General features: G+C 47.6%; 2 protein-coding genes and 1 long non-coding RNA gene across 4 annotated transcripts; all 3 read left to right on the top strand.

Moving 5' to 3' along the window:
• Positions 1–6,584: 6,584 nt before the first annotated feature.
• On the top strand, positions 6,585–6,842 carry LOC132346121 (uncharacterized). Its single transcript, XM_059889894.1, has one exon. It carries the CDS (start codon positions 6,723–6,725, stop codon positions 6,840–6,842), a length of 120 nt encoding a protein of 39 aa, XP_059745877.1. The 5' UTR covers positions 6,585–6,722.
• A 9,317-nt stretch (positions 6,843–16,159) lies between these two features.
• LOC112447002 (uncharacterized) lies at positions 16,160–37,620 on the top strand. Its single transcript, XR_003035028.2, has 3 exons — positions 16,160–16,279; positions 35,550–35,624; positions 37,520–37,620. It is a non-coding gene; the product is annotated as an uncharacterized lncRNA (long non-coding RNA).
• A 19,098-nt stretch (positions 37,621–56,718) lies between these two features.
• On the top strand, positions 56,719–142,847 carry SPSB4 (splA/ryanodine receptor domain and SOCS box containing 4). Of its 2 annotated transcripts, XM_005201867.3 has the most exons (3): positions 56,719–56,803; positions 72,098–72,944; positions 141,357–142,847. In XM_005201867.3, exons 2-3 carry the CDS (start codon positions 72,251–72,253, stop codon positions 141,482–141,484), a joined length of 822 nt encoding a protein of 273 aa, XP_005201924.1. In that variant the 5' UTR covers positions 56,719–56,803; positions 72,098–72,250; the 3' UTR covers positions 141,485–142,847. The 2 variants fall into 2 exon arrangements, with proteins under 2 accessions (XP_005201924.1, NP_001179266.1); NM_001192337.3 differs by lacking the exon at positions 56,719–56,803 and having other exon boundaries at positions 72,251–72,944; positions 141,357–142,842.
• The last annotated feature ends 466 nt before the right edge of the window (positions 142,848–143,313 follow it).

The following is a 143,313-nucleotide window of genomic DNA, read 5'->3' as shown; positions in this document are numbered from 1 at the left end:
ACAGTTCTAATTGTTGTTTCTTAACTTGCATACAGTTTTCTCAGAAGACAGATAAGGTGGTCTGGTACTCCCATCTCTTTAAGAATTTTCCTGTTTGTTGTGATCCGCACAGTCAAAGGCTATAGCGTAGTCAGTGAAGCAGAAGTAGGTGTTTCTCTGGAATTCCCTTGCTTTTTCTATGATTCAGTGGCTATTAGTAAGTTGATCGCTGGTTCCTCTGCCTTTTCTAAATCTGGTTTGTACATCTGGAATTTCTCAGTTCACGTACTTCTGAAGCCTAGCTTGAAGGATTTTGAGCATAACCTTGCTAGCATGTGAAATGAGCGCAATTGTGTGGTAGTTTGAAGATTCTTTGGCATTGCCCTTCTTTGGGATTGGAATGGAAACTGACCTTTTCCAGTCCTGTGGCCACTGCTGGGTTTTCCAAATTTTCTGACATATTGAGTACAGCGCTTAACAACATCATCTTTTAGGATTTGCAGTAGCTTGGCTGGAATTCTGTCACCTCCACAAGCTTTGTTTATAGTAATTCTTCCTAAGACCATTTTACTTCACATTCTAGGATGTCTGACTATTGGTGAGTGATCATACTATCGTGGTTATCCAGGTCATTAAGATGTTTTTTGTATACTTCTTCTGTGTATTCTTGCCACCTCTTTTTTTTTTAATTATTTATTTTTGGTTGCACCAGGTCTTCATTCCTGCTCCCTGGCTTCCTCTAGTTATGGGGGACAGGGGCTACTCTAGTTGCTGTGGGCAGACTTCTCTTGTTTTGGAGCATGGACTCTAGGTTCATGGGCTTCAGTAGTTATTGTACGTGAGCTCAGTAGCTGTGGCTCTTGGGCATAGTTGCTCTGCAGCATGTGGGATCTTCTTGGACCAGAGATCAAACCAGTGTCCCCTGCATTGCAAGGTGGATTCTTAACCACTGGACCACCAGGGAAGCCCTTGCCACCTCTTCTTAATCGCCTCTGCTTCTGTTAGGTCCTTACCATTTCATCCTTTATCATCCCCATCCTTGCCTGAAACATTTACTTGATAATTTCAGTTTTCTCGAGGAGTTCTTCAGTCTTTCCCATTCTGTGGTTTTCCTCTATTTCTTTGCACTGTTCATTTAAGAAGGCTTTCTTATCTCTCCTTGCTATTCTCAAGAACTCTGCATTCGGTTGGGTATATCTTTCCCTTTCTCCCTTGCCTTTCGCTTCTCTTCTCTCCTCAGCGATTTGTAAAGCCTCTTTGGACAACCACTTTGCCTTCTTACATTTCTTTTTCTTTGGGATAGTTTTGGTCACTGCTTCCTGTACAATGTTACCAACTTCTGTCCATAGCTCTTCAGGCGCTCTGTCTACCAGATCTAATGTCTTGAATCCATTCATCACCTCCACTGTGTAATCATAAGGGATTTGATTTAGGTCATAGCTGAATGGCCTAGTGTTTTTCCCCATTTTCTTCAATTTAAGCCTCTGTTTTGCAATGAAGAGTTCGTGATCTGAGCCACAGTCAGCTCTTGGTCTTGTTTTTGGTGACTGTATAGAGCTTCTCCATCTTCAGCTGCAAAGAATATAATCAATCTGATTTTGGTATTGACCATCTGGTGATGTCCATTTGTAAAGTCGTCCCTTATGTTGTTGGAACAGGGTGTTTGCTACGACCAGCATGTTCTCTTGACAAAATTCTATTAGCCTTTGCCCTGCTTCATTTTGTAGTCCAAGGCCAAACTTGCCTGTTATTCTAAGTATCTCTTGACTACCTACTTTTGCATTCAAATCACCTCTGATGAAAAGGACACCTTTTTTTTTTTTTTTGGTGTTAGTTCTGGAAGGTGTCGTAAGACTTCATAGCACCAGTCAACTTCAGCTTCTTTGGCATTATTGGTTGGGGCATAGACTTGAATTACTATAATGTTGAATGGTTTGCCTTGGAAACAAACTGAGATTATTCTGTTGTTCTTGAGATTGCACCCAAGTACTGTATTTCTGAGTCTTTATTTAACTATGAGGACTACTTCATTTCTTCCAAGGGATTCTTGCCCACAGTCATAGATATAATGGTTATCTGAATTAAAGTTTCCCATTCCAGTCCATTTTAGCTCACTGATTCCTAAAATATCAACGTTCTCTTGCCATCTCCTACATTACTACATCCAATTTAGCTTGATTCATGGGCCTAACATTCCAGGTTCCTATGCAATGTTTTTTTTTCAGCATCAGACTTTACTACTTTTACCACCAAACACATCCACAACTGAGCATCGTTTCCATGTTAGCCCAGCAGCTCCATTCTCTCTGAAGGTATTAGTAATTGTCCTCTGCTCTTCCCCAGTAGCATATTGGATACCTTCCAACCTGGGGGCTCATCTTCTGGTGTCATATCTTTTTGCATTTTCATACTGTTCATGGGGTTTTCATGGCAAGAATCCTAGAGTGGGTTGCCATTCCCTCCTCCAGTGGACCACAATTTGTTAGAACTCTTCACTATGATTCATCCATCTTGGGTAGCCCTGGATGGCATGGCTCATAGCTTCACTGAGTTTTGCAAGATGCTTCACCACCACAAGGCTTCCCATATGTAGAAAACTGCTAAATTCCTTAACTTAATGTGGTTCTCTTTCATTAACGATAATCTTTTGATGTTCTACCTGTCCTTTGTTGCAACACTTCTATATAACCTGACTCTTTCGTCCTCACCTCCTTGGAACAGTTCTCTCAGGGTTACTTGAGATGTTGTGTCCCATGCTTGACGTCCTAAAAATTCCCACCAAATAAAACGTGACTCTCAACTTTCAGGTTGTGAATATTTTTAACACACCTGAAAGACTCAAGGAGGACTCAGGGGGCCCCAGGACAAGGTGTCTCTCATCTCTTGATCCTGTTCTGTATGGTTCACTCTCAGGAAGTTTCTTTTTTTTTTTTTTTTTATGTGGACCATTTTTAAAGTCTTTATTAAATTTGTTACTGCTTCTGTTTATTATGTTTGGGTTTTTTGGCCACAAGGTACGTGGGATCTTAGCTCTCTAACCCGGGGTGGAACCCGAACCCTTCCCTCCCCTGCCCGCTCTCACCACTTTGGAAGGTGAAGTCTTAATCATTGGACTGCCAGGGAAGTCCCTCAGAAAGGTTCTTGTTAGGTAGGATGCCCTCAGCCTCCCAAGGCCAACCACCCACTATCATTTCTACCACTCCAGTGGAGAGAGGGTCCTCTTATTGCAGTGAAAAGGAAAAAAGAGGAATGAGCTTTCCTCTTTCTCTTTCCTGAGACCAAAGGAAATAAAGAGAACAGTGAGCACACGTCGGCCTGAACATTTCTAGTTTTGTTTTTTTTTTTACTTTAACTGCTCCTAACTCTGCATGCGTATAACTAAATTTGCTCTTCGGCCCTCTAACTCTGCAGGAGCTGCACTTCACACTTTTCCTTTGACTCTATGCTAAATACACCCTGTGTCAGGTGTTTACCCTTCAACCCCCGTCCTCTTACAGTTACATATCAGAAAGAAGGCCACAGTGCCACCGAACTGCCAGACTCAATTTCTGGGTTACTGACAGCCAGTCTACGACTGTCTCTGAAACAATGCAAGAGGAAGAAATCAAGATCCTATCACCTTTGCACCTCATCACCGACTCCTGACTGTGAGCCGTCACTTCATATAAGTGCCTAGACTCCTCACGGAGAGGGGACATAGTTCTTGAGGCACGAGCCTACTGTGTTCCCCTCTGCGCCAGCTGAGAATAAAAGCCACCTTTCTATTTCTTCCAAATGCTGTCTCCATGCTCCATATTTTTTAATTTGACTTTGCTGGGCAGAGAAAGCGAAGATTTTAGCCAGCAACACTCTTTCCTAAGAAACCAGCGGAAGCCCTAGGACTGACTTTCCTTGGCTGGCTTGGGGCACGTGCACATCCCCAAGCCAATCGCTGTGTCTTAGGGACTGAAGAGGGTAAAGGGCCCAGCTGGGTCAGGTCTACACCCCGGGGGAGCCAGGCAGCCTCACCTGAATCACCACTGACTATGAGAGGGACAACAGTTGCTACAGCCAGAAGGGGTCTCCAGCATTGGCAGAGAAGACACACAGATACCCCTTCATCATGTCACCAGCTCCTGCCCCCATTCCTCATCTGTTAAATGGAGATGATGCTGCCTACTCCAGCTGTGTCTGAGTCTTTGCAACCCCATGCACTATACAGTTCATGGAATTCTCCAGGCCAGAATACTAGACTGGGTAGCCTTTCCCTCCTCCAGGGGATCTTCCCAACCCAGGGATTGAATCCAGGTCTCCCACATTGCAGGTGGATTCTTTACCAGCTGAGCCACAAGGGAGCCCTAAAGAGTCAACAGGATCTCCCAAGTCCTGGCACTTGGCAATATGATAAGTGTAACTGTTCTCACCGCCACTCTTTCTAATGGTTCTATTTCTGTTCATTTTCATTAAGACAGAGCTTGGGCTTCAGACAGCCCTCGAGCCAGTGTGTGTGCTGTAGTACAACTACTTCATGTCACCAACCCTTCCTTTTAAAATAAATTTTGGCTTCACCTTGTGGCATGCAAGATCTTAGTTTCCCAACCAGGGATCAAACGCATGCCCCCCCTGCATTGGGAGCACAGAATCTTAACCACTGGACTACCAGGGAAGTCCCACCACACTTCCTGCTCCTGCTCAGTAGTACCAGGCAGCCCTGGAACTGGCAAAACTCCCCAAAGTGCTGGGCTTCCCCCGTGTCACTAGTGATAAAAGACCCACCTGCCAATGTGGGAGACATAAGAGACATGCATTCCGTCACTGGGTGGGGAAGATGCCCTGGAGGACAGCATAGCAACCCACTCCAGTATTCTTGCCTGGAGAATCTCATGGACAGAGAAGCCTGGTGGGCTACAGTCCATAGGGTCACAAAGAGTTGGACATGACTGAAGTGACTTAGAACATAGGCACACACCCAGAAATGCTACACAGCGATTGGTCAGGCCATCTCTTGTTATTTACTCACTAAGTCCTGTCCAATTCTTTGCAACCCTATGGACTGTTAGCTCGCCAGGCTCCTCTGTCCATGGGATTTCCCAGGCAAGACTACTGGAGTGGGTTGCCATTTCCTTCTCCAGGGGATCTTCCCCAACCCAGGGACGGAACCTGAATCTCCTGCATTGGCAGGCAGATTCTTTATCACTGAGCTACCTGGGAAGTCCCAGGCCATCTCTAGATAGTTGCAAAATGTTTTCAGTGGAGCCAGCAGTGGTTGTGAATTAACACATCTGTGTGTGGTCAAGACACTGTCTTTTTGAGAAAAAAAAAAAAGATTTCAAACATCTGAAAACACGCATTTTCTTGTGATATGAATACCTCTAGTCAAGAAATTTAGTAGCTCAATTCATTTGTCCCCATGGAGAATTCTGATATTTCCTGGCTTCTGATAACACAGCTTGAGGAATTTTTAGTGTTTTGTTTTTCTGACAAAGGTCAGAAGTCATTCAAGAGGCCAAGAGCTCAATATTTATAGTAGGGATAGAATCCTGTGAAGCAGATCTAGAATATTGGCCTTGGAAGCAGCCTGCTTTTGTGTAAATCCCAACAAGCGTTTCTTTCACGCAGTTTCCCCATCTGTAAAATGGAACTTGGAATTTAGCTGTGACACTTCAATGAAGAAACTGGGTCTCAGGCAAGCAGGCCAGCGCTCAGGGCAGTGCTCTTTCCCCAGCGTGGGGATGACCTGAAGCAGTAGTTCCGGCCCTTGGTGGGGATGTGCCCTGGGGCCTTCGCCTCCTTTGTCTGCCCCTTTTGTTCACCATCTGTCTGGCCAGGGTGCCGCCTGCCGGCTGGACCCCACCGACTCCCCTCCCCCAACCTGGGGCTGCCCCGGGGCCTCCCTCAGAACAATGCAGGACGCCATCGGGGTGGCCTGGGTCAGGTCTCTGCTTTGCATCCGCCTGGAAACCCCTCTCCCTCCCAGCCAAGCCCAGATGGGCCCTTGGCCGAGGCCCTTGCAGGGGACATCAAAGGGAGGCTTTGTGGACAGGAATGTGAGTTACAGAAGACAGGGATGGACACGGACAGCTCGGCTTTCCAGATGCCTCCTAGCTCACCCCAGGCCTTGGTCTCCTCCGCAAGGATAGTTCTGAGCTTTTGTGGGAACCAGGCAGGTCTGGAGGCCCAAGTTTGTTTGGATTTACAAGAGCTTTATCCAAAGTTAATTCTGTCTCCTGGAAACTAGTCTTGCTGTCTTTGGGGGTACCAACATATTCAGTGTGTTCAGGTGGCATTCTTTAAGGAAATTCTCTTTCCTATCATTTGCTCATGATGACTGGATTTTTTATTTTCCAGCTGTATTAAAATATTGGCATATGTCATGTCATGAGTAAGTTTAAGGTATACAATGTGATGGTTTGATATACTCATATATTGCAAAATGATTACCGCAAAAAGTTTAGTCAGTACTTTCATTCTCTCCCATAGTTCCTTTTGTGTGTGTGTGTAATATTTAAGATCTATTCTCTTAACAACTGTCCAGGACAGCGGCCGGATCCCCGCTGCTCACCATGCGCCGGGCGGCCTGCGCCCCTCGCCGGCGCCCGCGGGCGTCCCTGTGCGGACCCCTCGGCCGGTCCTAGCCCTACAGAGGGGGGTTAGGCTTCAGCTCCCTGGCCGACCCCGGGCCCGCCCTCCGAGGAACCGCGCTCCCCGCAGGGGCGAGCCCTCGCCTGTGTCGCGGCGCCGGCAGAAGACTCATCTTTGAAAATATGTATTTGGAAGATAGTCGCGTTCTATTGAATACCTTGTGCCGGTGCTGCCATAGAAAGATCTGGTTACACTCTGGGGAGGTCGGCTGCGGCGGCAGGACTGATGCGTCTCGGCCCTGAGATGAGTGTGCTGCCTGACATGAATAGATACACAACCATCAAGCAACTCGGGGATGGAACCTGCTGGAAAGAAGCATCGAGTTCCGTCCTGCTGGGAAGAAGCATCGAGTCTGGGGAACTCGATGAAAATGAAAAATGAAAAGAAAGTTTTATTCCTGGGAAGAATGCATGAACCTTTGGGAGGTCAAGTCTTTAAAGAAGCTCAACCATGCCAATGTAGTAAAATTAAAAGAAGTTATCAGGGAAAATGATCATCTTTATTTTATCTTTGAGTACATGAAGGAGAATCTTTACCAGCTCATTAAAGAAAGGTACAGGGTGGTCATCATATTCTTAGAAATAAATGTTGCAACACGCAAAAAAAAAAAAAAAAAAAAAAACAACTGTCCATTGTACAATTCACTATTGGTAATCTTGCTGGCCAAAATCTTGGCCTTTTTTTGCCCACCGAAGTTGATGAAAAATACAGAGACAGAATTTGGAGAAAATAGAAAAGTGGTTTTTATTCTCAGCCGGTGGAAAGGAGAACACGGTAAGCTCACGCCTCAAGAACTGTGCTCCGTCTCTATGAGGAATCTAGGGGCTTATATAAAGCAGGGCTGACAGTCAAGAGTCAGTGATGAGGAACAAAGGTGACGGGATCTTGATGTCTTTCTCTTGCCTTGTTTCAAAGATAATCATAGGCTGCTGTCAGTAACCCAGTACTTGAGTCTGGTAGTTCAGTGGCTCAGTGGCCTTCTTTCTGATATATAACTACAAGGGAAAGGGTGTTACAAGGGTAAACAGCAGATAGGGACAGTATCTACCATAGAGTCAAAGGAGAAAATGTGAATTGTAGCTCCTGCAGAGTTAGGGGGCAGAAAAGCAAACTTAGTTATAGACATGCAGAGTTAGGAGCAGTTGAAGTAAAAACAACCAAGGAATGTTAAGGGGCCTGCTCACTGTTTTCTTTATGCTCTTTGTTCTCAGGAAAGGGAAAGAGAAAAACTAATTGCTTTTTTTTTCCTTTTCACTGCAACAAAAACTAGTCACCATTCTGTACTCTAGATTCCCACAACTCATTTATCTTATAGTTGGAAGTTTGTACCCTTTGACAAACATCTCCCCATTACCTTCACCCTCCAGGTAATCACCATCTTACTTGCTGACTGAAAAGTTACCTGCAACCTAAAGGTTAAGAGTTGTATTTTATTTGGTGCAAAGTGGGGGACCTCAAGCCTGGGAGACAGCATCTCAAGTAACCCTGACAGAACTGCTCTGAGCAGGCAAGGGTTATATAGAAGCCAGGTTATATAGAAGTTTTGCAACAAATTGCAGGTAGTCTGAACATCAGAAGATTATTGCTAAATGAAAGAAAACCAGATATCCTAAGTTAAAGAATTTAGCATTTTCTAGACAACACTTTGCCGACAAAGGTCCATCTAGTAGTCAAAGTTTTGGTTTTTCCAGTGGTCATGTATGACTGTGAGAGTTGGACTATAAAGAAAGCTGAGTGCTGAAGAACTGATGCTTTTGGACGGTGGTGTTGGAGAAGACTCTTGAGAGTCCCTTGGACTTCAAGGAGATCAAACCAGTCCCTCCTAAAGGAAATCAATCCTGAATATTCACTGGAAGGACTGATGCTGAAGCTGAAACTCCAGTACTTTGGCCACCTGATGCGAAGAACTGACACATTGGAAAAGACTCTGATGCTGAGAAAGATTGAAGGCAAGAGGAGAAGGGGACAACAGAGGACGAGATGGTTGGATGGCATCACCGGCTCGATGGACATGACTTTGAGCAAGCTCCAGGAGCTGCTGATGGATATGGTAGCCTGGTGTGCTGCATCCCATTGGGTTGCCACCAGTCAGACACAACTGAGCGACTGAACTGAACTACGTAAGGGAAGATGCAAGAATGTAGGCTCACTGAAAACATTCCTTTCATATGCACCTCAGCCATCTGGGGCCAGTATCCTGTGTTCTCACATCCTTTCCTTTCCTTTCCTTAAGGCTCACCACAGGGAGCAACTGTAGTCTGATGGCTGCTAGATGGCAGGTATTCTTTCCTTCCTGAGTTCCCTCAGGGCTTACCAGCTCACAGTGGTGGCAGCAATCACTGATGACTGTGACATCCTTGTTTACTAATATGGCAGGAAATACTCCATTTCTCATACTCTCTATTTCTTCAAGTTCAGCTTTAGAAAGATTCTACACATAAGTAACACACAGTTTTGTCTTAATCTGGCCGACTTACTTCACTTAACCTAATGCCCTCAAGATCCATCTATTTTGCTGCAAATGGCATGATTATCTTATTTTTATGACTCAATAATATTCCATTTTCTTAGCTTGTTCCTATTTCTCAGTTATTGTAAATAATGTTGTAGTGACCCTGGGGGTACAGCTGTCTCAACGAGGTAGTTATTTTCCTTTGAATGAATACCTGGAACAGGAGAGAAGGGGACAGGGCACAACTTGGAAAGAATGCCGTAGCCCAATCAGTTCAGTTGCTCAATTGTGTCTGACTCCTTGAGACCCCATGGACTGCAGCACACCAGGTTTTCTTGTCCATCACCAACTCCCAGAACTTGCTCAAACTCATGTCCATCCAGTCGTTGATGCCATCCAACCATCTCATCCTCTGTTGTCCCCTTCTCCTCCTGCCTTCAATCTTTCCCAGCATCAGGGTCTTTTCCAGTGAGTCGGTTCTTTCCATCAGGTGGCCAAAGTATTGGAGTTTCAGCTTCAACATCAGTCTTTCCAATGAATATTCAGGATTGATTTCCTTTAGGATGGACTGATTTGATCTCTTTGAAGTCCAACGGACTCTCAAGAGTCTTCTCCAACACCACAGTTCAAAAGCATCAATTCTTTGGCACTAAGCTTTCTTTATGGTCCAATTCTCACATCCATACATGACTACGGGAAAAACTATAGCTTTGACGAGACGGACCTTTGTCAGCAAAGTAATGTTTCTGCTTTTTAATATGCTGTCTAGGTTGGTCATAGCTTGTTTTCCAAGGAGCCAGCATCTTTTAACTGCATGGCTGAAGTTACCATCTGCAGTGATTTTGGAGCCCCCAAAAATAAAGTCTGCCACTGTTTCCACTGTTTCCCCATCTATTTACCATGAACTGATGGGACCAGATGCCACAATCTTAGTTTTCTGAATGTTGAGTTTTAAGCCAACTTTTTCACTCTCCTCTTTCACTTTCATCAAGAGGCTCTTTAGTTCCTCTTCATTTTTTGCCATAAAGGTGGTGCCATCTGCATATCTGAAGCTATTGATATTTCTCCTGGTAATCTTGATTTCAGCTTATGCTTCACCCAGCCAGGCATTTTGCATGATGTACTCTGCATATAAGCTACATAAGCAGGGTGACCATGTACAGCCTTGATGAACTCCTTTCCCAATTTGAAACCTATCTGTTGTTGTTCCCTGTCCAGTTCTAACTGTTGCTCCTTGACCTGCATACAGATTTCTCAGGAGGCAGGTAAGGTGGTCTGGGTAGTCCCACCTCTTGAAGAATTTTCCAGTTTGTTGTGATCCACACAGTCAAAGGCTTTGGTGTAGTCAATAAAGCAGAAGTAGATGTTTTCCTGGCATTCTCTTGCTTTTTTCTGATCCAGTGGTTGTTGGCAATTTGATATCTGGTTCCTCTGCCTTTTCTAAACCCAGCTTGAACATCTGGAAGTTCTCAGTCCCCATACTGTTGAAGCCTGACTTGGAGAATTTTGAGCATTACTTTGCTAACATGTGAGATGAGTGCAATTGTGTGGTAGTGTGAGCATTCTTTGGCATTGCCTTTCTTTGGGATTGGAATGAAAACTGACCTTTTCCAGTCCTGTGGCCAAGTTTTGCTGCTGAGTTTTCCAAGTTTCCTGGCATGTTGAGTGCAACAAAGGACACAACATAAGCTGAGTAGGATCAAATGGGTCCAAATGGGTTAGAGTCGCACACTGGATTTTGGCCAGGTTTGAATCCCAGCCTTCTTACCTATCACTTTGGCTCTCGTTGAATTTTTTCTGTGAGGAGACATCAAGAACCTGAGCTTCATTTGGTCCTAAAACCAGATCTGTGACCTCAGTGGGAAACCATGGGTTTCACTGGGTTCAAGTCCCAGCCACGTGGCTTAGGGTCCCAAGCAGAATTTTGGTTCAGTTCAAGTCCCAACACATCTGTTCAAGTTCCAATCTGAGGTAAACGGTTTCAGCTTAAAGTGCTTCATCATCAAGAAGATGCATAGGAAGGCTAAGGAAGCAGTTACAACAGTTCCACATCAAGATGATGGCTACATGGGGATTCCAGCCCACATTGATTAAACAAAGAGCTGCCCTGCCCCTGGGGCCCCTAAATCAGGTATCCAGAGATTTTTACTCTCTGATAGGTAGGGTCCATGCTTCTACTCAGCCTTGAAGCAGTTACAGAAGATGGACCATTGCCCTTCTGCTTCCCTTAATATGGGAGTAAAATCTCTGAGAGAGAAATGAAACAGGAGGGAAGTGGGCAGGGCACAACTTTTGATAGAATGACATGGCCCAAGGACACAACATAAACTGATTAGAATCAAATGGTCCAAGAAGGCTGAAAAGTTAACTTCAACTAGACCTTGGTCCTTCATCAGCAATCTAAATGACATACCTAGAGGCTCCATGAGAGTTCCAAAACACTGTTAAAAGACCAAGGAGTGTACGGTGGCCCAGTTCCTAGAAATCTCCACGCCTTCCCCAAAATAGGTGGAACAATCTTCCCATTCATTAGCCTATGAAATTGTTGTTGTTGTTCAGTTACTCAGACAGGTCAGACTCTTTGCAACACATGGACTGCTGCATGCCAGGCTTCCCTGTCCTTCACCATCTCCCAGAGTTTACTCAAACTTATGTCCACTGAGTCGGCGATGCCATCCAACCATCTCATCCTCTATCACCCTCTTCTCTTCCTGCCCTCAATCTTTACTAACATCAAGATCTTTTTAAATGAGTTGGCTCTTCCCATCAGGTGGCCAAGGTATTGGAGCTTCAGCTTTAGCATCAGTCCTTCCAATAAATATTCAGGATTGATTTCCTTTAGGGTTGTTTGGTTTGATCTCCCTGCTGTCCAAGGGACTGTCAAGAGTCTTCTCCAATACTGAAACCATTTACCTCAGATTGGGATTTGAATCCATGTTCTGGGACTCAAACTCAGCCAAAACCCATAGTACCTGGTTTCAGGACTTAATGAAGCCCAGGTTCTTGATGTCTCATCACAGAAAGAATTCAGAGAGACACAAAGTGATAATTAAGAAGTGGATTTAGTATGGGCCATACTTCCCTGATTACTTCCCTGGTGGCTCAGATGGTTAAGCATCTGTCTATAATGTGGGAGACTCGGGTTCCATCCCTGGGTGGGGAAGATCCCCTGGAGAAGGAAATGGCAATCCACTCCAGTACTATTGCCTGGAAAATCCCATGGACAGAGGAGCCTAGTAGGCTACAATCCATGGGGTCTCAAAAAGTCGGACATGACTGAGCAACTTCACTTCACTTAGTATGGGCCATACAGAGGGGTGAGTACTGCCATGAAATGTGGCATGGTTAGTTTTTATAGGCTGGGTAATTTCATATGTTAATGAGTGGGATTGGTCATGGGGTTGCTCCTCCCCACCGCCGCCCTTGGCTTCGGGCTTCGGGGCAAGGGGTAGCTCCTCTATGACCTAAATCAAATCCCTTATGATTATACAATGGAAGTGAGAAATAGATTTAAGGGCCTAGATCTGATAGATAGAGTGCCTGATGAACTATGGAATGAGGTTCGTGACATTGTACAGGAGACAGGGATCAAGACCATTCCCAGGGAAAAGAAATGCAAAAAAGCAAAATGGCTGTCTGGGGAGGCCTTACAAATAGCTGTGAAAAGAAGAGAAGTGAAAAGCAAAGGAGAAAAGGAAAGATATTAACATCTGAATGCAGAGTTCCAAAGAATAGCAAGAAGAGATAAGAAAGCCTTCCTCAGTGATCAATGCAAAGAAATAGAAGAAAACAACAGAATGGGAAAGACTAGAGATCTCTTCAAGAGAATTAGAGATACCAAGGGAATATTTCATGCAAAGATGGGCTCGATAAAGGACAGAAATGGTATGGACCTAACAGAAGCAGAAGATATTAAGAAGAGATGGCAAGAATACACAGAAGAACTGTACAAAAAAGATCTTCACGACCCAGATAATCACGATGGTGTGATCACTGGCCTAGAGGCAGACATCCTGGAATGTGAAGTCAAGTGGGCCTTAGAAAGCATCACTACAAACAAAGCTAGTGGAGGTGATGGAATTCCAGTTGAGCTATTTCAAATCCTGGAAGATGATGCTGTGAAAGTGCCACACTCAATATGCCAGCAAATTTGGAAAACTCAGCAGTGGCCACAGGACTGGAAAAGGTCAGTTTTCATTCCAATCCCAAAAAAAGGCAATGCCAAAGAATGCTCACACTACCACACAATTGCACTCATCTCACATGCTAGTAAAGTAATGCTCAAAATTCTCCAAGCCAGGCTTCAGCAATATGTGAACCATGAACTTCATGATGTTCAAGCTGGTTTTAGAAAAGGCAGAGGAACCAGAGATTATTGCCAACATCTGCTGGATCATGGAAAAAGCAAGAGAGTTCCAGAAAAACATCTATTTCTGCTTTATTGACTATGCCAAAGTCTTTGACTGTGTGGATCACAATAAACTGTGGAAAATTCTGAAAGAGATGGGAATACCAGAACACCTGATCTGCCTCTTGAGAAATTTGTATGCAGGTCAGGAAGCAACAGTTAGAACTGGACATGGAACAACAGACTGGTTCCAAATAGGAAAAGGAGTACGTCAAGGCTGTAGATTGTCACCCTGTTTATTTAACTTATATGCAGAGTACATCATGAGAAACGCTGGACTGGAAGAAACACAAGCTGAATCAAGATTGCCAGGAGAAATATCAATAACCTCAGAAGGCAGCGGCATCCCACTCCAGTACTCTTGCCTGGAAAATCCCATGGGCGGGAGAGCCTGGTGGGCTGCAGTCCATGGGGTTGCACAGAGTCGAACATGACTGAAGCGACTTAGCAGCAGCAGCAGCAGATATGCAGATGATACCACCCTTATGGCAGAAAGTGAAGAGGAACTCAAAAGCCTCTTGATGAAAGTGAAAGTGGAGAGTGAAAAAGTTGGCTTAAAGCTCAACATTCAGAAAACAAAGATCATGGCATCTGGTCCCACCACTTCATGGCAAATAGATGGGCAAACAGTGGAAACAGTGGCTGACTTTATTTTTCTGGGCTCCAAAATCACTGCAGATGGTGACTGCAGCCATGAAATTAAAAGACACTTACTCCTTGGAAGGAAAGTTATGACCAACCTAGATAGCATATTCAAAAGCAGAAACATTACTTTGCCAACAAAGTCTGTCTAGTCAAGGCTATGGTTTTTCCAGTGGTCATGTATGGATGTGAGAGTTGGACTGTGAAGAAGGCTGAGCGCTGAAGAATTGATGCTTTTTAACTGTGGTGTTGGAGAAGACTCTTGAGAGTCCCTTGCACTGCAAGGAGATCCAACCAGTCCATTCTGAAGCAGATCAGCCCTGGGATTTCTTTGGAAGGAATGATGCTAAAGCTGAAACTCCAGTACTTTGGCCACCTCATGCGAAGAGTTGACTCATTGGAAAAGACTCTGATGCTGGGAGGGATTGGGGACAGGAGGCGAAGGGGACAACGGAGGATGAGATGGCTGGATGGCATCACTGACTTGATGGACATGAGTCTGAGTGAACTCTGGGAGTCAGTGATGGACAGGGAGGCCTGGCGTGCTGCGATTCATGGTGTCACAAAGAGTAGGACATGACTGAGGGACTGATCTGATCTGATCTGAATGAGTGGGAGGATTTTTCCATCTATTTTTGGAGAGGGGGTGGAGATTTCCAGGAACTGGGCCTCCACTCCCTCCTTGGTCTTTTGACAATGCCTTGGAACTGTCATGGCACCCCTGGGTGTGTCACTTAGCTTGCTGATTGATGATCAAGGTCTAGTCTTGTCCACCATCTTGGTCCCATTTGATTCTAATCATTGTGTCCTTGGGCTATGTCATTCTTTCAAAAGTTGTGCCCTGACCCTTTCCCTCCTGTTACAGTACTACACTTCAAAAGCATCAGTTCTTTGGTGCTCAGCCTTCATGGTCCATCTCACATCCATACACAACTACTGGAAAAACCATAGCTTTGACTAGACAAACCTTTGTTGGCAAAGTGATGTCTCTTCTTTTTAAAACACTATCTAGGTTTGTCATAGCTTTCTTCCAAGGAAAAAGCATCTTTTAATTTCATGGTGGCAGTCACTTTCAGCAGTGATTTTGGAGCCTTTGAAATTACCCAGCTCATAAGAACTTACTATGTCACATTTTGGGGCACCACACTCATCCTCTGCAATGGCCCACATTCTATCTGAAGAGTGTGCTTCTCTCTGACTCTGAATAAATCCACTTCTTACCTATGACTTTGTTTCTCACTGATTTCTTTCTGCAATGAGACGTCAAGAACCTGAGCTTCATTAGGTTCTGAATCCAGGTCTGTGACCTCAGTGGGAAGACAGTGGGTTTTGGCCTGGTTTGAGTTCCAGCCACTGCGGTCAAGTCCCAATTTGAGGTAAACAGTTTCATACCAGAAGTGGAATTACTGGATCACATGGTAAATCTATTTTTAATTTTTTGAGGAACCTCCAAACTATTTTCCATAGTGGCTGTACCAATTTACATTCTTACCAACAGTGTATCAGGGCTCCCTTTACTTTGGTGGATTTTTTCCAAGTTAGACTCAAGCACAAGAGATCTTGTGAACAGAGGGAGGGACTGGAGAAAGGTAAGATGAAGAAAGAAGCAAACAGTTTCAAATAACTGGTGGAGGGGAAATAGTTCCACTTTAATTAATTAATTTATTTTTTTGGCCTCACTGTGCAGCATTGCAGACTCCCAGTTCCCTGACCATGGGCCAAACCCACATCCCCCCAAGACTGGACACGCAGAGCCTGAATGACTGGACCACCAGGGAAACCCCTCTGTTTTTAATTATATACATAATATGAGGCTTTGAATGTTTAGATTTTAATATTTCAAATAAAACAAGTGAGGAAAGACACTCCCAAAGGAAAAAAATAATAAGCAGATTTGTCTTCACAGAAAAAGACATCAAACGAGTTCCTTGTAGAATTTTATCTTCACTGTGCTTTTGATCATCATAAATTGAGATGGTTGGATAGCATCACCAAATCAGTGGACATGAATTTGAGCAAACTCCAGGAGATAGTGAAGGATGGGGAAGCCTGGCATGCTGCAGTCCATGAGGTCACAAAGAGTCAGACAAGACTTAGCAACGTAACAACAACAAAATAACCCTGGGCAGCAGGTAGTATTATCACAGCAGAGCACAAGAAATGAAAGCTCAGAGAAGGTAAGTGTCTTGTCTAAAGTCACATGGCCAGCCAGTAGAAGTCAACTCATATCTGAGTTTTTCTGGTTCCAAAGTCTGTGCTCATTTCAGGGCTCCTGGTCTCCCATGAGACATCAGACATCCTGTGAGCAACCTGCTTGCTCACTTCATGTCAGTAAAGAAGGCCCTTAGGGCCAAAGTCTCCGTCTCGTGAAGTGAGGAGTTCTCATCCCACTGCGCAAGACAGTCCTAAGGCTTAAGTGAGATAATAGATATGGAAGCATTCTTAAAAGCATAAAGAGCAGCTGTTCTCTGTACAGGTGCTGCTTTTTATCTCAGGAGCCCTGTTATTGGTTTTAATTGGCAGCATTTACAGTCCAGGCATGCTCCACAGTGACTCAGGCCTCTCCCCCATAGACACGGGGAGGAATACAGCAGCTCCAGTCAGAGAGCTGGTAGCTGATGTAAAGCCCCCAAGAAGGAAGGGATGAAGATAAAGAGGCAAAGGCAACCCCAGCAAGGGTAGGAGGGATGATGAGCATCCTAGCGGCAGAGCCAGAGAGGAGGTCTGACAGCATAAAGAGAAAATATGCACACAAATGAAAGGAGGGAAGCCATAGGAGAGAAGCTGTTTTAGCATCTTGACCTTCTAGTGACCTTGGATGCTCACAACACACACACACACACACACACACACCCCATTGAGTGTCCCCACTCAGCGTGTGCTTTTTCTACCATTAAATAATGATCTCCAAGATCCTTCTTTATTTTCCCTTAAGTATAAAAAAGGCTGATTTATGCTTCTATTAACATTCTGTATTTGTGCACAGATACCAATTTTATTGCCCATTTTTTAAACTGATTTACTTATTTTCTTATTATTGAGCTGTGAGAGTTCTTCATAAATTCTGAATATAAGTCCCTTTTCAGATATGTATGTGGCATGTATTTTCTCTGCATTGTGGCTTGTCTTGTCATGATTTTTTTTTAATGTTTATTGATACACCGTGTCATAGTTGCAGCATGAGGGATCTTTGGTTGCAGCATGTGAGATCTCATTTCCTGACCAGGGTTTGAACCCCTGGTCTCCTGCATTAGGAGCACAGAGTCCTAGCATCTGAACCATCAGGGCAGTCCTGTCTTTTCGTAATCCTAACAGTCTTTCAAAGAACAGAAACTTTTCATTTTGAGTAAGTCCAATTGACCGATTTTTCTTGTAGGGTTCAGGCTTTTTGTGCTCTCTTTTAGGAAAAGACTTTTGGCTTAGGACTTCTCTGATGGCTCAGTGGTAAAGGATCCACCTGCCAAATGCAGGATACATGGGTTCAATCCCTAATTCTGGAAGATCCCACATGCTGAGAAGCAACTAAACCCTTGAGCCACAACTATTGAGCCTGTGCTCTAGAGCCCAGGAGCCAAAACTAGCGAGCCCTTGTGTTGCAACTACTTACAAAGCCTGTGCACCCTAGAGCCTGTGCTCTGCAACAAGAGCAAACTCTACAATGAGAAGCCCGTGCACGCAACTGCACAGTTAGTCCCCACTCTCAGCAACTAGAGAAAAGCCTGAGCAGCAACGAAGACTCGGCACAGCCATAAATAAGTTGATTAATTAATTTAATTAAATATAATAGAAAAGAAATCTTGGCCTAAATGTTAAGTCAGAAATATTTTACATTAACTCTATGATTCATTTTGGATTGATTTTTGTATTTGGTGCAAGTTTAAGATCATGGTCCTGTTTTTGGTGTTTGTTTTTTAAAAATAGTGTTTTCTCCATTGAATTACCTTAATAATTTTGTTGAAGAATAATTGACTATATACGAATGGGTCTATTTCTAGGCTCCATATGTCTGTATGATCTATGTGTGTGCCAATTTCACACTGTCTGAATTATGATAGCTTTATAGAAAGTTATAAAACCAGGTAATGTGAGCTGTTTAGATGGGTTACCTATTACAGATTCATTGTTTTTCCATATGAATTTCAGAATCAGCTTGTCAATTTAAAAAAGCCTCCTGTAATATTGATTGGGATTGTATTCAGTCTATACATCAATTTGAGGAAACTGAATCTTAGTAATGACACTTTTAATTTATGAAGATGGTGTATCTGTTTATTTAAGTCCTCTTTACTCTCTCTCATACAAATCTTGTGCATTCTTTAAACATTTTGTCCCTATGTATTTTTTTATGCTCTTATAAATGGCACTATTTTATAAATTTCAATGTACAATTGATCATTAATATATGTAAAAATACAATTGATTTCTGTATTATGACTTTGTGTTTTCTGATTTCACTTATCTCAGTTAATAGACTTAATAGATTTCTTTGTTGGTTCTTTGGGATTTTTTTTCCTGGATGATCATGTCGTTGGCAAATAAAGATAGTTTTGTTTTTTTATTTCTGATTTAAATGACTTTTGTTTTTGTTTGTTGCCTCATTGCTCTTGCTAGGATCTCCAGTATGATGTTGGTAGGAATGATGAGAGTGGTAGGAATGATGAGAGTGAACATTCTTGTTCCCATTCGTGGAGGAAAGACTTCAATTTTTTTTTACCAAAGGTATGCGTTTGCTTATCTAACATATGCTGAGTACATCATGCAAAATACCCAGCTGGATGAAGCACAAACTGGAATCAAGATTGCCAGGAGAAATATCAGTAACCTCAGCTATGCAGATGACACCACCCTTATGGCAGAAAGCGAAGAGGAACTAAAGAGCCTCTTGATCAAAGTGAAAGAGGAGAGTGAAAAAGCTGGCTTAAAACTCAACATTCAAAAAACGAAGATCATGGCATCTGGTCCCACCACATCATGGCAAATAGATGGGCAAACAATGGAAACAGTGAAAGACTTTATTTTCTTGAGCTCCAAAATCACTGCAGATGGTGACTGCAGCCATGAAATTAAAAGATGTTTGCTCCTTGGAAGAAAAGCTATGACCAACCTAGACAGCATAGTAAAAAGCGGAGATATCACTTTGTCAACAAAAGTCTGTCTAGTCAAATTTATGGTTTTTTCAGTAGTCATGTATGGATGTGAGTGTTGGACTATAAAGAAGGCTGAGTGCCAAAGAATTGATGCTTTTGAACTGTGATGTTGGAGAAGACTCTTGAGAGTCCCTTGGACTTCAAGGAGATCAAATCAGTCAATTCTAAAGGAAATCAATCCAGGATATTCATTGGAAAGACTGATGCTGAAGCTGAAACTCCAATACTTTGGCCACCTGATATGAAGAGCTGACTCATTGGGAAAGATCCTGATGCTGAGAAAGATTGAAGGCAGGAGAAGGGGATGACAGAGGATGAGATGATTGGATAGCATCACCAACTCAATGGACATTAGTTTGAGGAAACTCTGGGAGATGATGATGGACAGGGAGGCCTGACATGCTGCAGTCCATGGGGTCACAAAAAGTCAGACACAATTGAGCGACTGAACAGCAACAAATGAGTTTAGCTGTAGGTTGTGAAATTTCCTTTTGTCCCCTTCTAATTCTTGATTTGTTGAGCATTTTTATCCTAAATAATGTTAAAAAAAAAAAGAATTTTCAAATGCTTTTTGCATCTACTAAGATGATCACGTGGTTTTTATTTTTAACCGGTTGATGTTGTGAATGATCTTGATTGACTTTTGAATGTCCAGCCAATCTTATATTCCTGGGATAAACCTCACTTGGTTGACTTGGTTGTGATGTAGTCTCTTCTTTATATATATATGTGTGTATATATATATATATATAATTTTATTTCTTTGTTTATTGGCTGTGCTGGGTCTTCATTACTGCACAGAATTTTCTCTGATTGTGGAGAGTGGGGGCTACTCTCTCTAGTTGAGGTAGGTTGGCTTCTCTTTGTGGTGGTTTCTCTTGCTGAGGAGCACACGCTGTAGGGAAGGTAGATTCCATAGCTGTAATTCCTGGGCTCTAGAGCACAGGCTTAGTAGCTGTGGCACATGGGCTTAGTTGTTCCATGTCACATGGGCTCTTCCCAGATCATGGATCAAACCCGTATTTCCTGCATTGGCACTCACATTCTTTTCCACTGAGCCACCAGGGAAGCCCCTGCAGTGATCTCTTCTTTAATAGAGTGTTGCATTAAATATGTTCATTTTTTAAAGGATTGTTTATGTTCATATTGGTCTGTGGTTTTTGTTGGTTTCTTTTGGCCATGTCTTGGGCTTTGGTATCAGGGTGATGCTGGACTGGCTCCTAGAATAAGCTGGAAGAGTTTGTGTAGAGTTCTAACATACAGTTATAACAGCTGCTTTTAAAATCCTTACATGCTCATTTGAATATCTGAGTTATCTCAAGGTAGGTCTTTTTTCTTGATAATGGGCTAAATTCTCCTGACCTTCATATTTCAAATACATTTGGATTGTATCCCCAACGTTGTGCACCTTATTTTGTAGAGACTCAAGATTCTGGTTTGTATATTTATTCATTTGTTTCTTAGCAGATGATTACCTTTGTTGGATCCCTCTCTTGAGTAGTAGCTCAAATCTCAGTTCACTTCTTTTTCCCCGATGAGGCTGCTCACTGTCTGCCCTAGGCATGTATGGGTCAGTGGTTCTAGAGATGTGAGTGGAGACTGGCACTGAATTTGGGACTTCCTCTCCCCAGCTCTCTCCTTTACAGGATCTGCCTTCAGTTTTCAGTGGCTAGTTGCCCTGAACTCTATCTTCTACTTTTTCAGGCCCAAAAGTGCAGGCTTTCTAGCAGAGATTTACCTACCTCATGTGGAGCTGACTTAGGCTTACTTTAAAGCTAATACCCATAAATATGTGTAACTCACCTTGTGCCACTCATTTTTTTCTTAGATTCATCCTCAGAATCTTCCTGCTTTGGTTCATTCTTCAGTGTCTTCAGACGTTTTTGGTTTTTTTTTTTTTTTGGTACATTTTTCTGAAGTTTTGTTTTCTCTGGAAGGATCAAGTCCTTTGGCCCTATTGGCAGTGAAAATATCCTTTCTTTCTTTGTCCATATACTTGTTCCTTTTAAATTTATTTTAAGCTTTGTAAACATACATCTCGAAGAAGGCAATGGCACCCCACTCCAGTACTCTCGCCCGGAAAACCCCATGGACAGAGGAGCCTGGTGGGCTGCCGTCTATGGGGTCGCACAGAGTCGGACACGACTGAAGCGACTTAGCAGCAGTAGCAGCAGCAAACATACATCTGACAAAATACTGCCCAGTTTAAAATGAAATTTTCATTTTGCTGAATTCTAAAAACCATGACATCAACAAAAATCTAAGATATAAAAAGGCCTTTTGACAGCCCTTCTGCTTTTCCACAAGAAAGTGTTCGTTCTTGTGTGTTCCAACAATGCTGAGCAGGAAGCCTTTTGTGGAATGCTTTTCTGTGATGAAGGCAGATTCTTTAAAACAAATGTTTTTTAAAACTTGATTTACTTATTTATGGCTGTGGCGGGTATTTACTGCTGCGTAGGCTTTTCTCCAGTTGCGGCAAGTGGGAGCTACTCTCTGGTTGCGGTGCTCAGGCTTCGCACCGCAACCTTGTGGTAGCTTCTCTAGTGGTGGATCACAGACTCTAGGGCACACAGGCTTCAGTAGCTGTGGCACACAGGCTTAGTTGCTCCAGGTCACGTGGGATCTTCCTGGATCAGGGTTTGAACCCGTGTCTCCTGCATTGGCAGATTGATTCTCTACCACTGAGCCACCAGGGAAGCCCCGAAGGCAAATTCTTTAGCTCATATCACGTTGGAAGAACAGAGACGGCCCATGTTTGGTAAACAAGGCCATGCTTCCACAAGGGAAGACACCCCCCCACCCCCCTCCCCTCCCCTGGGTAGAAGCTTCATTTACTCATTAAATATTTACAGAGCACCTACTGTTTGTCAGACAAGGTTCTGAAGACAGAAATATGATTCTCAGTGACTTACTAAGGGAGCCAGGCATGAAACAACACCCAGGTATAGGATTTGAAACTGTGATTAAAAGTTATGCCCTGAGTTAAAGCATAGGAAGTTACTAGAGTGAATAACAGGGTGCTTGGTACAGTCTGAGAGGTCTGGGAAGGCCTCCCTCGGGAATGAGAAATCATCAGAAAGAAGAGTAAAACTTAATGAAGTGTGTGTGCTAATGGGCCTAGTTCCAGGAAGAAGGAAAAGCATGTGTGAAGACTCAGAGATGGGAGAGGGAATTGGAAATGTGCAGGAGGGAGAGACCCAGGTGAGCTAGATTGTAGAGGACCAGGAGGGAACGGAGTACAAGATGAAGACTTTAAGCTCATGAAAGTGCACAAACTGTGATCTGATCACTCGAACTCGGTGTTCCAGTTTTGTTGTTTTTCAGTCACTCAGTCATGTCTGACTCTTTGCGATCCCAAGGACTGCAGCAAGCCAGGTTTTCTTGTCCTTCACCGTCTAACGGAGCTTGCTCAAACTCATGTTCATTGGGTTGGTGATGCCATCCAACCATCTCATCCTCTGTCATCCTCTTCTCCTCCTGCCTTCAATCTTTTCCAGCATCAGGGTCTTTTCCAGTGAGTCAGTTCTTCCCATCAGGTGAACAAAGTATTGGAGTTTCAGCTTCAGCTTCAGTCCTTCCAATGAATATCCTGGATTGATTTCTTTTAGGATTGACTGGTTTGTTCCTTGCAGTCCAAGGGACTCTCAAGAGTCTTCTCCACACCACAGTTAGAAAGTATCAGTTCTTTGGCTCTCAGCTTTCTTTATGGTCCAACTCTCACATCCATACATGACTACCGGAAAAACCACATCCTTGACTAGACAGACCTTTGTTGGCAAAGTGATGTCTCCACCTTTTAATATGCTTTCTAGGTTGGTCATCAGAGAAGGCAATGGCAACCCACTCCAGTACTCTTGACTGGAAAATCCCATGGGCGGAGGAGCCTGGTGGGCTGCAGTCCATGGGATTGCTGTGTCGGACACGACTGAGCGACTTCGCTTTCACGTTTCCCTTTCATGCATTAGAGAAGGAAATGGCAACCCACTCCAGTGTTCTTGCCTGGAGAATCCCAGGGACAGGGGAGCCTGGTGGGCTGCCATCTATGGGGTCGAACAGAGTCGGACACGACTGAAGCGATTTAGCAGAAGCAGCAGCAGGTTGGTCGTAGCTTTTCTTCCAAGAAAAAGCATCTTTTAATTTCATGGCTTCACTCACCATCTGCAGTGATTTTGGAGCCCAAGAAAATAAAGTCTGTCACTGTTTCCATTGTTTGCCCATCTATTTTTCATGAAGTGATGGGACAGGATGCCATGATCTTCGTTTTTTTAATGTTGAGTTTTAAGCCAGTTTTTTTCACTGTCCTCTTTCAACTTCACCAAGAGGCTCTTTAGTTCCTCTTCACTTTCTGCCACAAGGGTGGTGTCATCTGCGTATCTGAGGTTATTGATATTTCTCCTGGAAATCTTGATTCCAACTCGTGCTTCATCCAGCCTGACATTTTGCCTGAAGTATTCTCTGTATAAGTTAAATAAGCCGGGTAACAATATGTATATTGTCACATTGATGTACAGCCTTGACATACTCCTTTCCCAATTTTGAACCAGTCCATTATTCCATGTCCAGTTGCTTCTTGACCTGCATACAGATTTCTCAGGAGGCAGGTCAGGTGGTCTGGTATTCCCATCTCTTGAAGAATTTTCCACAGTTTGCTGTGATCCACACAGTCAAAGGATTTAGCTTAGTCAATGAAGCAGAAGTAGATGTTTTTCTGGCACTCTCTTGCTTTTTATATGATCCAACAGATGTCGACAATTTGACATCTGATTCCTCTGCCTTTTCTAAATCCAGTTTGTAAACCTGAAAGTTCTCGGTTCACATACTGTTGAAGCCTAGCCTGAAGGATTTTGACCATTCCTTGCTAGTGTGTGAAATGAGTTCAATTTTGCAGTAGTTTGAACATCCTTTGGGACTGGAATGAAACTGACCTTTTCCAGTCCTGTGGCCACTGCTGAGTATTCCAAATTTGCTGGCATATTGAGTTCAGCACTTTAACAGCATCATCTTTTAAGATTTGAAATAGCTCAGCTGGAATTCCATCTCTTTCACTAGCTTTGTTCATAGTGATACTTCCTTAGGCCCACTTGACTTCGCATTCCAGGATGTCTGGCTCTAGGTGAGTGATCACACTATCATGGTTATCCGGGTCATTAAGAGCTTTTTTGTGTAGCTCTTCTGTGTAGCTCTTCTGTGTATTCTTGCCACCTCTTCTTAATATCTTCTGCTTCTGTTATTCTTCTTAATATCTTCTGTTTCTGTCCTTTATTGTGCTCATCTTTGCATGAAATGTTCTGTTGGTATCTCTGATTTTCTTAAAGAGGTCTCTGGTCTTTTCCATTCTATCGTTTCCCTCTATTTCTTTGCATTGTTCACTTTAGGAGGGATTTCTTATCTCTCTTTGGTATTCATTGGAACTTTCCATTCAATGGATATATCTTTCCTTTTTTCCTTTGCCTTTCATTTCTTTTTTGAACTGTGGTGTTGGAGAAGACTCTTGAGAGTCCCTTGGACTGCAAGGAGATCCAACCGGTCCATTCTGAAGGAGATCAGCCCTGGGATTTCTTTGGAAGGAATGATGCAAAAGCTGAAACTCCAATACTTTGGCCACCTCATGCGAAGAGTTGACTCATTGGAAAAGACTCTGATGCTGGGAGGGATTGGGGGCAAGAGGAGAAGGGGACGACAGAGGATGAGATGGCTGGATGGCATCACGGACTCGTTGGACGTGAGTCTGAGTGAACTCCGGGAGTTGGTGATGGACAGGGAGGCCTGGCGTGCTGCGATTCATGGGGTCGCAAAGAGTCGGACACGACTGAGCGACTGATCTGATCTGATCTGATCTCTTCTTTTCTCAGCTATTTGTAAGGCCTCCTCAGACAACCATTTTGCCTTTTTGCATTTCTTTTTCTTGCAGGTGGTTTTGGTTACTGACTCCCGAACAATGTTACAAACCTCTATGCATAGTTCCTCAGGCACTCTGCCTATCAGATTTAATTGTCACTTATATTGTATAATTGTAAGGGATTTGATTTAGGTCACACCTGAATGGCCTAGTGGTTTTCCCTACTGTCTTCAATCAAAGTCTGAGTTTTGCAGTAAGGAGTTCGCGATCTGAGTCACAGTCAGCTCCTAGTCTTGTTTTGGCTAACTGTATAGAGCTTCTCCATCTTCAGTTGCGAAGAATACAATCTGATTTCGGTGCTCACCATCTGGTGATGTCCATGAGTAGAGTCGTCTCTTGTACTGTTGGAAGAGGGTGTTTTCTATGACCAGTGTGTTCTCTTGGGAGCACTCTGTTAGCTTTTACCCTGCTTCATTTTGCACTCCAAGGCCAAACTTGCCTGTTACTCCAGGTATTTCTTGACATCCTACTTTGCATTCCAGTCCCCTATGATGAAAAAGACATCTTTTTTGGGTGTTAGTTCTAGAAGGTCTTGTAAGTCTTCATAGAACCGTTCCAACTTCAGCTTCTTCAGCGTTAGTGGTTTGAGCATAGACTTGGGTCACTATGATATGGAATGGTTTGCCATGAAAATGAACGAGATCATTCTGTCCTTTTTGAGAATGCACCTATGTACTGCATTTCAGACTCTTTTGTTGACCATGAGGGCTGCTCCATCTCTTCTAAGGGATTCTTGCCCTCAGTAGTAGATATAATGGTCATCTGAATTAAATTCACCCTTTCCCATCCATTTAGTTCACGATTCCTAAAATATCAATGCTCACTCTTGCCAGCTCTTGTCTGACCTGTTCCAATTACTGTGATTCATGGACCTAACTTCCCAGGTTCCTGTGCAATACTGTTCTTACAGCCTTGGACCTTACTTTCACCTCTATAAACATCCACAACTGAGCATAGTTTTTGCTTTGGTTCAGCCTTTTCATTCTTTCTGGAGCTATTTCCCTGCTCTTCTCCAGTAGCATATTGGGCACCTACTAACTTGGGGAGTTCATCTTCCAGTGTCATATCTTTTTGCTTTTTCATACTTGAGGCAAGAATGCTGAAATGGTTTGCCATTCCCTTCTTCAGTGGACCACATTTTGTCAGAACTCTCCACCATGACCCGTCTGTCTTGGATGGTCCTACAGGGCATGCCTCATAGTTTCATTGTTAGACAAGGCTGTGACGCATGTCATCAGTTTGGTTAGTTTTCTCTGATTATAGTCCTCATTTTGTCTGTCCTCTGATGGATGAGTATAAGAGGCTTATGGAAGCTTCCTGATGGGAGGGACTTGCTGTGGGGGAATCTGGGTTTTGCTCTGGTGGGCAAGGCCACACTAAGTAAATATTTAACCCAATTTTCTGCTGATGAGTGATGCTGTGTTTCCTCACTGTAGCTTGGCCTGAGGCCAAACTATGGTAGGGGTAATGGTGACCTCTTCCAAAAGGACTTATGCCAGCATGCTGCACCTCCCAGCATTGCTGCGGTCAGTGCCCCTGACCCTGAGGCAGGCCACTGTCAACCCGCTCCTCCACCAGGGACTCTCACTCACAGGCAAGTCTGGCTCAGTTTGCTGTGAGGACACTGTCCTTTCTCCTAGGTCCTGGTATACACAAGGTTTTGTTGTGCCCTCCAAGTTTCCTCAGTCCTGTGGAAGTTCTGAAATCAAATCCACTGGCCTTCAAAATCAGAGTCCCTGGGTGTTCTCAGTTCCTCTGCCGGATCCCCAGCTCGGGAAACCTGTTGTGGTCCAGTTCAGGAATTTGTTTTTTCCTTCTCCTCCCTCTTTTACCCCTTTTACCCTTTTGTTAAGTCATTAAGAAAATGACTCATGAGTTATAGTCAAAACCTCGGTGTACTCTCCCTGTCCCCGCCCCAGGCCATAGAGATGACCATTGTCAAGGTTTCTCATATATGCTTCTAGAACAATTTCACAAACATACGTCTAATATACTGTATAGATATTTCTAAGAAACAATGGGTATATGAGGGGAAGGCAGATGGGGTTTTACTCGCAGTATTTCACACTTTCATTTGTTCCACTGGACAACACATGTAGAGACTTCTCCATGTCAGCACAGTTGGACACACATAGGTTTTTTCCAGGGCCTCATGGTACCCCAATGCATGGATGTGACATTATGCATTTACTCAATCTCTGATTGATGGATATTTTAAGCTTTTACTGTTTTTCACTGTTAGAAACATTGCAGCCAGAAACACTCTTATAAAGACATATTTGGGCACGTGTGTGAGTATATGTATAGGATAAATTCACTTCTGAAGAATTTCTTGGTGAAAAGTGTGCACATTTATAATTTTGAAAGGCATTATCTAATTGTCCTCTGGATATATTTGTCCAGGGCCCTTTTACCATTAAAATGTTCTATAGACATAGCTTAGCATCAGGGGCCTAGGAAAATGTCTGAGCACTGAACAGTATAGATTAGCTTCCTGACACAGGGAAACTGCAAATTTGAGATCAATAAATATTTAATTAAATATCTCTACAATGTATTACTTGTAATGCTATTATTCATACAGAGTTCATTATATTTGAAAACAATTTGTAGGTTATATATTTTGCTTATTTTGCAAGAATTCACAACTATGTATAATGACTATTGAGAAATAGGCTATTATAAATTAAACAGCTTATCATAAATTAAACAACTCATCATAAGGATTACTTCAGTTCAGTTCAGTCACTCAGTCGTGTCTGACTCTTTGCAACCCCATGAACCACAGCACACCAGACCTCCCTGTCCATCACCAACTCCCAGAGTCTACCCAAACCCACATACATTGAGTTGATGATGCCATCCAACCATCTCATCCTCTGTTATCCCCTTCTCCTCCTTCCCTCAATCATTCCCAGCATCAGGGTCTTTTCAAATGAGTCAGCTCTTCCCATCAGGTGGCCAAAGTATTGGAGTTTCAGCCTCAACATCAGTCTTTCCAATGAACACCCACCTAAAGGACTGATCTCCTTTAGGATGGACTGGTTGGATCTCCTTGCAGTCCAAGGGACTCTCAAGAGTCTTCTCCAAAACCACAGTTCAAAAGCATCAATTCTTCGGCACTCAGCTTTCTTTATAGTCCAACTCTTACATCCATACATGCCTACTGGAAAAACCATAGCCTTGACTAGACAAACCTTTGTTGGCAAAGTAATGTCTCTGATTTTTAATATGTTATCTAGGTTCAGACGGTAAACTGTGTGTCTACAATGTGAGAGACCTGGATTTGATCCCTGGGTTGGGAAAATTCCCTGGAGAAGGAAGTGGCAACCCACTCCAGTACTCTTGCCTTGAAAATCCCATGGACAGAAGAGCTTGGTGCAGGCTACTATCTATGGGGTCACAAAGAGTCCGGCACGACTAAGCGACTTCACTTTCTAGGTTGGTCATAACTTTCCTCCCAAGGAGTAAGCGTCTTTTAATTTCATTGCTGCAATCTCCATCTGCAGTGATTTTGGAGCCCGAAAAATAAAGTCAGCCACTGTTTCCACTGTTTCCCCATCTATCTGCCATGAAGTGATGGGACCGGATGCCATGATCTTTGTTTTCTGAATGTTGAGCTTTAAGCCAACTTTTTCACTCTCCTCTTTCACTTTCATCAAGAGGCTCTTTAGTTCCTCTTCACTTCTGCCATAAGGGTGGTGTCATCTGCATATCTGAGGTTGTTGATATTTCTCCCGGCAATCTTGATTCCAGCTTGTGCTTCTTCCAGTCCAGCGTTTCTCATGATGTACTCTGCATATAAGTTAAATAAGCAGGGTGACAATATACAGCCTTGACGTACTCCTTCTCCTATTTGGAACCAGTCTGTTGTTCCATGTCCAGTTCTAACTGTTGCTTCCTGACCTGCATACAGATTTCTTAAGAGGCAGGTCAGGTGGTCTGGTATTCCCATCTCTTTCAGAATTTTCCACAGTTTATTGTGATCCACACAGTCAAAGGCTTTGGCATAGTCAATAAAGCAGAACTTTATTGCATGAATGCACTGGAGAAGGAAATGGCAACCCACTCCAATATTCTTGCCTGGAGAATCCCAGGGACGGAGCAGCCCGGTGGGCTGCCGTCTGTGGGGTTGCACAGAGTCGGACATGACGAAGTGACACAGCAGCAGCAGCAGATGTTTTTCTGGAACTCTCTTGCTTTTTACATGATCCAGCAGATGTTGGCAATTTGATCTCTGGTTCCTCTGCTTTTTCTAAAACCAGCTTGAACATCAGGAAGTTCACGGTTCACATATTGCTGAAGCCTGGCTTGGAGAATTTTAAGCATTACTTTACTAGTGTGTCAGATGAGTACAATTGTGCGGTAGTTTGAGCATTCTTTGCATTGCCTTTCTTTGGGATTGGAATGAAAACTGACCTTTTCTTTGGGATTGGGATGAAAACAGTGGCCACTGCTGAGGTTTTCAAATTTGCTGGCATATTGAGTGTGGCACTTTCACAGTGTCATCTTTCAGGATTTGAAATAACTCAACTGGAATTCCATCACCTCCACTAGCTTTGTTCATAGTGATGCTTTCTAAGGCCCACCTGACTTCACATTCCAGGATGTCTGGCTCTAGGTGAGTGATCACACCATCGTGATTATCTGGGTCATGAAGATCTTTTTTTTTTTTTTTTGAAGATCTTTTTTGTACATTTCTTCTGTGTATTCTTGCCACCTCTTCTTAATATCTTCTGCTTCTGTTAGGTCCCTACCATTTCTGTCCTTTATTCAACCCATCTTTTCATGAAAGATTATACAAACTGTGTAGAGTTGTCTGAATCTTTATACCTTCATCAGGCTTCCCAAGGAGTTTCAACGATAAAGAATCTGCCTGCAATGCAGGAGTCCTGGGTTCAATTTCTGGGTCATGAAGGTCCCCTGGGGAAGGGCATGGCAACCCACTCTAGTATTCTTGCCTGGGAAATCCCATGGACAGAAGAGCCTGGTGGGGTACAGTCCATGTGGCCACAGAGTCAGACTCAACTGAGCACTATGCCTTCATCAACATTTTGTGTTTTCTTTCTTTTTGTAAATTTGGGTACTGTTTTTGGCTGTGCTGGGTCTTTGTTGCCACATGCAGACTACTCTCCAGTTGCAGGGAGCAGGCTTCTCATTATGATGACTTCTCTTGTTGTGGAGCCCAGGCTCTAGAGTGTGTGGGCTTCGTTAGTTGCTGTTCCTGGTCCCTAGAGCACAGGCTCAATAGCTGGGGTGCACAGGCTTCATTGTTTGCTGGCATGTTGGATCTCCCCAGACCAGGGATTGAATCCATGTCTCCTGCATTGGCACATTCCACTGTGCTCCCAGGGAAACCCAACATTTTGTGTTTTCAAAATTATGAATCTATGTCAACCTGATAATGTAACATTTTTGTTCTTTAGTTTCATATTTATTTAATGATGAGTGCAGTTGAGCATCTTTTCTGTGTATTTCTATGCCATTTTCCTCTTTACTGTGAGCTAAATTGTTGTGTTCCAGGTCCATTTTGCTATTGGAATTTGATCCTTTCTGTGTCGATTTGTTAGGTCTTTTATATAATGAGGACTATAGCTCTTTGTTACTCACATCATGTTGCGAATATTTCCCTCCAATTTATTCTTTGTTTTTAGCCTGCTTTATGATCATTTATGTGTGTTCTTTTTTAGCCTCTTTTATACATTTTCCTAGTTAAATTTAAACTTTTCCTTTATGGCTTCCTGCAGGAAGTCCAAGAACAAAAGGAAGCGTTGAATGGTTTTTAAGCAGGAAAGTGATATAATCTGATTTGTATTCTAAATGTGGCTGCTGCCCAGGAAACTGAAGATTGGACTCTCAAGAGGGCAAGATTAAATCCAGGGAGAGTGGTTAGAAGGTGAAAGGTGATGGTGACCTGGCTTGAAAAGGATAAATGGGAGAAATATCAAGAGGCAAAACCAGTGCAGCTGAAGATGGAGAATAAGGCAAGGGCGGCAACAAGGATGAGTCTCAGATTCTGGTTCTGATTTTGGAAAGGAATGGAGCAGCCACTCTCTGACATAGCAAACACTAAAGGAGGACTAGGGATTTACGTATTTATTGTTTTTTTATTTCAGTGAGGGTTGGGGCTTAGGTTGCTGAGACTGTGAGTTAGGATTAGGACATGATGAGTTGAAGTGTTGTTGACATATCTGGTGGAGAAGGAGAAGAGGCTGTTGGATCCACGGTGATGGAGCATAGAAGTGAGACATGTAACAGGTGTGTTTCCACTTTGTGAGTTTTGGTTTCCACATTCAGCATCAAAGTTCAACAAACCCCTTTGTGGTCTTGACTCACCAGGTTTCACTCGAAAAGTTCAATTTGGGTCTAGAAGTTGGCATAGATTTAAGGAATTGCTAAATGATTTTCCTGCTGAGAAAAAAAGAGCTTCTGGTTTAAGCAAAAATACACACCCATCTTAACCGTGAACTGATGGCCCTAAATTTTTTTTAATTTAAAAATAATATCAAACATACAGAAAAGCTGTGAGAACAATACAAAGAATGCCCTCTTAAAAAAAGTCACTCTCCCTAGTGCTAGTTATCTGTTTTTGTGTTTAAAAACAAAACAAAAGAAAACTGCTGCCAAACTTAGTGGCTTAAAACAGCAACCATTATAGGAGGTATCATGATTTTCTGTGTCAAGAATTTGGGCAGAGCTCAGCTGGGTGATTTCTGTTCCATGCGGTGTTGACAGAGGTCATGGAATGCTATTTAGCTGGTGGACGGAATGATCTAGAGAATCCAAGAGAGCTTCACTCACAAGTCTGGCACCTTGGTGGGGAGAGCAGCAAGGCTGAGCTGAGTGGGGAGTGTCAACAGGAGCACCTATGCATGGCCTCTCTAGTGTGACGGTCTCAGGGAGCTGCTAGATATCTTATAGCAGCTCAAGGGCCCTGGAGAGAGCTTTCCAAGAGGCCCAGACTAAAAGGGCAAAGCTTCTCATAACATAGTCAAGGAAGTCCCAGAGTCGCTTCCCACCAGCCTGGTGGTCTAACAACTGACTAAGACCAGCTCAGATTTAAAGATAGGAATTTGTCTGTCTCCCCAGTGGTTCAGTAGTAAAGAATCTGCCTGCAAAGTAGGAGAGGTGGGTTTGATCCCTGGGTCACGAAGATCCCCTTGAGAAGGAAATGGCAACCCACTCCAGTGTTCTTGCCTGGAGAATTTCATGGACAGAGGAGCTCCAAGGTGGGCTACAGTCCACAGGGTCACAATGAGCCAGATACGACTGAGTGACTAAACAACAAGCAACCCAATCAGAAGAGTAGCAGTAAGGGTGTGGCCATCTCTATTGTACCACAATTCACCAGTTTTTGGTATTTTGCCATGTTTGTGTCATAATTTTTCTTTCTGAACTAGTTGAGAGTAAGTTGCATACATCACGCTCCTTTATCCTTGAATACTTTCCTATGTATTAATAATTGCTAAAAACAAAATAGTCTTTTTTTTTTTTTTAGCTGCACTGAGCAGCATGCAGGATCTTAGTTCCCTGACCAGGAGCAGTTTTCCTGCACTCCCTCTGCAGTGAAATGCAGAGTCTTCACCCCTGGACCACCAGGGAAGTCCCAAACAAAAAATTCTTTGATGGACCCACAGAACAGCAGGAATTTTAATGCTAAAAACTACTAGTATCTAATCTATAATCTGTATGATAATTGTCCAAATATTATAATTTATAACAAACCTTTTTCTGGTCCAGGATCCAATCCAAGGTTGTATGTTACATTAAGTTGTCAGGTCTCTTTAGCTTCTTCTAATCTGGGATATTTCCTTACCCTTTCTTTTTCTTTTATAACTTTGACATTTTTAAGAGTCATGCCGATTGTTTTGTAGGATACCGCTCAATCTAGGTTTGTCTGGATATTTCCTCATTATTAGTTTTAGGTTAAGTACTTTGGGCCAGAACACCACAGAAGTGCAAAATATAAGGAGGCAGCAAGGTTGATTTGTCCCATTATTGGTGGTGTTAACTTTGATTATTTTATTAAAAGGGTGCTTGCCAAGTTCCTATTTTTCCTTTTCTAATTAATAATTACTTGGTGGAGAGATTTGTTGAGACTTTAAATATCTTGCTCCTCATTAGACTTTCAACCACATGTTTCAGCATCCCTTGATAATTTTTGCCCAGCTCTTTTACTATACTAGGATGGTAGCAAAACAGTGGTTTTCTAAAACCGTCATTTCTTCTGCATTTTTCTACAGCAGGGGAGAGCTGCCCCTAGTGCATATATGTACAGACTTGGATGAACTTACAGATTCTTATTATTAATATATTCCGTTGGTTACAACCCATAACTGTCATACATTTGGATGCTTACTGCCTTTGGGTGTCTCCTTGTACTTTTGATCTATTCCTATTATTAATATTTCTTATTTTCTGTCACAGCCCATGTTGCAGACTCACCTTGTACTTTCCCTGCCCCAGTCCTTGAATCAGCCATTTCTTCAAGGACCGCTGGTGTTTGTTTGTTTGTTTTTTTAAACAAAGAATGCTCTTTATTTTTAAATTTTTATTTACTTAAAAAAATTACCTTTAATGAGAGATGCCACATGGCCTGTGGGAGCTTAGTTTCCAGACCAAGGATTGAACCTGCACCCCTGCCTTGGAAGCACAGAGTCTTTAAACACTGAATCATCAGGAAGTCCAAGAATGCTTTTCAGAAACAAAAACTGTGTGTTGGAGTGTGCTCATTGCCAATTATGTCGACACTTCAAGGCCCTTTCACTGGGCAAAGCTAGAAATACAGTGACGTGAAAGTGTTAGTCACTCAGTCGTGTCCAACTCTCTGCGACCTCATAGACTGTAGCCCACCAGGCTCCTCTGTCCATGAAGTTCTTCAAGCAAGAGTACTGGAGTGGGTTGCCATTCCCTTCTCTGGGGGATCTTCCCCACACAGAATAGGAACCCGGGTGTCCTGCTTTATAGACAGATTCTTCACCACCTGAGCCACCAGGGAAGCCCAAAGGGTCATGCTCCAGTCTCTAATTCCCATCAAAGTCTGTGGGGCTTTGCTTGCTTTACTGCATTTCAGGTTTGGTTCTTCCATAGTGAGAACTCTGATTCCCAACATTAGTATATTCATTTATTTGTTCAGATCTAAAACATAGAAAATAGTTTCAGAATCCTTGTACTCATACACTTACAGCAAACCAAATCTACTAAGTAAAAGATTGTTGCTGCTGCTAAGTTGCTTCAGTCCTGTCTGACTCTGTGCGACCCCAGAGATGGCAGCCCACCAGGCTCCGCTGTCCCTGGGATTCTCCAGGCAAGAACACTGGAGTGGGTTGCCATTTCCTTCTCCAATGCACGAAAGTGAAAAGTGAAAGTGAAGATGCTCAGTCGCGTCAGACTCTTAGCGACCCCCGTGGACTGCAGCTTACCAGGCTCCTCCGCCCATGGGGTTTTCCAGGCAAGAGTACTGGTGTGGGGTGCCATTGCCTTCTCCGAAGTAAAACACAAGACTTATTTATTTATGTGTGTAGTTGCAAGGAGAAGCTGAAACCTATCAAACTGGATATATTGTTACTGGATATATTGTTACAGTATATAACAATATACTGGATATATTGTTACAAAACTATCATTCTGGTAATGCCAAAAGGATGGGGGAGCCTTTTTGGTGGGCAACCAATAATGATTGCCACAGTCTCTCAAGGTGTTATTTGGAGAACATTGTGGGAAGGGAGTGCGGTGAGTGAGAGGAGCCTAAACTGCTAAGGGACCTTCCTGGTGATCCAGTGGCTAAGACTCTGTGCTGCCAATGCAGGGCCTTGGGTTCAGGCCCTGGTTGGGGAACTAGATCTCACATGCCACAGTTAAGAGTCCACATGCCACAGCTACAGATCCTGCATGCTGCTACAAAGATCAAGGATCCCATGTGCCACAACTGAGACCTGGCACATCCAAATAAATGAATATTTAAAAATGAATAAATAAATTGCCAAAGTCCAGGGACAAGATGATAAATATAGGAACCAGGGAAGCCCACCATTTCCCATGAAATCATCTGAACCCTTCAAGAATCTTACATACTCTAGACTGTGTCAGGTCCCTGGATAATACATTTCAAATGTACATCCTCCTATGTCAGAAGAACGCTAGCTGTGTGACCTTGGACAAGTTATTAACCTCTCTGAGCCTCGCACAGATCACTTTGGCTCCAGGAGAAAGGGTGTGAGCCTGTCCATGATGGTGCACAGAAAATTCCTCCAAATTTGCTTTTAATCAATCATTTGGACCAATAGCATGGTTTTCTTTAATCAGCAATTACATATTCTTTTAAACACTGCAGGAATCCCAGGTCCTTTTAATAGATGGCACTGTAATTGCAGTTTTCATCTTAAACCATTTTATTTTCAGAGAGAATGAGAGACTATGTCAAGAACATAATGAGATGGTTCAATGAAAAAGATGAACTGCTTGACTACCACACAGGTAATAGCTGATAAAAAGTCTCCAGTGGCAATGGATCAGGTAGTGTGAAGCGGGTAACTTTTAGTTGTGTGGGTGGAATATATTCTCAGTTATTCAATCCCCATGTGCTCAAGGCCAGCCAGCCTCAGTGATGGCTTGACCTGGCTTTCTCTCAACAGAGGGGGTGCTATCCATGTCAGTAGTGGGGTGTAGAGGCAACCATCAGAGCTTTGAGGTCAGTCAGACCTGTATTGAGATTCCAAATTATTTATTATTGTCTGATACTTAGCTGGTAAAGAATCTGCCTGCAATGTGGGAAACCTGGGTTAGATCCCTGGGTTGGGAAGATCCCCTGGAGAAGGGAAAGGCTACCCACTCCAGTATTCTGGCCTGGAGAATTCCGTGGACTGTATAGTACATAGGGTTGCAAAGAGTCAGACATGACTGAGAGACTTTCACTTTCTCTTTTCACTTGGCTGTTAAATGGGGTTAAGAAATCTGACCCCATAAGATATTATGTGCCTTTGATGAGATAATAAATGGTAAAACCCAGCACAGAGACACACAGTAAATGTGTTTTCCCTCTACCTCCACAGCTTTGTGGATTTCCTTCTGTGCCCTGACAAAGCCTTATTTATCATATCCTCTCATCCCCACAATGCCCTCAGCCAGCAATGAGGATTAGACCACCAAGGGATGAGAGCAGAAAGGAGAAATACTTTCTCCTGAACCACACCTGGTATGTTTTTCAGGACTCAAGGAGCACTGAGTCATTAGCTTTGCCCTTTAAAAAAATTTGTTTTTTTAATTGATTTCTTTTTGTCTGGGCTGGGTCTTTGTTGCTGCACAGGACTTGCTGTAGCTGCGGCGAGTTGGGGCTACTCCCTAGGTGTGGTGTGTGGGCTTCTCACTATGGTGGCTCCTCTTGATTTGGAGCACAGGTTATAAGCATGGGCTTCAATAGTTGTGGCTTGTGGGCTCTAGAGCACAAGCTTAGTAGGTGGGACACACAGGCTTAGTTGCTCCAAGGCATGTGGGATCTTCCCGGATTAGGGATCCAACCATGTCTTCAGCATTGGCAGGCAGGTTCTTTACCACTATGAACCACCAGGGGAGTCCTGCTTCTCTCTTTATAAATACATTTAGTAATGTTTTTAAGCACCTAAACAGTGTTCAGTCTCTGTATTGATCTTTATGGATGAACCAAAGAAGCACAAGATGCAGTCCTTGCTTTCCAGGAACAAAAAATCCCACTAAGGGCCCAAAATAATTATTATGAAACAAAAATAAATAATTATAACCCAAAGCACACACAGACTTGAGTTCAAACCCCAACTCTGCCACTTATTAGCTTTGTGACCTTGAACAGTCACTTAACTTCTCTGTATGTTTATTTCCTCACCTGTGAAACAGAGCAACCTGGTGAGGCCATCACAAGGTTTAGAATAGCTGCTCCATGAAAGGGACCTGGCACAAGGTAGGCCCTTAGAAAATCTGAGCTCCTTTGTCTTCAAACCATATGGTAGATAAATAGAAGTTAAACTGAAGACCTGTTGCAAAACCGCCTGTAAGTCATTGTCAAGTGGAAGGCCCTGAAATAAAGGCTCTTGGAGTTTGGGGGAGGAGAAAACTGTTCGATGGACAGAGGAGCCTGGAGGGCTACAGTCCATGGGGTCACAAACAGTCAGACATGACTGAGCGACTTCCACCACCATCACCATCAGCTCCCTCTTCTGTAAGAGAATCATACCTCTCTTCTTTGCCAGAACTCTCCGAGGATGGAGTATAGTATAGTGGTATTCCATTGACTTTAGGATAGCCAATCGAATGTGAGAGGATGCAACAGGCACCACATCAGAGCAGAAACATTAAATGCATCTCATGATTTATTTGGTCTCATGTTCTTGTCTTCTTAGATGATGCTACTGTCAGTCTGCATCCCAGAATAAGAAAGCTTGGTGCTCAAGGGGAGCTAAGCACAGCCAAGTCATGACAGATAAAGACCAGTAGACCAGAACACCCGTGAGCTAGATGTGTTTGTTATTGTAAGCTGCTGAGGTGTGGAGGTTGTTTGTTGACACAGCAAATGCTGACAAGTACATCAACATTAACTGAACACTTGTTCAGTGCTGACACTATCCTGAGCATACATGTGTGTTCTCTCATTTAATCTTCACATTAATCACGCAAGGTAGTGTTTTATCCAGTGTTTTCTATTGTAAACATCAGAAAATTACTCTCACTGTGTACAAAAGAAGTACAAGAGGAAGACTTCTGCTTCCAGCCAAGAGGGAACAACAGAGGCTGGATGTGCTCTCATACCCGAAAGAACTAAAAAGGATATGAAATATATAAAACTATGGTTTTTAAGATATTAGATGATGGGCAGTGAAGGAGAGTAATCTCTGAGATATGGAGGCTTCCAGGTCATGGTGGAAAAAAAGGGGAAGGCTGGCAGAGCTTAGTGATCTCCTTGGTTTGGGAATATGGAGCTGAGAGCAAGAAGGCCAAGGCAACTAAAATTTTCAGGGAAGCTACTGGGAAGGAGAAAGCTACACAGAGAGAGAACCAGGGAGATTTTCAAAAGGTGCCCCTCAAAGATGCAGTTGAGCACAGGTCAGAGCACGCAGAAGAGGAAACTCTCTAAGGCGTGGGAAGTAATACCAACGGAACTAGAGGGAACAATCCCTGGAGCTCACCTAAGACTAGAAATAACACCTCGCACCACCAGCCAGAGTGGACATCAGGCAAAATACAAAAAGGGTCTTGCTCCACAGTGGGAAAAAATTACCAGGCATGCCAAGAAGCAGGTACCTACAATCCCATAACCCAAAGGAAGGAGAAAAATCAATCCACTGAAACTAACCCAGAAATGACCCAGATAACAGAAGTAGTAGATAAGGACATTTTGAAAAGTATTACTGTATTCCATATGTTCAAGATTCTAGAGGAAGGATTGAATATGTTAAATAAAGACATGGGAGATATAAAAAAGGTCCAGGTTGAATTTCTCTTTTTTATTGCAGTATAATTGCTTTACAATGTTGCGTTAGTTTCTGCTATACAACAAAGTGAAGCAGCTACATGTATACCTATTCCTTCTCTCTTGAACCTCTCTCCCACCCCACCCCCATCCCACCTCACTAGGTCAACACACAGCACTGAGTTGAGCTCCCTGTGCTAGATAGCAGCTTTCCTCTAGCTAGCTATTTTACACATGGTTCAGTTCAGCTCAGTTCAGCCACTCAGTCGTGTCTGACTCTTTACGACCCTATGAATCACAGCACACCAGGCCTCCCTGTCCATCACCAACTCCCAGAGTTTACTCAAACTCATGTCCATCAAGTTGGTGATGCCCTCCAGCCATCTCATCCTCTGTCATCCCCTCCTCCTCATGCCCCCAATCCCTCCCAGAATCAGGGTCTTTTCCAATGAGTCAACTCTTCGCATGAGGTGGCCAAAGTATTGGAGTTTCAGCTTCAGCATCAGTCCTTCCAATGAACACCCAGGACTGATCTCCTTTAGGATGGACCGGTTGGATCTCTTTGCAGTCCAAGGGACTCTCAATAGTCTTCTCCAACACCACAATTCAAAAGCATCAATTCTTTGGCACTCAGCTTTCTTTACAGTCCAACTCTCACATCCATACATGATGAATGGAAAAACCATAGCCTTGACTATATGGACCTTTTTTGGCAAAGTAATATCTCTGCTTTTCAATATACTATCTAGGTTGGTCATAACTTTCCTTCCAAGGAATAAGTGTCTTTTAATTTCATTGCTGCAATCTCCATCTGCCGTGATTTTGGAGCCCAAAAAAATAAAGTCTGACACTGTTTCCCCATCTATTTCCCATGAAGTGATGGGATCAGATGCCATGATCTTAGTTTTCTGAATGTTAAGCTTTAAGCCAACTTCTCATTCTCCTCTTTCACTTTCATCAAGAGGCTTTTTAGTTCCTCTCCACTTTTTGCCTTAAGGGTGGTATCATCTGCATATCTGAAGTTATTGATATTTCTCCCGGCAATCTTGATTCCAGCTTGTGCTTCTTCCAGCCCAGCGTTTCTCATGATGTACTCTGCATATAAGTTAAATAAGCAGGGTGACAATTTACAGCCTTGACATACTCCTTTTCCTATTTGGAACCAGTCTGTTGTTCTATGTCCAGTTCTAGCTGTTGCTTCCTGATCTGCATATAGGTTTCACAAGAGGCAGATGTAGTGTATCTATTTTACACATGTAGCTATCTATTTCACATGTAGCTATCTATTTTACACATGATACCACTATAATGGCAGAGAGAAAAGAGGCCTCTTGACGAGGGTGGAAGAGGAGAGTGAAAAAGACAGATAAAACTCAATATTAAGAAAACTAAAATCATGGCATCTGGTCACATCACTTAATGGCAAAGAGAAGGGGAAAGGGTGGAAGCAGTAGATTTCCTCTTCTTGGGCTCTAAAATCAACCTGGATGATGACCACAGCCCTAAAATGAGAAGACAATTGCTTCTTAGAAGAAAAGCTATGAAAAACTTAGTGTATCCAAAAACAGAGTCATCACTTTGCTGACAAAGGTCCATATAGTCAAGGCTATGGTCTTTTCAGTAGTCATGTACAGATGTGAGAGCTGGACCATAAAGATGGCAGAGCACTGAAGAACTAATGCTTTTGAACTGTGGTACTGGAGAAGACTCTTGAGAATCCCTGGGACAGCAAGGAGATCAAGCCAGTCAATCTTAAAGGAAATCAACCCTGAATCCTCATTGGAAGGACTAATGCTGAAGCTGAAGCTCTGATACTTTGACCACCTGATGTGAAGAGCTGACTCATTGTTTTCCCAATGTGGGATCCTGGTGCTGGGAAAGATTGAAGGCAGAAGGAGAAGAGGGCAACAGAGGATGAGATGGTTGGATGGCATCACTGATTCAATGAACATGAACTTGGACAAGGTCAGGGAGATGGTGAGGGACAAGGAGGCCTGGCATGCTGCAGTCCACAGGGTCACAAAGAGTGGACATGACTTGGTGACTGAACAACAACAATAAGTGTATACGTGTCAATGTTACTCTCTCAATTCGTCCTACCATCCCTTTCCCCAACTGTGTCCACATCCAGGCTGAATTTCTAGAAAGAAATCTACAATGTACGAGATGAAAATACACTGGGTGGGATTAACTGCAGATTAGACATAGTAGAAGGAAAAGTTAGTGAAACTGAAGACATAGAGGCAGTTGAAAATGAAGCACAGAGAAAAAACAGATGAAAAATCTAAATGGAATAACAGCGAGCTGTGAGGCAATTTCAGGCAGCCTGTGCAGGTGGAGTAGGGGTCCTTGAAGGAAATGGGCAGAAAAATATTTGAAGAAATAAGAGCCCCCATGTTTCTCAATATGAAGAAAACTCTAAACACACAAATCTAAAAAGTTTAAAGAAACTCAAACATAAGACACATAAAGAAAACTACACCAAGGCACATCATAATTGAATTGATTAAAACCACTGATAAAGAAAAATAATTGAAAGTAGCCAGGGAAAAGGAGGGAACATATTACATACAGAGGAACAAAGAGGATAACAGCAGTTTTTTGGGGTTGTTTTTTTTGGGGGGTCAAAAACAATTTAATATAAAAGACTATGCAGCAGCATCTTTAAAGCAATGGAAGAAAAGCAAAAAATCCATCAACCTAAAATTCCTTACTAAGAAGAAAGCTTTCAAAAGTGAGGATAAACAAGGTTTTTTCAAATAGACAAAAGCTTTAAGAACTCACCACCATCAGACCTGTACTATAAGACCCATACAGGTTAAAAGTAAAAGGATAGAAAAGATATATTATGCTAGCACTAATTTTAAAAAGAAGTGAAAGCATATTTAACAATAGCAAACAAAAGAGATTTCAGAGCAGTGAGTATCAGCAGGCACAAAGAGAGTCGGTTCATAAAGGAACATAACACCCCAAAAGTATATGCACCTAAAACCAGGCTTCAAAATACATGAAACAAAAAGAGAGAGAAATGTAAGAAGGCGCAGACAGATTCACAAGTATACTTCTATACCCTCTCTTAATGATTGACAGAACAGATGGACAGAAAATAAGTAAGAATATAGAAGACTTGAATAACGCGGCTAACCTGATGTCATTGGTATTTCCAGAGCAGTTCATGCGATAGTAGCAGAATACACATTCTTTTCAAGGGCACTCAAAACATTTATAAATATTTATAAAGCTCAACTGTATTCTGAACCATAAAATAAATTTCAGTAAATTTAAAACTATTCAAGTTATAAGAAGAATGACCACATAGAAATGTTAGGAACCAATACCGGAATGATGTCTGGAAAATCTTCAAATATTTGGAAACAAAATAACTAAATTCTAAGTAAGCTATGTGTCAAAAAGAAAAAAAATTACAATGTTTTTTGAGCTGAATGTAAATAGAAATACTATGTTGCAAAATTTGTGAGATGCAGTATTTAGAAAACAATGTATGGCACTAAAGGCCTATATTAGACTAGAAAAATGGTCTAAAATAAATGATCTCAGCTTTGCACCTTAAGGGAAAGAGCAAATGGATGCCAAAAGTAAGCACAAGAAAGGAAAGAGAGCCAAAAAAAGCATAGAGAAAATAAATGAAAACAAAAGTTGATATTTGAGACCATCAATATAATTGATAAACTGCTAGCCAAACTGAACAAGCAAAATAAGAAAGAAAAGGCCCAAAATACCAGTATCAGAAACAAGAAAGCTGACATCACTATAGAAATTCTCATGTAGTAAAAAGACAATAAGGAAAAATTATGAACTCAATGCCAATATAGTCAACAATTACCTGACATGACAAATGTCTTATAAACTACTATAGTTCATTCAAAAAGAAACACAATAGTTCTGTATCTATTTCAAAATAATTGAATTTCTGTTTAAAACTCTCCCCCTAAAGAAAACTCCAGGGCCGGATTATTTCACTGGTGAATTTCACAAAACATTGAAGAAGAAATACTATCATTTCTATATTTCTTTTTTCTTAGAAGAAAGAAGAATGTTGTTAACTCATTCTTTTCTTTCTTTTTCTCTTTCCTTTTAAGTGCAATTTGTTAACTTATTCTTGAAATCCAGTCTTCGTTTGGTGTCAAAGCAAGACAAAAATATTACAAGAAAAGAAAAGCACAGACAGTATCCTCATGAATATAGACACTAATGGAAATCCAACCATGTAGTAAAAGGACAATATATCACAGCCAGGTGGGATTTATCCCAGGAATGCAAAGCTAGTTCCACATTCAAAACCCAATCAGTGTAATTCACTCTATGACTAGATTTAAGAAGAAAGAAAATTGGGAAATCACAAAATGACTTGGAAGGCTAGAGAGCAAGATCCAGGAAAAAGAAAAATACCATTAAAAAAGGCAGGAACAACAAAATCAGCAACAAATGCAGGGCTCAGAAATACAGCTGGAATCACACTCCAAACCCAGTCTACTGAGCTGCCACTGACAGCACTGATCATTGGATGTAGGAGTGGGTACCATAGCTGATGGCGTCCTTGGGGGCTGGATGTTGCTGCTGCCAATGCTTCCATCAAAATGAATTCTCCACCATCTTTGCTTTTTTTTGGAATAGCTGGTTCCAGCTTTGAAAACCCAGGAGGAAGGGTGTGATTAGCCAAGCTGTCAGGAAGACTGGAAAAGGGAAGGTAACAGAAGGAGTTCTTAGTTGCCAACGGTAGAATCCACTCCACCTATTTCATGCAGGTGGGGACTTAGTGAAGCAGAATAAATAGCATACAGAATCATTGGGATTGTTGAAAACTAGGCTCTGGATGGAACTTTCAGGAACATAATTCTGTCGACAGAATGGGTCTGGTAAGGGAGTGTCTGCCACAAATGAGATGAGGAAGCTGGCACTCTCACTCCGATTCCAGAAAAGAGCTCCCCAGAAGTACCTGCCAGAGGGGATTCCATAGGCCTAGAGAATGTTCTAGAGGAGCGAACTTCTGAATCTGACTGGTATGTTTGTCTGGCAGAATCCAGATCACAGCCGCATCCAGGGCGAGGGAGGCTAGGACATGAAGGGGTTTTATTTGCTTGATTTTACCAAAAATAAAATGCAACGAGCACTTGCAAGAAATTTGAGAGCTATGACTGGGAACTGGGCATTTTTTTTGCCACGCAGCCTGGCATGTGCAATCTTAGTTCCCCGACCAGGGATGGAACCTGTGTCCTCTGCAGTGGCAGTGGCAGTGCCTTGGTGGCCACTGGACCACCAAGGAAGTCTGACGGGCACTGGGCTTTTTGTTCATCTGTAGGAAGCAGAGTTGCTTGAATTCATGTGGAGGGGAACTTCTCAGGCTTGGAGAGGTGATTCAACTGCTCAGTATTTCAATGTGAGAAATGCCACTAAAGAAAGGTACTTTAAAAAAAAGTCCTTCTTGAACTTGTTACAATATTGCTTCTGCTTTATGTTTTGGTTTTTTGGCTACAGTCATGTGGGATCTTAACTCCCCAAGCAGGGATCGAACCCACACCCCCTGCATTGCAAGGCAAAATCTTTTTTTTTTTTTAATTTATTTTTTTATTATTTTATTTTATTTTTTAACTTTACAATATTGTATTGGTTCTGCCATACATCAAAATGAATCTGCCACAGATATACATGTGTTCCCCATCCTGAACCCTCCTCCCTCCTCCCTCCCTGTACCATCCTTCTGGGTCGTCCCAGTGCACCAGCCCCAAGCATCCAGTATAGTGCATCGAACCTGGACTGGCAATTCATTTCATATATGATATTATACATGTTGCAATGCCATTCTCCCAAATCATCCCACCCTCGCCCTCTCCCACCAAGTCCAAAAGACTGTTCTATAAAGCAGTGTCTCTTTTGCTGTCTCGTATACAGGGTTATTGTTACCATCTTTCTAAATTCCATGTATATGTGTTAGTATACTGTATTGGTGTTTTTCTTTCTGGCTTACTTCACTCTGTATCAGATCAGATCAGATCAGTCGCTCAGTCGTGTCCGACTCTTTGCAACCCCATGAATCACAGCACGCCAGGCCTCCCTGTTCATCACCAACTCCCGGAGTTCACTCAGACTCACATCCATCAAGTCAGTGATGCCATCCAGCCGTCTCATCCTCTGTTGTCCTCTTCTCCTCCTGCCCCCAATCCCTCCCAGCATCAGAGTCTTTTCCAATGAGTCAACTCTTCGCATGAGGTGGCCAAAGTATTGGAGTTTCAGCTTTCGCATCATTCCTTCCAAAGAAATCCCAGGGCTGATCTGCTTCAGAATGGACTGGTTGGATCTCCTTGCAGTCCAAGGGACTCTCAAGAGTCTTCTCCAACACCACAGTTCAAAAGCATCAATTCTTCGGCACTCAGCCTTCTTCACAGTCCAACTCTCACATCCATACATGACCACAGGAAAAACCATAGACTTGACTAGACGAACCTTTGTTGGCAAAGTAATGTCTCTGCTTCTGAATATGCTATCTAGGTTGGTCACTCTGTATAATAGGCTCCAGTTTCATCCACCTCATTAGAACTGATTCAAATGTATTCTTTTTAATGGCTGAGTAATACTCCATTGTGTATATGTACCATAGCTTTCTTATCCATTCATCTGCTGATGGACATCTAGGTTGCTTCCATGTCCTGGCTATTATAAACAGTGCTGCGATGAACATTGGGGTACACGTGTCTCTTTCCCTTCTGGTTTCCTCAGTGTGTATGCCCAGCAGTGGGATTACTGGATCATAAGGCAGTTCTATTTCCAGTTTTTTAAGGAATCTCCACACTGTTCTCCATAGTGGCTGTACTAGTTTGCATTCTCACCAACAGTGTAAGAGGGTTCCCTTATCTCCACACCCTCTCCAGCATTTATTGCTTGTAGACTTTTGGATTGCAGCCATTCTGACTGGCGTGAAATGGTACCTCATAGTGGTTTTGATTTGCATTTCTCTGATAATAAGTGATGTTGAGCATCTTTTCATGTGTTTGTTAGCCATCTGTATGTCTTCTTTGGAGAAATGTCTATTTAGTTCTTTGGCCCATTTTCTGATTGGGTCATTTATTTTTCTGGAATTGAGCTGTAGGAGTTGCTTGTATATTTTTGAGATCAGTTGTTTGTCAGTTGCTTCATTTGCTATTATTTTCTCCCATTCTGAAGGCTGTCTTTTCACCTGCAAGGCAAAATCTTAACCACTGGACCACCTGGGAAGTCCCCTGAATAAGGGTACACTTATTAGTTCCATTTTCCAGGCATTTGGTAACTCATGCATGGTCACAATATGAAGAACAAACATTCGCCAAGCCCTTATAGACAGCACCTCCTTTAATCCTTACAACTCTATGGGGTAGACAGTATCTCTACCATTTTATATAAACATGAGGATTACAGAAACTGATTAAAAGGCTAAAACCCTGTGGTGTGACCCTGCTGTGATCTGTCCTCTGTCTGCCACCTTATCCCAGTGTACCAGGGTCCAGGACTCTGGGCGTAGGTGTGCATATGCATGCCTGTGTGTGTCCTTAATATCTTATCCTGCACCAACTTCAGCGTTTACTGGATGAATTTGGGTGTCTGTCACTGAGTCACATCTGTCTACTTTCTTGCTACAGATTAACTATGGCGTATCCCAGAGTCCTGGGGTGCTCAGTCCTCTGGACACCAGTAGCTCTGCTTATCTAGGAGGTAAACAGCAAGGAGAAGGGAAATGGGATAACCTGAGATCTGCAACAATGTCAGTATGCAAATCATTTGTATGCAAATGAGTCCAAGGGAATAGTGTTGGGGATCCCTAGGTCAATCATTGTGGTAACCTGTAAATGGTGCAAATTATTTTCGGTGCATTTGACCCTCCATGTTTTGTGGCTGGACTGAAACAGTTAAAAAAAACAGACTGTATTTTTAGAGTAGTTTCAGGGACACAGAGGAACTGAGTGGAAGGTACAGAGATTTCTCATACACTTCCTGCTGTAACACTTGCAAAGCCTCCCCCATTATCAGCATTCCCCACCAGAGTGGTACATTTGTTACAATGATGAACTTACACTGACATATCATTAGCACCCAAAGTCTGTAGTTTGTCTTATGGTCACTTTTGGTGTACATGCTGTGGGTTTTGACAAATGCCTAATGACCTTTATCTACCATGATAGCATCACACAGAGTGGTTTCACTGCTCTAAAAATCTGTGCTCCACCTATTTATCCCTCCCTCCTAACCACTGGCTAACAGCGATCTTTGTACTGTCTCCATACTCATACCTTTTTCAGACTGTCATATAGTTGAAATCATACTATACGTAGCCTTTTCAGACTGGCTTCTTTCACTTTGTAAGAAATACAGATTTGAGTTTCCTCCATGTCTTTTTATGCCTTGAGAATTTGTTTCTTCTTAGTACTAAATAATATGACTTCCCTGGTGGTTCAGACAATAAAGAATCTTCCTGCAATGCAGGAGACCCAGGTTCGATCTCTGGGTTGGAAAATTCCCTGGACAAGGAAATGGCAACCCACTCCAGTATTCTTGCCTGGAGAATTCCATGGACAGAGGAGCTTTGCGGGCTACAGTCCATGGGGTGAAAGAGTCGGACATGACTGATTAACATTCCATTGTATGAATGTACCACGGTTTGTTTATCCATTCACCTACAAAAGACATCTTGGTCGCTTCCACGTTTTGGCAATTATGAATAAAGCTGTTATAAACATCCATGTGCAAGTTTTTGTGTGAAAACTTCAGTTCCTCTGGGTAAATACCAAGGAGGGTGATTGCTGAACTATATAGTTAAAGTATGGCAGAAAGTGAAGAAGAACTAAAGAGCCTCTTGATGAAAGTTAAAGAGGAGAGTGAAAAAGTTGGCTTGAAGCTAAAAATTCAGAAAACTAAGATCATGGCATCTGGGCCCATCACTTCATGGCAAATAGATGGGGAAACAGTGGAAACAGTGACAGACTTTATTTTGGGCTCCAAAATCACAGCCATGAAATTAAAAGACGCTTGCACCTTGGAAGGAAAGTTATGACCAACCTAGACAGCATATTGAAAAGCAGAGACATTACTTTGCCAACAATGGTCCAACTAGTCAAGGCTATGGTTTTTCCAGTAGTCATGTATGGATGTGAGAGTTGAACTATAAAGAAAGCAGAGCTCCGAAGAATGGATGCTTTTGAATTGTAGTGTTGGAGAAGACTCTTGAGAGTCCCTTGGAGTGCAAGGAGATCCAACCAGTCCATCCTAAAGAAAATCAGTCCTGAATATTCATTAGAAGGACAGATGCTGAAGCTGAAACTCCAGTACTTTGGCCACCTGATGCAAAGAACTGACTCATTTGAAAAGACCCTGATGCTGGGAAAGATTGAGGGCAGGAGGAGAAGAGGACAACAGAGGATGAGATGGTTGGATGGCATCACCGACTCAATGGACATGAGTTTGAGTAAACTCTGGGAGTTGGTGATGGACAGGGAGGCCTGGCGTGCTGCAGTCCATGGGGTCTCAAAGAGTCAGACACAACTGAGCCACCGAAATGAATGAATGAATGATAGTAAGAGTGCTTTCGTTTTATAAGAAAGAACCAAAGTGTCTTCAGGTGTAGCTCTACCATTTTGCGTTCCCCCCAGCAGTGTGTGAGAGTGCCTGTTGCTCCGGATCCTGGCCAGTACTGGTGTCATCAGTGTTCTGGATTTTGCCCGTTTTAATAGAGCTGTAGTGGCATCTCATTGCTTTGATTTGCATCTCCCTGATGACATTTGATGTGGAGGACTGAAACAGTTTTTAGAACTTCTTTGGATGGGCTGGCCCCTGCTTGACAGTGCATCAACAAGTCCACTCCTATGAACAGGCCCAAGAAAACATTAGCATGGATGCAGGAGGCAAACGGTTTGGGAATGTTCATAACAGCACTGTTCCTAATAGCCCCCAGACTAGACTCAACATCAACACCCCTTGAAAGGACCATGAAAAAATAAATTGCTGGCAAAGATGCTTTCTTTTGACCAAACTTGAATGTCTCCTATGGTCATCCAGACCTGGTCTTTGGCTTCCCTCTCCATCCCTGTAGAGCTTGAGTAAGAATCTTACTAAATCAGTTTAGCAAAACCCTCCCACACTTTTGTATCTGATCACCCTCAGTATCTAATCAAAGATCTCATCCCTCAGGCTGATCTGCCTTCAACAAGGACCCTGTTGAGTCAGTCTAGCAAGAATCCATCTTACCTCTGTGTTTGCTTCCAGCAATTTTCCATCCACCGACCCCACCCTCCCCCTTGCTCCTTGGCTATAAATCCCTATTTGTCCTTGCTGTACTCAAGTTGAGCCTGATGTCCCTCCTTGGCTATGAAACCCCACTGTAGTCCACACATCACCGCCCTCCCACCCCCCCCAACCCCCACCAAAGAGTCTTCCTTACCATCCTCAACAAGTGTCATGAATAATTTTTTAACATTGTGTTTATTCACACAATAAGCTACCATAGCCAAGAAAATGAATGAGCTACAGTTGCATGCATATCATTATGGATGAATCTTGTTGTGTTCAAAAAGCAAGTCCTAGAAAACTACATACAGTATAGCGTCTTTTGATAACAGTCAAAAAACAAGTAAAACTAAATAATGTTTAAGCAAGGGCTTCCATTGTAGTTCAGTTCAGTTCAGTTCAGTTGCTCAGTCGTGTCCAACTCTTTGTGACCCCATGAATCGCAGCACACTAGGCCTCCCTGTTCATCACCAACTCCCGGAGTTCACTCAGACTCACGTCCATTGAGTCAGTGATGCCATCCAGCCATCTCATCCTCTGTCGTCCCCTTCTCCTCCTGCCGCCAATCCCTCCCAGCATCAGAGTCTTTTCCAATGAGTCAATTCTTCACATGAGGTGGCCAAAGTACTGGAGTTTCAGCTTTTGCATCATTCCTTCCAAAGAAATCCCAGGGCTGATCTGCTTCAGAATGGACTGGTTGGATCTCCTTGCAGTCCGAGGGACTCTCAGGAGTCTTCTCCAACACCACAGTTCAAAAGCATCAATTCTTTGGTGCTCAGCCTTCTTCACAGTCCAACTCTCACATCCATACATGACCACAGGAAAAACCATAGCCTTCACTAGACGAACCTTTGTTGGCAAAGTAATGTTTCTGCTTTTGAATATGCTATCTAGGTTGGTCATAACTTTCCTTCCAAGGAGTAAGCGTCTTTTAATTTCATGGCTGCAATCACCATCTGCAGTGATTTTGGAGCCCCCAAAAAACAAAGTCTGACACTGTTTCCACTGTTTCCCCAACTATTTCCCATGAAGTGATGGGACCAGATGCCATGATCTTCATTTTCTGAATGTTGAGCTTTAGGCCAACTTTTTCACTCTCCTCTTTCACTTTCATCAAGAGGCTCTTTAGTTCCTCTTCACTTTCTGCCATAAGGGTGGTGTCATCTGCATATCTGAGGTTATTGCTATTTCTCCCGGCAATCTTGATTCCAGCTTGTGCTTCTTCCAGTCCAGCGTGTCTCATGATGTACTCTGCATAGAAGTTAAATAAGCAGGGTGACAATATACAGCCTTGACGTACTCCTTTTCCTATTTGGAACCAGTCTGTTGTTCCATGTCCAGTTCTAACTGTTGCTTCCTGACCTGCATGCAGATTTCTCAAGAGGCAGATCAGGTGGTCTGGTATTCTCATCTCTTTCAGAATTTTCCACAGTTTATTGTGATCCACACAGTCAAAGGCTTTGGCATAGTCAATAAAGCAGAAATAGGTGTTTTTCTGGAACTCTCTTGCTTTTTCCATGATCCAGTGGATGTTGACAATTTGATCTCTGGTTCCTCTGCCTTTTCTAAAATCAGCTTGAACATCAGGAAGTTCACATAGCTCAGTCAGTAAAAAATCTGCCTGCAATGCAGGAGACCTGGGTTCAATTCCTGGGTCAGAAAGATCTCCTGGAGAAGGAGGTGGCAACCGACTCCAGTATTCTTGCCTGGAGAATTCTATGGACAGAGGAGCCTGGTGGGCTACAGTCCATGGGGTCACAAGGGTCGGACATGACTTAGCAACTGAACCACCACCACTACGATACAAATATATGTATATACACAAACTGGGCTTTCCAGGTGGCATGTTGGTAAAGAATCCACTTGCCAGTTTAGGAGATGCTAGAGACTCACTTTCCATCCCTGGGTCGGGAAGACCTCCTGGAGTAGGCAATGGCAAGCCGCTCCAGTATTCTTGCCTGGAAAATTCCACAGACAGAGAAGTCTGGCAAGCTACAGCCCATGGGGTTGCAATGAGTCAAACACAACTGAGCAAATGAACACTCACTCACATACACACACACACACACGACACACACACAACACACACACCCAGTTGACCCCTGGGATTGATCCATACAAGTCCACTTATGTGTGAATGGTTTTCAACAAATATGTTCTATGAGATCTGTGGTTGGTTGAACCTCTGAATGTAGAACCTCAGACACAGAGGGCCAACTCTGAAGTTATATAAAGATTTTAAACTGTGAGGAGATTGGCACCCCTAACCCCTGGATTTGTTCAAGGGTTAACTGTATAGATATTTGAAAGAAATAATCTAAGAAAATGAAAAGTCTTAACAATCAGAAGAGTAGTTTTATGTGACAAGGAGGCATAAAGATGGGCTAGGATAGTAGCACATGGGAGATGCAGGTGCCTTGGGCTGGATACCATGTGCTTACATATTTAATATTATGAACACATATGTAAATACATAAGGGCCATGCATGGGTTAATGATGAAAGTGTGTCATGAACCAAGGACTATGATTAATTCAATTCTCAGCACTGATCTCAGAAAGAAAGAGAGGGAGGGAGAGGAAGGAAGGAAGTGGGTAATGGAGATAGGTTTTCTTCCTCCCAGCCTCTTTCTTTCCTTCTTTCTGTCCTGCCTTCAGTCACTTCTTCCATGAACATCTATTGGCTGTCTGCTGCATACCTGGCACTAGGTTGGGTGCCAGGAGCACCGAGGTGAAACAGACACAGTTGTGCCCTTAGCAGAGCCACTGTCTGCTGCGGGAGTCTGACAGTTCCCAAAGGGTTTGCAAGGTGCAGTGACAGAGGGAAGACAACAAGCTGCTGTGGGGCTCCAAGAAAGGGGCCCTAACCCACAGGGGGAGGGGTACTGGGGAGGACCGGGTTGCTTAGAGAAATTAGTGAGATGTAAATGGAAGAGAAATTAGTGAGATGAAAATGGAGATGGGAGGTGGGAGTGCAAAAGCTATAAAGAAGAAAAAGACAGCTCTGCCCTGGACGTGCTCACATCTTGGGGGAGGAGAGGATGGCAAGAAAAGAGGCAGCAGGAACAGTGGAATGGGGACCCCGGGGTGGGGGACCAGGCGGGAGGGCACACACAGGACAGCAGACCCTGAGCCCAGGGTGTTGGGGAGGCTTCCTGGAGCAGAGGGCGTGCAGACAGGCAGAGAATCGGAGTTACCTAGGCAAAATCCGTGCCAGGGAGCAAGGTCAGCGTGTTCGAAGGCTGGTGTCAGGGAGGAAGCGTGGCTCGCTGGAGTAGCTCAGGGGATCTTGGTGTGGCTTGGCCCAGAGCAAAGGTGCAGGAAACTGAGACTCGTGCCAGATTCAGCTAAAAAGTGGGAAAACCATCCTGTGGGCCATTCTCTGAAAGGGGTGGCAGGGGTGACTTTGAGAAGACAGCTTTGGCTGCAGAGCAGAAGCGAGGAAGCAGAGCCGTTAGGGAAGGAGACAGTGGTGCATAAGCTGCAGAGGGGCTTCCCAGGTGTCGCTAGTGGTAAAGAACCTGCCTGCCAATGCAGGAGACTTGAGAGACCTGGGTTCGATCCCTGCGTTGGGAAGATCTCCTGAAGGAGGGCATGGTAACCCACTCCAGCACTCTTATCTGGAGAATCCCATGGACAGAGGAGCCTGGCGGGCTACAGTCCATGGGATCGCAGAGTCAGACAATACTGAAGTGACTTAACACACATGCAAGCACAGCACTAGAGGGGACCAATCTCAGACAGGACCACCCCAAGCCCTAGGCTAGGCTCAAACGAGGTTTCCTCTGAGGGAGGGTGGAAGACACGCCACCTGCACACCGCAGAGTCCTCCTCCCTGCCATACACCTCCTTGAAGCAAGCCTCGCTCGCCAGAATTTCTCAGGTCTGAGAGTTTTTCCTCAACTTCTATTAAACTACAGTTGATACTGCGAAGGAGACCATGTTTGCTGAGACCTAGTAAGTGGATTCCAAGTCAGCTGGGAGAAAAAGGCAGGCAAATGGTGGGGTTCACAGCTTTGTATTAAATGTATTATATTAATTAGTTTCCTTTTGGTTGCTCTGGGTCTTGGTTGCTGCACGAGGGCTTTCTCTGGTTGCAGCAAGTGGGGGGACTCTTCATTGTGGTGCACAGGCTTCTTATTGAGGTGGCTTCTCTAGTTGCAGAGCTTGGGCTCCAGGTGCATGGACTTCAGTAGTTGTGGCCCACAGGCTTAGCTGCTCTGTGGCATGTGGGATCTTCCCAGACCAGGGATCGAACCTGTGTTCCCTGCATTGGCAGGTGGATTCTTAAGTATTGGCCCACCGCAGAAGTCCACAGTTTTGCATTTTAAACAGCGATTCTGGACCCCTGACAGTAGCAGCCCCTCCACGGACCTTCTGCTCCAGGCCTAACTTTGCCTTAGCCCAAGAATTCCAAGAATGCTGCAGATCTTTGTCTACTGCTGAGAAGTGGAAGAAAAAGATTTATTGAGTACCTACTCTGTATGTAAATGCTACAACACATGACCATACTCAGGAAATCCTTCTGTCCCCATTTTATAGTGAAAAAGCTAAGACTCAAAGAGCCTGAATTGAAATTAAACCCAAAGGCTGCCTAGCCATACCCGTGAAATATGTGTTTTCTTTGGAGTGAGACTGGTTAGTTCTTCAAAGGTCTATTTTTTGAATCGCCCTTGGGTAGTTAAGAACATCTTGCATGAGTTATCTATTGGTGCACAACAGATTACCCCCGAAAAAGAACAGCTTAATACAATGAACATTTATTCTTTTACAGTTTCCGTGGTCAGGAATCTGGGCACAGTGTAGTTGAGTTTCTCTGATTCAAAGTCTCCCATGAAATTGCGGTCAAGGTGTCAGACAGGGCTGCCTTCTCATATGAAGGCTCACCTAGGACTGGAGGGTTGGATCAGCTTCTAAGTTCACTCGCACGGTTGTCGGCAGTCTCTGTCCCAACCACACGGGTCTCTCCACAAGGCTGCTTCAGCACATAGCAGGTGGCTTCTTCCAGAGAGCTAATTCAAAAGAGAGAGAGAGAGAACACGCAAGACAGAGCGTGCATGCTCAAAGCCAAAGCCACGATCTTTTATTACCTAATCTTGGCTGGGCCATCCATTACTTCCACATTATTCTCTTGGTGAGAAGCAAGTCCATGAGGCCGGCCACACCTAAATGGAGTGGTTACACAAGGGTATGAAACCAAGGGGCAGAGATTGCTGGAGACATCTTAGAGGCCATTTACCTCAACGTGAAGTTTTATTAAATAACACCCAGGCTATTCTGACTTCTCCCAAAATGACAAGTCATTCTGCTTGGTATACAGGGGCTGGAGTATTTTAGGGACACTTGGAGGGGTGGTGTGTTTACATCTTTGGGCCTAAGGCACATCTGGAGAGGTCAGCAGGTTGAACCTATCTGGAGCCCCCAGGGAAAAATTAGTTTCTCAAACTGTGACCATTGTTCATTCCCTATCTTGTCCTTGAAGCTGTTGTGATATTTCTTAGCAAAGAGGGCAAGTGATGGGCATATCCCTCTCTCCCCTACCCTGTCAACCAGGTGAAGAAACCACTGAAAATATTCTTTCAATTTCCTTTGGCTTCTGTATCTTTTCCCCCAAAATTTTCTCTTCTTGCCCCTCATCTGTGTCCATAGCCCCCTCAATAGGCTTGCAGAATAGGTGCTCCAGGAGTTTTCTGATGGGGGATAGAAAGGACTGCTGTGGAGACCCCCCAAATACAGTAAATATGAGTGCAGGTCAGAATGCCACTCAGGTCAATTCAAAGTACATTTATTCAACATCTGTTCTGGGTGGGTATAGAGAATTCAGACAAGTATAAAAAGCGTTCTTGCCCTTTGAAGGGGTTCACAGCTTTAGGAGGGAGACACGTACAAACAGGCAATGACAGAACAGTAGGAAATATCAATACCCCCTTTGGCTGTCCAACCAATGGCTAAACTGGTTTGTGAAGCGTCATCTTTTGCTTGGACTGTATCAGGAGTTCCAAGCTTACTTTCCTCCATCCATTCACTCCGCTGAGAGATCTTTGGAGAATGTAAATCTGGTAAAGCATTACTTTGATTAAAGGCCTCAACTAATCTTGAGGAAAGATCAAACTATAGTTGACTTCCAAGACCCTAGCCACTGTCCATCCCTCCAGCCATATCTTACCTTGTCGTTTACACTCCCGTCCATACCAGAGGCTCCATGCTGTATGGTACCTAGAGAGATGACCACCCTTCCCCTGTCTCCAGGGCTAATTCATGTAGCCCCCTCTACTAGGAAGCATTTCCAGATTGCCCTTCCCAGCCTGAAAAAGGAGCCCCAGAGCTGCCATCTGTTTCCCTAGGTTGAGTTACCTTTTACTTGTCTGTGTGGCAACCCACTCCAGTGTTCTTGCCTGGACAATCCCAGGGACGGGGGAGCCTGGTGGGCTGCCGTCTATGGGGTCGCACAGAGTCGAACACGACTGAAGCGACTTACCAGCGGCGGTCCCATATGAACCGGCACTTTGCCCCTAGGCCGTTTGGTATCCGGCATAAGAGAGGGCTGAGGTCAGACCAGATCATTGTGGAATGAACTAAGCTCACCTCTGAGAGCACAAAAGGCACCCAGACCAGTAACTGTCAATTTTCCAGAGAGAGCACAGATGCTACAAGCACCCTCCTGGCCTCCGCTCTGGCCACGCCCTCTTCCTCCGCTCCAGGCTGGCGGGCAATCGGGCGGCCCACCTCCAGTCCTGGCAGCAGGCAGCGTAGAGACACCTCTTTGCTCCTCGAGTGGTCGGGATAAGGCTCCGAGAAGCAGGAGAGGTGTGAAATTGGACTTTAGAAGATGAGCTGGAATCTGATCTTTAAAAAATAAAGTGTAGACACGCTCCTGAGGAAGAGGTCATTAAACCAAGATCCTTCCCCGGCTGCTATTTCCCACACGAGTTGGATAAAGACAGCAAAGCTGCCGAACGACTGTGTTTGTCTCCTCCGGCTCAGGGGCACCCACCCTTGCGCTCCCGGCGCGCTTGAATGAATGGGGGTGGGGGGGTGCGCATGAATGAGTGCGTGAGTGAGGGAGTGCGCGGGCTAGCGGGCGGGTGAATGGCGACCGCGCCGACTCGGCACGCGGCCGCGGGCTCCACTTCCCTCTCCCGCCAGCTGGTGGCCTCGGAAAGGTGGCGGCGCCGGCAGCGGCCCGAGCTGGGACGGGCCGGGGCGCGGGATGGTGGGGGAAGGGGCGTTCCCGGCGGCCGCGCCTTCCGCGGCTATTGGATTAGTGGCCTTCAGGGATGAGCTCAGCCGGATCGGCTTTCAGCTGCAGCCTCTGGGCCGGCCGGGAAGGCTGGGAGCGGGCGGCGGCGGAGGAGGAGGGGGAGGCGGCGGCGGCTGCAGCATCCAGAGCTGGCCGCGGCGGCCGGCGCGCCCCGCGCACAAAGACGCCCAGCCCCTTGGTGAGGGCGATGAGCGCACGGTAGCCCGGACCCGGGCCCCAGTTTCGAACACCAATGCGTGCGCCCAGGGCGAGGGGGAAGACGCCGGGCGCGCCAGGGGCGGGCGGCAGAGGCGCGGCCCGTGCGCCTTGAGCTCGGGACTCGCCGCCCTCCAGGTCCAGCGCGGAGCTTAGGAACCGCTGGAGCGCAGGCCTTGGCGCGCCCCCGGGATCCGCGCAGAAAAGACGCTTCCCCTCTCCCACTCGACCTCCTGCGCCCTCTCGCCGCGCTGGAGCGCCAACTTCCCCAAGAACGCTCCAACTCCGGGCCACCCTGCTGGGCAGAGGGGGCGCTGCTGCGGGGCTCGAACCGTGAGGACGCGCCCCTGGCCCCGGGGAACAAGCCGGCATCTTCGGGGTCGCTCGGGCGCCCCTGAGCTGGTGGCAGCGCCCGCAGACGTCTCTCCTCGGGAGTCCAGGACCTGCCAGCGCTGGCAATTCCTCCAGGGCAGGCGCTTGCCCTCTCTTTTATGGTGAGTATTCTCCATCTTCTGATGAGAGGCGCGCGGGAGCCGAGGTCTGGCCGCGCGGACCATGTGCGGGCCGGCACTGGCCACAGTCCGCGCTCCTGGCGTGGGTCCGGTCCAGATCCCCGGGAATTCCTCTCTGCGGACTGTGGCAGTCCGACCTGGTTAGTTTGCCTTTGGGCGTTTGGGGCCGGCCCCTGGTGCCATAGGTTCGAAGCCCGCTGCTTTTCTGCGTAATGGAGACAGCACAAAAAACTAACCCCCCCCGCCCCCGCCCGAGTCACCCTGCCTGGGTTTAGGTCCATGATCTGTCATTCACTGAATGAGTGACCTTGGACAAGGCGCCAAACCTTGATTTCTTCACCCGTAGAATGGGGGTGATAATGGTACCCTTTTAATAGGGCTCTTAATAGCATCTATGGGGTGGTTCTCGTTATGTACGTAGACCTGTTCCTGACACATAAGAACCACTCGATCAAACGTTAGCCAGCATTATTATTAGCTGTGTGAGCCCAAGCGTGTCATCCAACTTTCCGGAGCTGCAGCAGTTCTTTCGTCGATGTATTGGGGACAGCAATTTCCAGGAGTCTGTTCGTCCGGGTTGGGGGGCGGGGGCAGTTCAGAGCGATGGAAGTCAAGCGCCTGGCACGCAGTGGGTACTGGTGAAATGGGGGCTGTTGTCACTGTTTACTCTTGACGCTGGATAGTGAGGCTGGTCGCCCGGTCCGAGCGCTGCTTGGGGCCAGCTGCTGGCCTTGCTTGGAGAAAAACTTGGCGATGCTTTGGAAGGGAGGGGGTCGCGTGCAGAGTGAGTCACGGGCAGGGGAGGGGGGTGGGGTCTGGGAAGAAGGGAGGAGGCCAGAGCCTGGAGCGCGGCAAATGTGTCCGCCCTGGTAGGGCAAGACGCGCCACGGGCTCGGTACCAGGAGGGGACGCCGAGCCCAGGACCTCTCCCTGGAGGGAGAAGAGGGCTTGAGGGGAGAGAGGGGTTGGGGGAAGTGGCCGCTCCCGCCTCCGGGATGGAGGAGCATGGGCTGTTGCGGACTGGCAGAGAGAGGAGGGCACTTGTGGGCCGTAGCGCTAGGAGATGGAGAGCTCTCTGGAATAAGCTTGATTGAGTTCGAATTCCGCCTCCACCATCAGCCCGCAGTGTGACCTTGGATAAGTACTCTAATCTTTCCGAGCTCAGTTTCCTCGTCTGCCCCAGCCTCCTCCTGGGGGAGTTTAGGGGTTGGAGTTCTCTCCTCTCTAGGAATCAGAGCCTCCATCCTCCATCCACCTTCCGTCCTCCTGCAATCGATGAACATAAATCAGGAAGACGTGCCTGAGCTTGGGGGAAACGCTATTAAAAGGAGAATACAGAAGCTGCCCGCCCCTCCCCCTCCAGGCGGTCATTGCACCTAAGGAAGAAGCGCCCGTGCAACACATCTCTCCCGCCTCTCCCTCTCTTTCCCCCTTGATGCCCCTCTCCTCCAACCCAGTTCTGCAGTCTCTGTCACTGAGACTGATGGGGGATCCTTCTTCATCCTCCACAACTCCATTTTTCCAAAAGTGCTGCTGATTAAAGGAGTTTGTAGAAAGACACGGTGTTGGTAGCTTGATACAAATATGTTTGACACAAGACACCATCCTCCTGAGATACATAACCCTCTGATAGATTCCATTTTACAAACTTCCTTTAAAAGTACCAATAAAAGGAATTTAAGCCACCTTGGGCAAATAACATACAAAATTCTGCTTGTTGACCATTCTACTCAAATATCTCTCCAGGCTGTATTTCTATTTTGCTTAAAAGATTGGTAAACTCAGTTATGTGAGAAGAAAATCTACAGGGACATCATCAAAAACAGTGAAAAGACATGACAAACTGGGAGAATTGTCACTCCTGTCACAAAGGGCTCATCTCTTTAATGTGTAAAAATGTCCTCAAGTCAACAAGAAAAAGACCATTCACGGTTCACATGCACAAAGTAAAACTGAAATATCAAGCATATGACAAGTTGCTCTACCTCATTTTTCTTGAATAAGAAAAATTTAAGTTCAAACTACAAGACAATTTTCACATATCACATTAGCAAATAATAATCATTTATCAGAAACATCTGTTAAAAATATAAGATAGATCAAATCCCTCCTAGTCTTATAATCTCCTTGAGGCTGCCCAGGAGTAAGATTAAGGTGCCTCCAAAGATCTTCACGACCCAGATAATCACAATGGTGTGATCACTCACCTAGAGCCAGACATCCTGGAATGTGAAGTCAAGTGGGCCTTAGAAAGCATCACTACGAACAAAGTGGAGATGATGGAATTCTAGTTGAACTATTGCAAATCCTGAAAGATGATGCTGTGAAAGTGCTGTACTCAATATGCCAGCAAATTTGGAAAACTCAGCAGGGGCCACAGGACTGGAAAAGGTCAGTTTTCATTCCAATCCCAAAGAAAGGCAATGCCAAAGAATGCTCAAACTACCGCACAATTACACTCATCTCACATGCTAGTAAAGTAATGCTCAAAATTCTCCAAGCCAGGCTTCAGCAATATGTGAACCGTGAACTTCCTGATGTTAAAGCTGGTTTTAGAAAAGGCAGAGGAACCAGAAATCAAATTGCCAATATCCTCTGGATCATGGGAAAAGCAAGAGAGTTCCAGAAAAACATCTATTTCTGTTTTATTGACTATGCCAAAGCCTTTGACTGTGTGGATCACAATAAACTGTGGAAAATTCTGAAAGAGATGGGAATACTAGACCACCTCACCTGCCTCCTGAGAAATCTGTATGCAGGTCAGGAAGCAACAGTTAGAACTGGACATGGAACAACAGAATGGTTCCAAATAGGAAAAGGAGTATGTCAAGGCTGTATATTGTCACCCTGCTTATTTAACTTCTATGCAGAGTACATCATGAGAAACACTGGGCTGGAAGAAGCACAAGCTGGAATCCAGATTGCCGGGAGAAATATCAATCACCTCAGATATGCAGATGACACCAACCTTATGGCAGAAAGTGAAGAGGAACTAAAAAGCTTCTTGATGAAAGTGAAAGCGGAGAGTGAAAAAGTTGGCTTAAAGCTCAACATTCAGAAAACAAAGATCATGGCATCCGGTCCCATCACTTCATGGGAGATAGATGGGGAAACAGTGGAAACAGTGTCAGACTTTATTTTTGGGGCTGAAAAACCACTGCAGATGGTGACTGCAGCCATGAAATTAAAAGACGCTTACTCCTTGGTAGAAAAGCTATGACCAACCTAGACAGCATATTCAAAAGCAGAAACATTACTTTGCCAACAAAGGTTCGTCTAGTGAAGGCTATGGTTTTTCCTGTGGTCATGTATGGATGTGAGAGTTGGACTGTGAAGAAGGCTGAGTGCCAAAGAATTGATGCTTTTGAACTGTGGTGTTGGAGAAGACTCTTGAGAGTCCCTTGGACTGCAAGGAGATCCAACCAGTCCATTCTGAAGGAGATCAGCCCTGGGATTTCTTTGGAGGGAATGATGCTAAAGCTGAAACTCCAGTACTTTGGCCACCTCATGCGAAGAGTTGACTCATTGGAAAAGACTCTGATGCTGGGAGAGATTGGGGGCAGGAGGAGAAGGGGACGACAGAGGATGAGATGGCTGGATGGCATCACTGACTCGATGGACGTGAGTCTGAGTGAACTCTGGGAGTTGGTGATGGACAGGGGGGCCTGTCCATCTGCAGCCTCTGTTCCACTGTTTCCCCGTCTATTTCCCATGAAGTGATGGGACTGGATGCCAAGACCTGGGCCAGTGCTGAGTTCCCCTCCTCTTTGGGAAAAGACCTAGTTCCCTTCACCCTACAGGGGCTACTTGATTCTCCCCGAGAGAATGATGCCTGAAGTGGTTACATAGCCAGGGTCTTCAAGGGCCCCTTCTTTGTTGGTATAGGAAAGAAGGGTCTCAGGCAACCTCGCAGCTAGAACAGGCCACAGGGTGCAGAAAATCAGGGGGTGTGGAGGTACCTGAAGCAAAGTTACCAGACGTTTCTGCCTCAGAGTTATTTTTAAAAACTAAGTATATGAGTGCATACACACAACTGATGTGAATATAGCCATACACACTTGGCAAGAAAGATCAACAATAAAAAATAAAATAGCAACACATTTGGTTTTTTTTTTTAAGTTTTTATTTATTTTTGGCTGCCCTGGGTCTTTGTTGCTTTGCACGGGCTTTCTCTAGTTGCAGTGAGTGGGGGCCACTCTTGGTATGGTATGTGGGCTTCTCATTGGAGTGGCTTCTCTTATTGCAAAGCACAAGTTCTGGATGCGCTGGCTTCAGTAGCTGTGGTGCGCAGGCTTAGTTGCTCCCTGCCATGTGGAATCTTCCCCAACCAGAGCTCGAACCTGTGTCCTCTGCATGGGCAGGCGGATTCCTATCCACTGCACCACCAGGGAAGTCCTTTATTTTTTAAATATTTATTTATTTATTTGACACCAGGTCTTAGTTGCAACATGTGGAATCTTAGTTCCCTGACCAGGGACTGAACCCCGGTACCCTGCATTAGGAGCTCAAAATCTTAACCACTGGACCACCAGGGAAGTCCCCAGCAACACATTTTAAATAAAATATTTTGAATAAAATATGGTCCGTAAATAAGGCTCACAGGGGGTACCTGTTCTGAAGCTGTAGGAAAAAGTCATCTCTGTTGAGTCCTTTGGGAAAGAGGATCAAAGCCCAAATCAGGTGTCGTGAACCTTCCTCGGAAGAACTTTCCAGGGCAGTGTGGACTGTGTGTGATTTTTTTTGCTATACGTATTGAGTTAATTCCCATTTAAAATGTGTACTTTAATCATGAGAGAACAATGTTGTTTGTTGTTAAAAAGGCAAACTGTACAAGAGGTGTGGAGTGGAAGTGTCTTCTGCAGCCCAATGTAGCCAGTGGTAGCAGGTGCTGGTAGGAGGCAGAGGCTGGGTCAGGGGCGCTGGCCTCGCCAGCAAGAAACAGAGCCCATGGTACAGAAGACAGCTGGGGATGCAGGATGAGGCCACAGGGCAATGGAGGAATGCCACAGAGGGTGCCCAGCCCCACTTGGAAGTATGAGGAGAATGAATATCAGTCAGGCCAGGGAAGGTGAGAAGGCTCCCAGGAGAAAGGATGGGCAGGATAGGGTTTGTGAGAGGAGTCTACTGTGACTGCTCTGACGGGGGCCGTGCTGGGAGACTGACTGCTATGGGAGAAATAAGCAAGGACAGGTCTTAGGGATCCTTATGTATCAAGGAAAGGGGTACAGCTTCTTCCTGGTGAAGCCACCTGGAGAGCTGAACAAAAGATGAGTGGGTGCCTCGGTCAGATTTACCCTGTGGCAGCATGGATGTTGGCTTGGGGCACCACCGGGAGACCCTTGTAGTAATCCAGGCAAGATCTGAACTAAAGGAGAGCCAAAGGCACTGAGGGAGACCGAGAGACAGGGAGATCCACGGCAGAAAAGAGGACGAGCAGAAAGGAACCGGGTTTGCCAGAGAAGGAAGAGGCTGCTTTCAGCCCTGGGTGTGTAGATTCTGAGGTGCCTGCGGCCCCTAAGCCGCTGTGTCTGCTATCTAGGATGGGTGGGCGTGTCCACGGGGAAAGAGGCCTCCTGGCTTTACAGCGTTGTTTAAAGGAGCAGCTAGTCTGGGGTGATCTGGGATGGCCAGAGGCTTCCGAGTAGGTGGTTCTGGTGCTGAGGAAAGAGCAAGGCTGGAGACCCAGTTTGAGAGAATCCGCAGAGGGCTGGGAATGCCAATCACGAGAGAGGGGGCACGCAGAGAGGGAGCAGCAGAACTGAAGAGGCAGCAGTGGGGGAGCCCCATTTATGAGGCAGGCCAGGTGCACCCTGGAGCAGAAAGCTGCAGGAAACTGCCAGAGCTCTGCACCTCCATGTGCTGGTGTGTGCAGAAGGAGGGGCCCAGAGCAGCTCCCAAGTCCTCCACCCGGCTTTCAGGGATGTGAAAAGTCACTGATGGGTGAGCCTGGAGCTCTGCCTTCTCCAGAAACCAGTCTGTGGCTTTGTCCACAGAAACGTCTCGCCTGACAGCCACATTCTGTGAGATGCCACGTCACATGGCTTCCTGGGGCCATAGTGGCTCCCTGCTGCCTAGGGCTCCCTGTCTCTCCTCTCTCTCTCTCTGGGTCTCTCTGTCTCCCCATTTCCTTCCATCCCCTCTTCCTCTCTAGTTGCGCCCCCACCCCACCCCAGTATCTCAAAAATGCTCCCAGAGACACCTGAAGCTTAACAGAAGGACCTTCAGAAATTCCAGCAGGTTCCTATTATGATCTCCTAGACCAAGCCGGAGGCATGCAGTTTCCATTTTCATTCAGGCATTGAGATTTCAGACAACCAGTTATACCAAGCGAGCAAAGTTCGGGTAGGGAGATAAATGACAGGCTAGACATGAAGGTCACTGTGTTTTCTTTCTTGAAGTTTTTCCTTGAGGGTCCTGTTACGCCTCACCTACCCCCAGCCGCTTTCTCCTAGGTAGGTCTGCTGCAGCCTCACAGAGGCCAGCTGTCCCACAGAGCCGTCCACACATGCTTGGGGCACAGGGGCAGCTGGAGCAGGAACCAGACTCTGCCAGGAATGCACCTGGATGCAGGGCCTCTGGCCTCGCTGCCTTAGAGGTGTGTCTCTTTGAAATGACCTTGCAGAGCAAGCTGGCTTGGTCACTGCCTAGCAAACCTTCTTCATCCCATCCCCTGCACTCTTTGCTGACTGACAGCCTGAGCTTCCGCCTTGGGGGCTCCTGGCTCTGTCATGCGTGGGAGGATTCCCATGGAAACCCCACAAGAAGGAGAGGCGCAGGGAAGCCTCATTGATTCATGCTCCCGGAGGACGGGCGTGAGACGGTTCCACCTGGAGCTGGACAGATGGCTCTCTTTGTGAGCTCCTGGTAAGAAAGGGCCTGCCCCAGCCAAGTGTCCCTTGAGCTCCATGCATGTCTACAGAGAGAAAAGCTAACGGACGCCCGTGAATAAAAGCTTGGGGGTTCTTTGGCTCATTCACTATTGGCAGGTTCACTCTCAAGGAGCATCTTTTAATAGAATAGTCTCTTTGCTTAATATTTATACCAAGAAAATCTTAGGAACATCCCTGTCGAACCAGGTCCAAGTAGGTACCATTGGCACCATTAGGCAGAGGTGAAAACTGAGGGCTGAAGATGAAAGTAATTGACTCGCCCAAGCTCACGGTGCTCTGCTCTCTCAATCATGCCTCGGTGGAGGCTCTTTCCGAGGCAGCAGGTTGCTTTTATCTCTTTGCTCATGCTTTCGCGCCCACCACTTTCTCTCTGAGCCAGAGCCCTGCAGAGTCCCGAGAACTCTGGTGGCAGACCCAGCCCCTGCTTTTGAGTTGTCCCCCGTCTCAGAGGGAGGGAGGCGGCTGAGGAGACATCAGTGATAAGTCTGTGATGGAGACAGGTGCAGGGGTTCTCAGACTACAGGATGACGAGCTCCCCAGAGGCACTGATACTCTAGTCGAATGAATTACCCAGTGAGTATATGTGGAAGGGGTGTGCAAGGGAGAGTGAACGGGTAAAGGCGGCAGAGGTTCAGGACACGAGTGTGTGGGCCCCTGTGGTGCCTGTCGGGAAATTCACACAGCTTAGTGGAGATGCTGTGAGGGACTTCATAGAGGGAGATGGGCCAAGAAAGCATTGTGGGGCTTTTGTGGTGGGAAGGGTTAGGAGGGGCTTCCCTGGTGGCTCAGTGGTAAAGAATCTGCCTGTCAATGCAGGAGAGAGCAAGTTTGATCCCTGGATCAGGAGGATCCCCTGGAGAAGGAAATGGTAACCCACTCCAGCATTCTTGCCTGGGAAACCCCACGGACAGAGGAGCCTGGCGGTCTACAGTCTATGAAAGAGTCGGACACGACTTAGCAACTAGACAACAACAATAAAAAGGGTTAGGAGTTTGTACTTTCTCCTGAAAGCCCTGGAGAGCCTGTGGGGGATTTTAAGCAGGGAATATGATTAGATCAGCTTTACATTTCACAAGAGCTGTCATATATGTTTGAACGCAATAGTCAGTCTATTATAGGGATTCAAGTGGTATCAAAATGCACTTCTTTTTACAGTCCTTGTCATTATTCAGACTTGTCACTGAGTCTGACCCCTCTGAGCTCTCCTGGACGGGAAGTGATCAGGTCTTACACTTTCCTGAAGCCTCACATCTCCAGGGAGGCATGGTTACTGCTGGTTAAATGAAGGAATGAAATCCACCCCCAGCCCCTTCCCTAGCAAGTCCAAAGCCAGAGGCCACATTGAGGGGAGGGCATTTCACCCAGTCATCATCAATCCTGCAGCAGTCCTGTCTCCTGGCAGACCCCATGCCTGACTAAGTCTAGCAGACAAGACTCCGAGAATGGGATTTGGGGTCCTGGGCCTCTGAACACTTGAGTATCACATTTTGCAAACAGCTGAGGCTCCTTACGAAGTGCGACATCCACGCTTTGTGTCTCCTCATTTCCCTCTCGGGCTGCAACACCCACCAGGGTCCTGGGAAGGGCAGCTGACAATTTGAGTTTTTGTTTTCTTGCTCAGCCATCACTGAAGCCCAGGGGCGGATCCTTCCGGATAATGTCATTAAGCATCCCCATTCAAGCATGGCCTAAGAAATTAAGTTTGGTTTGAGGAAATGTGACGGAGGCACTGTTCAGTATGCCCTCCACTTGCTGGGTTGAGAGCTGTTACTCCTACCAGGGAGTTAGACCTTGCTGTATCTCATCTATGCCTAGTCCAGTGCCATGTGCTGTGGTGGAGATGAGAGGAGAGATGTGACAAGCCCTCAGTCCCTCTGGCTGGAGAGAGGGGGCAGGGGCTGAGCCTGACTTGGCCACTACTGCATGCCCCTAGCTCTCAGCAGTAAAGAACCTGTCACATGACAGCCATCCACCAAGTCTTTGTTGAATGAATAGATGAGGGCTGGAAGCAGGAAGGGAGCACAGCAGTATCTAACAAGGGGCAGACTGGATGTGACCCAGGCTCAGAGACTCAGAGATGGTGACTGTGTTAGTGGGGAATGAGGCCCCGTGTTCCCATCTCCTGACTCCAGCCCTGGACCTTTTCCTGCTGAATCCTCTAGAGAGAACAGACAGCGAGAACTAGCTGAAGGCCAGAATCTCCTCTTCACACCATACACGTACTCCGCCCTGTCTTCAAAGCACCGTGCTTGTATATGTGCTTGGGGAGGGGAGGGGGGTTATGAAGAAGCCCAGGGGAAGCTTCCTGTCCCCAGAGCAATGTCCCTTGAGGTAGAAAAAAAAAAACAAAAAAACAAGATAGTGGACCAGAAGGTCCTGGCTGACTTAGGAGGGACAGGCACCTAGAGGCCCGGAGGATCAGGGCAGGCTTCCTGGAGGAGGTGGGGCTCTCGGGCAGAATTGGGAAGGTGAGGAAGAAGGTCTGGGGCCCCAACTGTGCATGGACAAAGACATGAAGATTGATGTGTCACCCTGGCTTAGAGGTTGGGACTTTGCATTAGTAACTTTCTATCTCCCAGCTCTGGCCTTGGCCCTGTCTTTAGCTGGTCATGCTAATCCTGACCTCTGCCTCTGACAGCTTCCATGGGAATAAGCCCAAGTAACTCAGCCCCTCTTTTATTCATTTGTTAGTTCAGTCACAGTTGTAGGAGACTGCAGGAGCTGGAACTTGTATGGGGTGAGGACTGCAAAGGCAATGACCCACTTGGGTGCTGGACAGGTATGGGCAGAGTGGATCCACAGCCAGTGGAGCTGGGCACTCGAGAGAAAGTAAAAACTTCCTTTTCTGAGCATTTACACTGATTTCTGTCCTTTGTTGCTATGAACCACTCTACCCTTTGCTTCTGTAGCTAAATCCTAGCACATGCCCTTTTTCCTTTTTTTGCTTTTTATTTTTGGCTGTGCAGGGTCTTCAAGGGGGAACACCAGCTTTTTCAAGTTTGGCGCTCAAATTTAGTCATGTCCGACTCTTTTGAGACAGCATGGACTATAGTCCACCAGGCTCCTCTGTCCATGTGACTCTGCAGGCAAGAATACTGGTATGGATTATTATTTCCTTCTCCAGGGGCTCTTCCCGACCCAGGGATCAAGCCCTCATCTCCTGCACTGCAGGTGGATTCTTTACCGCTGAGCCACCAGGGAAGCCCTTGGGATGCATTCAGGAGGTTAAATGGCTAGGGCAGAGGACACGCACAATTTAAAGAAGCATGTAACATTCACCCGGTGCCTCCCAGGTACCTGTGCCATTCCAGACAGATGTCTCCCCTGATCCTTGCAAAGACAGGCAAGGTTAGCCCATAGAGTGCTTTTCAGATGCGTCTCAGAGAGGTTAAGCCCTTACACAGGGCCCAGTGGACAGGAAGGGATTGAATCCCTGCCCTTTGTTATATTGTGCAGTCACTGGCTTTCCTTAGTGAATGACCATTAGTGGACATGAGCACTCTGCTTTGATCCTGTCTTGTGGGGAGCAGCAAAGGGGTTGCTGTGTGTCCACCTCACTATTGCCAGTGGGAGCAACTTTTGAGGTCCCCACCTGCCATTAATGGGGCAGAGGCTTCACGGCCAGAAAGGAAAGCAGCCAGACCTCCATGGCCTGAAAGTGACTGCTTTCAAACCCAGTAAAGGTGTCTCTTCAGCTGTTCCAAAGCTGGCCTAGTGTACATAGGATAAAGCCATTTCCCTTAGAAATCTCCTGTGTGGGCCACGGAGCTGCTTACAGTCCTGCACCACCAGAGGCTCTGTTCTTTCAATTGGTTGTTTTAGTTGCTAAATTGTGTCCAATTCTGCAGCCCTGTGGACTGTGGTCCACCAGGGACCTCGCCCACAGGATTTCCCAGGCAAGAAGACTGGAGTGGGCTGCCATTTCCTTCTGCAAGGGATCTTTCCGACCCAGGGATTGAACGCATGTCTCCTGCATTGGCCAGCAGATTCTTTAACACTGAGCCACCAGGGAAATCCTGGGTTTTTATTAGATCTTTTGCTATTTTATTATGCTTAATTTATATATTTTCACTCTTCTTCATGCACTAATATGAGTACACCAGCCATGATTTCCTCTGAGCTCTACTTTAATAGGATCCCTCAGATTCTAATACATGGAATGTTTTCTATATTTTATTTTCTAGATACTCTTCAGTTCCTATGTAGGGCTCTTTTTGATCCAAGTTGTTTAAAATAGAGTTTTTAAAAATGTCCAAAGATAGAATTTTGTCATCCATAATTTTGTGATTAATTTCTAGCTTTTCTTCTGTATTCAGTTCAGTTCAGTCGCTCAGTCGTGTCCGACTCTTTGCAACCCCATGAACCACAGCACTCCAGGCCTCCCTGTCCATCACCAACTCCCGGAGTCCACCCAAACCCATGTCCATTGAGTCGGTGATGCCATCCAACCATCTCATCCTCTGTCGTCCACTTCTCCTCCTGCCCTCAATCTTTCCCAGCATCAGAGTCTTTTCAAATGAGTCAGCTCTTCGCATCCAGTGGCCAAAGTACTGGAGTTTCAGCTTCAACATCAGTCCTTCCAATGAACACCCAGGACTGATCTCCTTTAGGATGGACTGGTTGGATCTCCTTGCAGTCCAAGGGACTCTCAAGAGTCTTCTCCAACACATGTTCAAAAGCATCAATTCTTTGGCACTCAGCTTTCTTGATAGTCCAACTCTCACATCCGTACATGACCACTGGAAAAGCCATAGCCTTGACTAGTTGGACCTTTGTTGACAAGGTGATGTCTCTGCTTTTTAATATGCTGTCTAGGTTGGTCATAACTTTCCTTCCAAGGAGTAAGCGTCTTTTAATTTCATGGCTGCAGTCACCATCTGCAGTGATTTTGGAGCCCAGAAAAATAAAGTCAGCTTCTGTATTATCAGATTCTATATGATTTCTGCTTTTGGGGAAAGGTTTTATTTGTGGCCTAATATATGGGAACTCTTTTAGAAATGTGTATACATTAATTGGCTTTCCTGGTGGCTCAGAGATAAAGAATCCACCTGCAATGCAAGAGACTGCCTGCAATGAAGGAAGCATGGGATCAGTTCATGGGTTGGGAAGATCCGCTGTAGGAGGGCATGGCAACCTACTCCAATATTCTTGCCTGGAGAATCCCATGAACAGAGGAGCCTGGTGGGCTACAGTCCAGGGGGTCACAAGGGTCACACACAACAACTAAACTTCTTCCACTAACTGCTACTATACATAAATTAAATCTGTCTTATTAAGTATGTAATTTTGGTTTTTCTACATTTTTACTTAATTTGGTCAGTTGATCTGTCATGAGCTAAAAGAGGTGAATTAAAATCATCTGCCTCTACTGGGTATCTGATCTTCCTTGTATTTTCTGTAGCTTTTGCTTTGAATTTTGGTGTTGTTATTTAATGTAGTCAGTCTTCAATTATGGATTATATTCTTTATTGTTATAAAGTGTTCTTTGTCTCATTTAAAATCATCTGCCCTTAATTAACTTTAGTTGGAGAAGGAAATGGCAACCCACTCCAGTATTGTTGCCTGGAGAATCCCAGGGACACAGGAGCCTGGTGGGCTCCCATCGATGGGGTTGCACAGAGTTGGACACGACTGAAGTGACTTAGCAGCAGCAGCCTAATATTAAGGTTACAGTACCTGCTTAGTTTGAGGCTGCTTTTATTTGGTATATATTTGCTTTTTCTATTATTTTCAACATTGTTGAATTACTTTGCTTTGGGAGTGTCTCTTAAACGCGGCATATGGTTGAGAGTTTTGTCTTGTTACCTTAAAATCCTTAAAATCGTTTCTTTTTAGGAGTTTCCTATGGCCATTCATTGACATATATATAGGGTTTTGGTCTTAGTTTTATGTCTTTGTGTTTTTGCTTCTATTGCTTTTTAAAGCAAAATCTTTTGGTATATGGTCTGTTTTATTTTGTGCTGTGTTTTTTATGACAATTTGGAAGGTTTGTGTTTTATTTTGAGTTCTTCTGGAGGTTGCCTTTGAACTGTGTAAAATGTATTTAATCTTTTTTTTGAAGCCTGTACTAGTTGCCTCCCTTATGAAATAAGTGATCACAAAATTAGTTTACAAATTTGGTCACAGTTTTCATCTGTTTTGTGACAGCTTTTTTCTGGTGAGTTTTCTTGGTTTGCCGTCTTTTTTCCTGTTCTTTTCCTCATTTCTTTCTTTTCCAGTATCTTTGACTATGTCATGTGCTGCTTCTCTTTGAAAGAGGTGAACCTTCCTGGTCAGCATTTTGCAGGCGGTGTGTGTAGACGAAGTGCCGTGAGGTGTTTTAGGAGAGCAGGATTGCTTCCTGGTTCATGGTAACTTTGTTCACAGGCCTGTGGCAACGATTTGTTCTAGCTTCTACGCAGTCAGCAGGGCTCTATAGCCATGGGCTTCCCGCAGTTCAGGCCCTTCTGCTACTCTGCCCACAGCACACTGCTTCCTGTGAAGATGGCGGACAGTAGTTTTCTCCATTGGTCCCATCCTCCTTTTTCCCCTATAGTGTCAGAGGCAGATCCCATCGCTGGACCACACACCCTGTACCCATGGGTCTTGATTAGGAATCTTCGTTTTCCTTCTTCAGGGAGTGCCAGCTACTGGCTGACTCTGCCATCTTCATCAGCAATCTGCAGCCACAGGTGTCTTCTGGAGGTGTTCACTCACACCTCGTTTGATCTTCACTGCTTTTGGCAGCCCTTGACCGGTTTTTTGGCAGCCTTTCCTTATAAGTTGTGGTTTGGATTACAAATGTGTTCTGGTTTTGCTGAAGATAGAATCTGCATTCCTGTTTCTGTTTCTCCTTTATTTTGGGTGATTTTGGATATGAAGAGGAGTAACTATTTTGCTATCTTAGAAATGTCTAGTGTTGCATATTTTTACGTATGCTGGTATCCCCTTAGATTAAACATTAGCCAGAGTTCTCTGGATAAGGTTGGCATGCGCTGAAGCTGGGGTCTGACAATAGAAAGGAAAGAACACAGAGCTGAGAATAAAATTGGAAGGTTCAAAAAGCAATGCTCACTATTGCAGCCAGTGCTGTATGGCACTTTGGCTGGGACTGTACCACTATTTGGGTGCAACGGCATGGCCAGGCAGAGCAGGGCATGGGAAATGTCTGCCTCCTGGTCTGTCTCAGGGGAAAGTGTTCTGAACCTAGCAACTCAGACCAGGGAGGGGAAGGCACATGCCTTTGCTCTAGATGGGCTGCAGGGCTCAGCTCTCCATCTCTCCCCACACCCAGGGTCCATCCAAACACCCCAAGAACCCTGAACTCTGGCTGGTCTCTTAGTGATGGTGGCCAAGTTCTCCTCCCTGAAAACCAGGGTCTTGTCTCAGAGGAGGCTGTCCAGAGTCAATGTTGTTAATGGGGTTTATATGCCCAAAGACAGAGCTTGCCCATCCAAAGGGAAGTGGTACATGCAGATGTCTAGAAGACAGAGCCCGAAAGGAAAATCTGCTGGCAGAGTCTCAGGTTTGGCTTCTAGTATTTTCTCTTAGCTTCCCATACCACTTGGAGGGAATATTTTATCCCCATTTTATAGATGGAGTCTTAGACAGGCTAAGAGAACCTTCCTGTGGACGCACAGCTAAGAGATGGAGAGAGGGATTTACATATAGTTCTCTCTGGCTCCAGAGCCTGAACACCAACTCTCTCATCACCCTGCTTCCAATTCACCTTACCATGGAGACCTCACCCTATCCTCAGATGCTTGCCTTATGTCCTTGTTCATGTCCCTGGGTGACCTTGATGAATCTTTGCTCAGTGTCTAGCTTCTCAAGACTGATTGCACTTTAAATGCTATTTAAGCTCCCCAGGGCTGCCAAGGATAGGAACCAATGGACCATATCCTAAACATCTCCAATGCCCCTGTTTTGAACACCCTGTTCCCCCTACCTAGAGCACAGGGCTTGTTTCTTGGGACCAAGTGCACTGGGGTTCTCTATGATTTTGAGCAAATCACAACTTCTCTGGGCTCAGTCCTTATTTTGAAAATAAAATAGCCTGTGATTTCTCCAAGAGCAGAACACAAACTCTGAAGCCAGATGGCCTCAGTGTGGATCTTGGCTCAGCCCCTTCTTAACTGTGAAATGTTGGTTAATTAGTTATCTCCTCTATGACCTATGCGTTTCTCATCTATAAAATGGGAATAATAATGAATGTCTTATTGGGAGGGCTTAAGGATTAAATGAGCTAATAAATGTGAATCATCTAGAGCAGTGTCTGGCAAATGGTGAGTTCTAGATAAGTGCCATATATCATTCTATTCATTAGTTATTATTATGAATGCATGCCCAGGGCCCAGCCAAGGCATCGAGGCTGCTGTTATAACCCGTGTCCTTTGCTTCCTTCCAGGAGCTTGGTTCCCTGCCCCAGCCCCGTGGAGGCTGTGGGCGTGTCCGGTCCAGACGCCTGGTTTCCAGCCCCGTGGCCCATCCCTGGCTGCGGGGAGTGGAAGCTCCCAGGAGGTAGCGGTGGCCCGCAGCGGCCCCATCCCGGCAGCAAGCCATGGGCCAAAAGCTCTCGGGGAGCCTCAAGTCGGTGGAGGTGCGGGAGCCGGCGCTGCGGCCGGCCAAGCGCGAGCTGCGGGGAGAGGAGCCGGGGCGGCCGGCGCGGCTGGACCAGCTGTTGGACATGCCGGCGGCGGGGCTGGCGGTGCAGCTGCGGCACGCGTGGAACCCCGAGGACCGCTCGCTCAACGTTTTCGTCAAGGATGACGACCGGCTCACCTTCCACCGGCACCCGGTGGCGCAGAGCACGGATGGCATCCGCGGCAAGGTGGGCCACGCTCGTGGCCTGCACGCCTGGCAGATCCACTGGCCTGCGCGGCAGCGGGGCACGCACGCAGTGGTGGGCGTGGCCACGGCGCGGGCCCCCTTGCACTCAGTGGGCTATACTGCGCTGGTGGGCAGCGACGCCGAGTCCTGGGGCTGGGACCTGGGCCGCAGCCGCCTCTACCACGATGGCAAGAACCGGCCTGGCGTAGCCTACCCTGCATTCCTGGGGCCTGAGGAGGCCTTTGCGCTGCCTGATTCACTGCTCGTGGTGCTGGACATGGACGAGGGCACACTCAGCTTCGTCGTGGACGGCCAGTACCTGGGCGTGGCCTTCCGTGGCCTCAAGGGCAAGAAGCTCTACCCGGTGGTGAGTGCCGTGTGGGGCCACTGCGAGGTCACCATGCGCTACATCAATGGCCTTGACCGTAAGTGCAGCCTGCCGTGGGGGATTGTGGGGGATTGTGTGGGTGGGGGCCGGGCAGGGATGGGTCCAGAGGCTGCCAGTCCCTAGTGGAGCTGGAGAGGGAAGGGAGTTTGTGGGGAGGGGAAGCAGGTGAGGCCCCATCCGCCGTCAGCACTTGGGATCATCCTGCGGCATGGACTGGAGGTAAGGATGTGGACCCCAAGCCAGGCTCCTGGGTTTGGATCTTGATTTTTTTCTGCTCACTTGGTGATCTTGGGCGGTGCCTCAGTTTCCCTCTCTGCAGAAGTGACTCAATGAGAGTAATCTAGTTCAGGGTTGTTATGAGAAATCAAATAAGATAGTAATACTGTAAAGTGACCCGGATGCTGGGAAAGATTGAAGGCAGGAGAAGGGGGCAACGGAGCATGAGATGGTTGGATGGCATCACCGATGACATCAATGAACATGAGTTTAAGCAAACTCCCTGAGGGGATGAAGGACAGGGAATCCTAGCACATTGCAGCCCATGGGGTCACAAAGAGTCGAACATGACTGAGTGGCTGAACAACAACATGAAGTGCTTAGGACAGTGCTTAGAACTGTCGGTGCTAGTCATAAACCTTTCAGTCTCTGTAAAGTGAGAGTGAAATTGCTCAGTTGTGTCCTACTCTTTGCGACCCCATGGACTGTAGCCTACCAGGCTCCTCTGTCCATGGGATATTCCAGGCAAGAGTACTGGAGTGGGTTGCCATTTCCTTCCCCAGGGGATCTTTCCAACCCAGGGATTGAACCCAGATCTCCCGCATTGCAGACAGACGCTTTACCGTCTGAGCCACCAGAGAAGCCAGTCTCTGTAAGGATTGTGCCAAATGATGTCTCCTGTGTACCTGGCTTCAAGTTCACAGCAGGAGAAGAGAGACAAGTAGAAGACAGAGTCTCTGCACTTGAATCTCTTGCACTCAAGTTACTGATAAATAATAAGTATTGATAGTAACTATCATTTATTGAATACCTGCTGTATGTAGGGGCTGAACACTCAAATCTAGGTCTTCCTGCTGAACTCTCTCTTAAAGGGGGCATCTCGCTGACTATTGCCTCATGGGAATGAGAGCCAAAAGTTGTGGAATCTTCTGACTTCTTTCCAGAGGACCCAGCAATCTAGATTTTGCGCAAACTATTCCCATTTTTCAAGTTGGCAGCTGCTAAAGACACCGTGTGGACAAATAGAACTCCCTTGCAGGTTGCAGATAAGCCCACAGGCTGTTGGGTTTGACTCTGACACCTCTAAGGCCTTCTCTCATTTAATATACACAGTCATCCTGTGAAGCTAGCTTAAAAAAAAACCCTGGTAACAAAAACGGTTGTTGATTTTAGGAGGGAGTCACTCAGGCAGGGTGGCCCCTGGACAGAAGTACACATGACTGTCTGCCCCCCATTGAATCTCTGCTGAGTGGAGCCTGGAGTTGGGCGCTTGTGGGCTTGCACATACCTTATCCACTTGACTTATCCCCTGATGAAGCTCCTGAGGTGGGCATTTAAAGCCAGAATTCCAGCTTATTAACTTTAAACCAGCAATATAACTGCTCCCTTTTAGAGAAGAGGAAACTGAAGAGCGGAGCTTACCAAGAACAAGAACCTGGGCCTACCTAATTCTCTCAGCTCTGAAGCCCATTCTTTTCCCATGCTCCCCACTTTAGCTGAGGGACTGAGAGCAACACTCCAAAAAAGAGGTCAAGGACAAGATTATACTCAAGTAAAATTGACATTGACTCGAGCTAGGGTGGGTTGACCATTTTCAAGGGTGACAGGCCACCAGGAAGTGGCTGCTGTGCTCTATTCTGTGGTTTAATTGGCAACACTTTTGCTCACATTTCATTTCCGTGGTTGTTGGACTAAGATTGACATTGAATGGCAAAGTGTTGTTCTGTTTTTTCTCTGATTGACTGGTTAAATAAAGAAAAGATGAATATTTGTCCTGAGATGGGCTGGCTTAGTCACCACAGTGCCTAGTGGAGAATGCTGGGTGACGTGGTAACCAGGCAAACCCCAGTGCTGAGGAAACCAACAGCAACAGCAAATTTTATTTTTGTTAACAAATACTCTTGTAAAATGCAACTGGGAAATCTACTTGCCAGAATTGCTCACTGGACTAGAAGGATGGCCTTGATGTACCAAGGCTCTGGGTTCTGACATGCCTCGTTTCCCACTGCATCTCAATGCTCAGTGGTTTTGTGTCTTTGGTGAGCCACTCTAATGCCTCAGGGCTCATTTTACTCATCTGTAAAAGGGAACAGTGTTAGGTCCCTTTCATAGCTGCTGTGAAATCTCATGCAGTGGCACCAATAATATGATAGCTGGGATGCAAGGCCGGCATTGATACCCAGCAGAACTACCTGAGCCAACAACTGGGCCTCCAAGGTGGGCTTTCCCTTGGGTATTGATTCCACGGGTATTACCTGCTGCTTCATTTTTAGCTACAAGCTAAGGTGCTAACAGGGTCGCAGCTAGTGGCTCCCCAATGCAGCATAGGATCAAGAGCAGTCAGGCCTTGATGTTCTGCTGAGGGCAGAGTCTGGATGGGAAAGGATAGTCGTGTCCTGACATCTGGGGCTTTTGGATCCTTCAGGTGGCTGGAGACTCTTGGTGAGACTGAAACTTGGAATGTTCCATCCTCCCCTTTGGCAGTGATTTTTTTCCGGTTGGCAGAGGCTAGAATGCCCATCCAGGAGGCAAGGGGAGGCCAGGATGTCATGTCATATGAGCCTTGGGCATTTCGCATTGGGTAACAGGACTGACTTGAGTACTGTGATCCTGGCCTCTTCTCAGATACGAGTGATGTTTTCTATCTTGGGCAGGGTGTGATTCCCAAAGGGGGAGCTCAGCTTTTCTGGGCTTTGAAAGACCCATGGTCGATGGGACAAGACCTGACTATAGTGTAGACCACCAAAGGACAGGCCGAGGGGAGTCTGACAGGGACTGGTGGGGAGGGGATTGTGCAATGCCTATAGCTAGTAACCTGGGCTGAAGTCCAGTGGATTCCTGGGACACTGAGAGGGGTTTGGCCCTAGGGAGTCCCTGGGTGACCCAAGATGGATTTCTGAGTATGAGGAGAAGTCTGAGCAACACTGCTTGTGGACATGAAGGCAGGTCCCCAAAGTCAGCCCTGACCAGGGGAGTAGGGGACTGCAGTCACAGAGAGAGGTTATGGAGCAGAGAGGCAGATGGAGTTCCTCTCTGGGATGGATTGATTCCCCACAAGATCATGGTGGGGAGAAAAGATGGGCTTAGAGTCTGGCCCAACACTCACCAGGAGGCCGTGGACAAGGATTACCTCCTTCCGGTGGCCCTCAGTGTTCTCCTTTGTGAAACAGCTGTGGTAAAGCTCGCCAGCACAGAGCAAGCCCACAGCGACTGCTGCTCACTGCTTTGATTAACTAGGTGAGCTGGGCCAGGTCTGGGGGTTCACCTAAGGATAAAAAGCAAAGTGGCCTCAATAAGGCCTTCTCCAGTATGTAGGAAGGAAGTTAATGGACATCATTTTCTCAGTTTTTTTAATTTTTACAACTATAAAAGCAAGACTTAGAAAGAGCTAACTGCTTGTGACTCTGAAGTATGTGTTTGTGGAGGCTAAGAGCTCCTGGAAGTGCATTTTCCTATTACAAATGTGTTCTTCGGCTACACCCTGGAGCAAAACAGATCAGCATCTGGGGTGGGGGGTTTACTATAAAGAACTACAGGATGCCCAGGGACTCTGCCATTTGAGTGAGTCGAGAAGCACAGAACCCAGGCCAGGCAAACTGGCAAGCTGGCTCAAGGTACCTGTGTCCGGGGCCAAATAACAGCAGTGACACCATCACCCATAACTGACACTTCTTTGGTACTTAGTGTGGGCGGGGCTAGATTCTAAGTACTGTGCACATTTTAATTCATTTAATGCTTGTAACAACTCTTTATAGCTAACCACCTATATGATCATCTTCATTTTCCCATAAAGAAACTGAAGCCCAGAGAGCTTGAGTAAGTTGCTAAAGGTCACATAGCTAATAACGGGATCCAACTGAGGCAAGCTGGTCCAGTGGGTTCCTTGTGCAGATGTTTACAGATTGTGCAGATGTTTACAGATTTTACAGATTACAGGGAAGGAACAGGAGAGGCTGCTCCATCGGGCTGGGTGGCTACTCAGCAAAGGATGGAACCCTTTCCTTTGGCAGTGAGTTTGGAGGAGGCCCTGAGAATCTGTCCCTCCCACTGGTTTCACCTCCAGCCCTCAAAGCTCTTGGCTTAGCACAGAGCTCTGCGGGATGTTCTGAAAAGTTTGTTGCATAAAGACAGCCCCAGCAGTGTCTGTGAATCAGGCGTGCTTTGGTCGCTCACAGGAGAATGTCACTGAAAGCATCCCATCCGCTGTGAGGGTCATCCCTGGGGTGGGCCCGGCCTTTGGAATCTGCTCCAGGCTGGTTTCCGGAATTGCTCCCCGGCCCCCGGCTCCTCCTTCTGCATGCTGGCGGCCAGGAGGCCTGACAGAATGGCTTTGTCTCCTGTCTTGGAATTCTTGGGTGGTAAGTAGTATGTGAGGGCTTTCCAGATGGCTCAGTGGTAAAGGACCTGCCTGCTAGTGCATGAGACATAAGAGATGTGGGTTCGATCCCTGGGTCGGGAAGATCCCCTGGAGGGAGAGCACGTCCACCCTCTCCAGTATTCTTGCTTGGAGAATCCCATGGACAGAGGAGCCTGGCGGGTTATAGTCCATGGGGTCACAAAGAGTCGGACACCACTGAAGTGACTTAACACGCACGCACAAGTAGCACGTGAGTGACCCAGGAAGAGGAGAGGGGCCTCAGACACAGAAGCTTTGATTTGGGAGTCGTGTAATTCTATGTATGGAGGGGTACCAGCTAGGTTCTATGCCCTAGGCCAAGTGTCTTATTCACTTTTTTTTTTTTTCAGTCCACACAGTGAACCTCGAGGCAATGTAATTGTCATTATCGCCATCTTATAGATGGGGAAACTGAACCTTGGAGAGTTGAAGAGTTGGCTCAGGGCCCCACAACTAGCTACTGGCAGGGCTATACTGAAGCCTGGGGCACTCCTGCACCTTGCCTCCTGCAGCCTGGGCCAGCCCTGCTTCCACTCTGCCTACCAGTTCCAAAGAACAGGTTTCTGAGCCCAGGACTGACTTTCTGGGGGACGGGGGGCGGGAACCTCTAGCATCTCAGGCCTGATGAGCAGGGAGGGCTTGTCCACCTTCCTCAAGCCAGAGACACTGTGGTTCCAGACGTCATTCCTAGATGGTTTAATTGATCTGCCAGCAAGTATTTATTGGCGCAACAGCTCCTCAAAGAAGCCCTGGCAGCCAGCCAAGGCTTCTGGTATTGATGAGGGCCAGAGAGAGTTTTCTACCAGGATGACTGCAAGGACACTGTCCCCTTGCCAGAACTGTCTGCTCTGTACTCACGACCTTCCTGCCCAATTCCCGTGTGTCTCCTGGTGGCACGGTCCTCCTAGCCACCCTGACATCCGGATTGCGCTTCTCCTCCCTCCTGACTCAGGTCCAGGCCTGGTCTCCCCTTTGACCAGTGCCCTATCACTCTGCCCTGACTCCATCTCACCCCAGCCCTCAGCCCATGGCTGTGTCCCCTGAGCCCCCAATTCAACACTGAGTCCTCCTCCCGCTTCACTCCACTCACTACTTTTCCACATGTGTATGCCTTCTTTCTCCAGGTGGGTGAGAAGTTCCCCAGGGCACAGATGGTCACACAGGAAGCATGTGTGGGGAAACGGGCAGAGTGGGGACTTTATTTACTTATCTTTAAAATAATTTTATCTAGTTTTGGTTATGCCGGGTCTCCATTGCTGCAAGGACTTTTCTCCGGTTGCGGCGAGTGGGGGCTACGCTCTAGTTGCTGTACTCGAGCTTCTCATTGTGGTGGCTTCTCTTGTTGTGGACACAGGCTCTAGGGAACACGGGCTTCGGTAGTTGTGGCACATGGCCTCAGGAGTTTTGGCTCCTGGGCTCTAGAACACAGGCTCGATAGTTGTGGGGCGTGGGCTTAGTTGCTCTTCGGCATGTGGGATCTTCCCAGATCAGGGATCAAACCCGTGTCTCTTGCATTGGCAGGCAGATTCTTTACCACTGAGCCACCAGGGAAACCCCAGAGGGATTTAAAAATATGTGTGCATTACTTTTGAAAGGTAAACGGTGCATGTGACAACAAATTTAACAGTTACAAAAGACTGGTAAAATACCCCCATCCCAAAGCTCCCCAGCCTCTTCCTGCTGGCAACCACTATCGTCACTCTTGCCCATGTCCTTACAGAAGTCTCACACCAGCGTGATCTTACGGTGAATGTTGCTCTGCGTCTCATTTCCCCTCTTAGTAGATCTTGGTGATTTTTTTAATATGATTAACGTAGAGCTGCCTCATTCCTTATTAACAGCTGCATGGGTTTCTGTGTAATGGTTGTATCATAATTTAATTATCTAGACCCTTACTTTTGGACATCTAGGTAATTTCCAGTCTTTGAGGGTAAACTTTTGATCCTGATTTGAAGTTTTATTTTTTACCCCTGCTGGCTAATTGACATCCTCGAGCCTTAGTTTTTCCCCCTCTGTGCAGTGGGAAGAATTAAATATACCTTGCAGAGTTGCTGTGAATATTAAGATTGATGCAGAAATGCAGCGTGCACCAGCATGCAACTCACATTAGGTGTGGGGTGGAGGGGAGCCTTTGATATTACAGTATTTCCTGTGTTACCCATCGTGCTGTGCCAATGCTGAGCTCGTCTTTGGCACCTGATGAATGCTTATGAATGGTTTGGTTTCTGGTTTAAAATAGAGCACAGTTGCTTTAATTTTGTATTAAAATGGCTTCAAACTCATTGTTGGACCATGATCATTTGATTCAGTCAGTTCAGTCAGTCTTTATATGGGATGCCTGTCAGTACAGTGAGGCCACTGGGCCCTTTCTTGCATACAGCCGGTCTATGTGCTCTGCTGTGCTTAGTCACTCAGTCGTGTCCGACTCTTTGCAACCCCGTGAACTATAGCCAGCCAGGCTCCTCTGTCCATGGGGATTCTCCAGGCAAGAGCAAGTCCATAAGAAGTGTGTTTTGCTGATTTGTGTGGTTTTTTTTTTAACCTTTCATTATTTTATTATTATAGTTAGACAATGAAAACTCAGAAAAACAACAGTAGTTTCTCTCAAGTCAGTGAATAGCAGAATGAAACTCTTAAAACATGTCTTTCTGGGCTTCCCTGGTTAGGAATCCACCTGCCAGTGCAGGGCTCACAGGTTCCATCCCTGGTCCAGGAAGATCCCATGAGCCACGGAACACCTAAGCTCGAGCACAACAGCACCTAAGCCCGCACTCTGGAGCCCATGAGCCACAGCTACTAAGCCTGTGTGCTGCAATGACTGAAGTCCGTGCACCTAGAAACGGTGCTCCTTGACAAGCGAAGCCACCAAAATGTGAAACCCACACGTCACAACTAGAGAGTAACCCTGCTCACTGCAGCCAGAGAAAAAGCCTGCAGGCAGCAGTGAAGACCCAGCACAGGCAGAAATAGATAAATACATGAAACACGCCTTTCTTACCACAACATACTTCCTGTTTTATTTATTTACTTATTTATTTATTTTTTAACTTGCTTGTTTTGCTGTTTTGTTATTGCTGCTGCTGCTACTGCTAAAAGTGGCAGTTCTCTGAGGCCAGAAGTGCATCCTAGTCTCCTCAGCCACCCCTGCAGCAGAGTACATGGTAGGTGCTCAAGCAGTGTGTGTTACTGTGCTGAGCTCCCACCACCTGCTTAGCTTTTCTCTTCTCCACTGCAGTGCGACTGGAATCATAGTTGGTCGGATGGGAGTGGGCAAGGCTCAGAGTTGCCGCCCCCTTGAAGCCTGACCCCAGAGCGACCCATTTCCACCCCTCATTGTGCGTCATGCACCGCACATCTGTCCCTGTACCCAAGCCAAGCAGAGGCTGCATGATGGCGCAGCAACTCAATTCAGGGTCTCAGCATTCAGAAACTGGCCCCTACCCTTTGTTTTCCACAAAAAGGAACAGACTTTCAGCTGAATAAAAGGGCTTCGCTCAGACAATGTGGCCCTGCTTTGAGAGTTCTTTTCACACTTCACGTAGTCATGAGTAGGGTCATGACTAGTAAGTCCTGCCTGCAGAAGGGAGCTTTTTGTTGTTGTTGTTAATGTTTATTTCTTTATTTATTTGGCTGCATCGGGTTTTAATTGTGGCATGAGTGATCTTTCGCTGAAGCACACTCACTCTCTAGTTTTGGCATGCAGGCTTAGCTCCTCAACACGTGGGATCTTAGCACCCCACCCAGGGATCAAACCGACGTCTTCTGTATTGCAGAATGGATTTTTAACCACTAGAACACCTGGGAAATCCCGGAAAGGAGCTTTGAAATGCAGGCCCATTGGGGACAAGTGTCCCCATGGGCCACTGTGGAGCTGCTGTCATTTTTCTTGGGGAGGCAAAGCCAAGGGTCGTGGGAAGAACTGCAGCTTGGGATCTCCCAGCCTTGGCCTCAATCAGGACTTGGCTGCTAGTTAGCTCTGACCCAAATCACCACCCCTGAGCCGTACTGTCCTCACTGTAATAGTAACAGAAATTTACTTTCCCATAAGGCATCAAGTTCATAGGTCACATATAGAAAGTGACTGGACTGGTGCCTGGCACATAGTATGTACTGAAAAATGTGGGTTTAAAAATTACCAGTTTGGACTATTACAGCTCCCATGCTGCTGCTAAGTCACTTCAGTCGTGTCCGACTCTGTGCAACCCCATAGACAGCAGCCCACCAGGCTCCCCCATCCCTGGGATTCTCCAGGCGAGAACACTAGAGTGGGTTGCCATTTCCTTCTCCAACGCATGAAAGTGAAACGTGAAAGTGAAGGTGCTCAGTCGTGTCTGACTCTTAGCGACCCCACGGACCGCAGCCTACCAGACTTCTCCGTCCATGGGATTTTCCAGGCAAGAGTACTGGAGTGGGATGCCATTGCCTTCTCCCATAGGTTGGTAAAATTCTTTAGTGTTATTAGACGTGGAAGTAATTATTGTTGTTAAATGTGGGTCCACGTTGTGAACACTGATGGATTCCACACAAGGGAGGTTTGGGGAAGTTTATGTCTCTTTTCTCTTTGAGATACGTGATGGAAATGCCACCAGAGGTTCAGAGGCCACTGTGAGTTTGTCACAAATGAGCTGGGAGTGCTCAGCCTTCCTATGAGCAGTTTTAAAGGTTTCCAGCTAAAGTGTCCGCTTCACGCACTCTGTAGCTTTCAGTGGTGAATTTCCCGGTGAGTGTGTTTTCAATACGGATGTCCAAACATGCAGTGTCCTCACCAGTTATGCCATGTGTATATTCAGCAGAGATGAGCTGTGAGGTGGTAGGCCTGAGGGGCAGCGTGTGCCTCTGAGCAGATGACTGCTAGGTCTGGCTGTGGACTGGGCACTACCGGACCTTGGAGGAAAGGGAAAGGGATGGGGCGGCCAGTCTTCCCCTCTTGGGGACTGGCAGGGGGTGAAAGCACTCTGCCCCGGGCATTAGGGCTGGAACGTGCCATTGGACAGCCCATGCAAGACCCACATTTTACAGATGGGAGCTGAATGGACCAGAGAGCCGGGAGGAGTTGCCCAAGGTCACCTGATAATTTTAGTGGCAGAACCAGAGCTAAAATGCAGGCCTCCAATGCCCGCTTGGCAATGCACCTCACCAGAAAAATGAGGCTGAGATTCAATGCAGTTTGAGCCTGCATTGAAAAGCCCAACATCGATGAAGGAGGACACAGGAGTTTAGGAGAAGCAGGATGGATGGGGGTTAAGGGCCTTTGGAGCTTGGGTAGAGTTTAGAATAGGTGCTCCCCCACCCCCACCTCCACCCATCGGAAGACCCTCCTTGGCCTCTCAGTCCCTCCTACATGTCAGACACCCTACCCCTGCTCAGACACAGAACCAGGGGGTTCAGCGCCGTCAGGACGAGATGTAAGTGACCTCTCCACTGATTACCCGGATGGCCCGGGAATAGGTTTCCTGACTTCTCACACCTGTGCAGTGGATGTGATGCTGGGACTTTCCCATAGACTTGCTGTCAGTGGAGCATCTCAGACCTTCGTGTGCACTCAAGTCAGCTGGGGATCTTGTTAAAACCAGCTTCTGACGTAGCAGGTCTGGGCAGGGCTCTGGGCTGTGCCTTTCTGATGAGCTCCTGGTGATGCTCATGACGAGGCATCAGGCAGTCTGTTTAACAGAAGGGTTTCCTGAAGCAGGTGTCAGCAGCTGCCACTGTGTTTGAACACCCTCAACTACAGCACAGCCAGCCTGTTTGTTCTCACCCCTGCCGATGGGCATCAGTGCGACTGGGGTGGATGCCACTGGAAGGGGCAGTGAACTGGGGGCGTGGGCAAGGCCTCCACATGCAAGGCCCCCACTCCCCTTCCTCCCCATCCCCTCCCCCTGCCTAACCCCACTCTGATCCTGCAGCCCAGCTAATCCCCTTGGCCTATGCTGACCTCTTTTCTTTGTTGGAAATGGCCCGCTTCCCCCGCCCCAGCAAGACCCAGGGTTGCCTAGCCTGGCTCTCTGCCTGCCGCCCTCCCTCCTGGCTGATGCAAGGGCGAGTCCTGTGCACCCTTCATCCCCCCCACCCCCCAGCTCCCAGCAGCCCAGCTGTGCCTGCTGCATAAGCCCCTTCCCCTTCCCACCCCACTTCTCTCGTGTCCTTGTCTTCCCCCACCACTGCGGGACTCAGTTTATGTGTCCTGAGACCCAAATTTTCACAGTTGCCAGCGAGATGTACCCAAGTGAATCCGCACTATCATCCATGAATTTCCCGTGAGGGCAACTTCTTTTGGGAAAGGGTTACTGCAAATAGAAACAGCTCTGTGTTAAACAGCCCTCAAGTGAGCACTTAACAAGAGACCAGACGCTGCTTAGCACAGCGGGTGCATCATCCGACTTAAACCACCACAGGCCCCTGCCAACGCTAGTGAGCATCCCGCACGTTATCCCATTTCATCCACGGATGAGAAGGCGTTGCTATCCCACTTCCCATGTGAGGAGACTGAGGCAAAGGGTCATGAAGAGCCTGCTCAGGGCAGGAGCTTGGGAGACAGCCAGCCTGCAGATTTGAACCCACAGCTCTCACCTCCATGACACACGGGGTCATGTGAGTCTTCCGTAGCTCTGTGGGTGGTCCCAGACCTCGGTGCTCGGGTGCTTATCAGAAGGGTTGCCCGAGGCTGGTGTCGTCAGCCCCCACGGCCCGAACACCCTTACACCGACAGCCAGACCATCCATCCTCACCCTGCCCGTGGGAGTGGGTGCAGCTGGGCTGGCAGTGGATGGAGTAAGCACGTTTGCAGGAGGGTATTTAAAACATGGGGAGAGCAGACAGCCTGCTGGGCTGTGCCTGCGGTCGGGGAGCCGACTGACCCTCCCTGTCTCGTCACTTGGTTGGGGGCGGTTAGCATGAGTTACGGCTTAGCCCAGACACTAATAAGGCTGCTTGTCTAAGGCCTTCCATAATTCAAGTTAAGGCTGTGCCGTTTAATGGCCCTTCTTCATCAGATCTTCCAGGACTCGGTGCCTCCTTAATGATTTATTTGCTTGGGATGAAATTAAGCCGAGACAGCGTGAGCTTGGAAAATACCGCTGAGCCGGTTCTCCCCAGTTCTTCATCCTTCGCAGCAGCCACTTTCTATAAATAGAGCTGCGAGCCCCGCGTCGTGACCCGCCTGCCGGGAGCCCCATCCCCCTCCTCCCCCCACCGGGTACAGGCTGCCCCATCCTGGGCCCCGGGACCACACTTGACGAGGCAGCCCACCCGAGGCTGTGACCCCAGCAGAGACGTGGTCCTCCCTGTGGTGGAGTCATTAGAGTAGAAGCATGAACCCATCCGAGTCAATCCATTAGAAGCCACAGCCGCCTTCCAGATCTTGTCCTATTGGTTGATGTTTCTCTCTCAAAATGCACCTACAGGGGTGTCCTAGGATTAGAGCAGTTTTGCCCTGGTGTTCAGTAAGGTGGACGATAGCTTTCTGCCTGTGTTCAGTCCCTGCTGGGAGGGCCACATGGGATCTTCTCCCTGAGGGTGGCTACCTCTGGGACAGGGGTCAGAGTCACAGCCCAGGGCCATTCAGAGTTCACCTGGGGGCCAAGCCCTGAGAATGTGGGGGGGTGAGGGGAGATTTAGTTGAGGCTCCCTTGGACCTCCAGTCCTCAGGAAGGATCCAAGTTGCCTCCAGTAAGAAGGCAAGTGTGTGGTGGCGCGAGTGGTGGGTGGGCCCAGAAATGGGATGCTCTCCAGCAGCCCACTGCTGCCTCCGCTGCACATTTGCCCCCAGACCCCTTCCCGCCCCACTGTGCCCCACCTCTCCTGTGTCTTGTCTGTTCCCTTCATAATTTGGGCATCCCTTGGGGTTAGGGCCCTCACCATGGCCCTGACACCGCCCCCTGGTCTCTGACCACTTCTGGCTCACTATTCGCCAACACGCTATCTTCCCAGGTCTTGGTTTAAAGTCCTGAGAGTCTCCGATGGACTCAGCGCTTCTCAGGTGCAGATAGAGGTTCCCCCCAGCCTTCTAATTGGTACTTCTGGCTCGGGTCCCACCTGCTGGTTCCCTTGGTTGTGGGAGTCCTGGAGCTGGTCACTTAGTGCATTTGCCTGACCTCAATGTCCCTCAGGGAGAGTGTGAAAACACGGATTTTGGCTGTCTTTCCTCTGCTGAATCCATGGGCCCTGGAAGGAGTATGTGTGTGTGTGTTACAAGCTTCCCAGTTGCAGTGGATCCTGCCATCAACCCAGCACTGGCTGGAAGTCAGCTGCTCAGGATTCCTGGCTGAAGGAGGCTTCTTGGGTGAGTGGGGGTGCAGTCAAGTAGTGAGGGGGTGTGGGTGGCTAAGCAGTAATGCCCCAGGTATACGGGTACTGGTTGTTGGGAGGTGCTTGGAAAAGAGGGAGGGGGGACTGGGAGCCAGAAAACCTAGCGTAGCCACTCCAGCTTGGCAGCCAGCTGTGTGACCTTGGGCAAGTCACCTCCCCTCTCTGAGCCTCTGTTTCTCCATCACAAGAAGGAAGGGATTAGACAAGATGACCTGGAAGGGTCTCCATTATTCTTTGCTATCTAATATCCAGAGAGTGCACATTTGATTTTTTTTGGATGACAGACTTTACATACCCTCTGGTCCAATACAGAAGCCACCAACCAGGTGTGACTATCTACATTTACGTTTAAATTAATTAGAAACAAATTAAAAATCCAGTTTTTCAGTTGCACTTGCCAGACTCAGTGACTCCAAAGCCACAGGTGGCTGGTGACTACCATGTCAGACAAGGTAGGCGTAGACCATTTCCATTATCATGCCAAACTCTAGTGGACAGCGCTTCTTGAGTGCCACTGGGAGGACTGGGGAGCCGCATGGAGAGGGCGTAGGCCACTGTTTCTGCATCCAGGGCTGCGAGGAGGTTCAGCTCTCCCATGAGCTGTTCCAGGACCCAACTCAAGGATGGGGGTCAGGAAGGACGCTGGACTAGGCAGCAGCAGGAGGACCAGGAAGCCTTAAAGAATGTTGTAAGTCCTGGGTGGGGAAAGCCAGGAGTGGGGCACTGACAGGAGGTATGCCAGGAATGCGAGGAGGAGGGCCAGGGCACAGCAAGGGTCAGGAGCTCTCTTGTGGGGAGGGACAGCTGCAACAGAGAGGCAAGAACCCAGGACCCCCAGGCGCGGGTTGGGGGTGCAGCAGAGCCCCTGACTAGATCTGTGTCCTTGGAGCATCCCTGAGCCAGCTGAGCCTCCTCCTCCTAGTGGGTGAAAGGGGAGGAATGAGAAAGAGGATTGTTAATGGAGATGAAATAAAACAGACTCTTGAGAGCCCTTTGTAAATGGTGGCCTGGATCAAGGTAGAGACTGCTTCACAAGACGCTGTTGATGGTTCGCTTCGACTTGTAATAATCATAGCTGCCTCAGTGGTGGTTTTAAGGTTCTGAGGTGTCTGTCCTGTCTCTCCATCTGGGCAGCAGGCTCTTTGGAGAAAGGGAGGGTTTGTTCTTCCCTCGTCCCTGCATGCAGGCAGCTTCTGTCCACACCATCCCTCTGCAGCTGGGCAGAGCAGCCCTGGTGGCTGCTGCGCAGGGGCCACGGCTCTTGCTTCTTCCTCCTGACCTGGTGGCCTTTCGCCGGCATGAAGTCATTCCCCTTGGAGTCCTCCAACAATTCTCCTTGTCCCTAACACACGTGTGTGTCTGCCTGGATCTGGTTGTCGTTTTCTGAACCCATAAGCTCCTCTCGACTCTGACCCCAGCCCCAATATATAAACAATCCAAGGGCAGAGGTCAGAGGCCAGGGCAGGGGTGCACTGGGGGTGCTCTTGGCAGGAAGTGGCCTGGTGTCTAGTTTCATGATGAAATGGACTTTCATCTGCATTCCTCGCTGGGAGGTGACATGTCTGGCTGACTGTGGATAATGGATTGCCTGCTGCACCCCAGCCCTGGATGGGTTCATGGCTCAGGTCTGGCTCTGGTGTTTCATGAAGTCCCCACCAGCACACACAGAACATAGAGATGGGAGTTGAACCCCCCTAGAGCCACTTGTCATGACACCCGATTGATGGGTTTCCTGACGGAAGTGTTCATGAAGATAAGTCAAAGTAAACATTTGCTAAACACCTCCTTGTCCCAGAAATGCTTTATATACACACACACACACACACACATATATATATATATATATGCAGTTCCATTAACTCCTTTTTGGCAGGTCATGTTAACATCCCCATTTCATGGATAGGAAAACTCAGAACTGGAATGTGGACCCTAATCTGTCTGATTCTCAGGTTCAAATGTCCTGAAGGTCCCCTTTCTCGCCCCTGGTATCTTCCATCTGATCACAGTGAGGTTTTTCAATGCCTGAAATGCTCCTTGCACTCCTTGCTTAGCCTCAGTGTGAAGATCTGAACTTCTCTGGGTGAGGGCTCAGGGCCGGATTTTGCAGAGCTCTGTGACCTGGGCCAGACACAGAATCCTTCTGAGCCCACGTGCCCTCACTAGACAGTGGGGACACCTTACATATCCAAGGAGCCGGAGGGGTGGCATGCCAGGCACACGGCTGCCCCCAGGTTGTTTGGAGGGGTCCCGGGGAACTGTGCTCCATGGTATCTGAGGAGACAGTCCCCATGCTACCCACCCCCACCACCCCCAGTAGAACCCTGGGCAGTACCTCTCTTGACCCAGGACATGTCCAGCAGAGGACAGGGGAAATGCATCAGCACCACAGGGGCCCATGTTCTCAGCCTTCTGAGAGTACAGATGGCTCTGCCCTGGGGAGTGGGGGCTCTTTGCTGCACCCCTTTCTCAGGGCAGACTCCAGGAGATGTACCTTATATGTGCCCTCTCTCACCAGAGCTGGCTTCTTACCACTCTGTTACAAGAGTTTGCCCCGGGTCCTCAGGCCAGCATCCGCATCTCACCAGGCAGATTTGACCTCCACACTTTCGCCTATGGCTCCTTGCCCGGATGCCATCTTCATCTGCCTAGTGCGATCCTTTCTCCAGGCTCTGAGAGATGCCTGCGTTGTTTGTAAAGTGCTCCTGGTGACCTCAGTTGGTACCGACAACTCTGCTCTGTGCGGCTGGAGTGCACTTGGGGGCATGAGGGCCTGCAGGGCTTTCTAACTCAAAGTTGAAGGCACGACCACATTCTTAAAGACCAACGCTCCAGCGTCTTTCTCTGTGGCTCCCTCTCATTAGACTCTGGTCCCCACTTACCTCTCCACCTCTGGAACATTCTGGGGACCCCGCAGGACAGAGGGAAAAGCTCTGAGGTCGGGTAGAAAGCCCGGGTTTGAATCCTAGCTCTGCCTTTCCTGGCTGGAGCCTCTCTGTCCTTCCCGTTGGTGTCATCATCTGGAAAGTGCGGCTGATGATGGCCATGGAGGGTGGCAGAGAGAGGGCAGGGGACCTGCCGGCTTGGCAAGCCCAGCTCAGTGCTGTGGGTGGGGCTGCACTGGGGTTCATTCCTTTGCTCTCCCAGATAACAGCAGCCCCACATACAGCCCTGACAGTGAGCACACAATAAACACTTCTTTGCTTTTCCAGTACTTTCTTTTTTAAAAAGATTAATTTATTTATGTAATTTTTGGCTGTGATGAGTCTTCCTTGTTGCACACAGGCTTTCTCTAGTTGTAGCGATCAGGGGCTACTCTCTAGTTGCGGTGCTCGGACTTCCCATTGTGGTGGCTTCGCTTATTGCAGAGCATGGGCTCCAGGCACGCAGGCTTCAGTAGGAGTGGACCACGGCTTAGTTGCTCCATGGCATGTGGGATCTTCCGGGACCAGGGATCAAACCAGTGTCCCTTGCATTTCAAGGCTGATTCTTGACCACAGGACCACCAGGGAGGCCCTCCAGTACTTTTTTATGGCGATGTTTCTCTATTAAAAGCAACCCGAGACCCTCAAGGCTGAGAGCAGAGGCCCAGTGTTCACTCAGCCTCTGAGGGGCCCCTCCTGGCCCTTCCCTCCTCCTCCCCCACTCCCATGCCTTGGCCTCCCTGTGCCCTCCCTCCATGCCGCCCGGGTGGCTGCACCGGCCTATAAATCAAACCTGTCCCTGGAGACCTCTGACCCAAACCAGATGGCTGTACAACGCCAGCACAGAGGCGGCTCAGCTTCCAACAATGCCTGTCCCCTCCCCTGCCCGACCTGGGGCCTCGGAGATTCTTCAGGCAGCTGCCCTGTCAATCACTACCAATTGGGGATCCAGGCCTGGCAGCAGCTGGGGGCTGTGACCTCTCAGAGACATTTAGAGACTATCTTGAAGACATTCCATTAAGCCATATAAAGAGCTCTTGACAGTTTGTGGTGTCTGCTTTCTATGCCACAGGTAGTGGCCTGGTGCAGTAGCCTGAGCTAGTATACTCTGTGCCATGGTCTTCCTCCTCCTCCAGGAAGCCTTCCCTAGCTACCGCCGCTGCTGGAGCTTCTGTGGCATAGAATATCTGACCCTCCAGGCACTCATTCATACCGTGTTTATTTTGTCTCTAAGCATTCACTGTGCTTCCTCTGCCTGGGCTCATGGGGAAGCTTGGACACTGCCTTGCTACCAGGACCTTGCTCCCTGAGACAGCTAAAGCTAATTACAGGACAGGGTGAGCAAGGGATGCAGAGCACCATTAGAATTCAGAAGGTGGAATAACCTTGGTGGCAGTATAACCTTGGAATCCAGGACAACTTCCCAGGCAGGAGCACTCGAGCTGTCTTGAAGGATGAGCTGGTGTTCGCCAGGTAGAGGAATGGGCAAGTATGTTTCAGACAGAGAAATGCTTGCCGCGGGTACCAGCTCAGGGTGTAAAGCAGCTTGATATATTCAGCGGCCTGCAAATTGGAGAGCAGGCAGAAAGTATACCTGGAGCTTACAGCTATATCCATATGAATTAGGTTGGATTGTGTACAACCCCAAATTTCTAATAACCGGCTTAAACATGAGTAGAGGTTCATTTCTCTCTCACTTAAAGTCTGGAAATAGGGAATCCAAGGATATTGTGGGACTCCATGAGGTAATCGGTGCCTCAGGCTCCACCTGCTTGCTGCTCTACCTTCCCAGCTTGTGATTTCTTGTCTCAAAGGTATCTCCTGGTTCAGAATAACTGCCAGACCTCCAGCCTTGGCACCTGCATTCCAGGAAGTAGGATGGAAAAAGAGCTGGAGAGCACACTGACTCTCTTTAAAAGGTTGTCTCAGAAATGCCCTACTATGCTTCTACTTAAAGCTCAGTGTTTAAAACATTATCACATTCCACTCTTAGCTGCAAGGAAGCTGAGGAATGTAGTTCTGATCAATAAGTGCTGACTAGAACATTGTTCTGCAGAGGCTCTGGAGGCTCTACCTTGGCTTTGTGGGAAAGAACACTGCTCAATTAATGATGTCTCCCTTCATTGTGGGCATGGAGCCAACAGCATGCTTCCCAGTGTTCGTCTTGCTGGTCTGCTGCCAGAAGGTCCTCTCCCCAGGGATTCCCAAGGTGTTTGGTACAGTTCTTGCAAAAAGAGCCAGGCACATGGCCAGCCACCTTCCAAAGCCCCAGAGCTGAGCAGAATTCTAGGTGAAGGGTTTCTTGGTACTTTGCAGTCTGATCTTGTATCTGATCTATCGCATTCTCCAGACGTCCATTGCCCTTTAGCAAGCCTAGAGTCCGCAGGATGGGCTGTGCCATGAGAACATGGACTAGGAGGATGAGAAAGGAATACAGGGTCACTGAGGTCACTGTAGCCTCATCCCCCAGTGAGAGCTTTTCCAGAAGGTAATAATACAGAAAGAATTTGAGGAAGGTTCTGAGCTATTTTATTTTCACAGCTGGAAATGCATTGTCTCCTGGTTTAATTTTACACCCGCTGAGTGTCAGAGCCCTGGTTTCCTTAGCTGTGAACTGGGGTTAATCCTCCCTGTCTCGAGGGGTTGTTGGAAGGATCACAGGAAGTACAAGACGGCAGAGGAGGGAAGAGACAGAGGGCAGCACAGGCTCTGGCCTCAAACTGCCTGGGTTCCAGTTCTGGCTCTGCTGCTGGTTGCTGCGCGACCTTGTGTGTGTTACTTAACCTCCCAGTTCCTTTGTCCCTGTATCCGTGAAATGGGGATGATGATGATACTAGTACCTACCTTGAAGGGCTGTTGTAAGGCTCATACATATCGTAATATGCAATAAAGGGCTTACACACCTGGCACATTCTCTGTGCAGGTAGGAGATAACAGGTCCAAAGGGCATAGTGTTTGGGGCCAGGCAGGCCTGAGTTCCCTGGTGGCTCAGCTGGTAAAGAATCCACCTGCAATGCAGGAGACCCGGCTTCGATCCCTGGGTCAAGAAGATCCCCTGGAGGTGGAAATGACAACCCACTCCAGTAGTCTTGCCTGGAGAATCCCATCGGCTATAGTCCATGGCGTCTCAAAGAGTCAGACACGACTGAGTGACAAAGTGCCACCACCAGGCCTGGGTTAGGATTCTGGGTAAATGACTCCTTTGGGCTCTAGTTTCCTCATTTATAAAGCAAAAATAACAGGACCTGCCTTGCAGGGTGAGGGTTAGTGATGGAATCACTGTAAAGTGACACGCAGGATGCAGTCAGTACATTAGCACTGTGGTGACGGTTATAATAATGTTACCATATCCCAGGCTCCGTTACATCTCCTCCTCTTCCTAAGAACACTAGACAGCTAGGTTGCTAGTGACATTCTTCCTGGAGAAAGGGAGGCCTAGGGACTTGCCCAGGGTCACACAGCTGTGAAAATGAAGCTGAGATTTTACCTCCTGGGTTCGCTGACCCCTGGCCCAAGTGGCCCTGCATGGGGATGTTGGTTCTGAAGAGGAGGAAACCCTGGGTTTAAGGGGAGAAAGGCTGGGGGTGGAGGCCGCCCAGCTTCAGGGACAGCTGCGCCAGAGGTTCCAGGTGACACAGAGAACCAGGGCTTCCAAGCCCTTGTAGTCAGATTCACAACCAGGACCATGACCCTGACCCTCGCTCACAAGCTCTCTGGGCCCGTCTTGGAGAAGGCTGTCCTTGTGGGGCTCCCATGGCAGGAGTGTGACTGTGGACGGGAGACAGTGTGGGGCTTGCTCTCTCAAGCTTTAGATCTTCAGGTAGGTAGTGGGAAGCGTAGGAGGGGCTGGAGGAGCATGGTGAAAGCCAGGTTTCTGCAGGAGTCCCTGTTAGCAGAGGGTTGGGTGTGAGCATCGTGGGCAGACAAGACTAGAGCAGAAGGTGGAGGAAGGCAGGCCGCATAGGGAGGTGAACCCAGAAGGAGGGACCCAGCAAGAGTGGGAAGTCCAGGGTGTACTGGTGGGGCCCCCAGTTTTAGGGTCCCAACAAGGTCAGGCACTGTGCCAGCTGCTTCACATCCATGATCTTGGTTGATCCTCAAATTGCCCTGGGAAGCAGGTGTGACGTACCCGTTTTCCAGATGGCAGAGCAGAGGCCCCAGAGGTGCAGGGGCTTGCCTGAGGTGATCCAGCCTGGAGCGGCAGAGCTGGACGGGGGCCCAGAGCTGAGTACTAAGCTGGCCCCGCCAGGCTGAGTGGGCAGGTGGCATGTGGGCTGGGTGCGGGGGAGGGATGGTGAGCATCTCCAGCCACCTCCTTGAGGAATCCCCTTCCTTGTCTGTGGCGGGGATGGCGGTGGTGGGACTTTTCAGCACTTCCAACCTTAAAGGATAGACTTTTCTTTAGGAAGCAAAAGTTTGGTCGTGCTCAGTGAGCAGGAAAATGGAAGTGACCCTAGGGCGGAGATTTAAGGCCCTGTTGGCTGCCTGGGCAGCCTCGTTTAATAGTTGGATGGCAGCAGTGGCAGCAGTGATGAATCTGCTTTGCACTTCAGGGTGGGGGCCCTCCCTCCCCTCTGAGCTCCACCTGGACCCCAAACTCCTTACCAAGGCTGGCTCGGAAGTGGGCTGGTGGTTGCCTCTCCCCACTCCTGACAGCAGAGCTATTAGCACCAGCTCTCAGGGGAGGTATCACCTGTGTTCCGTGGGGACACACAAAGAGGGCACAAAGCTATAGGAACTGCATGAATCCTAAAAAATAAAGCTGTAGGAACTTGGTGAGCACTAAAATATAACACTGGGAGGCGGTGCTCCAGGCTGGTTATCTCAGCGGCTGGAGAAGAGATGAATTCCCTGCATCTCTGTGCTTCCTTTCCTTTCCAAATCCACAGTCACGAAAGGATAGAATTATGAAAAGTCCAGGCGTTCCCCAGCCATCCGCATTTCGTGTTTGATTCTTGGGGATCCCACCCCATTCCCTGCGCCCCACACTGGTGGGCTCTCCCAGCCCGGAGCTTCCTGCAGGGCAGCATCCATCTGCTCTCCCCTAGCCACAGGCGGCCACTCTGCTGGATGTGGGTTCAACCTCGAGGGCTCACCTCAGCCACTGGGGGCACAGGGATGCGTGTCCCCAGCCTCCAGTGGGACAGTTCTACACAGGCATGTTCTACATAGCTGCTCAGAGGCTCTGAGCAGGAGCCCCCAGCTGTGTCCACTTATTAACACACCCTCTCTAGTCTTGCCTCCCTTTCCTGTTTCACTCTCCCCTCTCCAGCAATTTTATTTCCTGAGATCGCCTCCCCCTCCCCAAACTACCTGCACCCAAATTTTCATCTCTGGGGACCCCCAACTAAGACAGGCCCACTCTGACCACTTTTCTTATAAAGAATCTCAGATGTGTTCTAGGCATATGCAAGGGCATCTGTGTCCGGATCCAAATACTGGTTTCCAGATTCATATCTTGTTCCTTTATGCTTGTCTTATTTCATCTACTCATAAATTCACTAAAACTAAAGAGAAAAAAAATCATAAATGGGACCATTCTGCAATGTGCTTCCTTTTAACTGCATGAGACACTTCTGGGAGTTTTAGGTGTCGCTCGGTGCACCTAGGAGCCCTTGCTGGTGACCTCGCTTATGGGGGCACCCACATCCCTTAAAAACAGGACCAGCTAGAAGTTCCTTCAAGGAAGGGGAGTGTGTGACAGATCCTTGTCCTCGTCCAGGGGTCAGTTTCACTCCATAAACACTGGCTGAGCGTTCTCCACCTCCCCCAGCAAGCCGGACCTGGGTGGGGGCCTTGCAGCTGCAAAGATGGGCCAACACAGTCCAGCCCATATGTCCAGTAGGAGTGGAACCGTCTAGTAGGAGCCCCAGGTTCCCACAGACTGCAGACAGGAACAGAGGGCACACAGGAAACAAAGGTATCCAACCGGGGAGGGCCCTGCAGAGGAAGGGACTTGTGCCAAGTGGGGCAGAGCCCGAAGGAGCAAGGCAGGCTGTGAGGACTGCTGGAGCAGAGGTGTGGAGATGTGAAAGCTCATGGGGGGGTGGGGAGGGGGCGGACAGTGAGCCGGGGTGTTTCTAACATCTGAGCCGATCATCTTCCTCGACTGCAATGAATTCTTCAGTTGCAGACTTCCACAAGCAGGCCTCCGTCTGCCAGCAGCCTCGGGGTCAGGAACCAGATGAGACGATGGACGCACTTGGACGGAAGCCCTTACTTATCCCTTAGGAAATTTGTCAAAAGCCAGTTATCTATGAAAAAACAATTTTCAGGGATTTCACAGAAATCTTTTCAGAATTTGTGGGTGTTGACAGCTGTGCCACTAATCAGCTTGGGATGACCTTGGGAAAGTCACTTTAGAGTCTGCTTGGAACTGCTCTTTTTGTTTCTTTAAAGCAGCTAGTGAGACGTAGGTACATCCATTGTGTGGGAGGGATGGGAACATGCATGAATACCAGTCTTGGGTGATGCTGACCACCCCCACTTTTTTTCTGCTCCTGCTGCCCTTCCGGACTTCTCTTTCTCTCCCACCGCCTCTGAGACTGGGAATATACACAGGGTCAGTCCAGAATTTAGACCCCAAGTCTACTACCGTATGACCCAGGCAAGTAATATTTTAAAAACTCATTCATTCTGCACATATTAATTGAGTACCTTGTATGTGCCAAGTACTATTCCATGCCCTGGGGGTACAGAACTTCAGGGACAAAACAGACAAAAATTCCTATCCTTATGGAGCTTATGTTTTAGTAGGTGGAGACAGAAGAATCAGCCAGTAAGTGGGACTTCCCTGGTGGTCCAGTGGTTAAGAATCTGCCTTGCAATGCAGGGGACACAGGTTTGATCACTGATCAGGGAACAAGGATTCCACATGCCGTGGGGCAACCGAGCTTGTGTACTGCAACACTGCAGTGAAAGGTCATGCACGATGTAACAAAGAACCTCTGTGCCCCAACTAGGGCTGGACACATCCAGATAAATAACATTGTTTAAAAAGAGACTCAGCTAATAAGTGCACTGTTTGTGGTGATGAGTATTATGGAGAAAAATAAAGCAGAGATGGGGCTGGAGTGTGTTGGAGGAAGCTGGAGTTGTCAGTTTTAAAGAAGGTGGTTGAGGAAGGCCTTGTTGAGACAGTGACATTTGAATGAAGAACTTGAAAGAGGAGCAGGAATGAGCCATGTGGATGTGTCTGGGAAGGGCTATCCAGGCAGAAGCAACAGCAGGTGCAAAGGCCCTGAGTCACATGGTCACCTGGAGAGAGGAGAAAGGAGGAGCAGAGAGAGGCCAGAGAGGAGCCAGGTAGGGGTGGGCAGACCGAGGATGACCTTTGGCTCTCTCTGAGGTGAGGAGTCACTGCAGACTTTTGAGGAGAGGAGTGACCTGATTGTCTTAGGTTTTAACAGGGGCACTTTAATTGTATTCTTGGGAATCAATTGTAGGGGTGCAGGATAGAGGCAGGGAGGCCAGCTAGGAGGCTGTTTCAATACAAATGAGAGATGCTGGTGGCTTGGATCAGGATGGGAACAGTAGAGGTAATGAGAGGGAGCTGATGTTGGATGTATTCTGAAAGCAGGGCCAACAGGATTTGCTCTAGAGGGTAAGCAAAGGAGTCAGGATGACCTCCAGGTTTGGGGCCCCAGCACCTAGAAGGATGAAGATAGTTTTATTTGAGTTGGGCAAGACTGTAGGTTAGGGGTGGCGGTCAGGAGCTCGACTTGGGACCTGTGAGGGTTGAGATGCCCACAGGGCATCCAAGAGGAGGTGCTGCATAGGCCATGGTGTTTATAATCACGACCCAGTGTGAAATCTCCTGGGGGGCGCATGTCATTACTGAAGAGAAGAGGTTCCAGGACAAGCCCTAGGGTACTGTAATGCTCAGAAACCAAGCCTCAGTCTTCCCTTCTGTAAAGCAGGGATAAAACCCACAACTACTGATACCTCCTAGAGGCTATTGTGGAGATTATGTGAGATGGTACATGTAAAGCCTCTCATCCTCTGTCGCCCCCTTCTCCTCCTGCCTTCAATCTTCCCCAGCATCAGGGTCTTTTCCAATGAGTCGGCTCTTCCCATCAGATGGCCAAAATATTGGAGCTTCAGCTTCAGCATCAGTCCTTCCAATGAATGTGAAGTGAGTGAAAGTTACTCAGTTGTAGGAGATCAAACCAGTCAATCCTAGAGGAAATCAACCCTTCCAATGAATATTCAGGGCTCGTTTCCTTTAGGATGGACTAGCTGGATCTCCTTGCAGTCCAAGGGACTCTCAAGAGTCTTCTCCAGCACCACAATTCGAAAGCATCAATTTTTTGGCACTCAGCCTTTTTTATGGTGAGATGGTTGGATGACATTGACTCAATGGACATGAGTCTGAGCAACTCCAGGAGATAGTGAAGGACAGGGAAGCCTGGCATGCTGCAGTCCACAGAGGCTCAAAGAGTCGGACATAGCTTTAGCGACTGAAGAACAACAAAGCCTCTAATAGTAAATAGTATAGAGTTGTTATTAATGATAGAAATTATTGTCTCAACAAACATAATTTATTTTATTTACAAGTGCATTTCAAATTTAAAATCCACTTTTTTAAAAATTATTTTTGACCCTCCAAAGTGTCCTGAGCAATAAGACAGTATGTATTTATCCCCATCTGGCAAGCAAGAAGCCTGGGCTTCAGGGAGTTTTAAGAGAGGTGCCCAGCTCTCTACCGCATGTTAGCGATAGAGCCAGGGCTCGAGTGCGGACCCCAGACTCCAGCTGCTCTGATCTTTTTGCCGCAGCCTGTTAATGCTGGCGAACAACTTAATTAAGCAGAGCAGGTGCTGCGTGACTGCAAGAATGTGGATGCCAGCTCTGCTCAGGACAAGCCCCAATGGCCATGCTCACTGCGAGTGGTGCCAGGGGCCCAGGCTCAGGCTGAAAGGCCAGGGACACAGGCTGAAACCTACAGTGATGGTGACATGGCAGGACACTTTGCTTCTATGGGAAGACTTCCTTTTTAAAAGCAGATGTAGAGGTAGAGCTCCTTCAAATCCCAGCTCCTTCAGCAAGCCTGGCTTTCACTGGAGCTAGCCCACCCCACTGCTGCTGCTTGTCTTGGGGGTCAATGTATCGTCCAGCCCAGCCGTAAACAAGCTTTGGAAGAAGCCATGAACCCAGAGTTAGCCATTTGGGCATGAGAAGCCTGGGTTGCCTTTGAGTCGAGCTGTTATTATTCAGTCGCTAAGTCTTGTCTGACTCTGTGACACCATGGACTACAGCATGCAATGGTCCCCGTCCTTCACTATCTCCTGGAGTTTGCTCTAATTCGTGTTCATTGAATTGGTGATGCTATCTAACCATCTCATCCTCTTCCACCCCCTTCTCCTTTTGCCTCCAATCTTTCCCAGCATCAGGGTCTTTTCCAATGAGCCAGCTGGCTGTTCGCATCAGGTGGCCATAGTATTGGAGCTTCAGCTTCAGCTGAGTGGAGTTCAAATCTCAGCTTCCTTTGTCCCCAGCTTGGGAGGCCTTGTGTAGTTATTTCACCTCTTTGAGCTTCAGTTTCCTTTCCGCATGGTGGGGAGGGAGGCTTGATTCTTAGCATCGTTCATGGACTGGATATAAAGTATGTGGCACAAAACAGGACTTGATAAATAGTAGACGATATCATTATTAGCAAACCAAAGGAAAACTTCAGGGTGAAATCAACCTGCATTCAATCAAGCCCTGCTCCGTTAACCATATCTTCCGTTCTCGACTGTCACGAGGGGTTGATTAGGACATTCTGTGTGGAAGGCCTTCGTCACTGGTATAGTTAGCACCTCTATGCCCCTGTGCACCAGGAGTGAGCCTGGAGACAGGGACGCGGCTAGACTCTGCTGAAGCAGCTCAGGCAGATCCTGGCTTTGCCCATGGGTCGGTCCTCTGGAGGAGTGGTTGGCCCAGGGTCTCAGTCCCCTGCTGTGGGGTTTGAAGCATTTCCAAGGGCCTCCCAAGTAGACCGTCTCCTTGGAGTGAGCGTCCAGCCCTCAGCTCCCCAGGAAAGGAAGAGCAGGGAGGAAAACAGGCAGGATGAGCGGCCTGGTAGTGACCCACAGCAGGGAGAGAGGGGAGGCATGCCCCCTCCATTGGGAGGGCGCCCCCTCCCATGTGCCAATGTATGCTCAAGAGTGTATCGGCTCCTTCACCCCTGCTCCACTGTAGGGAGGGGCTGCTCTCCCCGCTTTAAGGGGATCAGAGAAGTAAAGCAACTTGTTCAAGGTCACACAGCTATTTCCAGGACAGTCTGATGCTCAGGTTTTGCTCTTTCTCCTCTGCCTCCCTCTCTCAGCCCTACTCAGAGAGGGCTGTGGGCCCCACTGTGGCTCTGAACAGAGGGAAAGTAGGGCTGAGCCTGACCTGCCTGGAGATGAAAGGTATTGGATCCCCACTCAGAAGGGGAAGAGGAGGGTAGGAGGCCAGGCAGCTCCACCGATGTGGGAACATTTGCAGAGGTCATGTAGGGTGATGAAGCTGTTCTTTTTCATAATAGAGTCTGTAGGGAGAAATCAAGGCTTCTTGGAACTTCAACCTAAAAATGCCAGCTGGCCATAATGACCACAACAACAATAATACAATATGTAGTGATGCCGTGTATTGTGGTCAGCACTTTTCCTCTTGTAAATCGTCCCAGCGATCTGCCAAGCAGACATTACTCCCTACTTTACAGATGAGGTAATCGGGTTCAGAGAGGTCACTTAACCTGCCCAAGGTCACCCAGCTAATAAGTGACAGAGCCAGGATCCAAACCAGAGTCTCTGTCATTCCCAAAGCGTGCTTATTCTGCTGGACGAACAGAGGTGTAATTTAATCATCACAAGGTTCCACCTTAGATGGCAAAGAGGAGGCCCAGAGAGGTTAAGCGGGGCTCGAGGCCACAGCAAATTAGTCACAGCTGGGGAAGCTTCCAGATCTCCAGAGCCACCTTGCCACCCTGCGGTACTGGAGAAGGGCCATGTGCCAGCTGCCGGGCCCCACTGCATACTCCGCTCCCCATCCCTCCCCCCACACACATCGATCACACACACGTACACATTTTTACCGGCAGCTCAGCCTCTTCCAGAGGCTCAGATTGGAAGCCAAGCTGAGTGTGAAGAGCCGTTTGCCCACTCCCTCAGTCACCCAGAGCCTGAGCCACCCCTTCAGAGCCCCAGCCCCCTCCCCTAATCGCATGCGAACCTCCTGTGTGACCTTGAGCAGGCTCTGGGCCATGTTCTTCCTAGGCCATGTTCTGGGAAGTGGAGGGCAGCAGCATCCTCCTTCTGGGACATCAGGAGGCTTTGGTGTGGTGGTGTCTATAAAGAAGGCACCCGGGTGCCCGGCATGCCATGGCTGTTGAACAAATGCCACTCTGGCCTGGCCGGGTTCCCTTTAGTTACTGATAGCTGGCCATGCTCACCCTGTGTCTGGAACAATCTTTGCGGCAGCCTGGCTGCCCAGGGCCAGCTGGGGTCCAGTGTCACCTTATGCTGTAGACACAATCGTGCCCATCTTCCTCTTCCTCCTGTGGTCCCTCCGGTGGCAGCCTCTGTTCTCCCGCTGGCCGGCCCCAGATGACCGGGCACTGTCCACCGCTCCCTCCACTGCAGAGTCGGAGTTTAGGAGCTCGGTGAATCACAGAGTTCATGCTCTGGCCTTGGGCAGGTCTGTGCTGCCCCCACGGGCACCCCGAGGAGCGACTCTGCCAGCCTTCACCAGGCCGGCAGGGCAAGACGGGGCAGCTCCTTGTCCCCACACTCACCTCAGAGGCAGTGGGGCAGTAAAGCTGCTCCTTCCACACACTCTGTGCTCTGAGCTCAGGAAGGGTGGGCAGAACACGGCAGGCTTCTCGGAGGAGGCGATTTTTGAGTTGGCCTGAGGAGAGCATGACTTGGATCTTGTGCTTGCTCTTGGACTTTGTTTAGCCCACCCCAAAAGTCATATAAAAAAACAAGTAGAAACTCCTCTTTCCTCACAGGGTGAGACTAGGGGAGGCCCTGTGAATCCCCAGATCCTCTGTCCTCCATTTCCTGGCCCTGTCCTCCATTCCTGCACTGGCCCTGAAGGCTCCCTTTGGCCGTTGTAGCCAGCTGGAGCTCCAATACTTTGGCCACATGATGCAAAGAACTGACCCATTAGAAAAGACCCTGTTGCTGGAAAGATTGAAGGCGGAGGAGAAGAGGACGACAGAAGACGAGGTGGTTGGATGGCATCACCGACTCAATGGCCATGAGTTTGAGCAAGCTCTGGGAGTTGGTCATGGACAGGGAAGCCTGGGGTGTTGCAGTCCATGGGGTCGCAAAGAGTCAGACATGACTGGGTGACTGAACAAACAAATTGCCTGCTCTCCACCCCCTGCCAGGGAGCAGCACAGTCACTTCTGGAAGTGGGGTGTGAGCACCCCCACCCCTCATCCTCAGGTGGGGTCTCCCAATGCAGCTTCTGGCCCCAGGGTCCCGCTGCTGGCGCTCAGCAGTGGCTGGAGTGAGAACACTTTCCTAGTGTCACCTCTGCCCTCCTGCCCCTTGCTCTCTTGTCCCCACCCTACATGGTTTCCCCGCGGCTGCACTCTCCCTCTCAGAGAGCAAGGGGGCTTACTCAGTGGCCTCAGGGGCCAGCAGGGAAGCATTTTAGGAGAAAGCATGTCAGATAAAGGCTTGACTGTCTATCTATTCTGACTAGCCTGTTCCCACTTGAAGAATGCACACCTCTTCCCTGGGGCCTGCCTGGAGGTGGCAGTGGGCACAGCAGACCCGGCCCGTTGGGGGCCGCTGTACCGAGTGTTGCAGGATGCGAGGGCAGCGCCCCAGGAGAGGCCTGCTCCGCCGCCCAGACTGCGGAGGGCATGTTCAGGAAGGGATTTCCGGGCTACTCTGAGGCGGAAAATTTGAGACTGTAAGCTCCTCAACAGCTGTGTCCTCTGTATTGTTTGGGCGGCTGCCTGGAGCGCCATGGCTACGGGATGAATACAAATGCATAATGGAAGAGGCTGTCCTGGGGCTCAGAACAGACTTATTCATCCCTCGCTCCCCCACCTGCTCCCTTCCGGCTCCCCTGAGACTTTGCTGGGACTTGATGTTGTCAAAACTCATATAAATCCTAATGTCATCTGGCTCTGTTGGCTGCAGAGCCCCAGACATCAGGAGGAAGGAGGGAATTCTCACTTTTCTCTGCGAGGGGAGTGGCTGGGCATGTCCCCTGCCTACCCAGACTTCCTAGGAAGCAGCTGGGACGTGGAATGTGGGGACGGCTTGGGACCCTTGGCGCCCTGGCGCCCTGGACCCCTGGACGATTTCAGGTAATCTGCCCACTGCCTTCTGCTTAGGAGGCTGGGCTGGCACTGTAGGCAGAGGGACTCCCAAGATAAGGAAGAACTAGGAGGCAGATGTGGCATTATTAAGATCTTGGGTTCAAACTAGAAGCAAGTCTGGACTGAGTCTGTGCCTGGATTCAGGAAGCTATAAGAAGAGCGTAGCGGAGGTAGAAATAACACCCAGGACAGAAGAACTGGAGGTGTCTTCTGCCTCAGCCGGAAGCTTCTAATACGCTTTCCTCTGAAAGAGGAAAACCTGGACTGTGATGACCACCCAGGGCCAGCGGTAGAAGCAGCTTAATAGGTTAATAAGACAGCGAGTGAGTTTAGTGACCAGAGGAGTTAGATGGTACGCCGCCTAGTCAGGACTTCTCTAACACAAGTTATAGTGGGACCTCACCTCCCTTCTTTTGATCCAGTCTCTGTTGTACTCAGTCACTTCAGTTGTATCCGACTCTTTGCGACCCCATGGACTGTAGCCCGCCAGGCTCCTCTGTCCATGGAATTCTCCAGGCAAGAATACTGAAGTGGGTTGCCATGCCCTTCTCCAAGGGATTTTCCTGACCCAGGGATTGAACCAGTGTCTCCTGCATTGCAGGTGGATTCTTTACCACTGAGCCACTGGGAAAAAGCAGGCAGCTATCTTTGTCCAGTCTCAGGGAGCTTGTGACTCTTTTGCAGAGTATTATGTCACAAAATAATATGTCCTGCCAGCTGGATTTACTTCCAAGGCCTGAAAGCAGGCCTTTATAGGCATCCTTGATGGGTTCCACCTTACTGCACTACACCAAATTTCCTAGAATATGGAGGGCATTTGGGTTTTCTGTTTCCATGCTCTGTATTATCTGTCTTTTCCAGCTTGTGCTTGCTTACATGCATGGTAAAGTCCGTAACAAACATGTTAAAATGTACAACATCCTACAGTAAATACAATGAATGTGTGACTGTCAGTTGAGTTGCTCTTGACTTCTTGCCACTGTACTTTTTATTTTGGTAAATATTTGATTAAGCATGTGTTAATTTTAATTTTACAACTTTCTTTCAGTAGCTTTTGAAGCAATAAATTCACCCCAGGTCTCAAACATTTTTTAAATCCCTTGAAAATTTTGTGGTTCGGAGCCTTATGCCTGAAGTGCCCCAGTGATTAAAACAGGTCTCCCCACTCTCCTAGTCAGCTGCATCAGCATCACGGATGACCTTCCTTAACCAGGCGTCTTTGGTACATGGCTTCCAGATTCATCATCCTGGAATACCATTTCTTTTTTTTTTTAATGAATTGTTTTTTGGGGGGCTGTGCTGGATCTTCATTGCTTCTGGGGCTTTTCCCTAGTTGCAGGGAGTGGGGTCCATAGAGCACAGGCTCAGTAGTTGTGGCATACGAGCTTAGTTGCTCTTTGGCATATGGGATCTTCCCAGATCAGGGATCGAACCCGTGTCTCCTGCTTTGGCAGGCAGATTCTTTACCACTGAGCCCACCAGGGAAGCCCAGGAATACCATTTCTTTTTTGTTCCATTCTTTATTGAAAGTGTGCATAGTTAAGCAGAACCAGGCCAGACCACTAGGTCTTAGTCCCTGTGTGACCCAGTGGCCCTCTGCCCTAATGTAGGGCATCCTTGAAGTCAGGCCAGGGCCTTTGTTAGCCCCCAGGCCCACCATGCTGATTCCTACATTTCCACCACTGTCACTGCTCTTACCCACCCTGCTGCTGCTGCTGCTAATTCGCTTCAGTCGTGTCTGACTCTGTGCAACCCCATAGACGGCAGCCCACCAAGCTCCGCCATCCCGGGATACTCCAGGCAGGAACACTGGAGTGGGTTGCCATTTCCTTCTCCAATGCATGAAAGTGAAAAGTGAAAGTGAAGTCACTCAGTCATGTCCAACTCTTAGCAACCCCATAGACTGCAGCCTACCAGGCTCCTCCGTCCATGGGATTTTCCAGGCAAGAGTACTGGAGTGGGTTGCCATTGCCTTCTCCACTTACCTACCCTGAGAAGGGGAAAACTTCAGTGATCCTGTCCTGGGGCTACGACAGGCTTTTTAAACAAGACTATGTTTCCAAGGCTTCCCACGTTTCTTTCAAAAGACTCCCATTTCCCAGAGTATCTACCCTTTCTCAGGAGGTCTCCTAAGGACTCTTTGCCTGGACTCTCTGCTTTTCTCCCATGAAGGACAGAGACTGGCCTCCCTCTGTTCAATGAGGAGGGATGGGTCAAGTGTGTGCAAGCAGCTGTATTTCGGAGGGAGAATCAGATGGGGAGCTGGGGTGTGGCTTCTGCCGCAGGACGCAGGGCCCCAGGGGCTCTGATTAGGTGGCAAAGTGGTTTTAATAATATTGAAAAGTTAAAATAATTTTAAAGTAAAAAATAAGAATAAATTATTGATAGTAATTGTGACCTTTCAGTGAGTATCCAGTACGTTTGCGACCCTTTACTGAGCACTTTGCATACATTGCCTTTTTCAAGTTTTCACAATATTCACATGAAACAGAAACAGGCTCAGAGCAAATGCCACCAGCATCCAAGGCCACACAGGCTGGGAGGACAGCCCAAGTCTGTCTGGCTCTCAAACCCATGCCCTTCCTTCCCCACCAGACCACTTTCCTACAAGAAGCAGCTTTTCTGCCAATTCTTGGAGAAATGCAGCATTCCATTGACCCGTCGGTCTAGGCCTTCCCCAGGACCACATGGCTTTAATTACTGTAATGCCGTGATTAAAAATGTTTGAATAGCCAGTAGAACAGCTCCTGCCTCATTACTGTTTCCTCTAGTGTTTTTCTGTTTCTTCTTTTCTGTTTACTTTTCCAGACAAACCTTAGTTAATCATTTTGGTAAGGTCCCCGAAAATCCTATAGGTATTTTAATTGAGATCATACTGCATTCATAGATTATTTTAGCGGATAATTGGCATGTTTTGAGTTATTAAGTACGCCACTGCAAGCATAAAAATATGTCTTTCCATTTTTCCAAGCTTTCTGATACGTCCTTTCGCATGATTTCAGTTTTCACTCTTACAGGCCTTGCACATACCTCGTTGTGTTCAGCCCTAGGTATTTCATCATTCTTGTTGTTATTATGGAAGAAATCCTGTCTTCCATTATATTTCCTAGCTTGGTATGTGTCTAGCGGGAAGCTGTTGATTTTTGATTACCAGTGATTTTCTGCCTCACTGAATTCTTGTGTCTCTAGTAGGTTCTCTTTTGCTTCTCTTGGGTATTCTGGGTCTACAAGCATATTGTCTGCAGATAGTGACAATTTTTCTTTCTTTCTCTTATCTAGTTATTTGGCCAGTACTTTTAGAACTGTGTGTACAGGTAATGTTGGTGGGGTAATATAATTATTAATGACTAAATAATTTGTCGCCTTTTGGTTATGTCATAATATAATTAACCATCCTCACTGTCGTACATTTAGGTTGTTTCCAGTTTTCCCTTTTACAAGTAATGCTTTATTTGTGCTTGCTGTCCTTTTTATGTACATCAGCATGGTGGATCATTAGGAGTAAAAATAATGGCTCAAGAAATAAGAACTGCTTTTCAGATTGCTGATACTGACTGCCAGCTGATTTTCCAGAAAAGGATTCTCTAATGAATTAAACATATATATATATATATTTTAAAGCTTAGAACTTTTGGTTAGTACCTTGCAGAGTCTCAGGGACTGTATCCTTAGAGGAGATTTATCTTGTGAGCTTGGTTGTTAGTCCTGTTGCATAGGTATTTTATTGTGAACTCAGGTTTAGTTAAGAACAAGAGATTGGATCATTAGAATGGGCTGGTGCTGAGGCTGTTGGCCTCTTGGGGCCCCCGATCTGAACCCACTACAGCCTATGTCTACCTTCTGCAAATCTCCTCTGTTAGAGTCTGTCTTAAACTATGCGCTCATCAGATATGTGCCCCAACATTGTCTTGGCTGGTTTTGCCCTGGCCTGAGGAGCCGTGGGTATACAGCAGTGATGGTTGTCAGCCCCACAGCAGTCATGTGGCCCCCTGCTCTGGCTCCCAGGGCTCTGCCTGCCCACCCTGAGCTGCCTTTTGCATGCAGTCTCACTTTCTTTCGTTGCTCTCCAGTAATGTCTTTAGGACCCTTGTCAACCCAATTGTGCTGCAGTCAGATGCTGGACTGTGTCCTTTTCTTCCCTATCACTCTGGTCTTCCCTCCATCATCCTGGTCTTCCTTTGCATAAAGTAAAACAGAGCGTTATGGGTTGGCTTGTGTCCCCCTAAAATTCTTGTTGTTAAAGTCCTAACCCCTCATACCTCACTTGGAAGTAACATGCAATGAAGATGAAGTAAGATGAGGTCATGAGAGTGAGCTCTAATCTAATATGACTGGTGTCCTTATAAAAAGCAGAACACAAAGACACAGCTGCTAGGAGAATGCCACGGGAACACAAAGACAGAGATCAATGTGGTGTGTTTACCAGCCAAGGACCACAAAAGGTCGGCAGCAGACCACCAAAGGTTGGCAGCAAACCACCAGAGGCTAGGGGAGAGGCCTGGAACAGACTCTGTCTCTCTCAATCTCAGAAGGAACCCACCCTGCTGAAACCTGGGTCTTGGGCTTCCAGCCTCTGGAACTGTGAGACAGTACATTCCTGTTGCTTAAGCCACCCAGTCTGTGGCACTTTGTAACAGCAGCCTTAGCTAACTAATATGGAGGGTGAAGCCTTGTCTGCTCAACACAGGTCTCCATGTGCTCAGGAATGAGGCATCAAGAGGGCCTGAACAGGCAGAGAGGGACAAGAAGGGGGCAGAGCCTGTAGAGGGGGTAACCTGGCTCCCAGGACTTAGCTGGCCTGGGTGTGAGCCTGGAGCCTAAAGAGAGAAGGTGCGGGTGCCCTTGGTACCCACAGAGGGAACCACGCAGTATTTCTCTGGGGAGCGCCTGTTGTTCACGCTTGCTGTATGAATCATCAAGGAGTCTCTGTGAAGGGGTCAGAGGCCCTCCCCCCCTTTCCAGGGCGCAAGTCAACTAGCTGTTCCTCTGGTGTTGGAGGTACATGGTGACCAAGCAGGGATGTAACTTCAAGGAGGCAGAGGATGGGCTTCAAGAGGCTGCAGCTCTGCAAGTACAAAAGGACAGCTGGAAGGTGCATGGGGCTGCCCTTGTCCATGCCCCCCAGACTTTCCAAGGCCGGCAGTTGGGGAGGTCTCAGTGGAAAAAGATGGGGGACCTGGGAAGTCATCCGCCACCCGCCTCAGACTGACACGTGTGCCCTAGTGGCCTGGTCCGAGTGGTCCAAGGATGGCCGTTTCCTCTCTGGCCTCTGCAGACCTTCAGGCTGGGAGACTAGGGAAGCCATGTCTAAAGACCTGGGAAGCCAACCTGGCAGGGCCGGAAGCTGGGAACTTTGTTTCCATGGCAGCAGTTCATCTTCAGCTTTGGGGACGCCTTCCCGGAGGCCCCTGCCCAGCACCTCGCTCTGCAACCTGGGAGTCCAGCTGCCTGGGGTCAAGCCCACCTCTGCCTCAGCGAGTTCTATAACCTTGGCCCAGTTACTCAGCCTCTCTAAAACTCCATCTTCTCATCTGAAAAATGGACATAGCTCCCACTTTTCAAAGTTCTCTTGAGGATTCAATAATATAAGACATACAAACTGCCCAGCACAGTGCTGGCACCCTGATGTGGTCACTGCCAGGTAGCTCTTGTTCAGTCGCTCAGTCACGTCCAACTCTTTGCAACCCCATGGACTGTAGCCTGCCAGGCTCCTCTGTCCATGGAATTCACTAGGCCAGAATACTGAAGTGGGTTGCTATTTCCTTCTGCAGGGGATCTTCCTGACCCAGGGATCAAGGGAAGATCCACGTTAGCAGCGGATTCTTTACCACTGAGTCACCAGGGAAGCCCCAGCTCTTATTACTACCTGCATAATACTCTTCAGATGACAGATACCGAGGTCCTTTCCACCTTACGGATATTTCCCCCTTCCTTAAGCTGAATAGCAAGCAGCACACTAAATACAAGGTGCATGATGATGCACACCCATCTCAAGTTCATCACTGTAGGTTATCTGCTGTTCATTTCCACTCACCAGTCTTTGCTCACAAGAGACTTTTCAGGAGTCTCCCAAAGCATTTTACAGGGATGCTTGTACGTTCATTGAGCTTTGTTGCAGGCAGTACTCCCACTCAAGGGCCTTTTCCTCTGAGAATACTTCTTTTGCCACACATTTAGTGCTTTTTCAGTTGTGCAGTAGCAGGCCTCAGAAAATATGAAATCTCTGAAATTCTGATAGTTTATTTAGTGGTTCATTGATTTATTTACTCCTTCATCAAAGAGCGGGGCTTCCTTGGTGGTTCAGATGGTAAAGAATCTGCCTGCAACACAGAAGACCCACAGAAGATTGAACCAGAAGACCCAAGTTCATTCCCTGGGTTTGTAAGATCCCCTGGAGAAGAGAATGGCAACCCACTCCAGTATCCTTGCCTGAAGAATTCCATGGAGAGAGGAGCCAGGTGAGCTACAGTCCATGGGATCACAAAGAGTCAGATACGACTGAGTGACTTTCACCAAAGAGCAGGAATGACTTACAGAAGACAGTTGTATACAGGGAGAAGAGCAAGAAATTAGTTTTGTTTTTTGGTCATTTTATTTTTTTTTTGGCCATGCTATGCAGCATGTGGGATCTTAGTTCCCCAACTAGAGATCAAACCCATGCCCCCTGCATTGGCAGCATGGATCACCGGGGAAGTTCTATAATTAGAGTTTTGAGAAGGATTGGGGTCTGGGGACAGCTCAGCATGGCTCGAGCTGGAATGAAGGGTGTGACTGATTAATAGCAATTATTTACTCATCATGAACCATGTACCGGGCATGGTGCTAGGTGCTAAAGATAAGGCCATGAACAGGCAGCTCGAGGCCCCACCCCATGGAACTTAGAACTCAGCATGGAGACATGTTACAGCCAAGTACAGAGATGATTCTGTGATTCCTGTTGTGTTAGGTGGCACACCAGGGAAGCAGAGGGTGCTGAGAGTGTGAGGGGCCTGGTCTGTCTTAGATGTCAGAGAAGGCCAGTCTAGGGACCCTGTAAACTCAGAGTTGAAATTAACTAGCAAAGTGTCTGCTATGTGGTGAGAGTAAGACAGGGTGTTCCAGGTGGAAGGAACAGCATGTGCAAAGGTCCTGAGGCAGGAAGGAGCCTGGGACAGTTTAGGAATGGAGATCCAGGTGGCGCACATGGAGTATGACAGGAAACAGAGCTGGTTGTGGGGGCAGGCAGGGTCTCACGAAGGTTAAAGGAAGCAAGCAGGAAGTAAAGCTTGGTGTACCTAAGAATTTTGAATAACGATAATTTGGGGCTGTGGGCAAAATTGCAGGTTTACCAATAGTGCCCAAGGCCAGGTGGCCAAGTGTTACCTTTGAGATGCCTCTTGGTTAAAATGGCTGGAGGAAAGCAACATCACGCACTGCTTAGCAGAGCTCATCAACCTCAGGGCAGCCAGGCCACCCTGCCTGTGGGACAGAGGCCACACCTCTGCCTCCACCTCCCAGCTGGGCTCCAGGGGCCTCATAAGCCCTTCCTTCCTCTGTTCCCAGATCCTGACAGTGCTATATAGTCATTGCACCCAGCTTGCCCTTGGTGCAGCGCCCCTCTATTCCCAGGCCTTAAAAAGAGGATTTACTGCAGCCCAGATCAACTATAGTAACTTGCAAGAAACCAGATGTTTCCTTAGTGGTCACGCCTGTTCTGTATGCCACATAAAGTTGCTGGACATCTCTGTTTTCCCACGAACCAGAGATCAGATGCAACAATTGTTTGCAACAAGGCTTTAGAGATCCTTACCTGCCCTAAAGGTGCATCCTCTGGAGACAGCAGTCACTAGAGACCTGGAGCCACAGACACTGGGAGCCCATGTTGAGACCAAGCCTGCTCCACCTGCAGGCCCAGCCACCCCTTCAGGATACAGTTGATTCTGAAGTAAGAGCTGATGGTAGAGCTCTGGGATGAGCCACATCCAGGTCACATGTCCCAGAGCAGGTCAGCTGGGTCCTGTTTCTGAGCTGCCCTGGGTCAGGCTCTGTATGGGCACAGGGGACCCTACTCATCACCCCCAAGGACGCATCAGCACAGGAACAGTGCATTTATGTGTCACTCTCAGGTCTACATAACACCACCCCTGAGAATGAACAGAAAGACTTGCTTAAGACCTTGAAAGGAACTCTTCTCAGATACTATTTGCTGTTCATCCACACGCTGCTTTCATTTACACAGGCTCTGCTGTCTGCCTCCCACTCCCTTTGCAGAATAGAAACAGGACATGGGAGCGTGGGGGGTATGTGAGGTCAGAGGCAAGCACACTAAGGGCACCCCCTGCAGCATGGACCCCTGCCCACATGGAGGGACACTTGCTCACAGCAAGTGAGAACTTCTGAAACATAGCCATTTGGGGCCAGTCAGCAAAAGGGGTGGGACAACCCCCACCTTGGGAACAGAACAGAGCCAGGTCATGGTACCAAAGTGGCATTTTCTTTTCTAATCCTGAATCCTCAAAAATGGATTCCATTACATTTAGGGATAAATCCATTAAGAGGAGGGCATAATACCATTTGGCAGTATCTACATGTATCAAATAATTGTGGTTCACCTTAAACTTATGCAATGGGTGCACGCGTGCTAAGTCGCTTCAGTAGTGTCTGACTCTTTGTGACCCTAATGGCCATAGGCCACCAGGCTCCTCTGTCCACGGGGATTCTCCAGGCCAGGATACTGGAATGGGTTGCTGTGCCCTTCTCCAGGGGATCTTCCCAACCCAGGGATCAAACCTGCATCTCCTACACTGCAGCCGGATTCTGTACTGCTGAGCCACCAGGGAAGCCCGAACTTATACAGTGCCATCTATCAATTATATTTCAATGAAACTGGAAAAAAAATTTTAATGAAGGCATACCAATGTATTTTAGAAAAACTGCCATCCAAAGAGATCAGACTAAAGGTAAACTGGTACTTAAATGGATAATTTATCAGAAAAATTTACTGATGTTGAAAAAGCTCTTTCCCTAAGTTTCAAATAAATGAGGTGTCAGTGAAATAAATCATTCCAGCATTAAATAATAAGAGGCACCCCAAGAAGGTATGATTCATTATCTAACAAGGGGCACGGGCAGGGAGTGCTGTCAGCTCCTGAAAGGGACTGGTTTCTGTGGGCACAGAGTGACAGAGGGGTTGGGTGAGAAGAGGACGTTGCGCGGGGCTGGGAAGGGGCGTGCATGGGTGGACGGGACAGGCAGAAGCGGTCCAAACAGGCCGGATGGGGGAGCAAAGGCAGGGAGGCTGGGAAGCACAAAGTCAGTGGGCGGATTCCCTGAGGGAAGCCTCCTGGGGACAGATTACGACCCAGACACACTGCTGACATCTCCCAGGTGGGGGCTGCTGACCAGTCCACAGAAGCTTCTTTGAGGGCCTCCCTGCCCCTGAGGATCTCCCCTGCAGGGCCGACAGCTGGCGTTGTTTTTGGCAGCTCAGAGTCTGGAAGCATGTGGGAGGAGATGGCCAGACCTCATGGCCTGCACACAGGTGGCTGGTGTCAAGCGAGCAGGGCTTGTCTGCAGACCTTGCTGCCCAGACCTGGGCAGGGCCACCCATCACAAGCAAGCCTTTGTGGCCCCGGCTTACAAAACCAGCCAAATATTTTCCCTGTTGCTTTATGAGGTGCTAGCTCTGCCCATTCAACCCGGGAAAAATAAAGCGTCACATAATTTGCTCCGTTAGAGTTGAGAAGTTTGAAGTTAAGAGAATTCTGTGCCCCTGGAAAGGCCTGTCAGCCTGAGGGGGAGGGGCGGTCCCAGGACCCCAGCTCTGGAGGGGTGGAGGGCACCAGCCAAGCCAGCTGCAGGTTCTGCAGACAGAAAGAGTGAGGCCCGGAGCTTGGGAAGTCAGTCCTCGAGCCTGTTAGAAGAGGAGAGACCCTGTTCCCCAAGAATCTTTTTTTTTTTTTTAATGGGACTATAATTGCTTTGGACATCCCAGGTGTCGCTAGTGGGAAAGACCACCCCCCCCCACCACCCCTAGTGGGAAAGAACACCCCCCCACCCCCCTCCTCCCGCTCTATACAGCGGCTTCCCCCCAGCTCTCTGTTTTACACATGGTAGTGTATATATGTCAGTGCTCATCCCCCAGTTCATCCCACCCTCCCCACCCCTCACCCTGAGAATCTTCTGTACAACCACACTTTGGAGACTGTTAGCCCGCTGCTCACCGGTGAGGTCAGGGAGCTCCCCGAGAAAATGAATGGGGATTGTCCTGCAGACCCTCCTCACAGAGCAGAGAGGATTCTAGAAGGGCTTCAGAACCGAGGTGCATGATGGGGGGAATGACGTGCACTGAGGTTGAAAAACATCAGCCTTGGACAGCGAGCAGGTGGGCAGCCGCGGACATCCTGGCATTCCTGCAGGGCTTCCAGGGAGTTCTCACACCCCCTACAGACTCCCTACAGTTTCACTGGTAGACGTGCCTCCCTTCCGCCTCTAATACGAAGTGTCCTTTATCGAGTGTTTGCCATCTCATGCCGGGCATTTCAGTAGGTGCCTTCATTCCTTCAGCTGAGACCTACAGAACACTGCATGCTAGCCCTGGTGATGCGGCAAGGAAATTCCTCACAGCAGCCCTGTCCAAAGTAGGAGTGAACCCATGGTTACAGAGGGGCTGTGGAGCTCAAAGAGGAGTGACTTGCAGAGACACGCATCTGAGACTTCCACTGAGACACGGCAGAGCTGGGTTTCACACAGGCCAGTCTGACTTCAAAGCCTGGCTTCACTCCCTGCTCAGCAGGGTTAGAAAGAGGCAAGCAGTTGGTGAAGAGGAGACAATGTATGTAGCCTGCCTATAATCTTTTGGTTTGTCCCGGAGGTTCTATTCAAGTTAATCATAATTTTATATGCTGATTATCGTTTGAGACGATGCTTTTATATAAAAGCAAATCCACGAGGCCCGCTTCCTGCCACACAGAAATGTGGTGACTCCATATCGCCACCTGGTGGCAGAGCCTTCTCATAGCGGGAAGAGAGATTTTGAAGAGCAAAGACTTAACCAGACAATAGCTGCTGAGAGTGGGCGGGACTCCTTGTTGGAAGTGAGAACTCAATGGGCCCTAGTCCATCTCTGGACCCGCCCCGCTGGCACTGAGCCGCTTCAGCTCTCCGGACAGCAGATCCTTGGTTGTGCAGCTCCTGCATGGACTGGTATTCCTGGAGAGCCCCTCTAACAACAGACGTTCCGTGGCTCTTCTCTCTCTCTCTCTTTTTAAAAATGATAGCTGTATATATATTTATTTGGCTGCGCTAGGTCTTAGTTTTGGCATGTGGGATCTAGTGCCCTGACCAGGGATCAAACTCAGGCCCCCTGCATTGGTAGTTCAGAATCTCAGCCACTGGACCACCAGGGAAGTCCCTGTTGTCGTTCTTATGTTGCATTAAACTTGAAACAAACAAAAAAAAATGCTCAGGTAGTTTTTGAGGCGCCAGAGGGGAAGCCGATTTGGGCAAGTAGGACTTTCTGGAGCCCTCAGGCCACTCTGTAAAGGTGGCACCTTTTCCTACAAGTGAGCAGCTTGGTCCTCTGACAGCTCTCACTCTGGGATCCTCTCAGACTCCAGGCCATGATGAACACTGGGGTACATGTGTCTTCTTCAATTATGGTTTCCTCAGGGTATATGCCAGTCAATCTTAAGGGAGACCAACCCTGAATATTCAATGGAAGGACTGATGCTGAAGCTGAATCTCCGGTATTTTGGTCATCTGATGTGCACAGACAACTCATTGAAAAAATCCCTGATGCTGGGAAAGACTGAGAGCAGAAGGAGAAGAGGGTGTCAGAGGATGAGATGGCTGGACAGCATCACCGATGCAATGGACATGAACTTGGGCAAACTCCAGGAGATGGTGAGGGACAGGGAGGCCTGGTGTGCTGCAGTCCATGGGCTTGCAAAGAGTCAGACTGGCCTACTGAACAACAACAGGGTATATGCCCAGTAGTGGGATTGTTGGGTCATATGGGATTTTATTCCTAGTTTTTTAGGGACTCTCCATACTGTCTTCCATAGTGGCTGTATCAATTTGCATTCCCACCAACAGCACAAGAGGGTTCCCTTTGCTTCACACCCTCTCCAGCATTTACTGTTTGTAGATTTTTTGATGATGGCCATTCTGACCTGTGTGAGGTGATACCATGGTGTATTTTTGTTTTGCATTTCTCTAATAATGAACAATGTTGAGTGTCTTTTCATGTGTTTATTAGCCATCTGTTTAGATCTTCTGCCCACTTTTTAATTGGGTTGTTTGTTTTTCTGGTTTTGAGCTGCATGAGCTGCTTATATATTTTGGAGATCAATCCTTTGGCAGTTGTTTAGTTTGCTATTATTTAATAATGTGCTTTTATCACTGTGACTACTCCTGGGGTGAATCTGGCTTCAACTTCACCTGTATCCAGGGTTCAGACACTGTCACCAGGATCTAGATCGGGTTTCTATTTCTCAGCCTGATCTTGAGTGGCCTCAGCCTGCAGCAGCTTGAAACAGGATCTGAGTTTCCCAACCAGAGATTGAAGTCAGGCTGCAGCAGTGAGAGCGGTAAATCCTAACCACTAGAGTATCAGGGACAGTGGCCAGTGACAAGCCCCTGGCCCAGCGGCTTTGGAGAAATGAATTTCCACAAAGAGATGGAAAGTAGTAAAACAAGTAAAGTGTTTATTAGGAGGAAAAAAAAGAGTACTTGTGAATAGACACACATGGGCGGACTCAGAGAGTCATGTGCTGGTGGTAGTTTAAATCACTTATATGGGGCATTGCTTCTGGATTTCCTTTGGCCAGTCATCTTACTTTGGTTATGAGTCCATATTTGGTTTAACTCACTCCTCACCTGTGTGTGTGCATCTCTTAGCCAAGATGAATTCTAGTTAAGAGGCTGATGGGGAGTTTGACATCACTTACTATGGGATGATGCCCCCTCCCTTGTTGACCTCAAAGGGCTTCCCAGGTGGTGCTATGGTAAAGAACTACTAATGCAGGAAACACAAGAGACCCAGGTTCGATCCCTGGGTCAGGGAAGATCTCCTGCAGAAGGAAATGGCAACCCACTCCAGTATTCTTGCCTGAGAAATCCCATGGACAGAGGAGCCTGGCAGGCCACAGTCCATGGGGTCACAAAGACTGGAATATGACTGTAGCAACTTAGCCTTTTGGCACATGCGTAGTTGGGAAGGTCTCCTTCACCTCGAGAATGAGAAATGTGTGCTGTCTTAACTTCTAGGGCTTCCCAGGTGGCACTAGTGGTAAAGAATCTGCCTGACAGTGCAAGAGATGCCAGACACAGGTTTGATCCATGGGTAGGAAAGATTCCTGGAGAAGGAAATGGCAAGTCACTCCAGTATTCCTGCCTAAAAATTCCATGGACAGCTCCAGTCCCTGGGGTTGCAAAGAATCTGACACAGCTGAGCACTTAGCACCTTTATCTTTTATCTTGACAGGACTCAGCTCCTCCTTGTTCCTGCTGTTATCTTTATCTCGGAGTATCTATCCTCAGGGGACAAACTCCAGCTGCTCAGCCTGGGGCCCAGCTATGTCTTGTCTCAACCCCTTCTTCCTTCAAGCCTTAGGGGTGTCTTATGTGGCTTTAGGTCTTCATACTCTCAACCTACATGAAAAGACATGAAAAGTAAAGACAGCAATTCCACATCAATGCCACAGAGCATCATCCCTCAGACCCTCCTACACACATTCTGGATGGAGGCCCATGGTTGGGCTCTTCTTTCTAGGGTCTCAAAACAACCACAGGAGCCCCTTGGAGGCACCCCTTCCCTCCTGATCCAGCATGCTTATGCCCTGGAATGCATTCTGATTGGCTCCATTTGGGTCACATGACCCTCCCTCAACCAATCACATGGCCACTGGATTGGAATGTGCTCACTGTCTCAGCCCCTGTCAAAGGCTCCACCCACGGGCCTGGGAGGGGGCCAAGTCTCAGAAACAAACACACTCCACAAGGGAATCCAAAGATGTTTTTCTTAAGGATGAAGTAAAGAATGCTGGAGGCAAAACCATCAGAAATCCATTAGTAACTAACGTAAGGGTTAGTAGAATGAAGGTTTACAAAAGATTGATCTTTCAGATAAATCAGGGTGATTATCAGGGCTGTCTTTCTGATAGCATCACTTCATTTGCCTGGGAAGTTTCGTTTGGTAACAACTGTATCCTGTCCTCTCATGCTGCCATTCACAGAGGACAGTCGCTCTGAAAACAGATTTCAGTGGTGACTTCAGAGACCTCAAAGAAGAGAGGTGTTTCCTTAGGGTTTCAAGATTTACACATGGGCCTTGCAAGTGAATATCTTGGACTTCCCTGTAGCTCAATGCAGGAGACCAGGGTTCAATCCCTGGGTCAGGAAGATCCTCTGGAGAAGGGAATGGCAATCCACTCCAGTATTCTTGCCTGGAGAATCCCATGGACAGAGAAACCTGGCGGGCTACAGTCCATGTGGTCACAAAGTCGGACACGACTGAGCGACTGACACACACACTTGCATTTGATTGTCTGGCTATAACCATCGGAGCTTCCTTACACATCCTCCTCTGCTCTTGGATGTTCACTGGGAGACTTGTTTATCTAGAGTGGGCTTCTCTCACTGTTCTGCCCTGCTGGGGCTGATGTTTAAAATTCCAGACAAAAAAATATAAAATAAAATTCCAGATAGAGTTCCAAATAGGCAGGGCTTTAGGGACCTGGTCCAAGCCCCCTCCACTGATATAGATGGGGACCAGAGAGGATCAGGGGGACCCTGGGCTAAGTCCCTCATGGGACTGTGGATGGGACCAGTGAGGGTCAGGGCCTTGCTGAGTTTATCCAGGCAGTTAAATTGCAAAGCCAAGACACTCCCTGGGAGTGCTTTCTCTGGGGTGCCTCATTAGCATGGGATTCCTGAGCGTGCAGGCAGGAAGGCAACTGAAGTGAAGGCCTGGATGACACCTTTGTGGTGAACAGTCCACAGAATCAGTTTTCCCCAATCAGGCAGGCCCCTCCCAGTGGGGTTGCTGGTACCTCTACTGCAAGTACTTCTTCCTACAGCTTCCAGATGGCGCTAATGGTAAAGAACCCATCTGTCAACGCAGGAGACATGAGATGCAGGTTCAGTCCCTGGGTGGGGAAGGTACCGTGGAGTAGGACAATGGCAACCCACTCCAGTATTCTTGCCTGGAGAATCCCATGGGCAGAGGATCCTGGAGGACTACAGTCCATGGGGTCACAAAGAGTAGTGACTAGGCACGTGTACTAAATATATTCATTAGGCTTAATTAAAACAATAACGTTAAGTCCCCTGCCCACCCGTTTCCAGCCACCCTCCCCAGAAGCAACCAGCGCTTGTCAGATTTCTCACATTTTCTTCTGAGATATTTTTCCAAACAATACAAACAGCAGCATTGCCCTCGCTGCTGCGGTGCACCCTGCTTTCTTCACTGCCTGGATCTTAGAGGTGACTCAGCACACAGTGGGCTTCTTCCTTCTTCTTGATGCTGGTGGGAGTTCCGATGCCCCGCTCGTGCATTTAGAGTTTAGAGACGTTTCGCCCCAACTCCTGTTAGTGGAGAAGGCCAGAGGCCCAGAGGGTGGAAAGCTCCCCCTCCCCCACGTCTCCCAGCTGTCTAGCGACTGATTCAGGACTGAAACTCAAATCGTCTGCCCTCCCATCTACCAAGGGCCAGCCAGGCCCACCTCTCTGCCTCTCCGGTCCTCATTTGTCAGACCAGCGATTGGAAAGGGGTGGGGGTGAGGCTGCCGTTTGGGGCGGTCATTATAGACCATTGGTGGACTTAGCTCCACGTCTTACGGCGTGGTTCCAGACTTCCTAGGAACCTTCAGCCGTGTGCCCTCCCCTCCGCCTGTCCCTTCGCCTCCTCCTTCCCACCTTTGCGGCAGCAGCCCCACGTCCAGCCTCTGCCCCAACCCTAGCTCAGCAACGGTCACTATGACAACGCGGGCCTTCCTTCCAAAAGTGGCATTCCAGGTATTTTATTTTGAGCCCCAATTAAGCAGGGCAGGCTGCCGGCAGGGAGCGAAGCAGGGAAGTGTGTTTTATGGCCTGTGAGAGAGCCTGGGTGCTATTTATAGCTCCTTAATCGGTGTTGCTAAATGGGGTCTTAATACAAGTCCTGAGGCAACTGCGCATTCTCATCATGGAGAATCTCCTCCCCGCAGCCTCTCTCCCTCCATCTGGTGGTCCTTCTCGGAGCCACCGATGCCTCCTCTGTGCTCAGCAGCTGTCAGCAGGCTGCCTGGCCCTCTTGACCCCTTCTTGATACAGGCAGGCCTTTTACAGCCTTTGGAGATATTGGGTCCACAGCTGTCACTTCCATCAGGAACCTGGAGTCCTTGTGCAGCTGTTTGTCTCAGGGCTGGAATTCTGCCCCCTCATCGCGCTCCCCGACCCCATCCTCTCCATCAATGCCGGGGTGGATCAGGGACACCTATGACTCAAAACATCAGCTGCTGCTACTGCTGCTAAGTCGCTTCAGTCGTGTTCGACTCTGTGCGACCCCGTAGACGGCCTCCTACCAGGCCCCCCTCTCCCTGGGATTCTCCAGGCAAGAACACTGGAGTGGCTTGCCATTTCCTTCTCCAATGCATGAAAGTGAAAAGTGAAAAGTGAAGTCGCTCAGTCCTGTCCGACTCTTAGCGACTCCATGGACTGCAGCCCACCAGGCTCCTCCGTCCATGGGATTCTCCAGGCAAAAGTACTGGAGTGGGGTGCCATTGCCTTTTCTGCAAAACATCAGAAACATCCAGAAAATCTTCTCCATGCATACCTCATGGGTTAACAGTCATTTCAGTTATTTAAAAGGAGCAAGGTAGCTATTACTGCCTCCACCCACTCCCTCCCTCCCCGTCACCATTCTTTACCCCAGGGGAATTCATGCCCAGCATGGGAAAAGGTCAACTGATGTCACTGCCAGGCACCACTAGGAGCTTTACTTGTGCCACCTGATTCAGTCTTCACACTGGTTGTTTACAGAGAAGGAGCCTGTACCAGTCAGGATGGGCCAGGTCTTGCTGCTGTAATAGACAAGCCCCAAGTCACTCATGTCAAACAACCGAGATTTATTTGTCTTTGCCCTTGTGCATGCTCATCCCTGATCCCCTGGAAGCTCTATCCTGCAAAGTCTGTCCTCACTTCAGGTCCAGGGCAGAAGGAACAGCCCCTAATGGTCACCAACCAGTGACACGCACTTCCACATTAGCCAAAGTAAGACTCATGGTTGCATCTAACTTCAGTAAGTGGGGAAGGGCATGATGACCCTGTACGCAGAGGATGAGAGCTAGAAAATTTGAGAACAGTCCTCTAACAACCTCTGGAGAAGTCGAGGGGTCAGGGTGAAGCGATTTACCAGAGTCCACAGCTCATAAGTGGCAGAGCAGGGAGTTGAGCACTCAGCTGTTTCTCCCAGAAGTCTGTGCTGTTTCTCCATGCTTAGATGGGGGCTCTCAAGTCAGACCTCTGGCTTGAATCCTATCTCCAGTACTCACCAGCTGCATCACCCTTGCTCAGCAAGCCACTCCTCCACTTAGAGCCTCATTTCTCTGTCAGATGAAGATGCTAGCACAGGGCAATGTTCTGAAAAAACAAAACTTCATTTCTAAGTTTAGGGCAAACTCCTTTGACGGCCAGATCAACCAGCACTGATGTGAGGCTATTTTTAGTAATTTCTATTTCACTCAGTGTGAATATTCATAGGTTTTGCTGTAGAAATATCAACGTGTGTGATTGCAAGCACTGCCCCAGTCCCCTGGGATGTTAGGCAACAAATGGCATGTGCACCTAATTACTAAACTCTGAAACTCTCTGAATTCCCAAACCACCTGTCCCAGGGTTTTGGATAAGGGACCACAGATCTGTCACACCTCCCTCAAGGGGTTGTTTTGAGCATGAAGGGAGAATGTGTGAGCATGTGTTAGAAATTCGGAGCACAGGCCCAGCACACATTTAAGTGCACAGTCACCGGAGTTGTGCTGGGTCACTAGGTTGCACTGATGAGGCAGGAAAGAGCTGAAACCAAAGCAGGAGTACAGTGGGTATTCCTGTTAGCACATGATTGAAATCACTCCATCACCCTGTTCCTAAGCATTATGTCCAAGTCAGTAGAGGTTTTTTAGGACCTCACAGATCCTCGAGTGTGCTTGTGGAAGGATTCATGCTAACAGCAAATAGGATGCTTGTGCAGGTCCCCGGAAAACACAACATACTTCGTAAATCTAAGGTATTGTTCTCACTCATTAAATTAAAAGCAAAGGGTGTGCTTTTGCCAGCCATGGGACGAGAGTCTGAGGTTTTGTCTTATCACTCACTTCTTAGTATCTCACTCAGAATCGTGGACTTTGCAAGAGGGTTCCAAAACCCTATTTCTCCAAAGTTCCCAAGGCCCCACCTTAAGGTTGGAAACTGGGACCTCACCCTCCAAGCAGCTTCCTTCCTATCTGCTAAATAGACTGGGGTTCTATGTAAAATTTCATTTGGCAAAAGGATTCTCATGCTTTGGCAAAGAGACCTGCCCTTCCCCTTCACAGAGGCTGAAAACTGTCATCGTGGGTGCCCCTTAGACTCGGGGTAAAACTGCCTGGGTTGGAATCTCAGCTCTCTAGTTGTGTGACCTTGGCCTGTTATAATCCCCCTGTGATACACTTGCCTCATCTATAAAAGAAGACGTTGATGATTGTGGGAATTAAATAAGTTAATTTATGAAAGTTCTTAAAATAGTGCCTGTTACAGTACACACACTAGAAATGCTGTTATTATTATTATTATATATGTTATTAACATCACAATGAGTTTGTGGCAGAGTCAGTCCTGGATAAGACTTCAAGAGTCTTATCCAACTTATTGCAAGTTTTTGAAAATAAGAAGTGGTGAGGATATGGAGAAATTGCTGATGGGAATGTACAGCAATGTGACTGCCGTAGAAAACAGTCTAGCGGCTCCTAAAGAAATTAACATGGAATCAACGTGACCCAGCAGTTCCACTTCTAGATGTATGTGTGTATGTGTGTGTGCATGCTAAGTTGCTTCAGTCGTGTCCAACTCTTTGTGACCCCATGGACTGTAGCCCGCCAGTCTCCTCTATCCATGGAGATTCTCCAGGCAAGAATACTGTAGTGAGTTGCCATGCCCTCCTCCAGGGGATCTTCCCGACCCAGGTATTGAACTTGCATCTCTTATGTCTGCTGCATTAGCAGGCGGGTTCTTTACCACTAGCGCCACCTGGGAAGCTCTAGGTGTATACCTGAAAGAAATGCAAAGATTCTTAAACAGATACTTATACACTGATATTCATAGAAGCACTGATCACAATAGCCAAAAGATGAAAATACACCCCAAAATGTCCGTCAGTGGATGAGTGAATATGGGTATATCATACAATGGAATATTATCAATATTTAGCCATTAAAAGGAGCGAAATTCTGATACATGCTGCAGCATAGTTCAGTTCAGTTCAGTTGCTCAGTCGTGTCCGACTCTTTGCGACCCCATGAATTGCAGCACGCCAGGCCTCCCTGTCCATCACCAACTCCCGGAGTTCACTCAGATTCACATCCATTGAGTCAGTGATGCCATCCAGCCATCTCATCCTCTGTCGTCCCCTTCTCCTCCTGCCCCCAATCCCTCCCAGCATCAGGGTCTTTTCCAATGAGTCAACTCTTCGCATGAGGTGGCCAAAGTATTGGAGTTTCAGCTTCAGCATCGTTCCTTCCAAAGAACACCCAGGACTGATCTCCTTTAGGATGGACTGGAACATAGATGAACCTCAAATACATTATGCTGACTGAAGAAAGCCACATACAAAAGTCACGTATTGTATGATCCCGTTTAACAGAATAGATCAGTTCATAGAAAAAGAACACAGATTAGTGATACCCAGGAACTGGGAGAAGGAGGACTGTGGAGGAAATGCCTAACGGATACAGGGTTTCCTTTGAGGGTAATGAGAAGGGTTTGGAACGAGACAGAGGTGGTGGTGGCATAACATTGTGAATGTGCTAAATGCCACTGAGTCACTTTAAAGTGGTTCCTTTTATATTATGGAAAAGTGTTAGTCGTTCAGTCTTGTCTGACTCTTTGCAACCCCATGGACTGGATTCCTCCTGGCTCCTCTGTCCATGGGATTTTCCAGGCAAGAATATTGGAATGGGTTGCCAATTCGTACTCGAATGTTACGCAAACTTCTCCTTAATTAAAAAAATAAAATTCAGTGCAAGGAAGTTGTCCCCAGGCTTCAATCAACAGGCTAGCTGTATGCATGCAGGAAATATCCCAGGGGTGAACTTAATCACTGTGAGCATGGTATGGGGGAAGCACCTTTCACTTCCCAAGACCCCCAGGAAGCTGTGCACTTCTCAGATTGAGGGCGTCTGACTCATTTCCAACTCTCCAGCACCTGGTTTGGCACACAGCAGTTCCTCAAGAAATGCAGGATTCCTGAGGATCATCAACAAAAACAATGCACATCAGTCTGCCTTCCCCACCCTCTATGGTTTTGTGTTGGCAGCTCAGCCTCCGTGCTTGTTTTCCTCACTGAGAAATAACCCAGGACGTGGTACCATGTCTATACTCACTGTGTCGGCCCGGTGAGATGATGTATCTAAGCCGGACCAGGCTAGGCTCAGCCCAGAGGCAGGGCTCAGCAGAGGGCAGCTGCTACTTGCCTTAGGTTATTATTATTGTTATTTTAATCGGGGAAGAAATCTTTTAGTTCCCCACCTTTCAGTCAGTTCAGTTCAGTCGCTCAGTCATATCCAACTCTTTGTGACCCCATGAATCAAAGCACGCCAGGCCTCCCTGTCCATCACCAACTCCTGGAGTTCACTCAAACTCATGTCCATCGAGTCAGTGATACCATCCAGCCATCTCATCCTCTGTTGTCCCCTTCTCCTCCTGCCCCCAATCCCTCCCAGCATCAGAGTCTTTCCAATGAGTCAACTCATCGCATGAGGTGGCCAAAGTACTGGAGTTTCAGCTTTAGCATCATTCCTTCCAAAGAACACCCAGGGCTGATCTCCGTTAGGATGGACTGGGCCTCTCAAGAGTCTTCTCCAGCACCACAGTTCAAAAACATCAATTCTTTGGTGCTCAGTCTTCTTTATGGTCCAACTCTCTGTCTAGGTTTATCATAGCTTTCCTTCCAAGGAGCAAGTATCTTTTAATTTCATGGCTGTAATCACCATCCTCAGTGATTTTGGAGCCCAAGAAAATCTGTCACTGCTTCTACTTTTTCCCCTTCTAATTGCCATGAAGTTTTTGCCATCACCTCATATAATTACCATTTCTTATTTGTACTTTTGAGATCTATCCCCTAGCAACTTGCAAGATTATTAATAACTTTATTAATACTGTATTAATAACACAATATTATTAGGTTGTTATTATTATTCAAGGTCAAAGGGATCTGGTTTTGCCACACTTTGAACTAAGGGATTTTTCTGCATTTTTCTCAGCTCACAATCAAAAAAGTTGATTTTGTCCATCATTTTTCTCTACAAATATGTTTTTGTTCATAACCCTCTACTATCTGCAACTCCTTGTCTGGAGTAAAATAAGAAATGTGAAGTTGTCTGATTTTACAGGAAAATGGGTATTATAGGCGGTTTATACCCAATGCAGAAGTGTTCTGGGCACTGAGGGGTGTCTTGTGAGGAACACAGACTCTGGAGCCCACGGCTCTGCCTATTCCCAGAAGGCATGAGCCCTCTCTGCATTTGAGCCTCCTTGGCTCTAATGTGGGCACACAGGGCATGTGCAGAGGTGCTGAGGACTAAGCAGACTACCCAGGGGCAGTACTCGCACAGCACCTGCGGTGTGAACTCCATATCTGCTGTAGTGGTGGTGGTACCAGTACCATCCTCCAGTGGGGGTCTTTGCAGTACCCCCGACTCCTGTCGTCCTCATGCTGGCACACACCAGCCTGGTACCCACGTGGAGAACTGGAGGGGAAGAGGGAGTGGGTGTATCTGGTGAGATCTGCCCAGTCTGGACTCTCAAAATCCACGCTGAGATCGCAGAGAGAAAACGGGTTTTTGTGAAGCTCGGGTTTGCTTGTTTGTTTTTACATATAATTGTGGATATTATGGCCATGGATGGACAGTGAGCCAATTTCTGGGTCCACTGGAGTTTGTGCCTCTGTGGTTGGATCAGACGTTCTGGCAGCTCATGGGGGATGTGCCTCTGTGGTTGGGTCAGACCTTCTGGCAGCTCATGGGGGATGAGCTGCCCCCAAGTGGCAGGTCCCAACTTCCCATCACTGTGGTAGGTAAGCTTCGCTCCGCAGTAGAGGTGACATTGCCAGTCTAGGGCTGTGTCTGGGCCTAGAAATATTTTGTGTGGCCATCCTAAATTACAGTAACTCAGACATGTCACATAAACATTTTGAATTCTTGGCTTTTTTGGAAAGGGCAGGGAATCTGGTAAGGGGGGCCCACATTCCTGCTGGGAGCTGAGGTCTGAGCTGAGCAGTGGCCTCTAGTGTGTGTCTCCGGTGTCTGTGGGTGCCACCACCCTCCCCCTGCCGCCGCTTCCATCTGCTCCACACTGGTCCCTTAGGGTACCTGCCTGGCTGTGAGGCATTGGAGTTTGCAGCCTCTGGTTTAAAACACAGATGTACTTGTGATACTAGAAGTGGTTTTCATTCATGCACTGGTGGTCATTAGCTTTTTAAGAAGTTGTTTAAAAACAAGAAGTCATTTGCCTTGAAACTAGAAGTAGAAATAGAGTGGTCGTTTCTAAATTTACTAGCTATTATCCCTTATCAGAGCTCTTCACATACTGAAAATATTCATTTGCAGATCTCATCATTTACCACTTCTTAGTAGACACAATCTTCTTCTTCCAGAGCTATTCCATAAACACGGGATTCCTCTTGAGTCTAACTGGATCTTTTGACTAAGGGAGCAGGGAGCCAGGGTGAGAAACCTCAGCAGACCCCATCCAAGAAGCCAGTGTACTCATCAGTTTCTCTTAGCTTAAGAAAAACAAGCTTCCCCGATCCTTCTCTGGGCCTGTTCTGAGCTCACACTGGGAAAGGTCAAATAAACACAATAAATCCATTAGATGGCCTTCATATTAAGCCCCTGGGCCTGATGCTGTTTAGCAAGAGGCTGAAGTGATGCTGTTTCCCAAGTGGAAGGAAGTTGGCCTGACCTTGGCGATTTGCTAGAAAACAGGAGTCAACTGTGCCAGCTGGCCTGAGTCGTTGGGAGGAGCTTAGTCCCAGAGCTGCGTGGGAAGGGGTGGGTGGTTCTGTGGTTGGACCTGGAATGGGGAGGCCCTCTCGTGTGGTCTGCACCTGTTTCCTTCTCCTCTCCAAGGTCTGCAGGCCAAATCCCGGACAGAACCAGGTGGATTGGGCAACCCATTAGTAACTGACCCCATAGGCAGAGCCCCTCACCTGGGCCACCTCACAGCTTACCTGCCAGCCAGGGCTGGACTTTGTTGGGCCAGGGGCCCATCATTGGTCCATTCAGGGGCCTCTAGTGCACAGACAGCAAGCTAGCACCACCGCCTGGAGCTGGGCCAGGGTCAGGGGCTTGGGGCGGGGGAGCACTGCCACCGAGCAATGGAGTCAGTAGGGCTGCATTTCCAGTGCAGACTGCCACGCCACCTCCCAGGAGAGTTTGACTACAGAACGTGCCCCGAACCACACTGCCTGAATTCCAGTCCCATTTTCACCACTTAACTGCGGCTTTCAGCCAGTTATCTGGGGCTTGGTTTCCTCAGTCTATAAATGGGCTCTCATGATAGCAGCTGCCTCACTGGGTCATAGTGAGGAGTACGTATAGTAAGATATAAAGTCCTTGGGACATCTCATGACATAGGAAGTACTAGGTAGGTTCTTGCTCTGACTGTTCATAACTATGATTATTTCCAAAAGTCCAACCAAAGGGCCCAGTAAGAACACCAAGATGGGCTTTGAAAACCTACCAATATTCACGCTTCTGATGAAAAGCCTGGAAGGAACGTCCCCCAAAGTAGAAGAGGCAGATGGACAGGGCTGGATCAGGGTCCCCTGGGGCTGGGTCCAGACCCCTGCTCCTAATGCACTGGCTGCTCTGGCCTGCTCAGACCTCTGGTCGGAATTATCTGTGGCTGTCGACACGCAAGCATCCCACACGGGGTGTCAGGGCCTAAGCTCACCACACCAGCTGCCTCTTTTTTTTTTTTCCTCCACCTTTTCCTAAAGGACTAACTGCTCTGAAAACAAATATATGCCAGGTCCTCTGCTGGGTGCCTCTGCCACCCTCTCATCCTCTCCCTGCTCCCCTGTGAGGCAGGGGTTATCACCCTTCTACAAAGGAAGCATCTGCCACGTGAGACCAGGATTAACTCCACATCTTCTCACCCCAGACCTGCACTTCTCCTTTCTAGTGAAGTGATGTCTTCTCCTGAGCTATACTACATTCTCAGCAGGCGAGAGTGTAATTACCCATCAACTAGAATTTAACTGTAATTCATCTTCCAGTCAAGCTCTCATTTGAGCCAGACTGAGGTCAGCTCGTGATTTCCCTCATTAGCTTTTGCCCTTTTTCCTTTTTTTTTGTTTTTAACAACTTCTGATGGGCTTCTTGGGTGGTGCTAGTGGTAAAGGACCCACCTGCCAATGCAGGAGACAAAGAAACGGGGGGTTTGATCCCGGGGTTGAAAAGATCTCCTGGAGGAAGGCATGGAACCCAGTCCATTATTCTTGCCTGGAGGATCCCATAGATGGAAGAGCCTGGCAGGTTATAGTCAATAGGGTTGCAAAGAGTTGGACACAACTGAAGCAATTTAGCATGCACACACGAACTTCTGATACACAGCGTTGGTTGTTTGTTTATTATTAACCATAACCTTTGGTTGCAATACACTATCATCATTGATCCTGTGCATAGCCCTCTTTCATTCTGCTTTGGTGATTCCTATATTTCTTTCTCTCTAATTTAATGCCACCATGAATCCATCAGCCACCTTAGGACTAGAACATTGACAACCAGGCACCTCTGTGCCTCCCTGGTCCAGCCTTGCCAACCCCCACACCCTGCCTCAAAGCCACCACTCCTGAATTTTGTATTTGCCATTCCTTGTAGATTTTTTTAGGCACATATAGTATGTGTCCAGATAATGCCTTGTTTAATTTAGCTCTCAGACTTCCTAGTTTGCCCCCTTCTGTTCCCCTACCACACTGTGTTCATTAGCACGTGAGTAGTGAAAGTGTCAGTCACTCAGTTGTGTACCGCTCTGAGACCCCATGGACTGTAGCCCACCTGGCTCCTCTATCCGTGGAATTCTCCAGGCAAGAATACTTGCCTGGAGTGGGTAGCCATTTCCTTCTCCAGGGGATCTTCCTGTCCCAGGGATTGAACCAGGGCCTCCTGCATTGCAGGCAGATTCTTTACCATCTAAGGGGAAGCCCGTTCATTACCATAATTTTAAGTAAACCTGCTCTCAGGCTGGCAACTCCTGCTCTCCGCACACTCATTCTTCTTCTTTCAAAAGAGACACTTCAGGAGGAATGGGGGTCCCATCCCTGAGGGCCCCAACCTTGCCCTGGATGGGATGAGCACCCTGCTCCCTGCTTTGGTCTTCGCATGTTGGATGTGCTTCTTTCAGTAGGGGCAGCCGGGTTGTTCCCATGGCTGCAGCAGCAGAGAAAACTTAAGGGTGTTGGGATGACCCGTGGTGTAGGGTGCGTGCCAGCCAGGCCTCCTCCCGCTCCCCCAGGGCTCCTCTCCCCACATGACCAGGGGCTGTCCTAGCCCAGGGGCAGGGTGTCCAGCCATCGTGCGGCTCCCTGGGGCAGGCTCCAAACTGAAAACAGTCAGATTTTATGGGAAATTTTTTAGCTGAGTCAGGAGCATCCCTCCAGCTCCAGACCAAGGAGCCATGCAGAGTGTTGCTAATTCTGTCTGCCTGCAGGAAACTTGCTGGAGGCTTCTTGAGCTGGGTGGTAGGAAAACTTTTAAATTCATTCCTTGCACCAGAAGAGCTGGGCCATAGTTTACTTAGTAGAGATGAAGGCTCGCTGCAGCTGCCTCCCTTGCCCCAGACACCAGCCCCCCTATTCTCGTGGGCCCAACCCCCACGATGTCCAAAGCAGAGCCATGGGGCTGGGCACAAGGCAAGAGCCAGTCCCTGCCTGTGGGATCTCACAGTCCTCAGGGGCGAAGACGACGTCACCACGACATCAGGTGATGCCCAGATGTCACGTGGGGTGGGTCCATCCCCAAATGCTCCCAGTCACCCAGATAGGCACTTGACTAAGACCCCTAGGGTACAGCCATTTCCAGTGAGAAATGGACACTGACTTATTTTAATTTAACAGACTAGATTTTCTCCAACAATTGATTGTTGTTGCCTCAAAGTATCTGCTGGAAAACTGTGAACTTTCCCCATGTTACACAAGAGAGATTCTTTGAACACATCTTAGAGGCATGCCTTCAGAGGCAACAAACATCCTTCTTACCCATCACTGGAGCTAACTCTTATTCAGCTAAGAGAGCTAAACTTCTCTTAACTGCTGCCTCCTCCAGGAAGCCGTCCTGGACACTCCGAGGCTGGCTTAGCCGGCCCCTCTTACTGGCTCCCACAGCTCCCACTGCAATTCCTTCTCTTATGCATAGACCCCACTGGGCTTATTTCAGTCTCCCTGTCCTGTCTGTCATCCTGTGAATCTCTGTGTGTCTGGCTGTGTACTCAGGACCTGCAAAGCACGTCTATACGTAGAAGTCTGATGAATACATGCATGAATGATGAGCATCAGTTGGACAAGACTTTATCCTCAGAGTCCACAAACATGACATTAGAACTCGAGTATCCCTCCAAACCCTTCTTGAGAAGGCTTTCATTAAAACAGTGATGTTTTTTGTGCCTTGGCTTCTCCATCTGCAGGATGGACCAGTGAAGTTATCTTCCATGGTTCAAGTTTGCTGCTGAAGCAGACTGGCCTTGGCCTTGTACTAGGGTGGAGGCTGAACTTGGAATCCTCTCCAGTACAGCTTCCCACATCCGAGCCAGGCTCTCAGAAGCTGGGCAGGAGATGGGAGCATCTTCCTTCTCCCCACTGTCTCCCAACCCCAGCACATAGAGGCTTCTCCAGGCTGCCTCTGCTTGGAGGTTGAGACTCCTAAACAGGGGCCAAGGCCATGAAGCCCCCAGGAGGGAACTCCCCAGCACCCTCCTGGAGCTATTCATTCATCCTCACAGCTGAGGGAGTGCAGCAGCTAACACCTCCTGGCTTTGGCGAGGCCAGGCATGGCTGCAGAGTAAGCAGAACAGCACCTCCAGCCCTACTGAGATCTTGGCCAGCAGGGCAGAGAGTATCAGTGGAGGAAAAATCCATAGACAGAGGATTCAGGTCAGCAGATCCCTTGTTCTTTTGACAGTTCTGTGGCTAAAATGAGCCTCACCTGGTACAGCCTCTGAGCTGCCAGCCTTGTCTTCCAAATAATAGCAGGTGGTAACCAGCTAGCCTCGGGCTTCCCTGGTAGCTTAGCTGGTAAAGAATCTATCTGTAATGCAGGAGACCCCCATTCTATTCTTGGGTTGGGAAGATCCTTTGGAGGAGGGATAGGCTACCCATTCCAGTATTCTTGGGCTTCCCTGGTGGCTCAGATGGTAAAGAATCCACCTGCAATGCAGGAGACTTGGATTCGATCCCTGGATTAGGAAGATCCCCTGGAGGAAGGCATGACAACCCACTCTAGCATTCTTGCCTGGAGAATCCCCATGGACAGAGGAACCTGGTGGGCTGCATCCATTGGCTCTAAAGAGTTGAAGGTGACTACACACGCACCAGCCAGCCTCAGCAACACCTCCCCCAGGAAGCCTACCTGGCCTGTGCCAACAGCTTGGGAGCCACGACCCTGGGTTTCCAAACCTCCCCAACATGTATCTCACAGGTCTCCTTGGCCTTGCCATTCACTTTTTCTTGTGCACTGAAGCCTAATTTGATTGGGTTCAGTCAGAGTCCTTTCACTGCCAAGATGAAATGTGACTTATGTTCCGCCAAGCGTCAGCTGGTGGAAAGGACCCCCAGCCTTCTTGCCAATCCACTTGCCGCACTGGTAGAAGCTGAGGCCCTGAGGAGGACGGGAAGGCCGCTCTGCCAGATGGTGGCCGAGGCCAGCCAGAGCCCAGGGCTGCCAGCTGCTCGGTCACTTCCCAGTCAGCTGTGAGGTGGAACAGGACACACATGACCTGAATGCCAGAGTCTTCTTGTGCCCAGCTTGTTGTCCAGCTCCCAGCCCTGCACTTCCATTCCCCGGCCACCCCATCCCGCCTGCCCCCATACTCTTCGTCCCTGGGAATAATGAATTGCTCAGCTGGGTGAGGAGGGAGGCGAGGAAAAGCAGTGCTGATGGGCTGAGCCACAAAGAGCAAAGTAATGGCCACGGAGGGGAGGGGAGAGGCAGTGGCTGATCGGCAGTCACTGGGTTCCTGGAAGGGGCGTTGAGGGCGATGCTGAGGTCTGTGGTGTGGCCCAGGACGTGGGCTGGAGGAGCGTGGCCCTGAGGATGAGGCAGTCCAGAACCAGGAGGTTGAGTGATTGAGAGGAATCCATCTTCAGGGGGTGGCAGGTATCAGTGGAGAGGGGACCAGGGAGGCCAGGCCAGAGCCCCGACAGATGAGGGGCTAGAGGCCAGCAGATGACAGCTTTGAGGATCAGGAGAGGATGGAGCCAACTGGTGTGAGTCACAGAGGAGCTGGGACTTCTTACAGCAGATGGAGGCTGTAGAGCTTGGTGTGTGGCTGACGAAGCAAGGGGTCCTGCCCACCTCCTGCCCTGAGTCACCAACAGCCCCCGGGGAAGGCTGAGGGGTCAGGGGTGTCCTGGGAAAGGATGCTGGGTTCAGTTAGGGTGGGGTGCCATATCTGTGTGCAGCAGCACTTCCAGAGGGCACAGTGGAAGGTCTGAGGCTGGGGGAGCTGGGGCCTGGGGTCGGAGGTCAGGAGGCATGGAGCACTATGCGGGGCAGCACTCTAGAGACATGACAGCTGCTGGATGGAGGCTCTTCCAAGCATCACAATCTAATGGGTCTTCATATCACCTACTCTACCTTCCTTTGCTTCTGTGTTCCATTTACTCTCCCCATTTCCTGGAAGCTTGTGCCATCGTGTTTCTTGAATTCCTTTTTCATTTTGCTGGAGTATCTCCTGAAGTAACTTTCAGGCTGGGTGGGCAGAGACTCTTCTTTTAGAGCCACGGAACACATCTGAAAATGCAGCTGCTATTCACTCCACGGCAGTGTAGTTCCCCTCTGCTTGGGAGTACCGTGGAGTCTTTAGGTGAGAATCATTTGCTGCCGAGTCCTGGGTCAGGGAGCTGGTGGGTGGGCCAGCCCCTCGGGCACTTCCACCTCATAGACGTGTCTGTGCCCATGATGCTTGTTGGCATTGAACAAGCATCTGTTCATCTGAAGATGCTGCTTTTGTCCAGGCTGTAGTCACAACCTTTTTTTAATTGGAAAAACAGTGAAGCTTGCTAAGAGAAAACTCCAGATTCTATGAGCTTTCTAGATGTAAGCTGAGGTCTCTGTTGGCCGTGAGAACGCTAGTTGGTAGAGGGGTGCTGTATTTTAGAAGTGAGCTGGTAATGACACATCCCTCCATTTGTATAGTTAGCTAAGTGGGTTGACACCTGACAGATGCAGTCCTCGAGGGTGGGGGAACCACCTCATTAGGGAGGAGGTGACACTTAATTTGAGTCCTGAAAGAAGACCTACAGATGTCTGGCAGGCAGTACAGGGAAGGGTGTTCTAGCTGAAGGAACAGCATGAAGGGAGACCTAGGGGCATGCAGGCAATGCTGTGAGTCCTTAGACACCAAAACCGTAGTCTGTGGAAAGTGATTAGCACAGTGCCTGACACGCAGAGTGTGGGTGTGCTTGCCCACATGTGTGTCTTCTCTTTCTTTCCCTGAAAACAAAGTGTCTATTCAAGTTCAGATTTCAGAGCTCTCACTGAAAGCTTCCCCCATCTACTGACCATCGTCTAAACTGTTTCAAAAGAATTTCATATCTTGACCTTTAAAATGTTCATCTTTTTTTTTTTTCAAAATATGATTGCAGGAATGGGGGTAGGGTGATAATTGGTATCTTGGCATCTCCCCACCATCAGCAGAGGAGGCTTCTAGGGGCCCAAATAAGGAGCTTAAGGCACCAAGTGCCTCGATCTCCACTGTTTCCTTCACATAGACCATCAAAACCAGAGGAGCTAATGCACCCATTTTATTGACAAGAAAACAGAGCTCCTGGGAAGTTTTGTAGGTCACGCAGCAGGTAAGTGGTGGAGAATTATCGAAAATTCAGCTCACTGGAGAACTTTGGAAATGATTGCCTTGTGATATTTTTAGCACGGAACCAGACATCCAGCCCTGGCTCCAGTAAGTCTTCATAAAGAGTAGAGCATTGTCAATTAGGATGACGTACTGGGGCATTTTTATGACCATAATAAGTAAATTATTTACTATTTTTAAAGGTTCCTCTTGGGCTGATGACATAAGACATACTGTAGAGAGAACGCCTTTGCAACAAGAGGCATGTTGTGTCATACCATCGTCACAAGGCATAGATGGAGGTGTTGCTACCCCCGTTTCACAGATGAGAAAAATGTGACTGTGGGAGGATGAGCCAGCTCTCTGGACCACTGGTGGTGAGAGCAGGAGCTGGGATTCCAAGCCAGCCCCTTCCACCGATTTTGTCTGGTGAGGGCAAAAGGTGGGAAGGTGGGAAGGTGCCTCGCTTGTGTTGTGGCCACAGCCTCCCACCAGGGAGACAAGGCATTCCTAACTCAGCCAGTGATTAATTTTTTTAATATAAACTTGAAGTATAACATATAGGATGAAAGTATACTAGTTTCAGGTGATTAAGCCTGATGGTTTTTACAAACTAAACACACTAGTATTGCCAGAACTCAAAATCAAGGAGCAGAACAATATCCAGTCCTCCCTAGTCACTGCTCCCCAGCATGCCCGATTTCATGCCCAATGTCACCACTGCCCAATTTCATCATCCTGCTATTGAGCTCTATGCAGATAAGGTTTCACCATAATGTACTTTCACTTCGAATTATTAAGAGTGGTTCATCCATTTTTTTAAATGTAATTGTGGTTCCTTTGGGCTTCTCAGGTGGTGCTAGTGGTAAAGAACCACCGGCCAGTGCAGGAGACACAAGAGACCTGGGTTTGATCACTGGATTGGGAAGACCCCCTGGAGGAGGAAATGGCAACCCACTCCAGTATTCTTGCCTGCAGAATCCCATGGACACAGGAGCCTGGCAGGCTACAGTTCAAAGGGTCACAAAGAGTCAGACACAACTGAAAGCGATTTAGCATGCACACATGTGGTTCCTTCATTCTCATGGCTGATTAGTATTCTACTATAAGAAGAGACTGGGGCCTTCCCAGGTAGCTCAGCTGGTAAAGAATCCACTCGCAGTGCAGAAGACCTGGGTTCGATCCCTGGGTTGGGAAGATCCCCTGGAGGAGGAAATGGCAACCCACTCCAGTATCCTTGCCTGGAGAATCCCATGGACACAGGAGCCTGGAGTCGCAAAGAATTGAACATGACTGACCAACTAAGCACACACAGCATGAGAAGAGCCCACTAATCACCCCTGAGAATGAACAGCTTAGCGACTAAACACCGCACACACCGCACCATAGGAAGACACAGCTTGTACGTGCACTCCCCCACGGGTGGAGAGTAGAATTCTTGAAGCATCCGAGCACATGCATTTTGGTGAGCCTGTATATACCAGGGGAGGCTGTGGGCCATAGGTGCAGTCTCAGTAGACACTCCCAGTTTTCCAGAATGGTTGTGCCAGTTTACACACCCTCCTGAAGCCATATGCACGCTCCAGTTCCTGCACATCCTCACCAGCATTTACCACTACCTTATTTTCACTTCAGCCATTGTTGTCGGCATATAGCAGAGTCACATCATGGTGTTAATTTGAACTTCCCTGATACTTCTTGAAATTGAGCACTTTTTCATGTATTTATTGGTTATTTGGAAATTCAGTTTTGCAAACAATGATTCCTTTTTAAATACATTTTTGTCAGAAAATATTTCTGAGAGTAGCTCCCACGCTGAAAGATGCTGCATTTCTCTTCCCACCTGGGTGATCATTTCTTTTTTTTTTAATTATTTTTATTTTTGAATTTTATTTTATTTTTAAACTTTACAATATTGTATTAGTTTTGCCAAATATCGAAATGAATCCTCCACAGGTATACCTGTGTTCCCTATCCTGAACCCTCCTCCCTCCTCCCTCCCCATACCCTCCCTCTGGGTCATCCCAGTGCACCAGCCCCAAGCATCCAGTATCGTGCATCGAACCTGGACTGGCGACTCGTTTCATACATGAAATTATACATGTTTCAATGCCATTCTCCCAAATCTCCCCACCCTCTCCCTCTCCCACAGAGTCCATAAGACTGATCTATACATCAGTGTCTCTTTTGCTGTCTCGTACACAGGGTTATTGTTACCATCTTTCTAAATTCCATATATATGCGTTAGTATACTGTATCGGTGTTTTTCTTTCTGGCTTACTTCACTCTGTATAATAGGTTCCAGTTTCATCCATCTCATTAAAACTGGTTCAAATGTATTCTTTTTAATGGCTGAGTAATACTCCATTGTGTATATGTACCACTGCTTTCTTATCCATTCATCTGCTGATGGGCATCTAGGTTGCTTCCACGTCCTGGCTATTATAAACAGTGCTGCGATGAACATTGGGTGATCATTTCTAAGCCTTGACATCTGGCAGTTCTGAGAATGGCTCCAAAGCCAGAGGGAGCAAGAAAGAGGAGCTGGGGGATGGCCCAGGCCACACTGGACATCCTCAGAGCTCTGGAAGCTCCACAGCCATGGCAGGAATGTTCTCTGTATGCTTTGGGGTTGCTGTGAAGTCATCAGTTAAAGTTCCCTCAGAAATTAGGAGAGATGGTTTACATTTCACATTGAGGGCTAAAGGCACACTCTGAACTCCAGCCCCTCTTGCTTGCCTCGCTTCTTTTGGAGTTTGGGCTCTGGATTGATTTCAGTGACTATGGAGGAATGGGGAAAAACAGAGCTCTTTCCCTCTCTTCAGCTCCTAAGCGGGCAGGGAACACACAGAATTGAGTTTGCTGACCAGGCTTAGCATTCTGGACATTAAAGACCTAGTATGTGCCTGGAGCTTTAAAAGCTCTTACAAAAGCTCTTAAATCCTGGCAGTGATTGTCAAACCTTAACAGCTCCAAATTTTCCTGTTGCAAAATGCAAACCCATCTCCCATCACTCAAAGAAAGAATTGCTGTCCTCCCAGCAGTGCTTAGTCGCTCAGTCATGTCCAGCTCTTTGTGACCCCATGGACTGTAGCCCGCCAGGCTCTCCTGCCCATGGGGATTCTTCAGGCAAGAATACTAGAGTGGGTTGCCATGCTCTCCTCCAAGGGATCTTCCCAATCCAGGGATTGAGCCCTGGTCTCCCACATTGCAGGCAGATTCTTTACCATTTAAGCCACCGGGGAAGCCCGGCCTCCCAGCAGACCCCATCTCATTAACAGCCCTACCCAAGCTCATCCTCACAAAAGGTGACCTGGATGGGGAAGAGATAGTCAGAGGTGCCAAATGTCTGACACCTACTATGTGCTGGTTACTGTGCCAAGTGCATTATACTTTCTAACTCATTTAACTCTCATCACAAGCCTCTTGCCCTGTTCTCAGGGGGTTTACAGGAGTATGGGGAGCTAAGCCAGAAACCTTGCCAGTTGAGAGCAATTTATTTCAATAGCTTGAAACAGCTACAGAAGACACACCCCAAAGTAGCAAGTCAATTCATTCATTTAATAGACAGTTTCTGGACCATCCCCCTGTGACAGGCCCAGGCTGGGGGTTGGGGGCCCTAAGACAGATGTGTCAGGCTGATGTCTTTTAAATTCACCATCTCCTTGTAATTGTAATTTAACAATGAATAAGGAGATAAAAGGGACAGGACAACTAAATGCAACGAATGATTCTTAGCTGGGCTCTTCGGCTAGAAAGGACATTTTGAAACTGTGGGTGATCCTTGAATGGGGCCTGAGTATCATTAATCCATGGCAGTAGTGCTGCATAATCTGGTTTAATGGCTGCACTGTGGTACATACAGGAGAATGACCCCATTGCCTATTTGTTAGGAAATGCACACGAAAGTAATTAGGGATGATGGGGCATCAGGTTGGCAACTTACTCTCAAATGGGTCAGGAAAAAAGTTCTTTGTACCATACTCACAAACTTTCTGTAAGTTCATTGTTTTTAGAATAAATGTTTTTATTTTAAATTTTAAAAATAATGTTATGTATTTATTTATGGCTACGCTGAATTCTTGTTGCTCTGAGGGCTTTTCTCTAGTCGTGTTTGGCAGGGGCTGCTCTCTAGGTGCCAGCTTCTCACGGTGGTGGCTTCTCTTGTGGAACACGGGCTCTAAGTGCCTGGTCTTTGTAGTTGCAACGCACGGGCTGGGTTGTTTCAGCTCCTGGGCTCTGGAGCACAGGCTCAGTAGTTGTGGTGCATGAGCTTAGTTGCTTCATGGCATGTGGGATCTTCCTGGATTAGGGATTGAACGCATGTCTCCTGCATTGGCAGGTGGATTCTTTACCACTGAGCCACCAGGGAAGCGCTAAAAAAAATTTTAAGGTAAAAAGAAAAAAATGAAATAGAAAGTCCTTGCCACATTTGTCTGGGTGAAGGAAGAGTACACTTCCAGTCAAGGTGGTGCCCAGGCCTGTTCCACCAGTACACCAAGAGTGGGGACCAGTTTCCCTAGCTCCCGCTATGCACCATGCCCAGGGTGAGGCGCTGTGCTTTTATCATTGCCTTTAATCTTCTCTGGGAACCTGGGGATTGTTGCTCCATTTTACAAGTGAAGAAACAAGTGCTCCCAGTGCCAGACAGAGGCACAGATAGAGTTGGCAGAGTTGGAGCTTGAAATCAGGGACTTCGAATTCCTGGAGATCCCCCAGAGGGCATATACCAGAAGAGGGGGGTGTCTGATGGCCCTGAAGAACACGAGAAGGGGAATATGGCTGGCAGGGTCCACGTTGAAATGGGCAGGTGTGAGAGCAGAAAAGGCGTCTTGGTGGCAGGGCAGCCCCTTTCAGTTCAGTTCAGTTCAGTTCAGTCGCTCAGCTGTGTTGACCCTGTGACCCCATGGACTGCAGCATGCCAGGCCTCCCTGTCCATCACCAACTCCCGGAGCCTACTCAAACTCATCTCCATTGAGTCGGTGATACCATCCAACTATCTCATCCTCTGTTGTCCCCTTCTCCTCCTGTCTTCAGTCTTTCCCAGCATCAGGGTCTTTTCAAATGAGTCAGTTCTTCACATCAGGTGGCCAAAGTATTGGAGTTTCAGCTTCAGCATCAGTCCTTCCAATGAATATTCAGGATTGATTTACTTTAGGATGGACTGTTTGGATCTCCTTGCAGTCCAAGGGACTCTCAAGAGTCTTCTCCAACACCACAGTTCAAAAGCATCAATTCTTTGGTGCTCAGCTTTCTTGATAGTCCAACTCTGACATCCATACATGACCACTGGAAAAACCATAGCTTTGACTAGACAGACCATTGTTGGCAAAGTAATGTCTCTGCTTTTTAATATGCTGTCTAGGTTGGTCATAACTTTTCTTCCAAGGAGCAAGCGTGAAAATAAAAGATTTTCATGGCTGCAGGCACCATCAACAGTGATTTTTGGAGCCCCCCAAAATTAAGTTTCTCACTGTTTCCACTGTTTCCCCATCTATTTCCCATGAAGTGATAGGACCAGATGCCATGATCCTAGTTTTCTGAGTGTTGAGTTTTAAGCCAACTTTTTCACTCTCCTCTTTCACTTTCATCAAGAGGCTCTTTAGTTCTTCTTCACTTTCTGCCATAAGGGTGGTATCATCTGCACATCTGAGGTTATTGATATTTCTCCCAGCAATCTTGATTCCAGCTTGTGCTTCATCCAGCCCAGCATTTCTCATGATGTACTCTGCATAGAAGTTAAATAAGCAGGGTGACAATATACAGCCTTGATGTACTCATTTCCCTATTTCAAATCAACCTGTTGTTCCACGTCCAGTTCTAACTGTTGCTTCCTGACCTGCATACAGCTTTCTCAAGAGGCAACTCAAGTGGTCTGGTATTCCCATCTCTTGAAGAATTTTCCACAGTTTATTGTGATCCACACAGTCAAAGGCTTTGGCATAGCTGATAAAACAGAAGTAGATGTTTTTCTGGAACTCTCTTGCTTTTTCGATGATCCAGCAGATGTTGGCAATTTGATCTCTGGTTCCTCTGCCTTTTCTAAATCCAGCTTTAACATCTGGAAGATCACGGTTCATGTACTATTGAAGCCTGGCTTGGAGAATTTTGAGCATTACTTTACTAGCTTGTGAGATGAGTGCAATTGTGCAGTGTTTGAGCATTCTTTGCATTGCCTTTCTTTGGGATTGGAATGAAAACTGACCTTTTCCAGTCCTGTGGCCACTGCTGAGTTTTCCAAATTTGCTGGCATATTGAGTGCAGCACTTTCACAGCATCATCTTTTAGGATTTGAAATAGCTCAACTGGAATTCTATCACCTCCACTAGCTTTGTTCATAGTGATGCTTCCTAAGGCCCTAAGGCAGCCCTTTAGGTGAGTGCAGACCTCATGGTGGGAGAGATGGGCATCGGTGACCTGAAAAGTGGTTGGAGCCAGAGTAAGAGTCTTTGGACTGTGTGAGCCTGGGAGGCAGGAGACCCTCTCCTTCTTCATACTTTAAGTGATCTTTCCTCACTGCATGGTGTTTAAAGGAAGCAGCGTGAAGCTCCACATACAGGCTTTTGTGCTGTGCTTGTCCAGACAAGCCTCTTTCCCTCTGAGCCTTAGTCTCCTTTTTTCTGAAGTAGATGGTGTCAACTCTAAATGAAATAAACCTAACATAGCAAAAGGACAGAATAGAAGCTCAATAAATGTGGCTAAGAGATAAGACAATTTTCAGTTTCTAGCTGCCTGAGTCCAACTCCCAGCTTTGCCATTTACCAGCTGTGTGTCTTTGGACAAGTAACTTACCTGCTCTGTATTTCTATTTCTTCCTCCTTAAAATGGAGATGATAATAGCTCCTACCCAGTTCCTATGTGAGTGGGTCCAGCCATGTCTGACTATGACCCCATGGACTGTCGGCTCCTCCATCCATGGAATTCTCCACGCAAAAATACTGGAGTGGATTGCCATTCCCTTCTCCAGGGTATCTTTGCAACCCAGAGATCGAACCCAGGTCTCCTGCATTGCAGGCAGATTCTTTATTCTCTGAGCCACCAGGGAAGTCTAAAGAGCACGTGAGTTGGGACAGATAAAGAGCTTAGCACAGCACCTGGCTACGTAACACACCTTCAGTAAACAGTAGCTACAACTGTATTTCATCTTTCCTGTTGCCTGCTAAGTAAGTAGCAATTTCTCATTAAATGAGGACTTAAGGTTTTTTTCTCCCTAATGTCCAGTGGCACAGGCAGCAAGCACTGGTTCTATAGGAACTAAAAGGAGATCACAGGAAGGTCAAGAGGTCAAAGATGGGACAATTCAGGTGGAGAGGCAGGGAAAGGGGTCCACAGAGGCCTAATTTTGGGGACCGTGCAAAGCTTGGATGGAACCAGGTGGGGAAAGGGGGAAGAGAGCTGGGTGCAGGGGTGTTGCTAGGGGAGAGATAAGGACATCTTGAGATGGATGTCAGGTGTTGGCCTAAGCATGTTGACTATGTGACCACAAAACTCTGGGTGAGTGATCTGCTTTCTAGGCCTGGGAAAGAAGGGATGTCTGGGCCTCCCTGGTCAGCTTAAAGAGTTTGTATGAGGATGGAAAGAGGATACAGAGCTGAGAGCATTTAAAACCACCAACACTCCACCCAGATATGCCACCAGGCAGCCTCGCCCCACATGAAAGACGGCTAGGTATGCTCCTGTGTGTGGCTCCCAATGCAGCAGTCTGGCTTTGATTTTAAGGGTTCTTCCCATTAACTCTGCAACTCCAATAAACGAAAATTCCTATAAAATGCACTCTCAACACTCCCCCATTCTTTCCATTCCTTGTGATATTATTCCTATCACAGCTCTTGTGTTAGTGCTTACCACTTACAGTTTTATTGTATCTTAGCATGTTCTAGAATGCTTTTTAAACATCACATGTTCTATTGACCAAAAGAAAGTGCTAAGATGCAGCTGCAGGCCTCTAGCATGTTCCTGTGGGCTTGGGAAAACTAGGGCTGCACGAGCCACATGAGACAGCAAATGCAGCATCCTCTTCATTCCTGATCCAGCTGAGTAGCACCATGCCCCTCTCTCCAGACCTCCCAGCCTGTCCTATCTGACACCTCTATGCTTTTACCTGTTCTCTCTGCCTAGAACACGTCTCAACTCACATCACATAAAACTCCTATTCACCCTTCAAAACCCCATTTCAGGTATCCTCCCTTTAAAGCTTTTCAAACAATGGCCTGGCTTCTGTCCTTGTGCATGTAACATACTGCATATGTTACACTCTACTACAGTTATTCATGTATTTAAACCTCCAGACGTCAAGCCTTCCTCCTCTTTCAGGGCTGTCTTTGGCCTTGGCTTAGAGCTCTCTGTACTGGACTCTCAGTATCCCCAGAGTCCGACCAGAGGGCCTGGAAGAGAATAAGAGTTTCATAAGTGTGTCTGCAATAAACCTAGTTAAAGCTTGGTCCTAGGTCCAGAGGTTCCATGGTGGATGACTTTTAGTTCATGAATTTTTTCCAGAAATAGACATTAGAAGAAAATGCATTCTTCCACTGACTAGCAAAGGAGATTATGAGGAGAAGTTTGAAGGTTTAAAGACATTCCAAATAGCCCCCGCCCCACCTGTTTCTAAGAGGATACACCCTAGGTTAGCTGCTGTTATTTTTATCATGACCTGCAATGAGAAGTATTTTTTGCATTGAGACACGATGAACACCTACATCGGAAAGAGAGCTTTCACGGAACAGTACTCACCCCTTACTATGGGCATACCTCTCTGTTTTGTTCTTTTCTTTCCCTTTCTTTTCTTTATCGCTGGTCACCACCCAATGAATTGATTCCATGAGTCTTTAGTCTGTTGCACCCACAGTTTGAAAAGCACTGCTCTAAGCCTTCAGTTTCTCCTAATATGACCAGAGAAAGCTTCTCAGAGGAGCTCAGGGCCCCGAAGGGCAGCCCCGGGGCAGGCATCCGGGACTGTGCATGGGGAGGACGGGAGAGATGTGAGGACAGGCTCTCACAAGACTCTAACCCTCCTCCCTCTCCTTGCAGCCGAGCCCCTGCCTCTGATGGACCTGTGCCGGAGATGCATCCGCCTGGCCCTGGGCCGCCAGCGCCTGCAGGACATCAGCTCCCTGCCCCTGCCTCAGTCTCTCAAGAACTATCTGCAGTACCAGTGAGCCGGGGACAGCGGGGGCACCCACAGCCTGGGCCTGTCCCTTCTCGGTCACACAGTGCATCAGGAAGGAGTCTCCCTCCCCACCCTGGTTCACCGGGACATTCAGTTCTTTGAAAGGCCAGGACGTCTTCCCCAGTTTGGAAACACAATGTCTGTTGCCAAAAGGATTTGCTGCCTTGGAAGCCACCCTCTGAAGTCAGACACCTCTTTGGAAGCCAGGAAGAGCCTGGAGCCTGCGCCGGGTTGGAGATCCTGCCCCACTGAGCAGGACACAGCAGCCACTGATACTGATCCGCTAGCCTGTTTCCTTATTCAAGAGAATGAATAAAACATTTGGGCAGGAGACTTTGTGTTGTGGCCCCACTGCAGACAGGGCCAGGGGAAAATTGGCCCGCTCTGGGGAGAACTTTGCCTCTAAATAATGAATGGTGAAAGCAGCTTGATGCGTGCCCTTTGGGCCCCTGCCCCTCCCAGAGCAGCAGGATTGTCAGGACACTTTCAGACTCTCTGCCCCTTTGAAAGACTTGTGACCCAGGGATGCCCAGCTGTGGAGTTGGCGAGCGGACAAAGCAGTGTTGAGACTCGTCCCAGCTTACCTCTCTGAATGTTGTTTACCTCCCCTCTCATGCATTCCCCTTCCTAACCCTGACCCCCAGTCTCTGGATGCTCCAGGCACCTCTCTTCAGGGAAGCTGAGTCTGACAAATTCACCCCAGGGAATGAGTGTCTCCTTTATTATTGTTGTTATTTTAAGTAGTGATGCATTTTAAAAGAAGAGTGTGGTGAGAGCAGTACTTAGTCCACAGGTGCTATTGGGGGGCTTGGGGGCCTTGTGACACCCGAGGGGGTGATGTCCTTGGCTGGGGAGCCTTCCCGGGGGGCTGAGGGTCTCCAGGCAACTATCCATTCAGGATGCAGTCTGGCTGCCACAAAGCTTTATTTGAGCGAATTATTTTTTCACTTGAGGAGACTCAACGCGAGTTTGCTTCTGTTTCACGTGTGTGTGTGTGTGTGTGTGTGTGTGTGTGTATGCGCGCACGCGTGCCCGCGCATGCGTGTGTGACGTGATGTGTATTTATCAGCTTGGGGCCACGGGGCAGCCTTGTAAGTGGAAGGGTGGACATGGGGCACCTTCTCCACCAGCCTGGCCTGTCCTCCCTGGGGACCCATGCTGCCGCCACCGCCGCCACTACCACAGGACATCTCTTGTGTTCCCAACACTCCCTGCCCAGACCGATTTTTAACTGGAAATTGTCGCAACAGTGGGACACCAGAGCCTCAGACGGCACTGCCTCCTGCCACCTTAATGTGAATTGACTGATGAATGAAGAGCGTTTCTAATAAAGTCTGTCGTTCAGTCCTTCAGCTGTTTATTCACTGCTTTTTGGGGAGGGGCTGGGAGAGCGTCCTCTGTCAGCCTAGCTGCCAAACCCTGAGAAGGCAGGCCTGTGCTTCCCTCTCCAGGCACGTCCCATCTCTTCTGTCTGGTTGTCCCCATGTGAGCCCAGACTCTAGGCATTTTACAAAGGCCTGCCCCAGCCAAGAGAACGGGCCTGGGACTGGGGGCCATATAAGGCTAACTACAGTGGTGGAAAAACAGGCCAAATTATGGATGCCAGCACTGTGATATCCATGGGATGGCTCTTCAAGGGGCACAGGGTGGAGCAGGATAAACCCGAAGGGCCAACAGTTTCAAAGTGACCCAAAAGTGGGGTTGGATGCAACTTTGGCGGGACATGCCATCAACAAGGAGCAGTGCAGATTGCCAAAGGGTGAGTGTGTGGGTCAGCCAGGCTCAGAGTTGGAAGGAAGTCAGGAGTCAGTTCAGGCC

Source organism: Bos taurus, chromosome 1 (genome assembly GCF_002263795.3).
Source record: "Bos taurus isolate L1 Dominette 01449 registration number 42190680 breed Hereford chromosome 1, ARS-UCD2.0, whole genome shotgun sequence".
Classification (NCBI taxonomy): Eukaryota; Metazoa; Chordata; class Mammalia; order Artiodactyla; family Bovidae; genus Bos; species Bos taurus.
The sequence above is the reverse complement of the archived record's forward strand: the minus strand, read 5'-3'. Positions and strand labels throughout refer to the sequence as shown.

Coding starts and splice junctions, on each gene's coding strand:
- SPSB4 (XM_005201867.3), top strand. CDS start 72,251: ATGGGCCAAAAGCTCTCGGGGAGCCTCAAGTCGGTGGAGGTGCGGGAG. Junction 72,945..141,356: donor CTACATCAATGGCCTTGACC/GTAAGTGCAGCC, acceptor CTCTCCTTGCAG/CCGAGCCCCTGCCTCTGATG.
- LOC132346121 (XM_059889894.1), top strand. CDS start 6,723: ATGTATTTGGAAGATAGTCGCGTTCTATTGAATACCTTGTGCCGGTGC.